Raw genomic sequence first — 144179 nt, forward strand, 5'->3', positions numbered from 1 at the left:
ATCATTCCACCATCACCTCAAGTCCAGTACTGCTTCAACCCCAGTCACATGACAAGGGCACCACTGTCATGTGTCACGAGTACGTAACACTTTTGATCGCAGGTCTCCAGTCGAAACGATGACTTTGTCTCCTACCACCAGGCCAATATTGTAGCCACTGCCCTGGATCACGTGATCTCTCCTTCCAGACACGAGCCTCACCAGTCTGAAGCTCGCAGGCTTTTCCTTGCAGCGATACACACAATGCCGGAGGAACTCAGCAGGCCAGGCAGCGAGAAAACAGCCGACGTTTTAGGCCTGGACCCTTCACCGCCATCTGCAGTTTCCTGTGTTCGGTTTTCCTCCGATCCCAAGTTACTGCATAACATAACCCATCCTCCAATCCTCTTCCACTACTCCTGCCCGAGAAGGGCGCAGAGAGACAGGAGTGGAGGAGTCAAAGTCAGAGTGACGGACAGAGCTGAGACCGGACTCTCAACTTCTACACCCGTCAATTTCCAGCGGTTTATCAGAAACACAGAGCTCCTGAGAGAGGAAAAACTCCCTAACACACCACGTACATACTGAAGGAATTCTAGGAATTTACTGGCGGTCGGACTTCATCCAAACGGAATACAGCGTTTTTGGCACAGGATTAATTTCAAATCGCCCGCCAATTGCAGAGCACCCAGCAACGGTGCTTGGTTACATTTCTTTAAAATGATTACCATTAATTTTATCACGAATTATACAATGTCAGTTTCATTTAATGCATTTAATATCTAATTCATTCAATTAAGATTTAAATGCATAATTACGAAATCCGTTCTCGAAACGAGTGAACTGCTTTCTGTCCGAGACGGATAAAAGGATTAAGATCGATCATAATACATTCAGGATTTACGGTAATCACTGACTGGAACGGCATAATCACAGGAATATTTCAAGCGGAACAGATTAATCTGTTTCAAATGTAACTCAGCTGACTGTATCGATAAAAATAATTAAAAGGTTGTGGACACAGCTCCGTCTATGAGGCGGTGGGTGGCTCTTAGAAGAGCCTTTACTGTGCTCGGGAGGAAGTGGGAGTATTTCAGCCGCCGAACCCATAGAGAGTCCGGCCCTGGCGTTTCAGAGCGTACACTATATCCATGGCAGTGACCGTCTTGAGTTTGGCGTGTTCAGTGTAGGTGACCGCATCCCGGAATCACATTCTCCAGGAAAACCTTCAGTACCCCGCGGGTCTCCTCGTTGATCAGACCCGAGATCCGCTTGACGCCGCCACGGCGAGCCAGACGCCGGATGGCCGGTTTGGTGATGCCCTGGATGTTATCCCGGAGAACTTTACGGTGCCGCTTGGCTCCGCCTTTGCCCAGTCCTTTGCCTCCTTTCCCTCTGCCAGACATGATGCTGCTTCACTCAGGTCGCTGCTCAGTGACAAACCGACTGCTGATGTCTCCTTTTACACACAGCGCCCCGACCTGCCCGAGAAATGCGCAGAGACAGAGGCGGGGAGGGGAGGAGACAGAGTCAGAGTGACGGACAGAGCCGAGAGCGGCCTCTCATCGTCCAGCTCCGCCTTCACTTTACCACACCCACCAATTTCCAACGGTTTATCCGCAACACAGCTCTCGAGCGGAAAAAAACGCCCTCACACACCACGTACAGACCGGAGGATTTCTGGAAGTTTGCTGATTCGCCTGCTTTAAATTATAGGAAGTGCTTTTCCGTTCCGCAAATCCCCGAAGACCTCGGTCTCTCCCTCCCCGGCCCCATGACCAGTGCGAGCGCCCTCACACACAGCAGTTGGTGGGCGAGGGTGCAGTCACTTCCAGTGATGAGAGGGTTCATTCATTAGAACAATTGTTCCTTTGGGTCGCGAGGGAAATGAAAGTCCGGTCACTTAAAGTAACAGGATACATAGGCAGATATAAGGATATATATACCGCGCTTCTGGCGCCTTCTAAACCGCAGGTAAAGTGGTGGCTGAGGAGCTGGTGTGAGGTAGGTGGGGCTTCAGCTACAAAGCCTCTCGAAGGGAAGGTGGAACGGGTACATTGAGAGGAGAACTTTCTTCCTGCTGCACGGAAGGGGTTAAACGAGCAGGGATGAGGTCCTACAAAGTGATTTTCAGGAACTCGGTAAAAAGCAGGACTTCCAGGATTGCAATCTCGGAATTATGACCCAAACCATGTGCTGGTGTACTGACAATTCGATAATGCCTGCACTTTAATATGTTGATGATGATCTGATGCAGGAGGGAGGTCTTCAGATTCATGGATCAATGGGCTCCCTTCCAGGCAGGTGGGAGACCAGGACAAACAAGGCCATTTCCATCTGGACTGGAGGGGACCCAATATCCTCACCAGGAGGTTTGATGGTGTCACTTGGCAGAGTTTGGAGTAGCAAGTGGGAGAAAGTACGTATGATAAGACAGTCTGAAAAGAACGAGAGCTAATAAAAATGCTGGGATTGATGGGCTGAAATGAGTTTATTTCAACATTAGGAGTAATCTGTTGTCGGAGGGATACGGCTGGCAGCTCAACATTCCTGGGTTTCATTGTTTTACACGTGAGTTGGGGTAGGGTGGGTTTAACAGAAGCAAAGGTTACCCCACTGGGAATGTCACAATAAACTGGAAGGCTCACTTGCAGAGGCAATCTGCAGTTACACTGATAGGATTATCATATTGGACCCCAATGACCAATGTAGGGACTTTATCTTCCCTAGAATTGATTGGATCTTGCTTAATACTAAAATGCACAAGATTTCTTCATTGAATCTGAAGAGTGTTTGAAACATTATGTACAGAGCCCAACCAGAGGAGAGAACAGACAGGAGGAATTAGTTTTGGGAAACGAGCCAGGCCAGCTGACAGCTGAGAGTCAGTGAATATTCTGGGATCTTATTTTTTTTCTTAGTGATGAGGAAGAATAAAATCAGATCTTGTACGAAGGTACTGAATTGCAGGAGGGCAGGTTAGTACGGAGTAAGACAGAAACCACGGGGCATTGATTGGGAGCAGCCACTGTCAGACAAGTCCACATCTGACGTGCGAGAGTTGTTTCAAGACCAGCAGATCCGAGTTTGAAATTGCGGTACAGGATTTATGCACATTTGGAAAGGCATGGCCTGATTAGGGACAATCAGCATGGTTTTATGTGGGCAGATCACGCTTGACAAAATTGATCGAGGTTTCGGTGGTGGTGATACAGATTATAAGATACAGGAGTAGAATTAAGCCATTTGGTGTATCAAGTCTGCTCTGTCATTTCTTCTTGGCTGATACATTTTTCCTCTCAGCCCCAATCTCCTGCCTTCTCCCTGTATCCCTTCATGTACTGACCAATCAAGAATCCATCAACTTCTGCCTTAAATATACCTAAAGTCTGGGCCTCCACAGCTGCCGCATGTGGCAATGAATTCCACAGATGCACCACACTCTAAAGAAATTCCTCCTCATCTCCAATCTGAAAGGAAGCCCCTGTCTTCTGAGGTTGTGTCCTCTGGTCTTAGACACTCCCGTCCTCTCCATATCAACTTGATCAAAGCCTTTCACCATTCAATAGGTTTCAATTAGTCATCCCTCATTGTTCTAACTTCCAGGGAATAAAGGCCCAGAGCCATCAAACACTCTTCATATGACAAGCTGTTTAATCCTGGAATCATTTTTGAGAATCTTGTTTGAAACCCATCCAATTTCAGCTCATCCTTACTAAGATAAAGGGCACAAAACTGCTCCCAATGCTCCAAGTGAGAGCTCACCAATACTTCATAAATCTCAACATTACATCCTTGCTTTTATATTCTAGTCCTCTTGAAATGAATGTTAACATCATATTTGCCTTCCTCACCACAGACTCAACCTGCAAATTAACCTTTACAGAACCAGCACAATGACTCTCTGCACCTCAATTTTTTGTATCTTCTCTCCATTTAGAAAATAGTCAACCCTAATATCTCCTCAACCAAAGTGCATGACCATACACTTCCCAGTTCTGGATTCCATCTGCCACTTCTTTGCCTATTCTCTTCATCCGTCTGTCCTTCCCTATTTCCTCAAAAATACCTGCACCTCCACCTGTCTCTTCAAATCATCTGCAAATTTTGCAACAAGTCCATCAAATCCATCGTTAATTTGGATAGTTATATGCACAGGAAGGGAATGGAGGGTTATGGGCTGAGTGCAGGTCGGTGGGACTAGTTGAGAGTAAGCGTTCAGCACGGACTAAAAGGGCCGAGGTGGCCTGCTTCCATGATGTAATTGTTATATGGTTATAAGAGACAGGTGGAGGCGCAGGTATTTTTGAGGAAATAGGGAAGGACAGGCAGATGAAGAAAATGGGTAAAGAAATCATTGACATATAACGTAAAAAGAATCAGTCCCAACATCTTGGTGCTTGATGAAGGCAAGACTGTGGACATGATCTCTATAGACCTTAGTAAGGCATTTGTAAAAGACCCGTGGGATTCAATATAAATTGCAATTTCAATTCAGAAATGGATTCCGCATAGAAGTCTATGTCGGGCTGGAAGTCCGTCTACAGAGGTGATCCACAAGGATTGATGCTGGGAATTATGTTGTTTCTGATATATATCAATTTTTGGATGAAAATGTTGATGGGTGGTTTACAAGTTTACATGTGACAGCAAGATTGATGGAATTGTGGACAGTGTAAACATTGATCAATGCACACAGTGTGACACAGATCACAAACATATGCAGAGAAATTGCAGAAGGAACTTAATCTGGGAGGGAATGTGGTATGGCACTTTGGGAGATCAAATGAAAGAAGAAAGTATAATGTTAATGATTGACCCCTTCACAACATTGGTGAGAAGAGTGATCTTGGGGATCTTGGGATCCAGGCACATAGTTCACAGAACGTGGCTACACAACGGGATAAGGTGTACAGAATGCTGGTCCCCACTGGTCACTGTGTTGAGTATAAGAGCAAGGGAGTCATGTATTACAACAGGCACACAAACGCACAGTGAATGGACCATGTCCAGGTAGGTCGACTTTTGGCAGTATGATGGATAAGAGGGATCTTGAGGTCCGAGTCCATAGGAGGCTCAAAGCAGCTGCACAGGTTGACTCCACAGTTAAGAAGATGTATGGTGTATTGGCCTTTATCAATCGTGGGAATGAATTTAGGACTGGAGAGATAATGTGGCAGCGATACCTGACCCTGGTCAGACCCCACTTGGAGTACTGTGCTCAGTACTGTTTGCCTCACTACAGGAAGTATATGCAAGCCATAAAAAGGGTGCAGAGGAGATTTACAAGGATGTTGCCTGGAATGGGGAGCATGCCTTATGAGAATAGGTTGAGTCAACTTGGCCTTTTCTCCTTGGAGCGAAGGAGGATGAGAGCTGGCCTGATAGAGGTGTACAAAAGGATGAGAGACATTGATCGTGTGGATAGTCGGATACATTTTCCTAGGGCTGAAATGGTTGCCACAAGAGGACACATGTTTAAGGTGCTGGGTAGTAGGTACAGAGGACATGCCAGGGGTAAGATTTTTTTAATCAGAGAGTGGTGAGTGTGTGGAATGGGCTGCCAGCAATGGTGGTGGAGGCGGATACGATAGGGTCTTTTAAGAAGCTTTTAGATAGATACATGGAGCTCTGTAAAATAGAGGGCTATAGGTAAGCCTGGTAATTTCTGAGGTAGGGAAATGTTTGGAACAACATTGTGGGCGGAAGGGCCTCTGTTGTGCTGTAGGTTTTTTTTTTTGATTCTATGACTGAACTGAACTCCAAGGGTATTCAGTGACTTGGAAATTTTCTTGCATCCATCTCCTGATGTACTTTTCAATAAGCTTTTTGCAGAGCTGCCAGGAGTGTTCTTTGGTCTTCATGGTGTAGTTTTTGCTGGGATACTGACTACCAACAGTAGTGTAATTTTATTACAATCAATTGAAACACCTTGACTGCACATGGTGATCTCCATTTAACTGATAAGGTAACTCCTAAAACCAATTGGCTGCACCAGTGATAATTTGGTGTGTTATATTAAAGGGGGTGAATACGTACACAGACAATTATTTCGTGTTTTATATTTATAATTAATTTAGAGCACTTTTTAGAGATCTGTTTTCACTTTGACACAAAAGACTTCTTCTGTTGATCAGTAAAACAAAGCCAAATATAATCCGCTGTGATTCAATACTGTAAAACAATAAAACATGAAAACTTCCAAGGGGCATGAATACTTTTCATATGCACCTTACATGTAGTGACAGTGATGAGAAAGGGGGAGGGAAAGAAGACACGGGGAGGAGTGGTCTCAAGATCCTCCGGTGTTCCTCCCGATGGGATAAAACACAAAAAGGGAAATATCAAAGAGAGATGAGAATGGAACTGTGATTGTCGTGAGAGATTTAATCAGAAGCAGATTGGAGTACTGCTGCATCGAGTAACTTTGTTCTGAGAGCTGGAACAACCACGATCTGCTGGTGGCAACCCATTCCAACTGAGTTTCCCATTCACATACCAGCATATCGGTCCCTTACAGCTGTCTTAACGGGTGATGGGTGGTAATGGGACAAGCTCCCACTTCCCATTAAATGCTGCCAATGGTGTGTGCCTCAAATTGCCTCCGTCAGGTAAATACAGCTCCTGACTTTAACATTTGGCTTAGCTACTAAGCCCGACGGAACTGTTTCTAGTGTTGGGGGAAGGTGCAAATAGGTTTACTAGCATCATATAACCAACTGCTATGGACAGATGGGCTCGTCAACCGTGCTTGGCAGCTCATCTAGTGGAAGGAAAACCCTGACCTCAAACCTGGACCCTGGTGTTCACCCTCAATCTGTGGTCTGGAGTTCTCCCTCATTGTGATCACTTCATCAGGGATCCTTCACCACAAGATCTCTCTGTAATCCCACCTCATTACACATTACATCTGAAATGACCTGTTCCTGGGTAAGATCCTGCTGTAAGAAACTGTCTCTGACCACTCCACAAATTTCTCTTCCACTGTACCAGTTGGATTACTTTAATCAATACACAGACTGAAGCAAACACACATAAAATGCTGGAGGAACTCAGCAAACAGTCGACATTTTGGGCTGAGAACCTTCATCGGGATGAGACAGAAAGGGACAAAAGCCAGAATAAGGTGGTGGGGGAGGGGGAGGAGGACAAGTGAGTGGGGTGTGTGGTTTGTGGAGGGATAAGGATGTGAGGAGCTGGGTGACAGGCAGAAAAGGCAAAGAGAGGAAGAAAAAGTAATCTAATAGGTCAGAATGTTGGACCATGGGATGACGTGAAGGAGCTGGAGAACCTAGGAGAGATGATGGGCAGGTCATAAGGGCGTGTGAGGAGAAGTGAAGGGGTTAACTGGCAACAGAATGGGGGAAAATAAGTGGAATTGGGGGAAACAGAGTGCAGTGATATCCGGAATTTGGAGAAATCAATGTTCATGTCATCAGGATTGGAGGCTGCACAGTCGGAATATGAGGTGTTGTTTGGCTAGCCTGTATTTGGCCTCATCGTGGGAAGAGAGAAAGCTACAGACAGACATGTTGCTGATGGCCCTCTGCTGGTCAAGGTCGAAGATGGATATTGTACCCTCACTGTGAAAGTCAATATGCAAGCCAGGGTACTACGATACGTAAAGCAAGCTGTTGCCCATGCAGTGGCTCCTGCTCTCCATGCAGCTGATGAATCCAGAGCAACCGCAGAGACCGATGGGGTCAGGCACCAGAGTGGTCGCATGATTACCAGTCTGCATTGAATACAGGACTGACAGGGAATTAGTGTTCACAGTGGAGACACAGCAAACATCCCACAGATATCTGATGGTGACATTTCAACGTTGTGCAATAATGTGTAACAATTGCCATCACGAGGGAGAAGCTAAAAGGACAAAAAACAAACATTACCAGGTCCCAATGACCGGCACTGAAGCCTGGAGAGAAAGTAGAGACACTGAAGTCTGTCAAAACTCACTGTTACAGAAAGGTCCCAGTGGAGTTGAAAACCATTGTTGAAGAAGGGTGGAAGATAAAAACCAGGTGACTGTAGTCCAGTTAACTTCACTTCAGCTACTGGAGTCTATAATCTGTGAAGAAATAACAAGTCATTTGGAAAAGTCTAATGCATTGAACTAAGTCAACAGGGTTTACAGTCAGATTCACACAGCACAGATATGAACCCCTCAGCTCAAAAGGTCCACGATGACCAAAGTTCCCATCTGAGCTTGTGCTCTGTAACCCCCTCGCCACCACATTATGAACAAGGCTATCGTCCCATTTCCCTGCATTTAGCCCATATCCTTCAAAACCTTTCCTTTCCATCTACCTTTTTAATGTACCTGACTCAAACACTCCCCTTGACAGCTCATTCCATTTACCGATCAGCCTGCATGTGGAAAAGTTGCCCTTCAGGTTCCTATTAAATCTCATCTCAAACCAATGCCCCCAGTTCTTGATTCCCTTACCCTGGCAAAACTTTGTTATCTTTGACCCAACCCAGGCCCCTTATAATTTTATACACCTCTGCAGTATTGCCACTCATTCTCCAATGTTCCAAGGAAAATTGTCCAAAACAGTTTCCACTAATCAGTCCTTTGAGATCCAGTAACATACCTGTAAATCTCCTCTGCACTCTTTCCAGCTCAATGGTGCCTGTCATATAGCACGGTCACAAAAACTAAACACTATTTATGAAATGCGGCCAAACCGACGTATTGGACAACTGCACCATTTCATCCCAGCTTCTATATTTGGTGCCCTGACTGAAGGCCGGTGTTCCAAAAGCCTCTTCACCACCCTGTCCATCTGGAACCTGGTTTTTGTCTCTGTAACTGGGGTTACAGAATGTTAAGTGAATGTTTGACAAACATACCAGAGATTTGAGACTTTACAGGGGAAGTTGGAGAAGTGGTGATTTTGGATTGTCAGGAGCCATTTGCCAAGGAGCCACACGAAAGGCTGGTGCACAAGACCAGATCTCCGTACTGGGAAGGAGGTGTGTTAATATTGACTGAAGACTGGTTATCATACTGAGACAGAATAACAGGTCTGTGTCAGGCTGGGATGACATAACTACTGGAGTGTCCCAGCAACCTGTTTTGGACCCTCCATTATTTACTATTGATATTAATGACCTGGAGGAGTGGCAGAGAGTGAGGAATCCATGATTGTCAATGACATGGAATGTGGTATGGGCATGTTCTGATTGGACATTTGGTCTCTCCAACAGGATATGGGGAAGCTGGTGAGTAGAATACTTGGTAAATGGAATTTAATGTATTAAGTGTGATGATGTAGTAGGAGGGATCAAAATTCACTACTATTTATGTGGAGATAAATTGTAAATGAGAGAAATAGAGAGGGGTCGAAGTGCTGCCTGCAAAACAAAATAGAAACGGGTGCAGTGAAGGGTTCATAAGACCATATATGACCAAGGTTCAGAGGTGAATGGTTCATTGACATTTATTGCTGGGGCATTAGTGCAGCGAAACAGAGAAGTGTTGTTACAGTGTCAAATAAACACACAATGACTGATTTTGGGAAGTTAAAGCAGGTCAAGACATACCCAGTGAATGGCAGGGCCCTGCAGAGCACTAATGAAAAGATGAACCTGAGGCACGGGTACATAGTTCCCGGAAAGAGCCAACACAGGTAGAGAAGGTGGTGAAGAAGGTGCACAACATGCTTACCTTCATCGGCAAAGGCTCTGAGAGGAGTTTGGACATCACGTTACAGTTGTACAAATCAATAATTAAACCACACCAGGAGTACACTGTGCAGTTCTGTTCACCACGAGAGGAAGGATGTGATTAAACTGGAAAGGTGCAGAAATGATTCACAGGAATGTTACCTGGACTGGGGGATTGAGTTACAAGGAAAGATCAGACCGACTGGGACTGTTTTTCCTGGAGTGAAGTAGGCTGAGGGGAGACCTGACACAAATTTTTAAAACTATGAGAGGTGCAGACAAGGTAGACAGTCAGAATCACTTCCCCAGGGTAGAAATATCAAATATGAGAAGGCACACCTTTAAAATGCCAAGGTGAGAATTTAAAGGTGGTTTTCAGGGCAGGTAAGATTTCTGTTTCTGTACAGAGAGTGGTGAAGGCTGGGTTTCGTCTGCCATGGGGAGTGGTGGAAGCAGATACGATAATGACATTTAACAGGGTTTTAGATAGCCATGAATATTCAGAGAATTGAAGCGCATGGATTATACGCAGGCTGAAGAGATTTAGTTTCATTTGGCATCCTGTTCAGCACAGACAGAAGAAGGGTCTGTTCCTGTGCTGTACTATTGTGTGTTCTCGGTGAGCCTCAGTGACGGGGAATTCTTTAGCCGGGGTCACAGACAGGCGTATCTGTGGCAAGGAGAGAGACTGCAAGATGGTGCATTACCAGCCTGGTACCAGAGCCAAGGATGTAACTGAACAAGTACAGGCCATTCTGAAAGGGCAGGGTGAGCAGCCAGAGAACGTGTCCATATTGGTTCTAACAAAAGAGCCAAAGTCCTGCAAAGAGATTTAGGGAGTTCAGGAAAAAGTTAAGCAGAGTCTCTTGGGGGGGTGGTGGGGGTAATCCCAGTGTCACCTGCTAGTGAGGGAAGAAATAAAAAGGTGGTACAGTTTTATGTGTGGCTAACAAGCTGGTGCAGGTTAGTTACATGGATCATTGAGTTTTAATCAGGAGAGGCAATGGGAAGAGTTGACAAATAGACAATTTACAGTGTCTCAGGAGCATTACAAGTGTGCAGATAAACACATATTAGAAGTAAGAGAAAGAATGAAAAGTTACCACAAACAGTCTGACATGAGGGGTGTCATCACTTCCCCGGCTACAGGTTGACTCATTACAGAGCCGAGGGTCAGAATGACTTCATACAGCGCTCCTTGGAGCAGCACAGTGGTGTTAGTCTGTTACTGAAGATGCTCCTCTGTTCAGCCAAGGAGGCATGCAGAGGGTGAAAAACATTGTGCAGAATTGTCAGGATTTTCTGTCTGGTCCTTTGTTCCACCATGGCCTCCAGTGTGTCTAGTTTGACTCCAATAACAGAGTCAGCCTTTCGAATCAGTTTATTCTCAGATGGCATCACCCATGTTGATGCCACTGGCCCTGTACACCACTGGATAGTTAGGCCAAGTTAATGAACACAGGGGCACCAAGGGGCAGAAGTGTGTTTGTATCAGTGCTAGTTAATCCAAACGTACTTGGCACGGAGATTCAGCCATTAGTGAAGGGTAGGACTGGTAGCTAAACATTCCAGGATTCAGATTCAGACAGTTCAGAGGGAGGTGAATGAGATTGGGGAGCTGTACTGCTGATCAGGCAGAATGTCACAAATTCAAGGTCATCCCGGAGGCTCATCCAGTGAGACCATGTGGGTGGAACTCAGGAATGAGAAAGGTGCAATCACTGTGATGGGATTATACTGTAGGGCTCCCGATAACCAGTAAGAGTGAGGAACAGATATTTTGGCAGGTTATGGACTGATGTAAAAACAACAGAGTATCTGTAGTGAATAAACTCCCCAGAGTGACTGGGACTCCCTTATCATCTGAGACTTGATTGGGGCATTATTTGTTAAGTGTTTTCAGCAAGGTTTCCTGAAACAGTATGCAGATGGTCCACCAGGAGGGAGACTTTCTTGACTTTGCCTTGGGAAATATGGGACTCACCAGATTGTGGTAGGAACAACCAGTGTTCAAAGAGGAATTAGACAGGTCTTTCAGTGGAAATAACCTGCAGAGCTGTGGGGACAGAGTGGGGAATGGGACTGTGGAAATGTTGTAACAGGAGTTGGTATAAACTTGATGGTCAAATAGTCCAGATCATCCCAGAATGATCCTGTGATCTGTAATAGTCTGAAAAAATTATTCTAGTCACCGGTGAACCTTCTAAGCTCCAGGGTGGACAAGATCAATTGTGTAATAAGGACACACTTCGGTAAAATCACTGACACCATATTCCAAGCACACTGAGCTGAAAGAGCACAGCACCGGCCAGTGAGGACACAGACCAGTACACATCCGGCTCTCTACTACAAAGTTCAAAGCTGTAAGTAAATGTATTATTAAAATACATTTCTGTCATCGTATGCAACCCCGGGATATATTTTCTTTTGGGCATACCGTTGGTTTGTTAGAGCTGTTGGGCAGGGTATAAACTAATTTGGCAGGGGCATGAGAACTGGTGTAAAAGGACTCAGGACAGTACAGATGGTAAAGAAAGAAAAGATAGCATGCAGTCACACTGTCAGGAAGAGCGAGCAGACGATTGGACATAACTGCAGCCAGCAGAGGGATGCAGAATCAATAAGGGTAGCAAATCTAATACTTGCAGCGTCATTCATCAATGCACAGAGTATAAAAAATAAGGTGGATAATCTTATTGCCCTCTTACGGATTGTCATGTATAATGTGATCATGACAGAATCACAGATGAAAAATATTTATAGTTGAGAGTTAAATGCCCAATTTGACATATCAGAAGGACAGAAAGGTAGGCAATGGGGATAGCATGGCTCTGCTGGTAAAGAATGGTATCAAATCAGTAGGAAGATGAGCCATAGGATCGGAAGATGTTGAATCATTGTGAGTAGAGTTAAAAAAAACTGCAAGTGTAAAAGGACGTTAATGCAGTTGTAAACAGGCCGTCAACAGTTGTTTGGATGTGGACCGCAGGTTACAACAGGAAATAGAAAAGGCATGTCAAACGGGTAATGTTATTGGAGATTTCATGGGAGATTTCAACATGCAAGTCGACTGGGAAAATCAGGTTGGAAATAGATCTCAAGAGAGTGAGTTTGTTGAATGCCTAAGAGATGGCTTTTTAGAGCATTTTGTCATTGAGCCTACCAGGGAATCAGCTATACTGGATTGTGTGTTATTTAATGAACAGGAGGCAATCAGGGAACTTCAGGGAAAAGAACGCTTAGGAGGCAGCGATCACAGTAACATTGAGTTCAACTTGAAATTGGATAGGGTGAGAGTACAGTCTGACATCGCAGTGTTTCAGTGGAGTAAAGGAGTTGGCTAAAGTAAATTGGAACGAGATGCTGGCAGAGATGGTAGCAGAGCAGCAAAGGTGAGAGTTTCTGAGAAAAATGAGGGAGGTACAGGATAAATGTATTCCAGAAACAAATAAATGCTCAAATGGCACAATAGTACAACTGGTTCAGCTCGCTTCTCCACTCTGCACTGAACTAAGCATCTGTGCACAGACTCTCTTTGAGCATTTCAGTTCAAAACGCTACAGAACTTGCTTGTGTTTATTGTTTGCAGGAATTGTCTTTCTTTCTGCACATTGGGTGTTTGATGGTCTTCTTATTTTATTAGTGGGTTCTTTTCACTTCCTTTGTTTTATGGCAAACTGTATGAAACAAACCTCAGTTGTAGAATGTATACGTACTTTTGATAATAAATTTACTTTGAACTTTGATTCAAAAACCTGATGCTTGAGGGATAAAGTAAGGACAAAAATTTAACAAAACTTAAAAGTCATGCTCCATTAGTTACAGGCCAGGATAAAAAATGATAAATATTCTTCCTCTTTTTAAGAACTGCAATAGGGACAAGACAGGAAAGTATACCCTGGTGACTCTTACATTCGTGGGATGGATATTACTCGAAAAGATATTTAACGATAGGATCAGCTCAGGCTTTATAAGGCATTGGTCCGATCACACTTGGAGTACTGTGTACTGTTTTGGGTCCGTTATCTAAAAAGCTACAAGTTCATAGAGGAGGTTCACAAAAATGATCCTGGCAATAAAAGGATTAATGAACAATGATTGTTTGATGGCTTTGGGCCTGTACTCTCTGGACTTTAGAAGAATGATGGAATCTCATTGAAACCGATCAAATATTGAAAAGGCCTAGAATAGAGTGGGGAGGGTATTTCCGATAGTGGGGCAGTCGGGGACCACAGGGCACAGCCTCATAATACCATTAGAGCAAAGATATGGAGTAATTTCCTTAGTAATGGGTAGTGAATCTGTGCTGCCTATGTCAGGATGTTTTTCTTTGACCAGAGTTCAGCGATTAACACCATCATTCCCACAGTCCTGATAAATAAGCTACGGAACCTGGTCTCTCTGCAATTGGATCATCAACTTCCTAACCTGGAGACAACAGTCTGTGCAGATTGGTGATAAAACGGGCTAATCCCTATTGACATCAATGGATCTGGGGTTAAACGTGATTCTGGTCCTGACTCTAAATTCATCCCCACAGACGGATGTGGCCAACTTATTGGGTACATTGAATGTGGAGGTTCTTGATTGTGGGGGCGGGGGCAGAATAAGAGTGTTCGAGAGGGTTAAGAGATGTGACATGATCTCTTATTCCTGGCAGAATGGGGCAGCAGAGATGATGGGCCAAATGGCCTAATTCTGCTCCTGTGTCTTATGGTCTGCTGGTCTCGGAGCAGCTGCAGGACATTTCAAAGGGAAGTTTGAGCAGCCGGACACCGTGGTGGACGATGCATGTTGGTAATAGCAATGTAAAGAGGAGGGATCTGGTCCTGTGCAGAGAATTTAGGGACATAAGACAGATAGACATACTTTATTGATCCCGAGGGAAATTGGGTTTTGTTACAGCCGCACCAACCAAGAATAGAGAAGAAATATAACAATATAAATCCATAAATAATTAAATAATAAGTTAATCATGCCAAGTGGAAATAAGTCCAGGACCAGCCTATTGGCACAGGGTGTCGGACACTCCGAGGGAAGAGTTGTAATGTTTGATGGCCACAGATAGGAATGACTTCCTATGACGCTCAGTGTTACATCACAGTGGCTGAATGTACTCCTGTTCCTAACCATTACCTGATGGAGTGGATGGGAGTCATTGTCTAAGATGGCATGAAACTTGCACAGCATCCTCTTTTCAGACACCACCATCAGAGGGTCCAGTTCCACCCGCACATCATCACTGGCCTGACAAATAAGTTTGTTGATTCTGTTGGTGTCTGCTACCCTCAGCCTGATGCCCCAGCACACAACAGCAAACATGATAGCACTGGCCACCACAGCCTCACAGAACATCCTCAGCATCGCCCGGCAGATGTTCAAGGAACTCAGTTTCCTCAGGAAATAGAGATGGCTCTGACCCTTCCTGTAGTCAGCCTCATGGTACTTTGACCAGTCCAGTTTATTGTCCATTCGTATCCCCCCCCCCAGGTATTTGTAATCCTCCACCATGTCCACACTGACTATAAAGTAGTAAACTCTGTATTACTCCCAGTGACACTTGTTAGTGGGGTGAAATATAGAGAGGTACCACTAATGAATGTGTGGCTGAGGAGCTGGTGCAGGGGGCAGAGTGCCAGTTTCATGGATCAATGGGACATCTTCTCGGGATGGGTAGGCAGAAACTTTTCACCACCTAGGGTCTTCTAGGGAAAGACCAGTTTTCTTCATCCTAAAACTGCACGGAATAGTTTTGTTTGTGACAGGGCGGAGGTTGAAAGGGAATCTGAAGGTTGAGTTGATGCAGGTGGATAAAATTACGTGAGGCATACAAAGGTTAGTGAGACAGAGACTGTTTCCAGTGGTGTGGCTGTCGAAAGGGAATAGTTGTAAGGTGATAGGGGGTGGTTTAAAGGGGATCCGAAGGGTAAATATTTGACACAGAGAATAGCTGGTATCCCGAATGAGCTGCCAGAGGAGGTGGTGGAAGCATAAACACACAAAGTTTCTGTTGATGAACACTTTCCAGGAACCTGTCATTACTTGTTCATCCTGCCCTGGTTTAACTCCCTGGTGCTGGGTCCATTGTTGTTTTTCCATCTGTATGAACGATCTGGATGAGAATGTGGTAAACTGGATCAGCAAGTTTGCAGATGACACCAAGATTATGGGGTATGATAGACAGCAAAGGCGGCTAGAAAATCTTGATGTGGGATGTGGACCAGCTGGAAGAATAAAGCAAGCTACAATCTGGAATATACTGTCTGAGGGGTGGTGCAGGCTGGTATTTAAGTACCATCAGGATGAGCATTTGAATCACCAGGGCAGGGTAGGAGACAGACCAAGTGCTAAGTTAGTGGAGACAGATTCTCGATGGTCAGTATAGACATTCAGAAACCACTGACTGTGAAAGTGCAGTGGGAACCTGGAAGACAGAACTTCAGGACGTACATACCCAAAACACTCAGAACCCAGGACAATGCATTTTTGTTGGACAAAGGTATTAATGCATTAGGGTTAATAGTGTATCAACCCCCTCAAAAGGCTAGCAAAATGCACCCATTCCCTGTGCTCCAGTAACAGTACTTTTAAATGGGAATTTGGTGAAGAACGCTGGTTAATATTAAGAGAGATGGCAGACAGCTTGGTCACAATGGAAGGATGCAAATATCTTCTCAGAGGATAAGGGGTTCAGTGGAACAAGCTCACAGCTGAGAATGAAGGTAACAATCCCCACTGCAGTGGAACAATGCTGTTGCCAGGGTTGTCCAGGGCAGAGACAGACCCTCTGGCCCATCACATTTATGCTCCCCCATCACGCACAGCTGTACTAATCCCAATTCCCTGCATTAGTTTCATATTCCTCCAGGCCTTACTCAATGAAGTACCTGTGCATGTGTCCCTAATATTGTTACACAGTTCCCTGTATGTGGCAGCACAGGTAGATAGGGTCTACTTGCCTTGTCAGCTAAAGAACTGCTTCTCATTAGAATTGTACAAAACTGCTTAAAGACAGATGTAAAGGGGCTCTGAAGGAGACATACTTCACACAGAAATAGCTGCTATCCTAAATCAGCTGCCAGAGGAGGTGTGGGGGCAGAAACCCACAAAGTCTCTGTTCACTAAACCTTCTCAGGAACCTGTCATTCACTGTGTACATCCTGCCCAGTGATTTATACAGAACTGAAACCGTCCCTTCGCTAAAACTCATCCACGCCGACCAAGTTGTCGACCTGAACTCATCCCATCCACTTGCATTAGGCCCGTGTCCCTCTCAACCTTTCCTATCCACGTAACTGTGCAAATATGGTTTAAATACTGTACCTGAGGCAGAGAGCCGGTGCGGTGAGACGCTGACAGACACTCACTGTTCTGAGGGCAGGAAGAGGAGAGGCCATTCCCACAGTGGAGCCAAAACCCAAAGTAGAGACCGACTCCACTTTAGAACAACCCCGTGCCCACCATCCCGGACCGTTCCCCAGGGAACAACGTCTGTGCAGGTGGGACCTCGGTGACGTCAGCTCGTTACAGAACGGCAAACGCGCTGTCTCAACAGCCCAGGAGGCGGTGCAGAGTGAGCTGTCAATCAGTGGAGCCGCTGAGAAATTACGAGCATTGCAACAGAGTGGGTACAGGGGGGAATTTCCGGGAACGGTGACCCCACCCACAGGAACTGAGTGTTATAGACAGTAATATTCACATTTTAATATGACTCCTCGGTCTTATAAATATTTAATATTTGTATTTTGTATATTTTTGTGTGGATAATCTTTTATAATCTGGGGTAAAAATTATCCACTGAAACATAGAACATGACAGCACAGAAAGAGGCCTTTAGGCCCATCTTGGCTGTGCTGAACCATTTTTCTGCCGGGTCCCACTGCCCTGCAACTGGGCCATATCCCTCCATACACCTCTCATCCATGTACCTGTCCAGGTTTTTCTTAAATGTTAAAAGTGAGCCCGCATTTACCACTTCATTTGGCAGCTCATTTCACACTCCCACCACTCTCTGTGCGAAGAAGCCCCCACCCCCAATGTTCCCTTTAAACTTTTCCCCCTTCACCTTAAGCCATGTCCTCTGTTTTTTTCTCTCCCCTAACCTATGTGGAAAAAGCCTGTTTGCATTCACTCTATCTATACCAATCATAATTTTATATAACTCTCTCAAATCTCCCCTCATTCTTCTATGCTCCAGGGAATAAAGTACCAGCAACATCCTTGTAACACTTCTCTGCACTCTTTCAACCTTATTAATATCCTTCCTGTAATTTGGTGACAAAAACTGCACACAATACTTCAAATTTGGCCTCTCCATTACCTTATACAACCTCACTATAACATTCCAACTCTCATACTCAACACTTTGATTTATAAAGGCCAATGTACCGAAAGCTCTCTTTCCAACCCTGTCGACCTGTGACGCCACTTTTAGGGAATTTTGTATCCGTATTCCAAGATCCTTCTATTCTACTGAACTCCACAGTGCCCTACCATTTCCCTTGTATGTTCTACCTTAGTTTTTCCTTCCAAAGCACAATACCTCACACTAGTCTTTATTAAATTTCATCTGCCATTTTTCAGACAATTTGTCCAGCTGGTCCAGATCCCTCTGCAAGCTTTGAATACCTTCCTCAGTATCCACGACACCTCCAATCTTTGTATCATCAACAAATTTGTAGATCCAATATACCACATTATCATCCAGATCATTGATATAGATGACAAATAACAATGGACCCAGTATTGATCCCTGTGGCACACCACTAGTCACAGTCCTCCACTACCACTCTCTGGCTTCTCCCAATGAGCCAATATCTAATCCAATTTACTATCTCACCATGTATACCTAGCGACTGAATCTTCCTGACTAACCTCCTATGTGGACCTTGTCAAAGACCTTAATGAAGTCCATGTAGACAACATCCACTTCCTTCCCTTCATCCACTTTCCTTGTAATCTCCTCAAAAAACTCTAATAGATTTGTTAAATTTGACCTACCATGCACAAAGCCATGTTGACTCTCCCTAATAAGTCCCTGTCCATCTAACTACTTGTAGATCATATCTCTTACTACTCCTTCCAATAATTTACCTACTACTGACATCAAACTTACCAGCCGATAATTTCCCAGATTTCTTTTAGAGACTTTTTAAACAACGGAACAACATGAGCTATCCACCAATCCTCCAGCACCTCACCGTAGATACCGATATTTTAAATATATCTGCCAGGCGCCTGCAATTTCAACACTAGTCTCCTTCAAGGACCGAGGGTATACCCTGTCAGGTTCAGGGGATTTATCTACTCTGATTTCCTCCTCTTCAATCTGTATAGGTTCCTTGGCCTCACTACTTGTTTGCCTAATTGCCATTGACTCCATGCCAGTTTCTTTAGTAAATACAGACACAACATACCCATTTAAAATCTCCCACATTTCTTCTGATTCCATACATAGCCGACTACACTGATCTCCAAGAGGACCAATTGTATCTCTTATTATCCTCTTGCCCTTAATAAACCTGTAGAAGCTCTTTGGATTATCCTTCACCGTGACTGCCAAAGCTACCTCATGTCTTCTTTTTTTCCTCCTGATTTCTTTAAGTATCTTTTGTAATTTTTATGCTCCTCAAATACCTTATTTGCTCCCTGTTTTCTGTACATGTCATACATGTCTCTCTTCTTCTTTATTAGAGATCCAATATCCCTAGAGAACGAAGGTTCTGTATCCTTATTCACTTTGCCTTTAATCCTGACAGGAACATACAAACTCTGCACTCTCAAAATTTCTCCATTGAAGGCCTCCCTCTTACCAATCACACCCTTGCCAGAGAACAACCTGTCCCAATCCATACTTTTTAGATCCTTTCTCATTTCTTCAAATTTGGCTTTTTCCAGTTGAGAACCTCAACCCAAGGACCAGATCTATCTTTATCCATGATCAAGTTGAAACTAATGGTGTTATGATCACTGGAACCAAAGTTTCCCCTACACACACTTCCGTCACCTGTCCTAACTCGTTTCCAAATAGGAGATTTAATATTGCATCATCTCTAATTGGTACCTCTATATATTGATTTAGAAAACTTTCCTGAAAACACTTTACAAACAAAAACTTGTCTAGACCTTTAACAGTATGGGTGTCCCAATCAATATGTGGAAAATTAAAATCCACTACTGTCACAACTTTATGCTTCCTGCAGTTGCTTGCTATCTCTCCGCAATTTGCTCCTCCAATTCTCACTGGCTATTGGGTGGACAACCAAACAATCCCATTAATGTGGTCATACATTTCCTGTTTCTCAGCTCTATCCATATGACCGCAGTAGAAAAGTCCTCCAATCTGTCCTGCCTGAGCATCACTGTAACATTTCCCCTGACTAGCAATGCCACCCCCACTCCCTTCATCCCTCTGCCTCTATCACATCTGAAACATCGGAACTCTGGAACCTTAAGCTGCCAGTCCTGCCCCTCCTGTAGCCAAGTTTCACAATTGGCTACAGTGTCATAGATCCACGTCATTTCACACCCTCAGCTCGTCAGCCTTCTCGACAATACTCGTCACATTGAAATAGACACACCTCAGAAGATTACCCCTGCTCCACTATCTACTCTGGCATTCTGGTTCCATCCCCCTGCAAATCTAGTTTAACCCAACCCCCCCATAACACTAACAAACCACCCTGCAAGGATATTGGTCCCCCTGTAGTTTAGGTGTAACCTGTCTCTCTTGTATAGGTCCCAATGATCCTGCAATGTGAAACCCTGCCCACTACACCAGTTCCACAGCAACATGTTCATCCTCCAGAGCATCCTATTCTTACCCTTACAGACACGTGGCACAGGTAGGAATCCTAAGATTACCACCCTTGTGGCCCTGCTTTTTGACTTCCTGCCAAGCTCTCTATACTCATTCTTCAGGACCTCCTCACTCTTTCTTCCTACGTCATAACGTCATAAAACATTGTAACTAGACCACTGACCCCTTGCTGAGAAAAGAAAGCTACGGAAAAATATTGTCAAAGCCAAAATTTTAATCTAAAGTAAGTTAATAGAAACATAGAAAACCTACAGCACAATACAAGCACTTTGGCCCACAAATTTGTGCCGAACATGTCCCTACCTTAGAAATTACTAGGCTTACCCATAGCCCTCTATTTTACTAAGCTTCATGTACTTATCCAAAAGTTGCTTAAAATACCCTATCGTATACGTCTCCACCATGGTTGCTGGCAGCCCATTCCACTCACTTACCACACTCTGAGTAAAAACTTACCCCTGACATCTCCTCTGTACCTACTCCCCAGCATATTAAACCTGTGTCCTCGTGGCAACCAATTTAGCCCTGGGAAAACACCTCTGAATATCCACACAATCAAGGCCTCTCATCATCTTATACACCTCTATTAGGTTACCGCTCATCCTCTATCGCTCCGAGGAGAAAAGTCCCTGACACCCTTTCTATGGCTTCCACATCCTTCCTGTACGTGAGGAAACCAGAACTGAGCACGGTACTCCAAATAGAGTCTGACCAGGTTCCTGTACAGCTGCAGCATTACCTCTCGGCTCCTTAATTCAATTCCATGGTTGATGAAGGCCAATACACCGTATGCCTTCTTAGCCACAGAGTCAACCTACCCGGCTGCTTTGAGTGTCCTATGGACTCGGTTCCCAAGATACATCAGATCCTCCACACTGCCTAGATCCCTAACATTAATACTATATTCTACCATCATATTTGAGCTACCAAAATTAACCACTTCACACTTATCTGGGTTGAGCTCCATCTGCCACTTCTCAGACCAGTTTTGCATCCTATCAATGCTCCATTGTAACCTCTGACAGCCCTCCAGACTATTCACAACAACTCCAACCTTTGTGTCATCAGAAAGCTTATTAACCCATCTCTCCACTTCCTCATCCAGGTCATTTATAAAAATCACAAAGAGTAAAAGTCCCAGAACAGATCCCTGAGGCACACCACTGGTCATTGAGCCACATGCGAAATATGACCCGTCTACAACCACTCTTTGCCTTCTGTGGGGGAGCCAGTTCTCGATCCATAAAGCAATGTCCCCTTGAATCCCATGCCTCCTTACTTTCTCAATAAGCCTTGCATGGTGTACCTTATCAAATTCCTTGCTCAGTTCTGGTTTCCTCACTACAGGAAGGATGTGGAAGCCATAGAAATCCTTGTACCCTATATCTACTGCTCTTCCTTCAACAATGTGTTTAATCACATCCTCAAAAAATTCAATCAGGACCATAAGCACGACCTGCCCTTGACCAAGCCATACTGACTACGACGACTCCTAGTTATGATACCTTTCCAAATGTTCATAAGTCCTGACCCTTGAGATCTTCTCCATCAAATTACAAACTCTGAGATAAGACTCACTGGTCTATAAATTCCTGGGCTATATCTACTCCGTTTCTTGAATAAAAGAACAACATCTGCAACCCTCTAATCCGCCAGAATCTATCCCGTCCAGATTGATGCTGTGAAGCTCATTGCCAGCAGCTCAGCAATCTCCTCCGTTGACCCCTACTGTACCCTGGGTTACATCTCATCTTGTCCAGGTGACTTAAACAAATTGATGATTTCCAAAACCTCCAGCACATTCTCTTTCTCAATATCTACATGCCCTTGCTTTTCAGCCTGCTTCTCATCATCACTACAATCACCAAGATATTTTTCCAGAGTGAATACTGAAGTAAATTATTCATTAAAGTACCTCCACTATTTCCTTTGGTTCCATACACACTTTCCCACTGTTACACTTGATAGGTCCTACACTTTCATATCTTATCCTCTTGATCTTCACATATTTGTAGAAGTCCTTGGGGCTTTCTTTAATCCTGTCTACCAAGGCCTTCTCATGGCCCGTTGGGGCTCTCCTAATTTCCCTTCGAAGCTCCTTCCTGATAGCCTTACAATCTTCTAGATCTCTAATATTGCCTTGTTCTCTGAAACTTTTGTAAGCTTTTCTTTTCTTCTTGACGAGATTTATTACAGCCTTTGTACACCACGGTTCCTGTACCCTACCATAAATTCCCTGTCTAATTGGAACGTACCTATCCAGAACTCCGCACAAATATTCCCTGAACATTTGCCACATTTCATCAGTACTTTTCCTTGAGAACATATCTTTCCAATTTAAGCTTCCAATTTCCTGCCTGATAGCCTCATAATTCCGACTTACTCCAAGTAAATGCTTTTCGAACTTGTCTGATCCTATCTCTCTCCAATGCTATTGTAAAGGAGATAGGATTATGATCGCTATTTCCAAAATGCTCTCCCACTGAGAGATCTGACACCTGACGAGGGTCATTTCCCAGTTGTTATAACAGTGCGCATATTTCACCATGTAGTTCAAAGTTCAAAGTAAATTGTATTCTCACAGTGCATGCACTTCACCACATTCAACACTGAAATTCATTTGCTGCAGGCATTCGTTGTGAATCTATAGAATAGTAACTGTGAACTGTAAATATGAGGAACTATAAACTGTAAACAAACAGTGCAAATGCAGAACAATAAATAGCAATAAGTAATGAGCATGAAATAACAATATAACAGAGCCCCTAAATGAGTCCTTGCATGAATGCCGCTGTCCCCTTTTCTTCAGGTCCCTGATGTTTGAGGGGTGGTAACTGTCCTTGAACCTGGTGGTGCAAGTCGTGAGGTACCTGTAACTTCTACTTGATGGTAGCAGTGAGAAAAGAGCATTGTCTGGATGGTGAGGATCTTTGATGATGGATGTTGCTTTTCTACGACTATGTTTCATGTAGATGTGCTCAGTTGTTATGAATGTTTAACCCGTGATGTACCTGAGCTGAATCCACTAACTTTTGTACGATTTTCCACTCAAAGGCATTGATGATCCTATACCAGAACATGCTGCAGCCAGTAAGCACACTTTCCACCACACATTTATAGAAGTTTGGCAAAGTTTTCGATGACATGCTGGATCTCTGAGAGCCCTGAGAAAGTAAAGGTGCAGTCGTGCTTTCTTCACAATAATATTTATATGGTGGGTTCAGGACAGATCCTCTGACAGAGACACCCTTCAAGTTAAAGTTATTGACTCTCTTCACTTCTCATTGTCCAATGATTACTGGCTCATGGATGTCTGGTTTCCCTCCCCTGAAGTCTGCAATCTGTCCCTTGGTCTTACTGACACTGAGTGAGAGGTTGTTGTTATTATGCCACTCATACAAGCTTACTCTCTGGAATCTTGCTCTGTAAGATCTGTCTGTATGCAGGTAGGACAAGTACAGTCAAATTATCTGACTTAGCAAAATGCGATGTTGGGAGCAAACAATAGGCATTCCTTATTGTAGTTCAGTAGAGGTGTAGTGTGTTGGGACCTCTGGCACAAAAGGGTACTACTTTCAGATTCACTTTTTTCAGCTACTTACAGGAAAATGAATACAACGGAACTTATGAAAACTATAAACAGCAAAGACTGACAGACAACTAATGTGCAAAAGACAGATCATGCAAATAAAAAATAAATTTTACTCTGACATTCAGTTGTAGAAAACTTGAAAGTGAGTCTGCAAATTGTGGAATCAGTTCAGTGAAGGAACCTGTGTCATTTCAAGACCATGACTGCTGGAGGGTAAAAACTCTTCATGAATCTGGCGGTGTGGGACCTAAGGCTCCTGTGCATCCTTCCCGATGGCAGCTGTGAGAAGAGAGCATGAGGTGGATGAAGTATGTTGTTGATGATGGATGCAGTTTACTTGTAGAAGTGCATCTTGTAAGTGTACTGAAAGATGGGGAGGGCTTTGCCTGTGATGAACTGGGATGCATCCACTAGTTCGAAACATTGAAACGCTACAGCACAATACAGGCCCTTTGGCCCACGATGCTGTGCCAAACCTGTACTTTATTTTAGAAAATTTGTTTTAAAAATTAACTGTTGTTATCCATAGCCCTCTATTTTTCTAAGCCTCGCATACCTATCCAGGAGTCCCTTAAAAGACTCTATGGTATCCGCCTCCACCACCTTTGCCAGCAGCCCATTCCACGCACTCACCATGCTCTGTGTAAAACCTCGCCCCTGACATCTCCACAAAGTTCTTGTAGACCTTTCCTTTCCATTCCTAATCATTGTGTTTCCATATCAGGCCATGATAAATCCAATCAGGTTTCTCTCCACTGTGCATCTATATATGTCAAAGTTTTAGGTGTCATGCTGACTATACGCAGGTAGAGTCGCTGCCTTCTTCATAATGTCACTTACTGCTAGTCCCAGGACAGATCCTCTGAAATGATAATGCTGAGAAATTTAATGTTACTGACTCTCTCCACCTCCAGTCCCTGATGATGACTGTCTCCTGTATCTCCGGTTTCCTCCACCTGTCGTCAGTGATCAGCTCCTCGGTTTTGCTGATATTGAGTGAGAGGTTGTCATTGTGGCATCATTCAACCAGATTGTCCATCTCCCTCCTGAGGGCAAATGTGTCAGAACCTTTGATACACCCTACAACAGTGATGTCATCGGCAAACGTAAATATGGTATTGGAGTTGTATTTAGCCACACAATCGCTGGTATAAAGTGAGTAGAGTAGTGGACAAAGCTCACAGCCTTGTGGTGCACCAGTGCTGATGGTGATTGTGGAACAGATGTTGTTAACATCTGAGAAGAAGATTACATGAAAATCAGCAAAACATAAGAATGAAAATAAGTTATTTTTTCCACAAACATCTGAAAAATGGGGGCCCATTTGTCCATGCTGACGTTTGTCCATCCGCAAGGAGTACTGTGAGCAATGCTGGACTCTTTATCCAAGGAAAGATGCGTTTGCATCGGAGATGGTCCAGAGCAGTTCACAAGAATGACCCAGGGATCTATAGAGTGACTGATCCCGGCTGAAAGAGGAGAGTGGGGTGGGTGGAAGGATATGTTTAGTGCTGGAATCCCTTTGAAGATGGTGGACTTCATGTAGGATGTTGTGCTGAATACGAACACTCGTGAGGTGGTACGTAAGGACAAGGGGAACTGTAAACCTGTTATGGCAATGAGAAGATGGGGCAAGGGCAAATGTCTGGAAAATGGGGGAATAGCTGAGGGTGAAAGCAGCAGCAATGAGAGAGGAAGGGAAACCTTGTTCTTTGCAGAAAGAAGTCATCGCTGTTATTCTGGCAAGGAAAGCCTCATCCTGGGAACAGATGTGGTGGCGACGAATAAAAGGATGACATTTGTACAGAAGACAGGGTGGGAAGAGCGGTAGTCAAGATAGCTGTGAGAGTCAGTAGGTTTATAGAAAGATATCACCAGACAGTCTGTCTCCAGAGACCAACTGCTGCTGTCGCCTTTTATACACAGTGTCCCGACCTTCCCGAAAATCGCGCAGAGAGAGGCGAGGAGGGGAGGAGACAGACAGAGCTGAAAGCGGCCTCTCGTCGTCCAGCTCCACGTTCACTCTCCCTCAACCACCAACTTCGAATGGTTTATCCGCAACAGTACAGAAACACAGCGCTTGGATAAACCTTCAGACGCACAGTGTTGGTACTGATCAGTCTGTAAAGTTTACACCTAATACTCTGGATACCTGACAAACTCTCTAAATTTCTGCTGAAATCTCCTAAAACTTAATAATGTTAATCTGGAACAATGATTGACTCAAAGATGGGAATTCTGACATTCCAGTAAAACACAGAGACAGCTGGAAACACACAGCCTGTCAGGCAGTGCCCGTGGACAGAGAAACAGAGTTAACGTTTCAGGCCGAAGCCCCTTCATCAGATACATTCTGTCCACATTCCGAATTCCGTCTGAGACTGCGAATGGACTTTTGTGAATGATGCACCAGGTCTCCAAGTTCCCTCTGCACCACCAGACCCTGTTGCCTTTGAACAATTAGAGAATGTTCTGTATTAGTTATTTTTCCTGTCACACTGTACAAGTTCACACCCTCCCTCCCACACAATACCCCAGCTGCCAGACCTCGGTCCAATCACATCAATCTTTGTAATACTCCTCACTGCTCTTCACAAATCATTTCCCATCTCTGTTTGTCATCAGCAAGTTTAATACAGTCTGCACTCATTTTCCCCAGCCCCCTGTGATGGAGCGGCTTATCAAACGTGTCCTGGACATCTCAGATCAGTGTGTCCCTGGGTCCCTTTATCCACAGTTGGTGTTACTGCTCCAACCACTCGATTGTACTTGTTAAAACGTGCAATCACTTTCACCAAACCCTGTTGAGTTTGCCTGATGGTTTGAAGTTTTGTATGTTTGCAATAATTTCCTGCTTCCAAATACTTTCCTGGTACAGGTGGTGATCTGACAGGTCTGGAGTTTCCTGTTTTCTCCTTTTGCTTCAGACTACAGAATCTGCAGCATTTATTTTAATTCTTTTCTATTTGCTTATTTTTCCCCTACTTGGAATGAAGGAGTTACTCAATTTGGTTTCTCTACAGACGCAGTCTAGTTTATTTTTCCTGACCATCCTCACCCAGGTCTGCCGTCACATCGAAGTTTATTGATACGGTTCATTTGGTCCTCAGTCTGGCTATTTAGGAAATTGGATCCAGAACTGTCTTTGCAATAGGAAACAGAGTGATGGCAGAGTGCGGTTTTGTGATCAGATGCTGGTGACGTGCTGTTTCACTTCGATCTGTACTGGGACCTTTGCTGTTTGTGATATGGCTGAGTGATTTGGGAGTGGTTGTAGGGACCGTGAGCAGTAAGTTCACACTGAGTGTGAGATGGGTGGAGTTATTGCTGTGTGGAGGGTGGTCTTAGGCTAAAGGGTGACATCGATGTGGTGGTGAAATAGACTGAGACCAAAACAAGTAGGTCAGTTTGTGTGAGAGCTGGGATTCCCCATTAAACAATCCCAAAGCCCCGACAGGGAGAGGTCAGGGGGATAATATGTGTCATCTCTGCAATAGTGTAATGAGCAGGAAGAGACAACATTTTCATCTGCCATATCAGTGGCTCTTAAATGAGCCTTTTGTTGTGTTTGGTGCTGAGGCCAGGCTTAGGCTAGCTTCTGGCAGATGCAGTGGGTTATCTGAATGTCTTTGGGCACAGGGGAGACTGGCTTGGTGTGGATGGTGCAAAGAGCCTCAACAGATAAGCCTCGCTCGCCTACTACAGGCCTTTGATGGCTTTGATCTGGAAGCGTGGATCGGTTTTGAAGTCTTGCATGATCTTCTGCACCGGATGCTGGAAGGGAAGTTTGTGGATGAGCAGCTCGGTGGATTTCTTGTAGCATCGCTTCCCCCCAGAGTCACGGTGATGGGCCGGTGATGGGCCAGTAGTGCCCCAAGAATACGTACACAGACACCCAAGGATATACAGTGCTCCTTTACATTTAGCAATTATTTTACAGGGATCGGTATTTTACATCTTGCTTCCATGTCGGCTCATTAACCAGCCACATGCCACAAAATCGTACCACTGACACTCATTCAAGAGTTTGACCAGAAAATTTCAAATCAATTAATATTGAGGATGATATGGATAAATAAAGAGATGTATTGATCCTTTGTAAAACACATAATGTATTTTAGCTACTGAAAGCTTAAACCTGCATCTATTCACCCGCTGTTCAACATTATTAATCACGAATCACATTCCATTTACAATTAAACTGAATTTTCTACCTCTAATCCATTAAGATCCATTCATCTGCAAAAATTGATATCCCCCCTCCCACCAGTACCTATCTCAGAGAAAGTATCAGTCGTCATAATAGTAAACAATAAGGACTACAATCTCATTCTCCAGCACATAGAAGCCCAAATGTACCTTAACCACCCTTACCTGCCTGGAACATACATAAAAAAACTTTGGAAAAAATGTACATCCTTCTTCTCACTCCAAATTTCCATAATTTAATACTCTCATAACATATCATACGATTTTTCAATATCAAAATACTGCATTTTGCAACATCCTTATTTACCTGTGCTTTCCTAATATCATCTTCCAAACATAATGTCATTCAGCTCTTTTAAAATCCGCACTGATAAAATGCTATATGACCTCTCTCTCCCAAAATAAAATTCAATCGTTCTATTAGCAAACGTTCCATAAGTTTACCCTAATGATATTGGGCTATAACTAGAAGGATCCTATCGGCCTTTCCAGGTTTTGGACCATTTTCTCTGAGGAACCAAGATAGCCTAAGCTCCAAATATGATCCAAAAATGGTAATATTATCTCAAGAGTTGTAAGCCATCTGTTGAAACATGCAATAACATATATCACCCTTTCCTGGAGCCGTCTGACCAGTACTATCAAAACCTTTCTTAAATTCGCACAAAAAAAAAACTATACATCACTATCACTGCTAAAGATGGCTTCCAATACATCAGCGTATTCACTTAAAACCTCATCCTTACATCATTTAGGCTCTTAAAATTAAATTATATTGATTATGAATTGCAGAAAATTACTAAGCCAGTGCTCAGCCTTCTCTAGATCAATACTGGAATGTTAATTCTATGAGTTAATAACACCCCCCCCCCAATTTTCTTAATCGTTCCCCAAACATCTCTAAGTTTAATGTCGTGTCAACACTATCACAAGATGACCTCCAGTAAACCTCTTTCAGAACCTTCAACAATTTCCTCACCACAGCCTGTGGCCTTTCATACTTAATAAGATCACTTGGAGAGTGATAATTCCCAACTCTCGCAACCACCTTATGTCTCTCCCTAATTGCCTCTGCACACTCCTCCATCCTCCATGGTACTGTATTCATCCTACCGATGCCATTTTAACAGGAGACACTTACACAGCAGTTTGATGAATAATATGACATAAACCATTCATTGCAGAAATCCATATAATCTTCGATGTTCAGCCCTGACCGACATTCATAACATAAAAACTCTCCCAATTTGCTTTACCAATATTCCAACTCGCAAAAGCAGATTCTGGTCCCCTATATAACTCCAAACACAAGCTTAAAAATATAGGATAATGATCACTCCCCAATGTTTCATCACCTATGACATCACTCACTCCAGCCAGAATGCTTGAAACTGGAGTTAAATCTACAGCAGTTTTCAGCCTATTATAAACATTAAATCTCATAGCCCTCCTATCATTAAGGCACAAAGAGTAGAAATAACTAAAAATTCCTCTACCAACAAACCATTCCATGAATGGCCCCACAGTGAACTATGTGCACAAAAATCCCCACACCATACCATCCTTAGTGAGCTGGAGCTAGAACTGAATTGAATATACACTTGGACTAAAATGTTAAGGGACCTGTGCTGTCACCATTGGGATCATCAGTTGATCTGCCACCTGTCCTCAGGAGTTTCGGCCCGCTTATGATCAAGGTTCCCTCGAGGTGGCAGTGCTAAAGCACCACCTCCAGCTGGTAGGCTTAAAAACTTGGCAGCTGTCTCTATCAGAATTGTTGGTCGCTTCGATCCAACAGATCGTCTACTCTTCAGGTGTCTATGCAACTACTGGAAGGTTTGCAAAAGATGGATACACTGTCCGATTATCTGCCACTCCGGACGTACTTGGTCCACTCCCATGATGATCCTTTCTCTGCTGCCTCAGTGACAGCCCTGCTGGTTGACTTGATCTCTCTTCTAGTGAAGCCCGGGTCACGCAGCCACTTCTGGAAAGTGAACACAGTAAAGCCACAGCAACCGACTTCGAATGGATAGCTTGAGACGTTTCACCCTCTGTCTCTACATATACCTTCAAACAAATCAAAGAAAAGCTTCCCACAAGAGATTTACCAATTTAAAAACCCTAACTGTTGAATCAAATACATCTACTACAAGTGCCTCACACTTTATTTACATCCAGAACTCTATGTCCGATCCCTTTCCTTATTAAACTTGCAACACCACCCCCTCTACCGATTAACCTAACACATCTAATTACAACATAATCCTGCAAAGGGAAACATAAACGTGGTAATAGTCAGGTTTCCTGAATAGATATGATATTGGTTGAAATTGATCAATCCGAAATATATGTCTTAATGTCTTGACAATCAGACTTCACGCATTCCACTGCAATATTCTTAATCCCATTATTTATCCGCAGAAGGAGACTGAAGTAGAGATACACCACCTATTAAAGCATCATTTACAGTTTCCCACATGACGCCAGTTATGAATAGACGCTTTTCAGCAGCTTTCACAATAACTTTAATTTTCTCTGAACGGTAACTGGGCAGTACAAATCACCACAGGCTTTATAAACATCACATGCTTCAGTGTATCAACAAGTAAAATATGTTTAGTAATGGAACTTTAGTAATGCGACATGTAGTCACTGATTTCACATTCTGTTTTCCAACTGGTAATACTTGATCAACATTTGGTTTAATTTTTCGAAAGGCATCTGCATAAGACACACTTTACTATAACCTTATCAACCAGCTGCCTTCTTAAGCACCTCACATAAACTGCACTATGTTCTCCTCGCAATTGCAATAATTAAACTTTCCAGCTTCACTTTCTTCATACTTATGTTCCCACTACACTCTCTACAACTTAGTTTCCCATGATATACTGCCACAATATGCCTAAAGCTCTGACATTGGTAACATCGAAGCAGAGGTGGAATATAAGCTTGTCCATTACAACCAATATATCAATGCAGTTAAACTCTCCATCCTTTATCCATTTCTATCAACTTGCAATCTCTTTACCTTCTCTACCTTGCCTCCCAGTAAATGAGATTTAATGATTTCATCTCCTCTATCGAAATCTCCACCAGAACACCGGTTGTAACACCCCTAATATCTCTATTTTCATGAGGCAACATAGATTCTATCTTACTTTTACCCAAATAAAGCACTCAAATATAACGCCTTCTCACACGTTCTTATCTTGAGTCACGATTAGCACATCACCTCCTCTTCCTTTCTTTTTCAATCCTTTTATTACATTTCAAATTAATAAGGTTATCGATATTGATATTGGTACATAGAGATCAGGATTACATTAAAAAAGGTTGACATGCAAAAACACATCCTTAAAATAGCAAATAGTGTTTAGCCTCCCAATCTCTCAGTAAATAACCATGAAAAAAATATATTTATAAAAAGGGAAGAAAAAACCCAGACGAAGAAAAACTAAACTTTAAAAAGAACAAACAAAGAATGGGCTGCCATGTTTCATTGGTTAAAATTTTAATTTTTGTTAACTCTGCTCCTATATACATGAACAAAAAATCTAAAAAGAGGATGCAGAAAGAGTCGAATTGCATGATATGAAAATATGGAATAAACGGCCTCCAAGTTTCTTCAAATTCAACCGAAGGATCCATAGTACCACTGCTATTATTATCCCAAATTGAGACATCTTATCGTGTGGGAAAAACATTGAGGAGTGGTAGGAGGACTGAAAGCTTTCCATTTAAGTAAATTGGATCTTCTGGCTATTAATGTCACAAATGCAATTAAACGACAAGCTGATGAAAATAAGTGACTGGAATCTATCACTGGTAGTCCAAAAATTGCCGTAATAGGATGAGGTTGTAAATCAAAGAGCAGAACTACTGAAATAATCCCAAAAATATCGTTCCAATATTTTCCTGGAAGAGGACAAGACCAGAACGTATGTTTCAAGGAAGCTACTTCAGAATTACATCTACCACAAAGAGGATTTATATGAGGGTAAAAACGAGCTAACTTATCTTTGGACATATGAGCTCTATGAAGCACCATCAATTGTATCAAAGTTTCTCTGGCACACATTGAAGAAGTATTAAATAGTTTAAGAATTTTCTCCCATTTCTCTGTAGATGAAGCTATCTGAAATTCTTTTTCAGATTCAGATTCAGATTCAGATTCAGTTTATTGTCATTTAGAAACCACAAATGCAATGCAGTTAAAAAATGAGACAACATTCCCCCAGAATGATAACACAAAAACATATGACAAAACAGACTACACCAGAAAATCCACGTAACGTTTGGCAATCCCCAATCCAGAGTCCGGAGAGGCTGTTGCGTATTAATATCGCGCTACCGTTTAGCACGTTCCCCGGAAAGGATCTCCAAAATCCACCAGACAAAAATAAGACCAAAAACTAAAGCTACGAGACCTGCACAAAATCACATAATTACAACATATAGTTACAACAGTGCAAACAATAGCATAATTGATAAAAAGAACAGACAATGGGCACAGTAAAAACAGTCCAAGATGTTAAAGATAAGTTCTGTAAGTTGAAAAGAAATCACTACAGTTTCCACAAGTCCCCAGGGTCCCGACAGACTCGCCATCCCAGTATTTCTTAGTTTTATCAGATGTATCTAGACGTATTTTCGTAATCAAATGAGAAGTAATTGCTATTAAACTCTTCTTAATGTTGAACACAATCTATATTCCCTAAAGCAAATTTCAACTCTCTGGTTAAATTGCTGGAGGAAATCGGGGCTGATGAATGGTCTCGGCATGAATTGTCGACTGAACTCTTTTCCATAGATGCTGCCTGGTCTTTTGAGTGCCTACAGCATTTTGCGTGTTGCAACAGTTAATTTAATGGGATTGATAAAAGAAGGTTGTTCCGGGTCAAATTTAAACAATACTGTACCTTGAAGTTGAATTTCTTTTTTTTTCAAAATATCCAGCCCTTCCTCTCGATCAGTTGAAATCATTCCCAGATTATGCAACTTTCTTCCGTTTTCCAGATCTAGATTCAACTTCATTCCAACCTTCACCCGCACTCACCAGACTCTTCAGTTCCGGTTCCTTTTCTAGACACTCGCCCCCCCCCCCCCACCTGAACATACATTATTTCCCAACATTCCCACGCATTCACAACCAGCATCATCAACCGCCCTCAGACATCAACTCGAACCCTCTTCATGTGTTCTCCTATGAATCAGGTCTAGGGGCGGAGCCCCGCAACCCGTGTTGTAAAATCGTCACAAAATTTAAGCGTACATTCCTCCAGTGCACTTTGTAAGCGTCTGTTCCGAGGGTCCTGTGTTGCAGGAGGGGCTGCGTGGCTTTAAACCCGGCGGTAAACACGTCCGCATGGTATCGTTCTCTCCAAAGTGTTTCAGCTGTTCCTTTCTCTGTCTTCTCCACACAGTCACCCAGACAAACTGAGAGCGTCGGCAGGAGTGCTGGGAAAGTGCGGGAGTTCATATCTCACAGCAACAGCCCCTGTTTAATGTTTCGGAGTGAAGGATTCGGTCACCGAGTGTAACGCCGAACAGCGTTGAGATCCAGTCACGATGAGGGATGACTGAAAAATAAACGTTGAGCAGAACGTTCTTGTTCTCGGGAAACTCTCCAGTTCCGGGCTATTTGCACACTAGATTGTCCCATCTTCTCATACCGGTTTCATGTGAAGCAGGAAAATTTTCTCCCCATCGGTAAATTTCACCCCGGTCTCCTGCGTGACAGGCGGGGATTGAACTAACGAGGTATAAACAAGAGTGTGGAATCTCATACGGATGTCAGGGTTCAGGAGAGTTCATAAAGTCACTCTGATGTTTGTTCGTTGAGTGTAGAGCTGGCGCGTTTTACTCATCCCCTCCTCACTGTGTGACTGGAGGAGTCTCAGCATTCTTCAGTGATTCAGTCATTTACTGAGTTCAAGGACTGGCCAAAGGAAGAGTTCCCATTAGCATCCAACTGCGTGTTGTTTGAACGGACATTTATAATCAGCAGTTGTTTCCCCCTTCCTGAAACGTGAAGCAGAAAACCATTTGCAGCCCTTCGAATCTCTCGGGTCGATTCTCCATTTACTCGGATCCCAGGTGCTGTGTTTCTCCGGTCTGTCGGAATGTCGCGATATCCAGTGATCAGAATAGGAACTGCAACGGAGAGAGGAATGATCCTTCAGAAAACAGCTCAGAAAATGATATTCGAGTGACAGAATCTTATAGCACAAGAGAACATTCTCGTTTGTATCGTGGTGCGATGGTGGTATAGTGGTGAGCATAGCTGCTTCCCAAGCAGTTGACCCGGGTTCGATTCCCGGCCATCGCAGGTCGTACACTTTTAGAACTATGAACGCAGAATTCACGGGCAATTTGCTGTGAATGAAATTCACTCCAATGGATCAGATGGATCCCTCATGTACGATGGTGGTGATCCCTCATGTTGGATGAGCCAGGACCCCAAACTGAATGAAAAACATAACATTAGACCCGGGAAGTCCGTTAGTTCCAAGGAATCGGCTCGAGGAAACGCACACTTTCTGGTCAAATCGAACATGCAGAATCCTGATCAAAGACACAACGCGACCCGGATATTCTCTCGTTCCCCTCGTTCATCTGGCAGAAGGTACAACAGCCTGAAAGCACAATTCACAGTCTCAGGGATAGTTTCAGTCCCACTGCTGTGTCTATTGAATGGTTTCCCGTTAGATAGGACGGACGTTTGACCTCACAATCCACCTCGGTATGAAGCTGCACCTTATTATTTACCTACACCGTGCTTTCCCTGTCGCTGTTACACTTTATTCTGCATTTGGTTATTGCTTCACCTTGTTCTCTCCCAATACACTGTGTAATGATTTGATCTCTATGAACAGTGAGGATGAGAAGCGTTTAACTGTATTTCGGTATATGTGACCGAAACACGTAGAACAGATTCAAATCCCACTGAGCCCGTTGCGGCAGCAGTCGGGAGCGCCGGCCTCCGGACAGCGCAGAGGTACCCAGCTGGTAATGAAACGCAGCAGAAAAAAAGAGCTGAGATCACAGAGGGGGAGCAGTGAGAAAGGGTTTCACTGAACTCTCATCGATGAGAAGATTCACACTTCTTCAGAGTAGGCATCCCCTATTGACTTCAATGGATCTGTGTTGAGAGGGTGAACGGCTTTCATTTCCTCGGCATACCCATCAGCGAGAATCTCACGAGGTCTGTACATACCGGCTGCGTGGTGAAAAGGGCACAACAGCGTCTCTTTCACCTCAGACGGTTGAAGATATTTAACACGGATCCCCAAATCGTAAAGACTTTCTACAGGGTACCATCCTGTATGGATGCATCACTACCCGGGATGGGAACTGTAATTCCCTCAATCGTAGGAATCTGCAAGGAGCGGTGCGGGCAGCCTAGCGTGTCTGTTGATATGTTCTTCACAGTATTCAGGACGTTTACAGAGACAGGTGTGAAATGGGGCCTGAAGGATCGTTGGGGACCCGCGTCACCCCAATCTCAAACTGTTCCTGCTGCTACCATCCGGGAAAGTACAGCAGCATAAAAGCCAGTACCAAAAGGCTCCGGGACAGCTTCTTCCACCAGGCCATCAGACCGACTAATTCACGCTGATACAATCATATTTCTATGTTATATTGACGGTCCTGTTGTACATAATATTTATTACATATTGCTATGTTGTACATTGCACATTTAGACGGAGACGTAACGTAAAATGTTTACTCTTCACGTATGTGAAGGACGTAATTAATAAAGTCCATTGAATTCAATTCCACGAAAGTGACTTCGCAGTAACAGTTGAATCACAGACGGGAATATGTGCAGATGCTGGAAATCCAAGCAACATACACAAAATGCTGGAGGAACTCAGCACACAGGCTGCTTCGTGATCCTGAAGAAGTGTTTCGGCCTGAAAAACCGACTGTGTACTTTATTCCACAGAAAATAAACCAGCGGATCACTAACGTCCCTGGGTGGGCTCGAACCACCAACCTTTCGGTTAACAGCCGAACGCGCTGACCGATTGCGCCACAGAGACGACTATTTAAAAGAGTACGAATAAATGATAAATTCCAATTGAAATGCATAGTGTTTTAAAAAAACAAAGTTGAATACCAGCTGCCGCCAACAGAGAATATAGCAGAGGATGGTTTCGATCCATCGACCTCTGGGTTATGGGCCCAGCACGCTTCCGCTGCGCCACTCTGCTACTGAAAGTGTAATCAGTTGTTGAACTCTGAATGCTGCGCTTTTTCATGTGTATGTATGCATTCGTTTATGTCTCTGTTTGAATCTGTACATGCAAGGTCTGGGTCTGTGCCTGTGTCTGTACATGTCTGTGTCTGTATATGTCTGGGTCCATTCCGTCTTTTTCCCGTTTCATACTCACGTTCTTCAGTTTCTTTTGATGATTCCTTGTTTCTACTCTTTCTCGTTCTCTCCACCTTCCCTATTTCTCTGACTCACCCAGTTATTATCTATCTGCCGTTTATGCTCTATCTGTCTTGCACCTCGTTCCCGATATTTCGCCACTGAAATGCATTTTACATCATTTAAATATTCAGACGGACAATACATCCCTCTGGTCGGCTTTTTTTTAAAATAAATAACGATTTTTTCACCCCAGGTGCCATTAACTTCTGTAAAGGGGGTTTCTTCCTTTTTCTTTGTTACTGTGCATGTAATCAAAAGGGCTTCTTTGTTTTGTTAACGAGCAGGAATGCTAATTTACTGATAACGAGAATTGTATTCCTTTGTAAACCAAATGGCGATTAATGTTCTTTCTTCTGAGTCTGTAAGCTTTTGTTGACGGGCTTTTGGGCAGATCGGCGCGAGGGGGTCGAGAGAGAGGACGCAATGCTGTAAACTGGGCGAGAACGGAATCGAAGCGGGGGTCCGAGGCCCGGAGATACTCCGAGGAGGGGGGATGAAGCTAGAAGTGCTTGGTTGACCACTTCGGAGGGTCCTGAGCTGCGAGTCGAGGAGTTCGGAGGGGATCGAATGATGGCCAAAAGACTTCAGAAATTGAGCTCCAACGGTTGTGCACGAAGTGGATTGGACTTTGATAAGTTTGGCGCCTTTTCTTTATTTTTTGTCTCTTCATATATACTGTATCGTTATTAATCACTTAGTTATAGTAATCTTTATAAATTGTACTCATTTAATCGCATATGGTGTACTGTCTGTTTTGGGGCGAGGCGGGGACATCACACAGCACCCACACCAGCTGATTACCCAGTTTGGCGGGGCCGAAGGCTGCTCCCCCTAGACGAGAACGAGTGTGAGCGAGCCCGAGGTGACCCATGGGGTTACACTTCCTTATCCTGTCCTGATGATTGGATGTCTGCCCGAGTTCCTTCAGTGTTGAAACTGCAGATCAACTAGTGAAGCGGAACTCGCGCCATTAATGTACTGCAAACGCTGACATCAAATGCAACAATTCCTCCTCCGGGATTAACTGTTGGTGTCATGTTCAGACCATCACAGCCGGAACAGTTAGTGACGGATGCGGAGATGTGGAGTATCGCTGATGCTTCGCCCCTCCCTGCCACACGGGGGGAGCGGGGTTCCATTCCTGCACCAAAGCTGTGTGACTGACACAGTAAAGGTCGGGTTTCAACTATCCTACGTCGGACGGTGTAAATACAGACTGGCAGTTGTTAATCCCGTGGCCAGTTGAGTTACTCCAGCATTTTGTGAATGTTGCTCTGAATTTCGCAATCTGTGATTTCCCGCCGATTTTTCAATTCACAGGCACCAACCTGGATTTCGTTACATGCAAGCATACGATTTCTCATTGAAATATATCCGGGTTGTCAAACGTACCTGAAATCTTCTTTCTGAGTCACCGAGCACAAAGAGCGAACATTGAAAGATAGAAAACACAAGTCGGAGGGGATATCCAGCTTCTCCGGACTGCCCGCTATTCAATCCGATCCTGCCTTGATTTCTCGAACTTCCGGTAATGCCCCCTCCCCTTCAGAATTTCCTTTTCCTTCTCTCACCTTATCTCCTTGCCTGCCCACCGCCTCCATCTGGTGCTCCTCTTCCGTTTGGTTTCTTCCATGGCCTATTGCACTCTCCTTTCAGACTCCCTCTTTTCCAGTCCTGTATCTCTTTCGCCAAACAATTGCTTGCTGCACCCCAGCCCCTCCCAGATTCACCTATCACTTTGCTGCTCCCTTTCCTCCCTCCACCTTTTAATTCTACTACTCATATTTTTTTTTCTCCAGTCCTGCTGAAGAGTCCTGGCCCGAAAAATCGACAGTTCACTTTTCCATAGATGCTGCCTGGCCTGCTGAGTTCCTCCAGCATTCTGTGTGTGTTGATCCGTGTCTTCTATCTCACTAACCAAAACAGTGAATCTGCTTCCTCGTAGCAGCTTCCCAAATCTTTGTTTAAGTATATATTCTGAGAAATGTTCTTATATTGCAAAAATAAAATTCGAATTGATTAATTGATTAAAAGCTATTAGCACATACCGAAACAAGTCACAGAAAATGTAAGTTAAAGACGCTTTTTGAGTAAAGAATTTTTTTTCCCTCCCAGAGGCAGACTCTTGATATGAGCTGTTTGTCTGGTCTTGGAATGAGTTCCCAAACATTAAATTGACATTATACCAGAGACTGACTGGTACCGAATGAAACCCACACTCTCACAATGTATCAGAAACTGACTGGTACAGGAGGAACCCCACCCTCACACTGTACCAGAGACTGACAGGTAAGAATTAAACCTGCACTCTCAAACTGTACAGGGACTAATGTGTGCAAATGTTTTTGATTTGCCTATTTTGTGAACTGTACTCAAATTTACTGCTAAACCCTGCACCATGTCTTCTTGTTTCCTCTGGAATAAATCCACCCATCACTTGACCGTGACCAGTCTCTACCTTTCTAACATGGGATTAAACTATACCTGTGTCGTCTCAAAGTGAAAGCTAACATTGTATTTGCCACCTTCCTCCCAACTCAGCTGCAAGCCAGTATTTGGGGAATCCTGTACAAGGACACCCAGCTCCATTTGTACCTCTAATGTTTGAATTTTCTCCCTATTTAGTAAATCAGTTACTTAGAAAATACCTTGTTCGTTATATAATGCTTAATAATGGTGTCTGACGTCATGGTAAACACTGAAATCAGGCCATTTGACTGTTACCCACTTCTGTTCCTCAAAAATGTGTGAAGATATTTGCAATTTTCCAATGTCCGGAAACACTTCTGTATCTAGTGATTCTTGAAAAGGAGCAACTAACGCTTCCACCAACCGTTCAGCTACTCTTTCATATCTCTGCCATGAAGTCCTTCTGTCCCAGATGAGCTGGCGACATTCAGATTCTTCCGCTTCCCAAGCGCCTCAGACTGTTCAGTTATGGGAGGCTACGGGACGATACCCAGTGACTGGGGGGTGGTAGGCGAGGCAAAGGTGGATACGCGGGACAAAAATGTACAAAAGACATGATTAACTTGGTTGTGGGATACAGATGTAGACACGGTGTCCCGGGCCATGGAGACCAACGACTTGCTCCTTCTTTCTGCAGAAAGTGAAATTAATAGCCAGCGCTGGGACTGAGAATGATGAGCCGACATATTTTGATAGTTTTGAAGATTTCTCCCTGTGCCATAGACTGGGACACAAGTGTGCACCTTGATACATCAGAGACGAGGGACGCATGACGCTTTGATGATGCAAAGAATTAAAGCCAACACTTAAGAAAAAAATCAGGAGGGCGAAAGGAATGTAGAAGGCTGCTCTGGCAGTCAAGGGGAAGGAGAATCCCAAGGGCATCTACAGATATATTAAGAACAAAAGAATAGCAAGGACAACATCAGCGTGGTCATCTGTAAATGGAGCCAAAGGAGACTAGGGAGAACTTAAATGAAAATTTATCACATTTATTTTCCCAGGAAATGGACGGACAGTCTATATAACTAAGATAAAACAATACTGAGGTCATAGACACTATTCTGATTACAAACGAGGAGGCAAATCGTGGTCTAAACACCCCACGGCCTCGTAAGGTGCTTTCTCTTTGCCACGTCGTTTTGTACATCGAACCGTGCATAAAAGACAATCAGCCTACTACGCAGAGAGGCGTCTCTGTCGCGGACGTGCGAGTTAAAGTTGCAGTCCATTATGGTCTGAACACCCTGTCACCTGCACAGGTAGTTCTGGTCTCCATATCTGACTCAACGTGTCCGGGTTTTCAGAGGACGTTCACCAGCTCGCTCCGGAAATGAAGTTGTAACCATATGACGGAGAGATTGAGTTGCCTTGGACTATGCTCGGCGGAATCCAGGCAATTCAGAGGAAATCTTATAGAAACACGGAAAACTCCGAGAAGGATAGATGAGATAGAAACAGGAAAGTTGTTTCGGCTGTTAAATGAGAAAAGAACGAGGGGACATAACTCAAGAAACTGAGGAATACAATTAGGATGGAGATGAAGAGAACAGCGCATCAGCGGAACGATGTGCCCAGGGAGGAAGTAGGATATAAGTAGTTAGGTACATTTAACACAGAGTTAGACAGCATTTTGCACAGAAAGGAATTGAAGTTAGGGGGAAAGGGTAAGTTCATGTAACTCAGGCCACGGCCAGATACCCGTGATATTACTGAATGGCAGACTAGACTCGATGATATGATGGCCTACTCCTGCTCCTATTTCTTACCTCTTATTTCTATAATGCTTTATATTTTGCATTATAATGCTTCGTTCTGTGTGTGTGTGTGTGTGTGTGTGTGTGTGTGTGTGTGTGTGTGTGTGTGTGTGTAGGATGGGATGTGCGGTTTTCAATGCCTTTATTGTATCTTCATTACACAAAACCGAGCCAGAATTTTTTGTTGTCTCCAGGCGACAATCCCATGACATTATATTTTAGAATCTGTGTTAGATAAATATTGTGTATAGGGAATCCCACTCCATGATTAGGCCCCTGTGAAACTCTGCCCGCCACCATTTGTTTTCGTTATTTTATTCCGGAATCAGTGCCGGATGAACATTTGAATGCGGAGCCACATCCCTTTATTAGATCCCCATGAAACGTTGTCCACCGCCTTTGCTTTCTCATCTTTACAATCCCACGTTGGGATCTTCTCATCACTCTGGCTCATAAACCTAAAATTTTTCCGCCTCACTCCCCGGCTACCATGGATACGGGTTATTTCAACCCAAGTGACAAGGGTCAGATTTGACTTATCAACATGATTGTCGCGTTGATTTTAAATATGTAAAATATGTTATCGTTATGCGAATATAACATATGTTCACGTATATGTTATCGTCCTTAAATTTTGATGAAACGTGGCAATAAAAAACACCCCCAGTGCAGCGCCAGTTCTCGTTCGTTTGAAGGACCTGTTTATACCCATGAAAGGCAGTAGTTGGAGCAGACTATTCGCACATCCGCGGTAAAGAAACTATTTCTGATACGCAGACATAGAATTGTTGATTACTTTGACAGGAAATATAGGAAATTAGCACGTTTCTGCCAAATAAGTCGCACATCAAATCCTCGCTTGATTGGTTTTGTTATTACAGCATTGGTAAAAAAAATTATATTTACCACATAGTAGCTTTCGATTCAGAAGGCAGAATGCCAACTAAGCATCTTTTTTTATTGTGCTCTACACACGGTCTTCTGCAACAGACACTGCCCTCTCCTCAGTCAGCTCCTCAGTTACCGTCTCTGCACCATCTCATTTTACCTCTGTCCGGGCCTAATTTCTGCCGTAAGGTCCATCAGCATAATCTGGCGATTCGGCCCATTGTCTGTACTGCTATTCCATTATGTCGGACTTATTACAACCCCATTCTGCAGCCTCCCCCTCTGGCGTCCTTAATCACGAAAAGGTGGGAAGCCACAGCTACGATTCTGAACCAGCGCTCACATTAACACTGCTGAACAAGTCCATTCATGGGTCTAACTAGGGCTTCGTTTGTCAGTCATTGGAAGGTACCACACGCTGTCTGAACGAAAAGGCATTAGTCACATTCATTGCACTGGCACAATGAAATTGCAGATTTACCAGCTCACTTTAACTGACATCAGGTGTTCATGTTCCAGGAATATTAGTCCAGCTGTCACAGATATCCCTGGAACAATCGACCATCCTGTGAATGGGAATAGAATTTTACCAGTGTAAGAAAAATCAGACTGGCTTCACATAATTCGTTGACCCATATTCCGATATTAAAGGAAATTCTGAATACACTTTTTGCTAATGTAACTATCACATGAGCTCCTCTTAATTCGTTGGTACGAGACCCATTTATTTACACTAACTATGCTGACTTCACTAGAAAAGGAAAACTACTGGCATTCGCTCACTTGGCGTCACATTTACCAGACATATAAGCTATGCATAACTTTGTTTGAACTCCCGTCAAAGCTTTCAATTCGATTTGCATTTTATCTACAGAACCGGCCATCCAACGTAAGCAGATGTTTGACGCCACTCTTCATGTCCTCTCTGAATTCCCCCTGTGACAGAGTATAGATACACGTGTTGGTCCAGGTACTGAGAAACTGCAACATGATTCCACACCAGGATGTACCTCAGGTTATTCAAATATTGTTCTGTGTAAAAGTAATTCTGAATTTGCCAGTTAGAAGTATATTAAATAAAGGGGATCTGCAACAATATGTTGGCTGATAGAGCTAACAACAAAATCATCGACCTTCGCCGGTTCCCTCGCTCTGTATTCTTATTTCCTCTGCTGATCCTCAGACCCCGGCGGATTCGGTTAGACGCTATAATATGCCAGACTGTTAAAACATTAAACAACAGAATCAAGCCGATTGGAAATAAAGGTGTAGTAATGGTGTTATACAACCAGTATGATTTCCATACGGTAAATTAAGGTAATCCGCTTTCAAAAGGCATCGCCAGAAGTACAATGGAACACGCCTCGCACAACTCCCCAAACCCACAATTATTATTATCACAGTCGTTGTCCTCTCGGTGCAGTATCGCTCCCGCTGCTTATGACTACAAACTGCAATACAGCGATCGAACGTGAAAGCCACCGTGAGCCGAACAGAACAGTCCATGTTTGCGACGCTCAGGCAAATGTCACGGAGCAAACCAATGGAATGAACAAAGGACCGGCATAAAAAATAAATATTATTGATCTGATCGAGTACAACACCAATGATAGTGCAGATTAAATCAGCTGCTGCCATTCCCACCAGATAACAGGAGATGCATTTGGAAAGACCGCATTTTCCTCGAGACAGGATCGAAATCGCCATTAAATTAACTGCAGGAAAGCAGAGTTGTTTTCAGGAGCATAAACACTGATCCGTTTCACTTGGGAGCCATGCGGAGAGAAGCATTGGAGCGGATTGAGTGAACCTCATTTTCTGATCCTATGCCGGGACAGGCTGGTCTCAATTTGGATAGAGGAAATATGGTTCGCACGGGATCCGTCACTGCCCTTCGATTGAAGGATAATGGCGGAACAGACCAATAGTTGTGCTGCAAATTTCCCGAAGTTGTCAGCAGAGATACCAGTGGGCGGGTTATCGAACGACTCATTTAAAACGGACCCAGCGTTGTCGCTGAGAACGCTGAAGGTTGTACTTATAGCGGGAATAAAATTGTCACAGGGAGATTGCTTCTTCCGACACAACATATCTCAGTTCACGAAACTTAGAGCTAAAGGTATATTTCGATGCACAGCTGCAACAAACTGAAATCTTGAATATTAACATTAAAACCAGCCAAAGAAGGAGAAATGTTAAATCGGAAGATATCTGTGCGTTATTATGGAGTTTTAAAGGACATTTGGACAACTGGAAAAATAAGTTTCTTTTTTTTGCTTTAAAATAGAAAAGAACGACCGTGAGTCGCCTAAAACCAGTGAGCTGGATGATAAAGGTGCACCGATGGAATCGATTTCTTTTTTGTTTATGTTAAGTTTTGAGTTTTTATGTTGATACCGAATCAGATTTGGAGCACATCATGCTGTTACTGCTTTGGAAAGTCGAGTGAAGTAAACACTGGAACAGTTTCAATATTAACACTCATTAATTGCTAAAGTTGGATGTTAGAAATGATAGAAAAATAAACAACGTATGTTTAGTCCTGAACAGGCTAAAAACACTGATCACGTGAGGCACCATCTGTAACAGGTTTTATATCGTCATTATGCCGTGCAACAGATACAGTATGAAGAACAACAGCCAGCTCCTGTTTCTTACCAGGGATACCAATCGCTGCCAGTACAGGATAGTCGATACTGGCTATGTAGTAAATTGCTGCATATCCCATTTTCCGTGCGATGAAGTGATCTGTACAAAATGGTCCAACTACCGAAATCTACTGTTGATTGTTTTGTAAGTTCTTATACAGGAGATGAAAGTGCATCTGATAATTAATCATTCCACCTCGTTAGTCACATCAGTGGCAGTCTATTGCACAAAATTCTCAGGTAAATAATTCATATGATTCGTGCAATGAAAGTCGGTCCCAGGAACAATAAAAAAAAACAATTGTTTATTCACCCTTTAAAAACAATATTGTATATTCCTTGCCTGACGCTAAATTTGCAGGTTTCAAATGTCTTCATATTTTTACAGTGGGCACTATCCACAAATAATTATCATTTGTAACAGTAGGCAGAACCCATTAAGATACTCAAATTAATAAAAAAAATGGTATATTTAGTTTGTCTGTTAAAATCGATTATCTTCTTTTCTGCGTGGGGAACGTTCACACCTGTTTGTTTTTATTTAGATTTGGTTCCACAGTACTAGTCAATTTGGATGAGAAATTACTTCCTAAACGATTAGATTAGTTAAACGTATATCTCGAAGGACATCACCACGCCCACGCTGATATGTGGGTCATCTGAGATTACTGTAGACTGACTGATTCATGAAACTAGCTGTAACATATGGGAAGATTAAGTATCTATATCTACTAGCAGAAAATAGAACTGTTTAGCCCAAGGAAACGCGATTTTTCCCACTAACAGTGCAACGCATCTCTGATCTCACCATTCGCGTTGTGTGAAATTTCTTGCAAGTGTTTTATTTTCATGTATTACCCGCCGTTTTTTTTTCCTTACCTTTTCAAGAATTTACAAGGTTCAGAATCCACAACATTTTTCATCACGTCTGAAGGAAACAACGTCTAGAAGTGTTGATCTATCCACAGATGATGTTAGTTGCGATATTCGCCCTACTGGATTTAAGACACTTGGGTATTTAAGCCAGATTACATTGATAATTGTGAATAGAAAGTGACATAAAATGGCAATAAGTTATACTCGCACTGTGTTTGTGTTTGGGAAATCTCATGCCTCCATTAAATCTCCATAAATCACAGCCAGGCCAGTCTTTTCTCTTTCTTTCTAAGCAACAATCACACGTTATTTTATTCTAGAATCTGTGCCTGATAAACACATTTTGTGGGAATTCCCACGCCTTGTTCTATCACTATGAAACACTGCACGGCCAGTCCTTGTGTCCCAGCGAAATAATCGATAATGAAATATTGGAATACTGAAATACTTGAAATATTCAAGTCAGACAGGATCTCTACTTTTACGGTTTCTTGTAGAGGATCCCGTTCCCTTTTTCCCAAACGCATCCACCTCCTTGCTGATTATAATATTTCATTCTGAAATTGTTTGTGGCAGACTACAACGCCAGCACAGGAAAAGGGGGATTATGGGCCAGTTGGCTAGTTATAGATCGATGATTGGGGAAGTGTTCGAGTCCATCATTCAGGACTAGGTTTCAGGATACCTGGAGACTAATGATAAAGTAAATCAAAATCAGCAAGGCTTCTGTGCAGGAAACTCTTGCCTGAAAAATCTATTAGAATTCTCAGAGGAAGTACGAAGCAGGGTGGACAAAGGTGAAGCGCTGGTTGTCATTTACTTCAATATTCAGATGACATTTGATAAGGTGACACACATAAGGCTGTTTAACAAGATAAAACCCTTTGGTGTTACAGGAAATATACTGGCTGTCAGGTAGGAGGCAGCGTGTGGGAATGAAGGGGACGGTTTCTGGTTGGCTGCCAATGAATAGTGGCTTTCCTCAGGGGTGAGGATTGGGGCGGCTACTTTTCACGTTGTTTGTGAATGATTTAAAAGTGGAGTTAATGGGTTTGTGGCGAAGTTTGCGGATGCTACGAAGATAAGTGGAGGAGTGGGTCCTGCAGAGGAAGCACTGCGATTGGAAGAATTGGAAAAAACGTGGCAGATGGAAAACAGTATTCGGAAATGTATGATATTGTACTTTGGTAAAAGGAGTAATAGTGCAGCCGAATCTCTAAATGGAAATAAAATTCAAACATCATTGAAGAGTGCCCAGAGGAGGTTCCTTGGTATGAATTCAGGGGTTAACATATCAGGTGTGTTTGGCAACTCTGGGCCTGTACCCACTGGAATTTAGAAGAATGTGGTGACTCTCATTGAGCCCTATCGAATCTTGAAAGGACTGGATAAGGTGGATATGGAGAAAATGTTTCCTCTAGTGGGGTTATTTTGACTGGGGGCACAGACTTAGAAGTGAGGGGCGAGCGTTTAGAACAAGGTTAAGGAGAATTATGTTTAGCCACCGCACGGTGAATCTGTGACTGGCCAAGTCCGTGGTTCTATCGAAAACGGAAAATATGAGTTTCCAAATTGGTCGGGGCATCAAGGGATTTGATGAGAGGGCAGGCGTATGGGGTTGAATGGGATCCCAGATGAGCCATGATGAAATGACGAAGCGAATTCGATCGGTGACCTAATTCTGTGCCTATGTCATGGGCTTACAAGCCGAATAACTATGGTTGTGATGAGGGGCCTGGAAGTTCAACCTAACATTGGATTGGTCGAAACAACATTTCAGTAATTCTCGAGTTATAGTCGGATGTTTGGATTAAAATGTCTCGATCTGATCAGTTAGTCTTGGCACTACAGGTTTACATGTAGCTGGGAAGGATATCAAAGTTTCTACCTGCCGTGCAAATAATCCTTATTATGCTGGAGAACCGCATGGGTGTCAGGATATGACAGCAAATGATCTTTAGGGACCATTCTGTTTCCTATCCGTATCAGCCATACGTTCATATAGTACATAGGAAGCAGGTGAGAACACGGAGATAGGCTACTCGAACACTGCTACTCCCCCTTCCGCAACGCTTACAAAGAGATCCTTCGCCCAACACCCACCCCGTTTGGATAATCAGATCACTCCTCTATTTCCTGGTGCCAAAGTGCAGGCAGAAGCTGAAACACGAGACGGCCATAGTTAGAAGGGCCCACTGTTGGTCCGACTAATTGGCCTCCATGCGGCAGGACTGCTCCGATGACGTCAACTGCAATGTGTTTCCTGATGAGGACATCTCCGAGTTCACGGAAGGGGTCCGGAAGCGCATCGAGGATGTTGTTCCCCAGAAATCAGTCAGGCTCTTCCCAAATCAGAAACTTTTGATCAACATTTCCGTGCAAGAAGCATTTACAATAGACAAATGACAATAAGTGCAGAAGTAGACCATTCAGCCCCTCGAGTCTGCACCGCCATTCTGAGATCATGGCTGATCATTCACTATCAATACCCAGTCCCTGCCTTGTCCCCAGATCCCTTGATTCCCCTATCCATCAGATATCTATCGAGCTCCTTCTTGAAAGCATCCAGAGAATTGGCCTCCACCGTCTTCCGAGGCAGTACATTCCACACCTCCACAACTCTCTGGGAGAAGAAGCTCTTCCTCAACTCTGTTTGAAATAACTGACCTCTTATTCGCAATCCATGCCCTGTGGTACTGGACTCTCCCAACATCTGGAACATATTTCCTGCCTCAATCCTATCAAATCCTTTAATTATCTTAAACGTTTCAATCAGATCCCCTCTCAATCTCCTCAATTCCAGCGTGTACAAGCCCAATCTCTCCAATCTCTCTGCGTAAGGCAGCCCTGCCATCCCAGGAATCAACCTAGTGAATCTACGCTGCACTTCCTCAATTGCCAGAATGTCCTTCCTTAAACCTGGAGACCAAAACTATACACAATATTCCAGGTGTGGTCTCACCAGGGCCCTGTACAAATGGAAAAGGACATCCTTGCTCTTGTTCTCAATTCCCCTTGTAACAAAGGCCAACATTCCATTTGCCCTCTTCACTGCCTGTTGCACTTGCTCATTCACCTTCGTTGACTGGTGAACTAGGACTCCTAGGTCTCTTTGCATTTCTCCCATACCTAACTCTACACCGTTCAGACAATACTCTGCCCTCTTGTTCCTGCTTCCAAAGTGGATAACTTCACATTTATTCACTTTGAATGACATCTGCCAAGTATCTGCCCACTCACCCAGCCTATCCAAGTCTCCCTGTATTCTCCTAACGTCCTCTTCGCATGTCACACTGCCACCCAGTTTAGTATCGTCAGCAAACTTGCTGATATAGTTTTCAATGCCCTCATCTAAATCGTTGACATAAATCGTAAAGAGCTGTGGTCCCAATACAGAGCCCTGTGGTACCCCACTAGTCACCTCCAGCCAGTCCGAGAAACACCCATTCACTGCTACCCTTTGCTTTCTATCTGCCAACTAGTTTTTTATCCATGTTGAAACCCTGCCCCCAATGCCATGAGCTCTGATTTTACTCACCAATCTCCTATGTGGCACCTTATCGAATGCCTTCTGAAAATCTAGGTATACAACATCCACTGGCTTACCCTCTTCTAACATCCTTGTTACACCCTCAAAAAACTCCAACAGATTAGTCAAGCATGATTTGCCCTTGGTAAATCCATGCTGGCTCGGCCTAATCCTATTTCTGCCATCAAGATGTGCCAATATTTCGTCCTTAATAATGGACTCAAGCATCTTCCCCACGACTGACGTTAGGCTAACAGGGCGATAGTTCTCCGTTTTCTCCTTCCCTCCCTTCTTGAAAAGTGGGACAACATTAGCCACTCTCCAATCTTCAGGAACTGATCCTGAATAGAAGGAACATTGGAAAATGATTACCAATGCATCCGCAATTTCCTGAGCCACCTTATTTAGAACCCTCGGATGCAGACCATCTGGACCCAGGGATTTATTAGCCTTCAGTCCTACCAGTCTACTCATCACAGTTTCTTTCCTAATGTCAATCTGTCTCAGTTCCTCTGATATCTTATGACCCTGGCCCATCCATACATCTGGGAGATTGCTTGTGTCCTCCCTGGTGAAGACAGATCTAAAGTACGCATTAAATTCTGTTGCCATTTCCCTGTTTCCCATAACAATTTCTCCCAATTCATTCTTCAAGGGGCCAACATTGTTCTTAACTATCTTCTTTCTCTTCACATAGCTAAAAAAGTTTTTGCTATCCCCTTTTATATTCCTGGCTATACTGAGCTCATACCTGTTTTTTTTCTCTCCGTATTGCTTTTTTAGTTAAGATCTGCTGTTCCTTAAAACTTTCCCAATCATCTGTATTCCCACTCATCTTAGCTCTGTCATACTTCTTTTTCTTTAATGCTATACAATCTCTGACTTCCTTTGTCAACAACTCTGGTCCCTTCCCTCTCTTTGAATCCTTCCTTCTCATTGGAATGAACTGCTTTTGCATCTTTTGTATTATCCCCAAGAATATCTGCCACTGCTGATCCATTGTCTTTCCTACCAGGGCATCCGCCCATTTAACTTTGGCCAGCTCTTCCCTCATGGCTCCGTAGTCTCCTTTATTTAATTGCAACACTGACACCTCTGATCTGCCCTTATCCCTCTCAAATTGTAGATAAAAACTTATCATGTTATGATCACTACTTCCTAATGGCTCATTTACTTCAAGATCACTGATCAATTCCTATTCATTACACATCAGCAAGTCCAAAATAGCTTCGTTCCTGGTTGGCTCAAGCACAAGCTGTTCCAAAAATACATCCCTTAGGCACTCCACAAACTCCCTATCCTGGGGTCCAGCACCTACCTGATTCTCCCAGTCCACCTGCATGTTGAAATCTCCCATAACGACTGCATTACCTTTAGCACATGCCAATGTTAACTCCCTAATCAACTTGTACCCAATATCCACGCTACTGTTTGGGGGCCTGTACACAACACCCATTAGGGTCTTTTTACCCTTACTGTTCCTCAGCTCAATCCACATAGACTCTAATTCCCCTGTTCCCAAGTCACCTCTTGCTAAGGACTGAATATCATTCCTCACCAACAGGGCCACCCCACCCTCTCTTTACCGCGTCAGATAGAGCTTACATTGCCGGTAATCAACAAGAGCTCAGGAAAAGCAGCTTTGATCTGAGCAAAGACATCAACGCAGCGAAATAACGACACGGAGACCCGATTCAGATTCAACTTTCCACCATGTGTGATGCCTGTGTGAGAAAACTACAGCTCTTGTTGAATACTACAGTTGAACCTTCCGTGCCATAATTCCCTCTAGGCTCGACAAGAAGCTCAGAGACCTCAGCCACGGATGTATTTGAACTTGTGTAGCTGGATCCTGGACTTCCTGTCAGGTGGCCGCTAGGTTGTAAGAGTGGGCTCCCTCACCTCTGTCCCTCTGACTCTCAACATAGATGCCCCTCAGGGCTGTGTACTAAGCTGCCTCCTTTACTTTCTATATACTCATGGGTGTATCGCCACCCACAGACCAGCGTGCTAATTAAATTTGCTGCCAACTACACCGATTGGCCTAATCTCAAATAATAATGAGACAGCCACGAATTATAAGAAGGGATGGAAAGAGTGTTCTTTGGAAAGTTATAATGTTGAAATTGGGAGCGTGAATATAGGATTCGCTGATGGAGGGCGAACTTCATCTCAGCCATCCATAAATCTGATAATGAAGGAGAACCTTGCAGTCCCATGAACTGATACGCATCGATATTTGTGAGGCTCTGGTCTTACTGAGTTGCAACAGTTCTGTCTATTGACTGGACACGATTTGTGGAGAAGGCAAAGGAGGCAATCCATCAATAGGCTAAGCATACGAATGTTATTAAGGCATGCTGATAAAGCAAATGAAATGTTGAGGGTCTCAGACTAGTGGATTGACTTTTGTAGATGCGGATCAAATGTTCATTACATGAATGGGTGAGGATACTATCGTATGCTGCGGTAATATCAATTTTATATACGATGTGTCTCACCTTAGTCAGCTGAAGGCTGCAGTTGTGCAAAAGGAACAGGCTGTCGGTCGTTTGGCTTGATCAGCGCTTTAAAGAAAACATTATGATAATTCAGGTAATCCTTCGAGATCATTTCCAAAAAAAAAAAAAACGTTTCTTTGATAGAATACAATATCCAGGATTTTGACAATTGTTGACCGCATCTGTTCCACGTAATTCAGGGCGGTTGCACATTTGAGAACAAAGAGCCATAAGTTGCCGATTGTCACTTCTTGGGAAGAAGACAGTTAATAAATGTTGGTCTGGGACAGAGCCGATGAAAAGGTGTTAACATTTAGACACATGACCGACAGCCAATGAAATTCGAAAGGATTATGCGAATTGGACATATCAGCAGAACCTTTTATAATACTGGAGGCGGTAACAATGGAAACGATCAATTATCGCGGATGGGACGTGCACCACGGACACGTAGAGATTCGAATCAGGACTAAAAGAAACATCCAGTCAGCAGCAGAAGCTGCTCTTTAACTGGTATCAGTTTTCTGTGCTTTGAATGTTCATGAATGAACAGAAAAACTTCGTTGATGTGCACACAGTTACTGGTTGTGTAAGTTCATGTGTTATACTGTTCAGGCAATAAAGGTACTTGTCGGTAAATACAGATTCTCCTCGTATTCCACTGACAAGGGATTACAAGGGATTATTTTTGTAATATCACTTTGGAAAACTGAGCTACAAATGGGCTTGTTGTATGAGGCGGACATTGAGGTCAGAGATTTGTTCAGTGATTTCACAGTTTACACCATTTGGATTCATCATCAACAGGAACAGGGACGAGTGGAGATGAAATGTTCAACGGTTAATCTGAAAACCAAATCGTCATTGCAATCATAGCATCATCGAGAAAATTAAGCCCATCATTGACGCATCATCAAATGTGCATTTACCTTATCACAGGGTTAGAGGATCTGCAGGATTTACCATGTGTAATGCTCGCCCAATGCGCCAGCTCTACTACAAGGACAATGTCAGTATGTACACGGAATCTTCAGCAACGGACGGTCCCCGTGCCAGTGTCATTCCGTACTGAGATGGAAGTATATCATTCGTTCTCCATTGTTCTTCGTTCGAAGTCTTTCCATCCATCGAGGTAAAAAGAAGCTAACCACTACATTCCCATGGATCAGTTTGAGATCGGTGATAAATGCCACCGAGGTAGCAAAGCGCATAAGCGTAATAAATCAGCAAATAAAACCAAAGGGTCACAAGGAGACTCTTCGGGAGGCCCGAAACGTCGACCGTTCTTTTTTTCCATAGATGCTGCCCGGCCTGTTGAGTTTCTCCAGCATTTTGGGTGTGTTGCATCGCTATATAGAGTAGCGTTCTAGGTCGAAGTCTGAATCCTGCGAAGAACTATGAACTTTACCATCAAGGCATGTCAGATCTTTCGGTGAAATTTCCAGTTGACTTTCGATACGCATGCATTTCATATTACACGTCAGCAAATCAGAACTCTTGTTTTATATCTGTTTTAATGTCGCTTCAATATCGTCAATAGCGTGTAAACCGTCCGGCATTCTCCGCTGACATATGTTTACAAGTTTCAATTTTAAAGCTGTGGTTCTAGTTCCCGAACTCTTTATGCTCAAAGGAAATGTCTCCGTGACCATTATGACTGCTCTCTTCACCATTTTCAGCTCCAATGGCGGGTCAAATGCCGATGACACGAGCAATCACCAGCTCGCTTGTACGTTGTAGACTTCGAATACCCCTCAGTAAACTGCTGAAGGGTTTTAGATTCAACTGTTCTCCCGGCGGGACTCTGTCTTGCAGAGTGCAGATTCCGGACGAACAGTATCCTGGCACAAAGATTCCAAGGCAGTCATTTTAACATAAAATCCGGGGGATGGGACGATTCTCTGAGGTCCAGCGGAGTTATCAAGTCAAACGGATCAGTTTTGGCGCGGACGAAATTGTTTCCATGTCTTTCCGGTTGATTTAACAGCGATTGTGATCCTGTCTCGGGGAACGCGTGGTCTGAAATGGATCAGTGTTACCTGGTGAAAAAAGGTAAAAACTGATCTCATGGGATTTGTCTTCTTTGCTATTGTGTAGCAGACTAATTACATCTACAATTATTCAAACTCTTGCTCATTATCCGATTTGTCTTCTGAAATGTGGCCCAATGATTGCAATTATTGATTTTTCCGTTCAGCAAACAGCGGATTTCAATTTCGACCTCCATATCGCATTTTTTTGTCAAAGGCTGCGGGATCGATACTACACCACGAGAACAGACACTGTGGTTATAGTGACCGGGACTGCCGTGAGCTCCGCGATGAACGGTCCGTTTTACTTTGCCCTGGAACCTGTCGTCAAACTTGACAACGTACAGCGGGGCTGTTTTCCCAGGGACGATGAATTCCTTTATCAGCGTGTAAAGAACACGAGTGACCAGACAGTATCTTCACTGTCTCCGCCTCTGTATTTCTGCTGTTCAATAGGTTTGCAGTCAGATAGAACTTCGCGGCAAAGAAAGTCGAAATGGGGACGTCGAAGCAAAAGTGGAAATCAGAAGGACGAAGAGGTGGTGAGCCCGAATTTTGTTGTTCGCTGTATCAGTTAATTCCCCTGTTACTCGGGATGACCTGTTGAGTATATTCTATGATCTGGCTTGTGGTCAATTGTTCTACGCAGACATATATTTGAATGTCCTGACATATATCCTGCAGCTGTTCGCGTATATGTTGTCAGTAATGTGTATATGAAGCAACACGTGCATCAATGGACGAACGCAGAGAATGCTGTGAAAAGAGCTGAAGAATGGATTAACTGTGTGTTTGCATTAAGTCGCCTGAAGTGTAGATCCAATCTCCCTAACTGCCAATCGGCTTCCACTGGTACTCTTCCCCCAACACTTTCTTCAATGGCCTTCTGTGCTATTCAATCAAATTCCTCCTTTTTCAGCATCTTTTTACCAATAGTCTTTCCAGTTATTTACTTCAAACAACCCCTACCCTCCAGGTTTCACCTCTCACCGTGTACATCTTCCTCCATTTCCCCATTTAAGCCTTACTTCTAATCTATGTTTTACTGTCCTGGTGAAGGTTATCGGCCGAAATGTCGACCGCTTCCTCGTTTCCATGGATGCTGCCTGGTCTGCTGAGTTCCTCCAGCATTGTGTGTATTATTTTTATTTCCAGTATCTGGAGACTCTCTTTTGTTTGTGATTTGGTCCTGACCACGGTGAGTCCCCTGTCTCCTACCACCTCTTTACTCCTGTCAACCACGTACACTGGGGTAGTTTCCCGCAGCCAATGGACGCAGCATCCAGCGCGACTTCGGTATGCCGAAGAAAACCGTTTGGATCAAGTTTGATTCTCACCATTCAACAGTTGACCTCGCTGCCTGCTGTCCGCCATCTTCAATATCACGGCGCAGCAGTATTTTTCTGAGAGATTCTCAGACGGTCAGCCCGAGTCCACTGCCTCATACCCTACCCGATACTGGGAGTTTCATTGTCAAACGAGACAATGAAACCCCGGAAATATTCAGCAGTGAGATAGAAAGCGCGGAACGAAAGGTAAAACAAAACCACAAGTTGATACTGTGCCTTTAGAGCTTGCCAGTACTGATGTTATTGAATGAGGTTGTGAAACGAAATGATCCATGTCCGACCATAGCAGTGTTCCGGCAGGCAGGATTCACGGAACGATAACGGTAGGAACTGTTACGGGAGGAATTATGCGAAAGCACAGTGCAACAACGATCAGGGTAAAGGAGCATCACCACAGCTCAGTTTGTTGTGGAATCGAACAGGCAGAGTCGGGCTTTAAACATAGACGCATTAGAAAGCAGTGAGACGAAATCCGGTGCAGATCGCTCCGGCCACAAACGGTGGTGGTGGTGTTGAGGATGGGAGAGCAGGTGCTAGATCGGAGCCGATTGCGTTGTGTTGAAAATCGAGGAAAATGCTGCATGGAAATGAGAATAAAAACCAAAACTGACGAAGTTGGAAGCACACAGAAGAAAAAGAGACTGTCAGTGTCCCGATTGGCAATTCTCCATCTTGATATTACCTTCTTAATTGTGCTTTAATCCCGTCGTCTGATTTCCAATCATTCCCAGTTCCGCCAATTACAGCACACCGGGTTCCCTTTAGCGAACATAGGATAAAACTCGAGTGTCACAGCTCTGGTTTGCCGGTTCGTTGGTTGATTCTGGTGTGAGTAAACCTCGTTTCCTGATTCCTCTGGACTGTCGGTTCTAAGCTCCGCATCAGTTCCTGGATATATCGTCGTAAACCTTGTCTCCGTGTTAAGACTCTCCCGGATACCGGTTCCTCGTTAGCGACGGTGCTAACTCCTCACGTCTCTGCCTTCGCGCCTGTGTCCTGCACTTGGGGTCGCCCTCAGCCTCGTCCTTGCAACAGATAGAACTGGCCAAGAGTGAACCCAGCGGACACGGACGTCGTGCAACAGGTCCACGCCAGCCAGGGCTACCTACTGGGAACCCACGACCAACTGCTCAGAGAGGTCACGGAAATACTTCGTGTGTTGTCCACGAAAGTGAGGAAGGTCAGTGAGCAGGTTGACCGGGCATCCACTTCCCTTACTCCGTCCCTTCCAACAACCCCGACTGACCAAACCGCACAGCCTGGGATGTTCACGTCTCTTTGGTCGGCAACACAGTCCCCTGGAGAACTGTACATACCCGGGCCGGAATCCTACGCTGGGAACCTAGGGAAATGGCAGGCCTTATATTACAAAGCTCTTTGGTCTTTGAGCAACCCCCACGTCCGTACACCTCGGACAGATCAAAGATGGTGTACATCGAGAGGAGGTCTGATTCTGATTCAGCTTGGTGCTGCGCAAGCACCGCCGGACAGCTGTTATAATGCTCAGTCGGTGTGAACGGCCTGAGAGTTACATTGCAAAGTGAGCTTTGTTGACTCGATCCCCTAAATTGATATCATTGAGTCTATCTTTAAAAATAGTCATGTCAGAAATACTGCGCAGCTCTGGCGACGGAAGATTCCACTCTCTTCTTGATTTGGGTAGATTTAATCTCACCCATTCACCTCAAGCCACTATAGTTCTAGGATGTCCCTGGCTGAACCACCATAACTCCTACATCGACTGGTCCAGCGGGAGCCCGTTTAGCCACGCTACCTGTCTACGGTCGGCTCTACCCATTATGGAGGTTCCCATCACCTCTCCTGTCTTGGAAGCCCTCGCCTTGTCCAGAATCCCCGCAGAATACCATGACCTGGGACAGGTATTCAGCAAACAACGGGTTCTTTCCATGACCCGCACCTCGCGTATGATTGCGCTATCGACCTTCTCCCCGGAGCCTCGTTGCCCACCAGTCGTCTTTATTACTTATCCCGCCCGGAGAGAGAAGCCATGGAGAAATATATTAGTGAGTCCTTCGCGGCGGGCATCATTCGACATTCATCCTCCACGGTAGGCGACGGTTTCTTCCTTGTAATGAAGAAGGATGGGTCGCTTTGTCCTCGTATTGATGACCGACTAAACAATATAACAGTTAAAAAGAAGTACCCACTACCCCTCATTAACTCTGCATTTGAACCATTTCACAGAGCCACCATCTTCTCGGAGTTAGAGATTCGAAGCGCCTGCCATCTAGTCAGGATGAGGGACGGAGTCGAGTGGAAGACGGTTTTTAATACACATTTGGGCCACTCTGAATACTTGTTAATGCCGTTTCACCTCACCAATGCCCCCACCGTTTTTCAAGCCCTAATGAATCATACACAGAGGGACTTTATTAATCCTTTCGGGTTCGGCTACCTAGATGATATCTGAATATTGTCTAGCAGCCCCTAGAACTACACTCACCATGACCGTCCAGCCCTCCAGAGACTGTGGGAGAACAAGTTATTTGTGAAGGCTGAGAAATGTGAGTTCCACGTCCATTCGGTCAGCTTCCTGGGCTACATCATTGAGAGTGGGCAGCTGAGGGCAGACCTCGAGAAGATCCGGGCGGTGGAAGAATGGCCCAGGCCCACAACCCCCAAGCACATTCAGCGTTTTTTGGGGGGTTTGCAAACATTTATCGCCGACTTATCAGGGATTACACTCGGGTGGCGGCGCCCCTTACCCGACTTTCCTCGCCTACAACACCTTTTTGTTGGGATTCCGAGGCTGATTCGTCATTCACTCACCTGAGGAGGCGGTTCACAACCGCTCCCATGCTGGTCCCTCCCGTCAGTTCATTGATGAGGTCGACGCCTCCGTCTCCGGGGTAGGGTCAGACCTGTCTCAACGATCAAGTCCTGACGAGAAGCTGTACCCTTGTGCCTTCTTTTCTCGCCGACAGTCCCCCGCCGAGCGGAATTCCGACGTGGGCAATCGGGAACTACTGGCAATCAAGCTAACATTGGAGGCACTGGCTGCAGTGGGGTGGGGTGGAGCACCCATGCATTGTTTGGACTGATCATAAATTCCTGAGGACTCTCATTTCTAAGCTCCGCATCATTTCCTGGATAAATCCTGGTGAAAGTTGTCTCCGTGTAAAGACTCTCCTGGAAACCGGTTCCCCTTTCGCGACTGTGTTAACGCCTCATGACTCTACCTCCGCGCCTGTGTCCTGCACTTGGGTACGATCTCAGCCTCGTCCTGGAAAAGGGAGCATTAGTCTGTTGGTCAGGGTGGATGTAAAATATGAAAGAAAGCGCAGAACTCGACGGATCAGGGACAGTGGAAGCAGACGTATCAATTGTCTTTGTTCCAGCCATGTGATTGGAGATGGAGGCTGACATTTTGTGAAACTGTTTTACATTCTCCGTTTTGTGAGATGGAGTTGCTGTGTTTTCTGTATTTTAAAGTAGACACAATGATGTTTCAGGAAATTTAGTGGACGGGAGATCTGTGAGGTGTCGTTTGATATATCAGAAGATGCGGGTTTGTGGAGATCAGTGGCTGCCTGGAGTGATTCGAGCTGGTTACTGAAGAGAACGAACAACCATAAATTGTAGACTATCAGTTGCTGGGAGGAGGGTAATAAATGGATGCTGGCCTGGAGCAGAGCTAATAAAATGGTATAAACGGTTAAGCAAATGACCTACAGCAAGCCAATGACACTGGAATGCAATGTTTAGTTGGTAAGGAACAGGGATACATGTGGACACTTCGATTGTGCTCTCAGTGACAACTCCGGGGAATCCCCATCGCGAAGAAGAACCCACACGCCAGGGGCTGGAGAGGAAATGATCAACTGTTTGGCCCACGAAGATCCCCCTACTCCGGTGCCATAAACTGGACAAGTTGTCTGAGTGAGTATTGGCACAGAGGGAACAGTAGAATTCACTTTCCAAGTGTTTGCCCGGAGTCAGCATCGTTAGGCTGTTGTTTGTGCAGAGACAATAAAGCGTGACCTTCGACTAATTATGAGTTCCGTAAACGAACATAGAAATATTGAAACATAGAAAACCTACACCACAATACCGGCCCTTCAGCCCACAATGCTGTGCCGAACATGTACTTACTTTAGAAATTACCTGGGGATAACCATAGCCTTCTATATTTCTAAGCCTCATGTACCTACTCTCTTAAAAAACCCTATTGTATCCACGTCCACCAGAGTCGCCGGCAGCCCTTTCCATGCACTCACTACTCGTTGCGCACAAAAATACCTACTCCTGACATCTCCTCTGTACCTACTTCCAAACAGCTTAAACGGTCAACACTCTAACACTCACAGCAAACTACCCGTGAATTAGTGTGAGTCGACTACATGGCCCGTCGAATTCCGAGCAGATGATGTTCTGTAACAAGTTATTTCAAGATTGAAGATTGAATTAGCAGGGGAAAAGTAATTAACTGAATAAAAGACCAACAGTCGACGCAAAAGAGAAAAAAATACAAATCATGTAAACAATTGAAGCGAACAACAATTTGGATTCGGCCGAAAGTCTCCCTTATCAGTTCATCATATTAGCGGGCACGGTGCACAGAAGCCGGAGGCAGTCTTCTCAGGCTCAGCGCCATAGAGATGACTATCGCGGAGATAAAGAGAAACCGGCTCTCGTCGCGACCAACAAGAAGTCTTTTCAATCTGTCTGGGCCGGCGTTTAAATTGATTCAATGACAGAACTGCACCATGGAGAGAGGAGTAAAGATCGCGGAGAGCGAGGGAAGTCAGCTCACGCCCCCGATCTGGCCGTCGTTTATATAGTCTAAACGGTGTATGATACCTCACATTAAGACCCGGGCACCGGGCCTAGACCAAGTTGGCTAGCACTTTGTTCTGGGCCCAGATTCCGTCACCAAACGCGAAGCCGTTTTCATGCATCACAGAAACAAGAGAGAATCTGCAGATGCTGGAGTTCCAAGCAATAAACACACACACACACACGCACACGCACACGCGCACACATACGCACGCACACACACGCACGGTTTGAGGAAATCAACAGTCCAGGCAGCATCGATGCGGAAAAAGTTCATTCCACGTTTCGGGCCGAAACCGCTCGGCAGCTGGAGAGAAACAAAGATGAGCAGTGGATTTAAATGGTGGGGGAGGGAACAGGGTGAGATACGGGGTTGGAGAAGGGGAGGTTGAGTTGTAGGGATAGAAGGCCTTGGATGAAAGAAAAAGGTGAGGAGCACCAGAGGGAGGCGATGGACAGGCAAAGAAATAAAGTGAGTGACGGAAAAAGGGAAGGGGACTGGTGAAGGAGAGCGCGGGTGGGGTAGGGGGCGTTAATGAAAGTTCGAGAAATCAATGTGCATGCCATCAAGTTGGAGGCTGCCCAGGTGTTGTTCCTCCATCCTGAGTGTGGACTCATCGTGACAGTAGGAGGCCATGGATCGACATATCAGAATTGGAATGGGAAGTGGAAATACAATGGGTGGCCACGGATAGATCCGGCTTCTTCTGGTAAGAGGGAGCGTAGGTGCTCGGTGAAATGGTCTCCCAATCTTCGTCTTATTCACCAATATACAAGAGACCACACCGGGAGCACCAGACACAGTATATGACCCCAACCAGACTCGCAGGTGAAATGCCGCCTCACATGGACTTTGAAAACCAGTGAGCGAAGAGGTGTAGGGGCAGGTTCAGCACTTGCTCCATTTGTTGGTTTAAGTACCAGGACAGAGATCTGTGGGGTCGGGCAAATGGACAAGGGAGTCGCATAGGGAGCGGTCCGTGTGGAATCAGGAAGTGGGTGGGGGTGACATATTGCAGAGAAGGAAAAGATGTGCTTCGTGATGGGATCCAACTGGGGATGGCGGAAGCTACAGATACTTACGTGCCGGCCACGGAGGCTGGTGTGGTGGTAGGTGTGGACAAGCGAAACCATGTCACTGGAGACGTCGCGGGAAGATGGTGTTCGAGCAGAAATGCTGGAAACGGAAGAGATGCAGTTGAGAGTTGAGTTGATGGTGGAGGGAGAGACGCCCCTTTGAGGGCATCTCCTTTGTTCTAGAATGAAAACCTGATTCTGAGAGCAGATGCAGCGGAGACGCAGAAGCTGAGAGAAGGAGATATCTGTAACGAACAGCCTCATCCTGAGCGCCCAGGACTTAACCCGGTAAACCTTCTCCACACACATCCTGGTATAATCCTGTCCTCTCCATAATGTGGCCATGAGGAGCCGGTGCTATCCGAGTGCATCCAGGTGCTAAAACACATTATCAACGGACCAAAATCAGATTCAAGGAATAAAATATTCCCGACAACCACCACAGCCACCCCCACCCACCCCCGCCACACCGAGGCTTGATGCCCAGTCCCAGCACATACAAGTCATCAAGCACATGCAGAATATCAGTAAAATACAACGACTCGGAATGTGTATGTTCATAGTCCAGACATCCCAGCCCACCGAGCTCATCTCTCAACAGGCTCCCAACGACCATCCCGGCGCATGACAATGCCGTGGCTTACAGGCGCAGTCCTCAAACATGCAGGCTCATATCTAAGGGTTATTTCTTTTTTTACTGCTATCTATCTATTTATTACTAATTTACTTATTTTCACATTGGTTGTTTGCCATTCTGCTTGTGTGTAGTTTTTCGTTCATTGATGTTGTTGTATTTCTCAGATCCACTGTGTAGGCCAGCAAGTAAATAAACCCCAGAGTGCAATATTGTGATATATACCTACCTTGATAATGATATTACTTTGAACTTTGGATGTGCTCTCAGAGTTCCCATTCCTCATTATTTATTGTTTACTCTCTGGCTTTTTCTCAGATTATGGAAGCTGGGAGCACACAGCTCCGTCCTTACAGCGTTTTTCAGGACCATGGTGTTACAGGACACAGTACAAAAACTAGACTCAGCTATGTAAAAGCAACACAGAGAAAAATAAACAACAACTACACTAGACTAAAGACCTACCCAGGACTGCATAAAGTGCACAAAAGAGTGCAGGCATAACAAGAAATAATAAACAGGACAATAGAGCAGAAAGGTGTCAGTCCAGGCTCTTAGTATTGAGGAGTCTGATAGCTTGGGGGAAGGAACTGTTACATAGTCTGGCCGTGAGAGCCCGAATGCTTCGGTGCCTTTTCCTAGACGGCAGGAGGGAGAAGTTTTTGTATGAGGGGTGCGAAGGGTCCTTCATAATCCTGTTTCCTTTGTGGGTGAAGCGTGTAGTGTAAATGTCCGCGATGACGGGAAGAGAAACCCCGATGATCTTCTCACCTGACCTCACTATCCGCTGCAGGGTCTTGAGATCCGAGATGGTGCAATTTCCGAACCAGGCGGGGATGCAGCTGCTCAGGATGCTCTCAATACAACCCCTGTAGAATGTGATGAGGACGGGGTGTGGGCAATGGACTTTCCTCAGCCTTCGCAGAAAGTAGAAATGCTGTTGGGCTTTCTTTGCTATGGAGCTGGTGTTGAGGGACCAGGTGAGATTCTCCGCCAGGTGAACACCAAGAAATATGGTGCTCTTAACGATCTCTACAGAGGAACCATCAATGTTCAGCGGGCAGTGGTCGCTCAGTGCCCTCCTGAAGTCAAGAACCATTTATTTTCTTTTGTGCACATTCAGAGACAGGTTGTTTGCTCTACACCAGTCCATTATCCTCTGCACCTCCTCTCTGTAAGCTGACTCGTCATTGTTGCTGATGAGACCTACCACGGTCGTGTCATCGGCGAACTTGATGATATGGTTCGAGCTGTGCGTTGCTGCACAGTCGTGGGTCAGCAGAGTGAACAGCAGTGGACTGAGCACACAGCCCTGGGGGGCCCCGTGCTCAGTGTGATGGTGTTGGAGATGCTGCTCCCGATCCGGACTTCCTGACGTCTCCTAGCCAGGAAGTCTAGGATCCAGTTGCAGAGGGAGGTGTTCAGGCCCAGTAGGCTCAGCTTTCCAGTTTCTGAGGGATGATTGTGTTCAATACTGAAGTCTATGAACAGCATCTGAGCATATGTGTCTTTTTAGTCCAGGTGGGTTAGGGCCAGGTGGAGGGTGATTGGCAATGTCATCGTCTCTTGAGAGGTTCGAACGGTAAGCAAACTGCAGTGGGTCCAGTGATGGGGCTCGCAGGGTCTTGATATGCCTCATGACGAGCCTCTCGCAACACTTCATGATCATGGATGTGAGTGCAACGGGACGTTGTTATTTAGGCAAGACACTGAAGACTTCTTCGGCACGGGGACGATGGTGGCGGCAGGGTATCCTGAACAAGGGCTCCTAAATTCCCTGTGCATCTCTGCATCTTTGAATTATCTCACCAGCTAAATAGTATTCTGTCCGTCTATTTCTTCCACCAAAGTGCATGACCATATCCTTTCCAATATGTTATTTCATTTGCCACTTCTTTGCCCATTCCTTTAAACTATCTAAGTCTGTCTGCAGGGTCTCTGTATTCTCAACACCACCCACTCCTTCACCTATCTTTGTATTATCGGCAGATTTAGCCATTATTTGATTAATCCCATAGCCCAAGTCATGGACATAGATCATAAGAAGCAATTGTTCCAACACCGACCCCTGTGGAACGCCAATAGTTACGGGCAGCCAGCTAGAATTGTATGCATTTATTCCACTCTCTGCTTTCTGCCGATCAAGCAATGCTTCACCCATGCTAGTTACCTGCCTGTTATTTCAGGGCTCTTATCTGTCTCAACAGTCTCCTGTGCAGCACCTGGTCAAATGCCTTCTGAAAATCCAAGGGCACCACATCCACTGTATCCCCGTTGTTACCCTGCTTGTAATTTCATCAAATAATTGCAGTAAGTTAGCCAGGCAGTACTTTCCTTTCAGGAAGCCATGCTGGATTTGGCCTAACTTGTCATGTTTCTCCAGCTACTCCGGAATATCATCCCTAACTATCGACTCCAACAACTTTCCAACCACTGATGTCAGGCAAATTGGTCTCTAGCTTCCATCCTGCTGCCTCGTGCCCTTCTTAAATAGGAGAGTAACATTTGCAATTTTCCAGTCATCCAGGACAATGGCAGAATTTATCAAGTCTTGAAAGATCATTGTTAATACCTCCACAATCTCTCCAGGTACTTCCTCCAGAAACCGGGGTCGCATTCCATCAGGTCGAGGAGATTCATCCACCATCAGACCACTAAGCATACCGAGCACCTTCTCGGTCGTAATTTCCACTACACATACTTCACTTCCCTGGCACTCTAGAATGGCCGGTATACTGCAGCTGACTTCCACTGTGAAGAGTGATGCAAAATACTCATTCAGTTCCTCTGCCATCTCTGCATCTCACGTTAATATATCTCCAGCGTCATTTTGTATTGGTCCTGTATCTACCCTCAACTCTCTTTTATCGGATGAAGAACTTCATGCGGATGGTGTTTGGAATCTGGAACCCATGCTGAGTGGCTGGTGGAGGCAGGTACACTCACAATATTAGAGAATTGTCCGGACGAGCACTGGAATCCTCAAGACACTGGAGGCAATAGCTGGTAAGCGAGCTCTTTTCTGTTGTGATCGGTAGTTAATTGTCAACACGGACACTGTGGGCCGAAAGGCCTGTGTCAGGGTTGCATGATACTCTGATTCTATATTATACTTGTAAATCATAATAAAATGTTTTGAAAACACGAGTAAATCTGCAGATGCCAATAGACAATAGGTGCAGAAGTTGACTATTCTGCCCTTCGAGCCTGCACCGCCATTTTGAGATCATGGCTGATCATCTACGATCAATACCTGGTTCCTGCCTTGTCCCCGTATACCCTGATTCCCCTATCCATAAGATACCTATCTATCATGTCGTAATGATGGGGCCGGGGAATGAGGAGAGAGATGCCACAGGGTATAATTACACAGAGTGGGTGGTGAGTAGACTGACACACTCAGTGTGAACACATCATCCGACATGTTTTGATGTGTCCTGGTTTGTTGTGGGAATCTGGATTAGAGTGAGAACAGGGAGCTGTACTGATCGGTTCACCGGGGAAAATGTGAGGGACAGCAAATCCATCCGTGATCCACCGGCCAGCCTAGGGTGAATAGTAATTTTACACTCACTCATCTATTTAAATAATTTCGGGAGTTCGTACGCCAGTCGGCAGGGTTAGAGCACCCGGACGCTGGAAGTCTGCACGGATCGGATTCTGTGAGCGGTTTTCATCTGATCGTTTCGATGGAGGAAGATCAAAATTCTACTAACTACGATCGTCGGAAATCGAACCTGCGTCAATTACCTGGAAGACAGCTATGTTCAGCATTATATCACCATCGTTCTATTATTCTGCGGGGGACTCGGGTCCTGAACCGTCTCCAATAGTGTATGACCGTGGCTGGGACTGGTTTCAAACTCTGGTGACTCAGTCTGCTGCAGTTCCTGATATATCCAGTTGAGGTCGCATTTCACCGACAGCCCGGAGATACACAAAAGCCAGTTTTCAGTGAATAGTTTGTTTGAAGTGGATTCGATGAGCTACAAATCTTTTCCCTCCTGAACCATAACAAAATCTGATATATATACTGTGATTAAAAATGATCTTTCCAACAACACGGAGTTGGGCTCGAATGAGAACGGTACGTTTCACTAATCCTTGAACACAAAAAAATGACTATATCGCTGGAGAAATAGCTATAATAGCGAGATAGCGAGAAAACTGGGACAGTGTTGTGGGAAGGACACGAGTGAAAGGCTCCAGTATTGCAATCAATAAACATCAAGACAAATCTATTTATCCTCGTGTACTCTTGAATACGCATGCCAAGAGTTTTCACTTGCAGTTCCTCGTTAGTATAGTGGTTAGTATCCCCGCCTGTCACGCGGGAGACCGGGGTTCAATTCCCCGACGGGGAGAAGCAAGAGTTTTGCAACATTCTTCAAGAAGAATATTGTCTTAAAACGACAAATCAAAGCCGACAGAGAACTTGTGTTTACGCGATCAATTCATTGGGCATTGGGAAGGTGGAATAACTCGGGCTGCTGTGAGCCCGGGACGGTAGAGGCTTCCAAGAAGAAAGGGGCGTTCACTCTCTTTCCTCATATGTCCCCTGAGAATCTATATCTCATCACCGTTCGTTGTTAAACTCAGTGATAGATTCCATCACTCCGAGCACATTAAACCGGGGTTTTGTTGTCAGCTATTAACTCCTGCAAAGTCCCACCGAGGAGTAAGTTAACTGACCAATATCAGTCCTGTTCGACGGTGCCGTTCCGAAACGTCCACTGTCTACTCTTTTCCATTGATGTTTCCTGGTCTGCTAAGTTCCTTTAGCATTTTGTGGATGTTGCTCTGATTTCAAGCATCTGCACATTTCTCTTGCTTGTAACCAACATTAACTGTCAGATCGGAACTCATCGTGTGCATCCTCATCTTGTTTTGGTGCTTAAAATGGCTCCAGTCCCCTGCTGTGCACAGGGACACTAAGCTCTCAAAGACCATTCTTGTCTGGGTTGTTTGACATTCTCTGTAAACTTTCCTTGCCACATTCTACATTCACTTGACTTGCTGTAACTTCCACGCTCTCCGCATCCCTTTTGTCTTGCAAAGGAATAATACATGGATTGTGGCTGCTGTTAAATTGCATAGAAAATTCGGCTCTCCACAGTGACCCTGTCATCAACTATCTGAAGAGGAGGACTGATGAAAGATAGGGGGCAGCTGTTCTTTGGGTCATCACTCCACACAGTGCTCCCAGTAAGAAATTTAAACAAGTTTCAACATCAGCTGGAGTATAAACCCCCTTGCCCACTGTACACTGGAGTGACACAAACATCCTTGCAAGGAATGAGGCTAATCAAGTAATGGCCGCGCCGCATTGTTTGGTTGCTTGTCGTCGTCTATTGCCGTTCCTGTTTAAGCCGCCGTTCCTGGAAATCCAACCCACCCCACATCACATCACATCCCATACCGATTCTATTTACAATTCTCGCATGTTTTCTCGTGGCTGCACTGATTGACAGCTCCTTTTGCCCCACCCAGTCACGTGATTCAATCTTCACCGAACACAACGAGCTGACGTCACATATTCAACGACGTTGTTTCCCTGGAAACAGTCCAGGGCGGGGGCGGGGCGAAAAGTCTGAGATGTTGGAGTCGGTCTCTATTTGTTGGTGTTTCGGCTCCACTGTGGGAATCGGCCTCTCCTCTTCCTGCCCACGGAACAGTGAGTGTCTGTCAGCGCCTCACCGCACCGGCTCTCTGCCTCAGGTACAATATTTAAACCATATTTGCACAGTTACATGGATAGGAAAGGTTGAGAGGGACACGGGCCTAATGCAGGCGGATGGGACGAGTTCAGGTCGACAACTTGGTCGGCGTGGATGAGTTTTACCGAAGGGACGGTTTCAGTTCTGTATAAATCACTGACTCTATTTTGGGAGTTAATTCAAGATTCCAGCTGTTCTCTGTGTGAACTAAGTACCCTTCAGATCCCCTTTAAATCTGTCTTTAAACAGTTTTGTATAATTCCAATGAGAGGCAGTTCTTTGGCTGATAAGGCAGGTAGAACACACAACCCTGTCTACCTGTGATGCCACATACAGGGAACTGTGTAACAGTATTAGAGACAGATGCACAGGTACTTCAGTGAGCAAGGCTTGGAGGGATATGAAATTAATGCAGGAAAATGGGATTCGTATAGCTGTGCGTGATGAGGAGCATAAATGTGATGGGCCAGAGGGTTTGTTTCTATCCTGTACAACCCTGACGACAGCAGTCATCCACTGCAGTGGGTTTGTTACCTTCATTCTCAGCTATGAGCCTGTTCCAGTGAACCCCTTATCCTCTGAGAAGATACCTGTACCCTCCCACTGTGATGAAGCTGTCAGCCATCTCTCCTAATATTAACCAGAGGACTTCACCAATTTCCCATATAAAGCACTGTTACTGGTGCACAGGGAATGGGAGCATTTTGGTCACCTTTTGAGGGTTTTGGTTTACTGTGTGACCATTAATACTTTTGTTCAGTAACAAAAGTATTGTCCCTCGTCCTGGGTTCTGAGTGTTTTAGGGAAGTCCATCCTGAAGTCTGTGTTCCAGGTTCCCACTGCACTTTCACAGTTAGTGGTTTCTGCATGTCTATACTGAACATCGAGAATCTGTCTCCACTAACTCAGCCCTGGGTCTGTCTTCTACCCTTGGTGATTCAAATGCTCATCCAGATGGTCCTTAAATATCTGCATGCACCACCCCCACAGGCTGTGTGTTCCAGATTGTAACCCTCAGATCCTCTTTAAACCACACATTTCTCACGTTAAGCCCATGTTCAAAAACACCTCATACTTGTGTGCATTAAGTTCCATCTGCTGCTTTTCCAGCTTGTCCACATCTCATGCCAACATTTGTTTCCATTCCTCACTGTCCACTGCACCCCTAATCTGGGTGTCTCCTACCCTGCCCTGGTGATTCAAATGCTCATCCAGATGGTCATTAAATACCAGCCTACACCATCCCTCAGGCAGTGTGTTCCAGATTGTAAACTCTTTCATTTTGCCACCTGCTCCACATCCTACATCAAGATTTGCTAGCTGCCTTTGCTGTCCATCACACCCCTAACCTTGGTGTCATCTGCAAACTTGCTGATCCAGTCTACCACGTTCTCATCGAGATTGTTAATACAGATGGAAAACAATGGACTCAACACTTGGAAGATCAACCAGGGCAGGATGAACACAGTAATGACAGGTTCCTGAGAACTGTTCGTGACCAGAGACTTTGTGTGTTTCTGCATCGAACACCTCCTCTGATGGCTCACTTGGAATACCTCACTGTGAAATACTTACCCTTCAAACTCCCTTTAAATTTCCCACCTCTCAAATTAAAACTATTTCCTTTAGTTTTACACCCACATCAAGAGAAACTATCTCTGTCTCTCTCACCTCTGTATGTGTCACATAATTTTATCCACCTCCATCACCTCACCCTGCAGATCCTCTTTAAACCTCCAACCTGTGATGTTAAAACTATTCCCTGCAGTTTTAGGAGGGAGAAAACTGTTCCTTCCCATGAAGACCCTAGGGAGTGAACAGTTTCTGTCAATCATTCCTAGTAGTTATCCCCATTGATCCATGAATCTGAATCTTTGTCCCCTGCACCAGCTCATCAGGCACACATTCAGCAGTGGTATCTGTCTGTATCTCCATGCGCTAACAAGTGTCACTGGGAGTAATATAGAGCTTACTACTTTTCAGTTTCTGTCTTATTTCTCTAAATTCACTGCACAGGAACACATCCCTCCTCCTCCCTACGTTGCTATAACCAACATGCACTGTCCACCACGATGTCCGGCTGCTCAACCTTCCCCTTGAAATGTCCTGCAGCTGCTCCAAGACCATAAGACACAGGAGCAGAATTCGGCCATTTGGCCCATCCTGTCTGCTGCCCCATTCTGCCAGGAATAAGAGATCATGACAGATTAACCTTCGCGAACACTCATACCCCACCCCCACAATCAAGAACCTCATCATTCAATATACCCAATGATTTGGCCACATCCGTCTGTGGGGATGAATTCAGAGTCAGAACCAGAATCAGGTTTATTATCACCGGCAGGTGTCAGGAAATTTGTTAATTTAGCAGCAGCAGTTCAATGCAGACATGATAATATAGAAAGAATAAGTAAATTATAGAATGTGTGTGTATATGGATATTATGTAGATTAAATATAGTGCAGAAACAGAAATAACAAATAATATATCAAATACATCTGTATAAGGTTTTGAGTGTTTTAAAGTGACAAACCAAATATCTTCAAACTCCTGATGAAATATCTCCACTGTCTTGCTCTCTTTATACTGTTGCTGCATCGATATGTTGCAACCAAGTTAGATCCTCAGAGATATTGACACCCAGGAACTCAAAATTGTTCCCTCACTCCACTTCTGATCCCTCTGCGGACTGGTTCATGTTCCTTAGCCTTACCCATCCTTCAGTCAACTCTTTTGTCTTACTGACATTAAGTGCAATGTGCACTGAGGTGGAGTGTGGCAAGAAACAGAGGATAGTGATTTCCTGAATTTGAAGAAATCAATGGTCACGCCTTTGAGATTGGAGTCGACACAGTCGGAATGTGAGGCGTTGCTCATTCAACCTGTACTTGGCCTCATTGTAGTAGGAGAGGAAGCCATGGACAGACATGTTGGTGATGGCCCTCCGTTGGTCAGGGTCGACCATGGATATTCTGCCCTCGCTGTGAAAGTCAATATGCAAGCCAGGGTAGTACGTTATATAAAGCAAGCTGTTGCCCATGCAGGGGCTCCTGCTCTCCACGCAGCTGATGAATCCAGTGCAACAACAAAGACTAATGCAGTCAGGCACCAGCTGTGTCACAGGATTGCATGTCTGCATTGAACATCGGACTGACAGGGAATCCAGTTCTGTATTTTTCCTCAGAGTTTACTCCCAATACCTTTCCCTTGAATGGGTCTAGCCTCAAGCCAGTGGGGGTTTGAGATCAGAATTTTCCTTCCACTGGATGAGCTGCCAAATGTGGGTGACAAGCCCCATCTGCCCTAAGCAGTTGGTTATATGATCCCAGTAACCCATTTGCACCTTCCGCTGGCACTAGAAACAGTTCCATCGGGCTTAGTAGCTAAGCCATATGTAAAAGCCAGGAGCTGGATTTGGTTGACAGATGCATTTTGAGGCAGCATTTGATAGGAAGTGCCAGCTTGACCCCATTACCACCCTGACACCCGGTTAAGACAGCTGTAAGGCACTGATATGTGGGTATGGGAATAGGAAACAGAACTAGAATAGGTTGCCACTGGCAGGTCGTGGTTGTTGCAGCTCACAGAGCAAAGGTACTCAGTGCAGAGGTATCCCAATCTGCTTCTGATTAAGTCTCTCATAAAAATCACAGTTCTATTCTCATCTCTCTTTGATATCCTCCCCATGTCTTTCCCTTCCCCCTTTCCCAATCACTATCCCCACTATGAAAGTATTCATGCCTCTTGGAAGTTTTCATGTTTTATTATTTTGCAGTATTGAAAAACAGTGCATTGAATTTGGGTTGTTATGATACTAATCAATGGAAAAAGACTTTTTTTGTCAAAGTGAAAACAGATCTTTACAAAGTGCTCTAATTTAATTACAGATAAAAAAACCACAAAATATTTGCCTGTCCACATATTCACCCCTTTAATATGACTCACCAGATCAATACTGGTCCAGTCAATTGGTTTTAGGAATTGCATAATCAGTTAAGTGGAGATCACTGTGTGCAGTCAAGGTGTTTCAATAGATTGTAGTAAAAATACACTGATATCTGGAAGGTCCAGCTGCTGGTGCATCAGTATCCTGGGAGAAATTACACCATGAAGTCAGATTAACATTCCAAGCAACCTCTGCAAAACGGTTATTGAAAAACACAATTCAGGAGATGTATAAAAAATTCAAGTCACTGAATACCATTGGAGTACAGTTAAGTCACGCCTCCAGAAATAGAAAGAACATGGCAGAGCTGTAAATCTGCCGAGAGCAAGACATCCTCAAAAACTGAGTGACTGTGCAAGAAGGGGCCAGTAAGGGAGTCCACCAAGCGACCTGTGACAACTCTGGAGAAGTTACAGGCCTCAGTGGCTGAGATGGGAGTGACTGAATATACAGCAACTGTTGCCTAGTTGTTTCACTGTCACAACTTTATGTGAGAGTGACAAAGAGAAAGCCACTGATGGAAAAAAACTCTCATGAAATCTCACGTGGAGTTAGTCAGAAACATTGAGGGGGAACTTTGAAACCAGCTGGAAAAAGGTCCCATGGTCTGATGAAACCAAAATTCAACTTTTTGGCCATCTGACTAATCATCAAGTCTGGTGTAAGCCAAACACTGCACATCATCAAAAACACACCATCCCTACCGTGAATTACATTGGAGGCTGCATCACGCTGTAGGAATGCTTCACTACAGCAGGTCCTGGAAGGCTCATAAAAGTAGATGATAAAATGAATGCAGCAAAATGCAGGGAAATCCTGGAGAAAAACCTAATGCAGTCTGCAAGTGAACTGCAAGTTAGGAGAAGGTTTATTTTCCAGCAAGACAATCACCATAAGCATAACAACGAAGCTACACAGGAATGCCTCAAAACAAAGTTAATGTCCAGGAGTGGCCAAGTCAGAGTTCAGACCTCAATCCAATTGAGAATTTGTGGCTGGACTTGAAAAGATCTGTTCGCTCATGAACCACATTCAAACTGACAGAGCTTCAGCAGTTTTCTAAGAAGAAAGGAGAAAATTTTCAGTGTCCAGATGTGCAAAGCGGATAGGGACCTATCTACACAGAGCCAACGGTAATTACTGACAAAGGTGCATCAACTAATGACTGAATTGAAGGAGGTGAATACAAATGCACTGAATTATTTTGTGTTTTATATTTGCAATTAATTTAGATCACTCTGTAGAGATCTGTTTTCACTTTGACACCACAGAGTCTTTTATGTTGATCAGTGTCAAAAAAGCCAAATTCAACGTTTCAAAACAATAAACTTGAAAACCTCCAAAGCAGACTGAATACTTTTGATGGCACTGTGTCCACCCCTTCACCCGCACGTTATAAACAAATCCACCCTGCTCCTTTCCATTTTGCTGATTCCATGTGGAACATTAAACATGTAGGAATGTCAAATTCGCAGTCCAAGTCCCTGTAACCATGTCCCTGCAATAGCTGTTAGATAAAGCACTGTACACAATGTGGAACAGATGGCAACCTGCCCTTTGGCCCACAATATCTGCACCAATCATAATAATGTACTATATAAAGTACTGGTGCGATCTCAGTGTTGTGAGCTGTTTTGGGTCCTTTATCTCAGGAAGGATGAGCTGGATGGGTTACAAAGAATGTTCTCGAAAGTGATTCCAGGATTAAACAGCTTGTCATATGAAGAGTGTTTAATGGCTTTTGGCCTGTCTTCACTGGAATTTAGGAAAATGAGTGTTGACCTAATTGAAATTAAATGGTGAAAGGCCTTGATAAATTGGACGGGCAGAGGATGAGCATCTACCTCTTGCCCAACCCTCTCCTGACTGTTACCCACTTACCTGTCTCCCCAGGCCCCAGAGGGACTACCTGCCTATAGCTACTCTCTATCCCTTCCACTCTTTCCCTGACCAGATGAAAATCATCGAGCTGCATCTCAGGTTCTCTAACACGGTGCATAAGGAGCTGCAGCTCCTGGATTCTTGTTATTTACCTTCTTGATCAAAGCTGCAACATTTGCAACACACCAGCACTGTGGGACCTCACATGTTGTGATTGAGGACGCACTATTCCTTGCGAAATCCCAAGCAATCTACTCACTTGCTTCTTTCACTATTGTAGGATATATTCCTTCAGGTCCTGGAGTCTTTTCCATCTTATTGCTTTTCAGACGTCCCAGCACAACCTCCTCCTTAATCTCAACAAGTCTCTGCACATTAGCCTGCTCCACTCTGTTTTCATTGACATTCAATTTCTTCTCCTCGGTAAATATTTACACAACATTCTCATTTAGTACCTCTGCCACTTGGTCTGACTTCATCCACATCATTCATCCTTTAATCTTGAGTAGACCTTTCCATTCTCTGGTTAGCCTTGTTTTATTAATGCAAATCAAAAGGCCTTGGGATTATCTTTGATCCTACATTGCAAGTAGAGTTTGTGGTGCCATTTGGCCTTTCCTATCAGCTCCTTTAGCATTTCTCTGCTATCTTTATATTCCGAAGATTACCAGTCTGATTTTAGCTTCATAAACCTTCCATATCCTTCAATGTAGGATCTTTCCACTCATCTGAAGTTCCCTTACCTTACTATCCTTGTCCTTGCTCCTTACAGTAACATGCTGATCCTGAACTCTGAGCTGCTGGTATTTAAACAACTCCCACATGTCAGATATGGACTTGTCTGACAGTGGCTGCTCCCAATCAATGCCCCTTGACTTCTGTCTTACTCCGTCCTAACTTGCCCTACTGCAATTCAGTACCTTCATACAAGATCTGTTTTTATTCTTACTCATAACCAAAAAAAAAGTTGCGATTACTGTTCCCAAAATGTTCACTGACACTTAGCAGTCACCAGGCCTTGCTCGTTTCCCTAAACTAATTCCCGTATGTTCTCTTCTCTGGTTGGGCTCTGTACATAATATTTCAAATACTCTTCGGATTCACTGAAGAAATCTCGTGCATCTAAGTATTGAGAAAGATCTAATTAATTCTATGGAAAATAAAGTCCCCCACTAAGACAACCCTGCTTGGCACCTCTCCATAAACATAAACATCTCCGTTCCTGCACCTCCTGGTGGTAATTGGGGGCCAATACGATAATCCCATCAATGTAACTGCAGATTGCCTCTGCAGGCAACGGACAATGGTTTTGTTTGGCCACTTGGTCAGCATGGATGTGTTGGGCTGAAGGGCCTGTTTCTGTGCTACATAACTCAGTGACTACGTCTGCGGCTGTGGCAGAGCGGGACGGACAGTGTCAGTTGTGAGAAGGTTTGGGGGATGTCGACAAGAGAGTGAATGGTTGAGGATGGGACAGATGGAACAGAATGTGGGGAAATGTGAGATCACCCATTCCCAGGAACAAACTGTAAGAGTTATTTCCACATGGGAATGTTCAGAGGGACCTGGGTGTCATAAACAAATCACTTGAGTTAACATGCAGATACTACAAGTAATGAGAGAGCAAACATTATTTTGTCCTGTGATCCAGGAGGAGTGGAGAAGAGGGGTACAGATGTCTCACTGGATTCTATAGGGCCCTGGTGAGAGCACAGCGTGAATGTAGTGTCCGGGTTTGGTCACACTTCCTCAGAAAGGATAACCGTGAAATAGAGGGAGCGCAGTGACTGTTCCCCACACTGACTGGGCTGGTTGCAGGGATGGAGGGTTGGTTATGTGGGAGGAGAGTGAGTGGGTTGGGTCTGTATTCCCTGCAGTCAATGTGAAAATGAGGAAATCCGTTAGATTCTTTCAGGCTGTGACAGACAGTAGGCAAGGGGGATCTTTCCCCTGAATGAGAGCTCCATAACTGAGGAAAACACCCTCAGAATGGTGTGTAAATCACAAACACGAGGGAATCTGCTGATGCTGGAAATCCAAAGCAACACACACAAAATGCTGAAGGAACTCAGCAGGACAGACAGCCTTTATGGAAAAGTGTAAACAGTCGACACTTCGACACTTCGGGCCGAGACCCTTCCATCAGTTCTCATCCTGGTGATGATTCTCAGCCCGAAGCATCGGCTCGTTACTCTATTTCATAGATGCTGCCTGGCCTGCTGACTTCCACTAGCATTTTGCGTCTGTTGCTCAGAATGAGGTGACAAGCATTCGAGGTGGAAATGAGATGATATTTATTTAAGCTGAGCACAAAGAACTTCTGCATTCCTTATATAAGTAATCTGGAGCCTCAGGTGCTGGACTGAGTCAAAGCTGAGATCAACAGTGTCTGGGAGAATTTTAGTCACTAAATGAGTCCATAAGACAATCAGATATAGGAGCAGAATTCGGCCATTTTGCCTGTTGATCCTTCTCTGGCATTTCATCATAACTGATCATTTTTTCCTCTTAGTCCCAATCGCCTTCCTTCATTTGTATCCCTTCATTCCCTGATCAATCAAGAATCCATCAATCTCTGCCTATACCCAGTGATTTTGCTTCCAGAGCTGCCTGTGGCAAAAAATTCCACCGATTCACCACTCTCTGCCTGAAGAAACTCCTCCTCATCTGCATTCTGAAAGGATGCCGCTCTATTTTGAAGCTGTGTGGTCTGGTTGTAATAAATAAAGACAGGTGTAAATTTAAAGTAGGAAAGTTGAACCTTACTAGGAGGTAAGACTCAGAAGATTGTACTACCCAAACGGTCAAAATAAAGCCAAGTAACAAGGTCTAAAATACCCACAACATGCAGGATTACATTCCTCTCATAATCTTGGCCCATGGGATAAACACAAGCTGGGCCTGATCAACCCTGCCTGGTTCACCTGGGTGTTGATGTCTCATGCTTAAAGACCGGAAACCGACAATGACCCAGGTTGCATTACTAATGATGTGTCCCTTTGCACACCCAGTTCATTAAGCCAAGTGGTGTCGGACCACATTAATGAAAGGCATCGGCTAGATCAAAGTGGCTCCACTACACGTCCCGATCCACCATAGCCCCACGTATCTCACCATACTAAACTCCACAGCTTTATCTCTCCCAGCCTCACGCATACATCCACCAGCCCTACCCTGAAACCTAATCCTCAGGTCCAAGGGGGCACACACCCCGATTAACCAAACCCCCACAAACCCAATGTGTAAGGAGGAGGAAAATCCAATAAAGGCAAGAGTTGGTCCTGGTTAGTGAAGGTAGGCGGGATCAAAGTGGCAGCGTTGCGTGACACTTAATCGAGAGTGACGAGATGAAGAAGCACAAGAGGTGTGATTCTCCCACTGCCCGCACGGTCTCTTTGTTATTTTAATTTTGATCTGATAGTCCTCTGTCTGTTTGAATATTTTGGTATAATTCATATTTAATTCCAGTTTGTTTTTTGTCAGTGTTGAGTCTAATGCAATGTGTCTGTGATGCAGCTACAAGTACGTTGTTCCTTTCTCCTGGGCATAAATAAACTCGATTTGAACTTTTCATTGAAATGTCCAAACCTCTCCTTCGCTCTCTTGCTGCCCTGTGTCATGAACTAAACGTTTTAGTCTTTAATTTTACTATATTTCATCTGATTTTATTTGCATTCTACTTTTGAAATTTGCGTTTCCCTTTTCAATTTTAGCCCGCACCCCCGCCTGTCTCTGCCATTCTGTACTTCCTCCTGCATTAAACAACAGCGGTAACCACCACGCATTGGCGCCGCCTCCCGTCCCCCGGCGTTCCAATTGGTGATTCCTTTCTTCAAACAGCCAATGAAAATGCTCAGCATTCCTATCCTCATTAACATATCACTTTGGGCGCTGCCTATTTAATCCGGGCTCCAAACAGCTTCTGCTTATTATTGTGTTTGAAGCCGACGGGGAAATGCCTGATGCACCGAAACCCGCTCCCAAGAAGGGCGCCAAGAAAGCTCCGTCCAAACCGACGAGCAAATCTAGCAAGAAGCGCAAGAGGTCGAGGAAGGAGAGTTGCGCCATCTACATCTACAAAGTGATGAAGCAGGTTCACCCCGACACCGGCATCTCCTCCAAGGCCATGACCGTCATGAATTCATTCGTGAACGATATTTTCGAGCGCATCGCGGGTGAGGCTTCCCGTCTGGCCCATTACAACAAGCGGTCTACCATCAGCTCCCGGGAGATCCAGACCGCCGTGCGCCTGCTGCTGCCCGGGGAGCTGGCCAAGCACGCCGTGTCCGAAGGGACAAAGGCGGTGACCAAGTACACCAGCTCCAAGTAAAGACAAAACAAACGGGAAAATCAAAGGCTCATTTAAGAGCCACTCACGTTTTCATTAAAAGAGTTATTCAATGTTGAGACATGGATGTGAGGTAAATTTGTAAGTTTCTTGTTGACACGCTCATTCAGAATCTTATTTCCGTTACTCAGAACTTGCTGTCCACTCTTCAGCGTAATCCCGATTTCTCTGTTAATTCCTGCCCTCTGCACAGACACGGAATCGCTACGCACCCCTTCCCCGTTGTTACTTCTAGGTCAGGAGTCGGCAACCTTTACCACTGAAAGAGCCATTTGGACCCATTTCCCACAGAAAAGAAAACACTGGGAGCCACAAAACCCATTTGATATTTAAAATGAGATAACACTGCACACAACGCTTTTTTTGTCTTTATGCTATGTATAAACAAACTATAATGTGTTGCATTTATGAAATTGATAAACTCCTGCAGAGAAAATGAAATTACATTTCTGCATGCAACAAAAACATTTTGAACTCCGAAAAAAAGACGTTGGGTTGAAGGTTACTTTTAAGTAAAATACTCAGTCTATTTGAGTCCTTCTTGTATTTATGAAAAACGCCGAACTTAAACTGTCCGCCAGCAGCAAACCAAAAATAACGTCAGCCAGCTGTCACCCTGAAAAATAAAAGGACTATTTCACTGAACAATGAAAAAATATGAATATACCTAAAATAATAGGCAATTAAAATATTTATCATACTTGGTTAATGGGATTTCTGCTCCTGGACTTCAGCGCACAGCGTCTGCACATCAGGGCTATATGACGTCACCTTCATCGCAAGCTGTTATCTGTGAGGCGTGCACGATGTTTGTTTTTAATAAAGTTCATGTTGGAGAACACCTGCTCACATACATATGTGGATCCAAAGATCGACAGGACTCCAAGCGCATACTTCTTAATGTTTACCTAAGTGTCGGGGATAGCATTCCATGTTTCGAACACAAGTTTGTCCGATTTGGAGAGGTTTTCAATATCACTCCATTTGTGATTCTGAGCAAGAACGGACTTCTGACGGGCCACATCTTCAAGGTCTGCTGTCAAGCGTCTAAACTTGGACACCCATATGTCTTTGTCGGCTATGTCGGCCAGTTCCAGCTCAAGATCAGGTTGACTCACACCTGCCAATGCAGTCGTATTCAGTTGGGATGGATCGATGCTTAGGGGGTGGCCGGGAAGGATAATGTGTTTTTTTCCTCTCTAAACTCACAGAAGTGTTTCCCAAACGATGCTTGGATTGCGATGATTGCAGAATGTAATACTCCGAATTAATCATGACGTGAGCATGTTTGAACTCTTTCAAATTGGGGAAGTGAGACAATGTGCCTTTCTGTAAATCTCTGGCAAGCACTGTGAACTTGCGCTCGAATGCCAAAACATCCTCCAACATGTGCAGGGCTGTGCGTCCTTTCCCCTGAAGAGCTGCGTTCAGTGTGTTCATGTGCGCTGTCATGTCTACCATGAAGTGTAGCTTTTCCAGCCACACTGGCTGTTCCAGCTCAGAAAAGGTGAGCCTTTGCTGCCCAGGAAAGTTCTCACTTCTTCTGGACACGCAACAAAGCGTTTCAGCACCTCCCCTCTGCACAGCCACCGGACTTTGTTATGCAGCAGGAGATCAGAATATGCGTTTTCCAGCTCGTCCAGTAACAAACGGAATTGACGGTGATTTAAACTTTTTGCCATTATTTTATTGACAATCTGAATGACAACATCCATTACTTCTGTGCATTCCGGAGGAAATGTTTGAGCGCACAGTGCCTCTTGGTACAAGGTGCTGTGAAAAGTCAGCAGCTTTCTGACCAGCGACTTCTGCAGTAAAGCCACAAATCCCTTGTGCGCTCCTGTCATACTTGGTGCCCCATCAGTAGCTACTGACACCAGGTGGGTGATCTTTATTCCTTTGGCTCTTAAACAATTCAAGACAGCCTCATAGATGTCTCCCCCCCCCCCCCCGTGTATGGCCTTTTAGAGGCGGTATTTGTTCAATGTCTTTAGACTCGTCACAGGCAATTGAGTAGGCCACAGCTGAATTGATGTCTTTAATTTGCTTGTCTTCTGCAATTCTTATGGTTCTGTCTTTGACAGTCTTTGCAGAGAGGGGCATATCCCTGATTTTCTGCACAATTTCACTCTTGTTTTTAAAGCCCGTGAATAGATGTTCTGAAATCTTAATGAAAGATTCTTTTATATATTTACCATCTGTAAACTGCTTCCCGTGCCTGACTATTTCCTGAGCGGCAACAAAACTAGCATATGTAGTTGATTTTCCAGACTTCATCCACTTCTTGAAATGATTTTTGCTCAGATCAACCTTACGCATCAGTTCTGAAACGGCTTTTTTTCTCTCATCTCCATCCGGATATTTTTGAGCAAAGGCTGCGTGTTTATTCTGGAAATGTCTTGCGACATTTGATTTTTTGTCATTTGCTACTTTCTCATTGCATATTAAGTATACCAGTAAACCAGTCTCGTCAGCAGTGAAAGCAAATGAATCTGCCCACGTATCATTAAACATTATGTTTTCTTCAGTCACTATTCTTTTTTTAGAATTCTCCATAGTTAGCCTACCTTGGATTGAAAAATTAAAAAAAATCGCGCACTGGCGGGTGTCAGGCATTGGCAGTGGTGACGTATATTAATAGCGACAAAAAACACGTTTTATTTAGATTGTACAAGATCACGATAATCTTCAAATTTAGAATTACATTTCAAAAACTAACAAACTAACGTAAGATACATTTTAATTAAATACTCATCATTTATTTTCCAAAGCCACAGGGAGCCGCAGCACAGAGATGAAAGAGCCGTGGGTTGCCGACCCCTGTTCTAGGTCATCAAATTCCCCTAACGTGACACTAATTGTTTCTGGTTTAGTTACTGCGGGGAATGCAGTTCATTAAGTTTTGTCCCATTTTGTTTACTTCTCTTAACTACATTCCAACGCGAGTGCCGAACACTGTCACGGTTCGTTCAGAATATTTCTGAAGCCCACTTTCTGAAGGGCGACCCGATGCTAAACTGACTTTAGTCTACACAATGACCGACCGCGAACAGACGCTGACAAACGGTTTTATTCGAATCATTTATCAATTGATGGAAGTCGGTGAACTAAATTACCAGACACCATCACAATATTAACTATACTTGGTTTAAATATTTTGGACTTCAGTAACGTGGGTAAAGGGTCGACAAACAAACCTGTTGTGGTTTAATTTTAGCAACAAAGGCGTTTTTGGTGTTTTGCAATTTTGAGTTTATTTCGGCGGTTAGACGGTTATTTTTTGCGCTTCAGTCGTTGCTGTCTCTTGACTGGTGAAGAAAGCAGCTCCCTAATTGGAATATTTGTTCTTTCCAATCAGATCAGTCACAGATTCACCAATCATTAACATCCCAGTACATTCCCCCAGACTCCATAAGAAGGGCACTTTCCGGAAGCCTGATTTTCAATAGTCAAGACCTCAAGTTAATTTCTGAAAAAAAAAATCTATCTGCTGTTGTATGTATTCAGGGAACCTGGTTGCTACCACATTTAAGTTCTTCTTTCCGAGATTATATTGTAATTGGGCGTTGTGTTGCAAGTTTCATAACGAGAGGGCTTAACGTTTTGGATATAAATGAAATGTATGAGGCATTTGAAGACATATGTTCTTCCACAGGTAGGGGCTTTAAAGTGGTATATTATTATAACCATTGTGGAAAGTTTTTGATTGATTTGTTGGAGAGTATACGTTGGAGTCCCTTAGCTCACTAAGGGTTGTATGGTGTGGGGATTTTAACACATAGTTAGTAAACTGTGGGTTTGTTCTCAGAATGATGGATGGTTTGATTGTAGAGGAGTTTTAGATATTTCACATCTTGTGTGTTTTAATGGTGGGAGAGGAACAAGATTTAATGTGCACAATAGTTAGGAAACTACTGTAAATGCAACTTTAGTTTTGAACATTGGAGTGAGTCCTGAGATGTCATGGGTGATGAAGCATTGGGAAGTGACAATTTCCCTGTATTTGTAAGCTTGGGTATGGATTTATATCAGGGACAGGAGGCCACTTTTAGGAGGTGGAACTTTAGTAAAGCAAATTGGGAGAAGTTTTAATGATTTATGTGGTGAGCATCTGTATGAGCTGAATGGTGAGTATGATGTGGTTTTCTGCAAAGAAACATCACATTATTCATCAAACTGGGGTGGATGAGATTCATATTAAAAAGTGCATTAATAGCAGAAAGGCTGTACCCTGGGGGTCGGAGGAGTGTGCAGAGACAATTATTGAGAGAAAGTTAAGAAGTACTGTATCACTCACTGAGTGATCATATTAAGTGTAGCAGGTCACAGGCCGTGGTGAGGAAAGTAACGAAGGTTGTGAAAAAGATTTAATGGAGGTCATATTGTGATAGTATTGGAAGGACTATTAAACTTGGAGATGTTTGGGGAATGATTAACAAAATGGGGGTGCGGGATTCACAGTGTTCCCAGTATTGATTGAAAAAGTTAATACAATTGTTCCTGAAAGAGAGAAGGTTGAGTACTGGCTCGGTCATTTGCTGCAATTCATAATCAAAATTGTTTAAGAGACTAAAGAATGTAGGGATAAGCTTTTAAGAGAATACTTTAATATATTGGAAACCAGCTGTAGCAATGATAGTGATGTAGAGTTTCCTTTGTGTGAATTGAAGGAAGCTATTAATAGTACAGGTCAGATGACTCCAGGAATGGATGATACATGTTATTGCATGTTTAAACGTATGGCCAACAACTCTTTTGAGATAATATTGCAATTTTTGAATCATACTTGGACTTCCAGGCCATCTTCCCTCCTCATGGAAAATGGCAATTGTAGTGTCTTTTCTAAAACCTGGGAAACCCCTGTTGGATACTTCTAGTTATCACTGATGTCCCATTTGTGTAAAGTTATGGAATTTATGGTGATAGAATGGTTGAGTAATATTTTGGAAAAGAGAGGTAATGTGCTTTTGTTAATATTGTTACGTATTCAGGCAACAATAAATATATGAGTTCGGCAAGGGTTTCATAACAAACAACACGTTTATTAAACACAGAAAACAAACCCCCCAAAAGTAAACAAACACTACCGTAACCGGAAACAGCTGCTGAGCGGCTGTTCAAACAGTTCGTAAAGTGATATTCCAAAAACAGTTCTTTAAAGTGGTATTGCCAAAAGTTCGATATGCTCACAGTCCATTTAAAAGGAGAGACTTTATAAGACGATTTAGGTTCTCTTTCACGTCGCTTGCTTCGATCCCCGACGTCGAACTTCCCACGAAGAATTCACGAAACAGAACGGCTTAAAGGCACTGACCTTTCCTTCTCCACTACCTTCAATCCTTTCTAGTTAAACCTAGGGATTAACACGAAGATAGTCAACAAAATCCTTCCAAATAAGGATCAAACAAATGTCGCCCCTGTTTCACCGTAGGAAGCGATTTTCCTCGATCTTTAACTTCCAACTTCGAATCTTCACTCTCCACTAATTTCGAACTAACAGAATCATAAAGAACCTGCTGGCAATGACCTCTTAAACTTTAGGCATTAAATAAAAACTTCATCCTTCAGCTAAACTGCGTCATCACTTCAAACACGCAGTGGCATGGAGTCAACCTGGCAAATCCAGCCACGAACTGTCCCTCCTCACAGGGTGGGGTCTACCTTTTATAACCTGTAAAAAAAAAAAACCCGTCACATGATCTCTACTGGTGGGAAAATGACGGCACAACCATCACAAGACCATCACCTCAAGTCCAGTACAGCTTCAACCCCAGTCACATGACAAGGGCACCACTGTCATGTGTCACGAGTACGTAACAATATTCTGGATTAATTTGAAGGGCAAATGCTGGTTCAATGCCACATGTCCCAAAAGCTGTCAATATTTTTATGCAGAAAACTCAGCATCTACTTCAACACAGCAAGCTTCCACAAAAAATATAATCAATGAAAATGTCAATCCATGGCCTCCTATACTGTCCCAATGAGGCCACACTCAGGTAGGAGGAACAACACCTTGTATTCTGCCTGGGTAGCCTCCAATCTGATTGAATGAACATTGATTTCTTCATCTTCTGGCCATGCCTCCCCTCCATCGTCATTCCCCGTCCCCTTTTCACTTTTGTTACCTGCCCATCACCTCCCTCGAGTGTTCCTCCTCAATCTTCTTTCTTCCATGGCCTTCTGTTCTCTTTATCAGACTCCACCTTCTCCAGCCCTGTATCTCTTTCACCACTCAACTTCCCAGCTCTGGACTTCATCTGTCCCCCCCCCCCCCCTCCCAGTTCCACCTATCACTTTGTGTTTCTCGCTCCCCTCCCCACCTTTAAAATTTACTCCTCATTGTTTTTCAGCATTTTGTGTGTGTATTCCTTGGATTTCGAGCATCTGCAGATTTTCTCCTGTTACTCAATGACAACGGGCATTTTGTATGACAACTGTCAAAGTCCCACTCACTGAGAAATGTAGATATGAAACCCAAGGTTCAGCAGATGCTGAGAATAAACTGCAAAGTACCACACACAAAGTACTGCAGGAACTCAGCAGGACAGGCAGCATCTAAGCAAAGGAATAAACAGTCTAGATAGGATGAAGTGTCTTGGCCCATAATATTCATTATTTATTCCTTTCCATAGATGCTGCCTGGGCTACTGAGTCCCCCCAGCATTTTGCAAACATAAACCTCCTTTTTCAGTCAATCAGTTGCCAAATGTTTCTGAACTTTCATTTGTAGCCTCATCCTCCTGGTCTGAATCCTTCCTTCTACACCCTGTAAACTTGAGGCTCCATCACGTCTGGAGTCCCAAAGCCCTCATTAGTGTAGAGCCCTCTTGTTTCTGCTCCATCGAATATTTAACCACCATTCTGCTCATATTTCAGAGGACAGCATTGTATTGCAACAGCCCGGCTGTGTAAGGCACAGCCCTTCAAAATCTGTGAAAATGACCCAAAACAATGAATAGAGCAGAACACGAAGATTTTAACCACACAAGACGTCATCCTTGGTCCAGAGCTGTGAGGAATGAAGACTATTTGGGGCAAAACCCTAGTGAATTCATCTTCTGCAGTTTCCAGAAAGTTATGGATTTAATTCAAAGTAAACCTCTGCAGTCACAGGCTGAGCAGTTGCAAAATGTATATTTTAGGGTGAGTGACAGGTGAACAGCAGTGATGGATTTGAAAGCTCTGGTGTAGAATAGGAACGTGAGCTGGTACTAGATGAACTGAGTGGCCTCTCTACTATACATTAGCTGTGTGACAGGCAGGAAGCTCCTGAGACACAAGATTTGAAATAGAGCTGATTAATTTGTCACAGATCTACAACATTAATGCCAGAGTATTTTCAGACTAACATCAGCAGAACAAACACTCCAATGCTCTGGGTCCAGGGTTCAGTCACAATATCTGCAGAATCTGATATTGACAGTCTCACATGAACTTCCAAATAGATTCAGTCATCATGATGGTTAAAATGTTCATCTAGAGCTTTATTAAACTTCTTCCCTGATGTCAAGTTGCCAGTGTTTCTGCAGGTGGGATTACTGAGTAAATTTCTTTGCTGACACAAGACCGAAGTGTGTCCTCTATGTATTTTAAACTCACTGGAGCCTCACAAAATGGCTGAACCGATTGAATCTCCTCCCACACTTGGAACAGGTGAGAGACAGAGACAACTGAGCCAAGTCTAGCTGCTCACCGGTGTGACCCGGCTGATGGCGTAAGAGCCATGTGACTGAATGAATCCTCTCCCACACACGGAGCAGGTGAATGGCCTCTCCCCCTGTGAACTGGCTGGTGTATCTGCAGGTTCAGTGGCCTGGTGAATCCCTTGCAAAATGAGAGGAAGTGAATGTCAGCTCAGTGGTATCAACTCTGTGGCCATTTATCAGGTCAGATCAAGGACATGTCAGTGTATTGGGGTTCTCCTTGCTCAGACTGGTATGCTGTCCTCTCAACCATCTCCTCCTTCACATTCAATGATTAGTAGTATTCGAATGTCGGGGAACTGATAAACACATGAGAATAGACACACTGTTGTGTTTGAGATTCTCAGACATAAATTCCTTGCCTTTTCTGCCCTGTAAAATGTTTGCAAAGAAGACCAATAGGTGAAAGACAACATTTCAGCTGAGATTATTTAGTTTTTTCATTGATGTCTGATGTCACACTGTTACAGAGAGGCTGAACACAATTTGGTGGATCAACACTTCTAACTGGGAATAGTTCAGGCATAAGGACACAACATCAGATTCTCTGTATTCCTCTCTGCCCTTCATCAAGCTGTGACTTGGCTCAGTTTGTCTCTCTCCATTAGTACAGCTTCACATTCCGGGTATCTCCCACAGACCTACTAAGAACACGCATTTGTTGGCATTTGTCAGTGGTAAAGTCAGAGTCAGCAATGCCATTGAACCTGAAGAGAATGTGATCAGGCTTTCTCGTTGCAGACTGACACTGCGGTATTCTTGTGGTGTGAATGCTACTGGTACCCAGTATGTTATTGTGGATTTTTACAATTAAAATGGCATGGGGCATTTTATGTTTAGGGACAACTGTAACAACTCATTTATTATCCTCCAAACACAGAAACAAAGCACGGTTTAAAATTAAATGACATAATTACATCATAACATCTGTCCAGCCTTTTAAAGAGAAACACAACTCAATGTTGGTGGTTGTTAATTCTGCATGTTTCCACCCATTACATTAATCTACACAGACACCCCTCCCCCCCAGTCCTCTCACTGCTCCCCCTCTGTGATTGTTATAGCAGTTTATTTCCTTTCAATGTCAGTTCTGTCCGTTTGACAACCTTCCTCACCACCCACAACTGCACCAACATTCATATCATCAGTGATCTGATCAGCCCGTGTGTATTTTAATCAGATCATACAGAGGCCCCATCACTGATCACTGTGGACACACTGGTTACATAGCTACAGTCAAAATCATTTTCAATTCCATCAGTCCGAATGTTGCTACATGATACTGTTACGTACCCCGAAACTGGGTATCTTACCAGCAAAGAGAGAAGTGTCCGTTTGAGTCTGGTGATACTATTTTCAACAATATTTATTAGCAAAAATATACAAAATAATATCAATGCGAATATACGTTAACAATACTAAACCTAAAAGTGCAGGTAGAATAATAATCACTAGTGAAACAAGCTCCATCGTTGTCTAGGGGATAATGAATTGTCAGATGGATATATAAAGTTCCGTTCAGTTCATGCAGGTTGTGGTAGTTGTTTGTCGCGGTGTTTCAATTGTTGAGACAGAGAGAGAAAACGTGGGAACAGTAACAGCTATTATCTTGCCAACCTTCCTTTATCATTTTGACCCGTCGATACGTTGTGGTTGTGGCCATTCACGTATGACCCCTCCGTCCTTCAGCTAGTCCATTCTTCCGTGGTGGACTCGTCACCCAGGCAAGGGTGGACAACACACAAGCCCCCACCAGTCTCGCTACAAAACACTGTGAGTTAAAAGTTACCAACCCTTCGTTTGGTCTCCGGTATCCCACCCTGTCTCGTGAGGTTCTGATGCTCACTAGCGTTTCTGCTGGTGTGTCTGAGGGGTGTTACCCCAGACCTCACTTTTATCCCCACTCACGGGGTTTCAGGTGTCAGTCAGGTTGGGATGATGTAACCCATCAAACCAGCCCACTCTGGTTGCCCCCTGAGGGGTTTCAATGAATAGAAATGTACCAAGTAAACAATCCTTCTCCACATGACAATAGTAGTAAATCAATGGCTTTTGTCAGTAGGAGACGTTCCATCTCAGCTGTGTCTCTCTCTCATTCTCTTTCATGAGCTGTTATCAATAACAACTGCTCTGGCAACTTTCCTTTATCTTTCTTACTTCCTTGATAACAGCATTGAAATAGTAGTGATCTGCGATTCTCCAAAAGGCGGGGGGGGGGGGGGCATGGGCGATATTGCACCCTTCTGCTCATCAGAGTTGTTCGTCCTTCGTAACAATACAGATCATTCAAACCCTCCCACACAGAGACTCAAGGGAAGTTACATATTTATCACAAGCCCAGAGTTGGATTCAATGGTCTGGTATTGTTGCTCTGGATGCTCTGCTGCAAAGTCCATTCAGAGTAGTTCAATGTAACCAGATACATCATCCCTGAGGTACCAATATACAACATTGTGTCACAAACAAGAGAAAATCTGCAGTTGCTAGAAATCCAAGCAACACACACAAAATGCTGAAGGAACTCAGCAGGCCAGGCAGCATCTGTAGGACAAAAAAATACAGTCAATGTTTCAGTCCAAAAACATTCGGCAAGACTGGAGACAAAAAAGATGAGGAGCAGAGTTAAAAGGTGGGGATAAGGGAGAGAGAAAACAAGGTGATGGGTGAATCTTGAAAGCGAGGAATGAAGTAAAGAGCTGGGAAGATTGCTGAAAGAGAGAGAAGGCCATGGAAGAAAGAAAAGAGGGGAGGAGCACACGGCAGAGGTGATGGGTGGGCAATGTGAGAGAAGAAAAAGGGGAGGGGAACTGGTAAGGGGGGCATTACCAGACATTCAAGAATTTGACGTTCATGCTATCAGTTTGGAAGCTACCCAGATAGAAAATGTTGTACTTCCAAGCTAAGTGTGGCCTCATTGCATTGTATGATTTTTATTTAAGAAGCAAACTTGATCTAATCAGAGTTCTATAGTAAGACTGAATCTGAAAGAACTTAATACATTTACACTGCATGAGAAATTGGATGATACAGTGTGAAGTCCAACTGCCACACTGTACCAGACAGTGACGGGTACAGAATGAATCCCGCACTCTCACACTGTACTAGAGAGTGACAGGTACTGAATGAACCCCACACTCTCACACTGTACCAGAGACTGACAGATACGGAATGAACCCCCACTTTCACACTCTACCAGAGACAGATGGGTAAAGACATTCTGTTGTTTAACAAACATGGACAACCCTCATTACCACCTCAGTAGCACCACTTTGACCACTTCATAATGCAATGGGCTCTTGTTGAAATTCTGCTACCTCTTTATAATTCTGTAGAGTATGTTTTTATTTTGTAAATGTTGTGTCTCCAATACTGTGTGTCTTTGAATCTGCTGTAAGCCAGTTGTATATAACAATAAACAACTTTCACCCTCACTCTGAAATGGGTCTCTCATGATGACTTTCGATTTCCTGCTGCCATGTTTCATTACATAAATGTTTCATACTTTCAAGTGTGTGTTTTTCTCATACCATCTGCTTTTCTATCAGATACGATAGGTTGAATGGCCGAATACTGCGCCTGTACTTTATGATCCATTTTGTATTTTCGATTTCCTTCCTGCCGAATTACCCAACAGCGGCAACTCCCAGCGATCAGCGCCAGTTCCCAGTCCACGGTGTTACCCAAATGGGCAGTGGAGAGAGACAAAGCAGGTTCACCCCGATACTGGCATCTCCTCCAAGGCCATAAGCATCATGAACTCGCTCGTGAACAATATCTTCGAGCGTATCGCGGGTGAGGCTTCCCGCCTGGCCCATTACAACAAGTGGTCAACCATCACTTCCCGGGAGATCCAGACCGCTGTGCGCCTGCTGCTGCTCGGGGATCTGGCCAAACACGCCATGTCCAAAGGGACAAAGGCAGTGACCAAGTACACCAGCTCCAAGTAAAGCTCCCCAGTGAGATGATCGAAAACACAACGGCTCTTTTAAGAGCCACTCACAATTTCAATGGGAGAGTTGTACTACCATTTAGGTAATAAATTATACATATTTTATGTCTGGTGACTTTTACAAGAGCTAAGTCACAGTTGGAATAAACTCCCACTGCACTGAAAAGGAATCGTTACCTCCCCCTCCCCATCAGTCCGTCCCACTCTGTATCCACACCACGCAGAGGATTGCTACCATTGTTGTTTTATTTCTGGCTTCAGGAGTTTATTGGTTGCAGTTGGGTAACACCCGAATCTAATTTTAACACAAGCCTAAAAGATCTCATGACTCTTTCATAGAAAAACTTTTTAAAATTGCAGACTAGACGCTGGTCACAATTTGAGAAGCGCCATTTGTCTATAACCTGATAATGTTCACACAGTGACCGACTGTGGGCAGAAGCTGAGGGTCAGTTTTTTTTCGGTTCATGGAAACATAGAAAATAGGTGCAGGAGTAGGCCATTCGGCCCTTGAGCCTGTACTGCCATTCAATATGATCATAGCTGATCATCCAACTCAGAACCCCGTCCCTGCTTTCTCTCCATATCTCCTGACCCCTTTATCCACAAGGGCAATATCTAACTCCCTCTGAAAGATAGCCAATAAACCAGCCTCAACTGTTTCCTGTGGTAGAGAATTGCACAGAACCACCACTCTCTGTTTGAAGAAGTTTCTCCTCATCTCGGTCCTAAATGGCTTCCTCTTTATTCATAAACTCTGACCCCTTGTTCTGTACTTCCCCAACACCGGGAACCATCTTCCTGTCCAATCCCTTTAGAATTTTATACGTTTCAATAAGATCCCCCCTCAATCTTCTAAATTCCAGCGAGTATAAGCCCAGTCGATCCAGTCTTCCTTCAAATGAAAGTCCTGCCATCCCAGGAATCAATCTGGTGAACCTTCTTTGTACTCCCTCTAGGGCAAGAATGTCTTTCCTCAGATTAGGGGACCAAAACTGCACACAGTTTTGAAAGGGTTGAAAGGAATTAGAGAATTGAGTTCCCAGACACTTGGGTCCTGTTTCAGTAACAGAGGGAAATGCGAAATCACAATCTTAAAACCGATCTGGAATTATTTCATTTCAAATTATATTTAAATAATAGTTTGATTTTTGGCGGGCTTTTTCCAAATTTCAGTGCACTTTGGGGAGGAGACGTTTCCTATGCGCGCTTCTGCTTTTAAAGACTGCTGATTGGTGATTAAGGCAGTTCTTCGATTGGGACGTTTCTCTTCACTAATGAGAATAAGCAGGATCACACCAATCACAAACATCAGATTCTATTCTCAAAGAAGGTATAAAAAGGGCGAGTTGGGGTGGGGTGAACATTCCTTTATTTTGTTTTGAAGTTAGCAGTTGTTGCGACTGTGGAAATGTCTGGACGTGGAAAAGGCGGCACTGGCAAAGCTCGGTCCAAGGGCAAATCTCGCTCGTCCCGGGCTGGACTACAGTTCCCTGTCGGCCGGGTTCACAGACTCCTAAGAAAGGGCAACTATGCTGAGCGGGTGGATGCCAGAGCCCCGGTCTATCTGGCTGCTGTGCTCGAGTATCTGACGGCGGAAATCCTCGAATTGGCGGGCAACGCGGCCCGGGACAATAAGAAGACCCGCATCATCCCCCGACACCTGCAGCTGGCCGTCCGCAACGACGAGGAGCTGAACAAGCTGCTGGGAGGGGTGACTATCGCTCAGGGCGGTGTGTTACCCAACATCCAGGCCGTACTGTTGCCCAAGAAAACCGGCGCTGCCAGTAAGTGAAGCGACGTAAGCTGAACCTGTTTACCCAAAGGCTCTTTTCAGAGCCGCTCACAATGTCCATGAAAGGGCTGAGCAGCGGGTGATTTCCATCCGTTTGATATTCTGTATCTGTCACAGCCTCGACATGTTTCTTCCGGAAGGTAAACCGATATAAGTCTGCACAGAAACCGGTTCGCTTCAGTCCCGACTCATTTTCTCCCCTCAGCCGGCTGAATGGAGTTCACTCCCTTTGCAGAGTGTCAGCGGATCACTGGGCGCAGGGTCGTGAAATAACCTTTCGGAGTCAGCCCCGGGAGGGTGAATTTAATCTCCGACCTCTGAACGACTCCGCTCTTGATCACCTAAAACCGCGTTATCTGGGTTCCACATTACGGTTTTACCCCGGACCGTTCCGGTTTGCAGCGGGTGGGAACATCGCCTGTTTGTTGCTTCATGAGCGATTCCCATCGCCTCACTGAACAATATTTGCGATTTTCATTTCAAAATCAGGTTTATCACCGGCATGTGACGTGAAATTTGTTAACTTAGCAGTAGCAGTTCAATGCAATTCATAATCTAGTAGAGAGAGAAAAACTAATAGTAAATAAAACATAAATACACATGTATATTGAATAGATTTTTTTTAATGTGCAAACACAGAAATACTGCAAATTAATGAACGCTGCGTTTATGTGACTCCGCTCCCTACAGATGTCCTGGGTACTATCAGCAGCTTCTTTCCGTCCTGTGCAGTAGTCCCTCCATACCAGACAGAGATGCAGCCTGTCAGAATGTTCTCCGCGGTCCGGCTATGGAGTCTACAAAGGCACATTTACCCTGTGAAACTGACGGTGTAACGTTCTCCTTTGCGTGTACTAATAACGCCGAATTCAACGTCGAGATAAACCAGTCAATGAGACCAGATCGCAGTAAGAATAACCATTTACTGTTCACTCTTCACATTAACATATGGTGAAAACTGTTGATAAAACAATACAAGTTTGATACAGTATTTGTTCCTTCCTTAATATCACATTTCAATTGTAAATACTTGTAAAGGTGACTATAACTACATTACACTAAGGTGCAGTATACAGGGAGAGTTTACCTGCTCCATTGACTACTTTAAATACACTTCCATGCAAACTATCTGCAACTCTTTAACTAACGAAAGCATAAACATTATCGACCGTCGTTACTTCTAACAGGATCGGCATTAACATCCTAGTTCAATTTATCGATTATCTATTAACTTACAGCGTTGCTCTCACTGTGATTTCTCATGTCTGCAAAGCAACTTCTGCTCAGGTGTGCCTCGTGGTGAGCCCCCACCCTCGCGCTAATTTCAAACCGGTACTTTCCCACAAGACGCGGCGAAACCGGATGTGACGTCATCGCATGCCGATATATTTTACATGCAATGAATATACTTTAAACACTTCTAATTCTAACTAGAAAATACTATCGAATGAATTACTAAGCAAAAATATTATAAACTAAATAACTGTCGTAAAGACAGCACACTCCCCGCTTCACCTTCGTAAGGTCACAATGAGCAGAGTACAAAACTTAGTCTCTTAATCAGTCATTGGGTAGAAGTAGAATAACTTCTGTAACTGGCCTTTGGTAAATTTTCACATCGCCTTGGTCGGTAGTCTTCAATTCGATCTTCCTGACATGTCCATCCCCATTAGGGAATGTAGCAGTGATTCTGGCCGTTGGCCAGCTGTTGCGGGCGATTTGCTTGTCCCTGAGCAGGACTAAGTCTCCAACTTGAAGATTCCTGCGGGGTTCTGTCCACTTTTGTCTCTGTTTCAACAAAGGTAGATATTTTTGTCTCCAGCGAGACCAGAGCTGATTTGCCAGAGCCTGGACTTGTCTCCATTGCTTTGTGTACAAATCCTTGTCTGAGAAGTCTCCTGGTGGAGGAGGTGTTCCGGCCTTCTGTGTAGGGAGCATTGATGGCGAAAGTATGAAGGGGTTTTCTGGGTCAGAAGACACAGGTAGGAGTGGTTGTGCGTTTATAATGGCTGTGACCTCTGCCATTAGGGTGCACAGTACCTCGTGGGCCAATCGGGTGCGTTGCTGCATCTCAGGTTTCCTTTTCCGGGTTTTCCGTAAGGACGTGAACCGTTTGACTGCCTGCTCTTTGTTATCTGGTGAGCGCTGGCGTGGTTCTCTGAAAGGCAATGGGGCAAACCCATTATTTGCTTCATCTCTGAAGACCTTGGGGTCCTTTGTTTTTAAAGAAATGGCATCTTGAGCTGATTGTGCAAGTTTATTTCCGTGCTCGGTTTGAACGAAAACTGACTGACCTAGCGTCTCGTCGGTTACTTTACGATTGTTAACGTCTTGTTGTGCTTCCTTGATATACATGGAACTTGTGCAGAGTTGAAAAATCGAATGGCGGCCACTCTCGAGCACATTGGTCTTGAGTGTGTCAACCGTCGGTTTGTGTAAGTCACCGGGGCACACCTCTCCTATCACCACCCAGCCCAGATCCAGACGTTGCGCGAAGGGGGCGTCGAGTGGTCCATTGACCTGCTGCCTAACCTTGTGTACCTGGATAACATCTCTTCCTAATAGCAGGAGTATTTCCGCTTTGGATCCAGTTCTGGGATGTGTTTGGCGATGTGGTGGAGATGTGGCTGGTGTAGCACCGTACTTGGTGTCGGGATCCCAGTGCGGTTATTCATGATTCCATCGCACTCTAAGAGTGGAGGGAGACAGATGATGACTTTACCATCCAGGGACTCGATCTGGATGCCCTCTGCCTTCCTTCCTTGGGTTTCCATGTTGCCTGAGCAAGTTTTGAGGTAGTATGGGAACCGCTCACTCTCAATGTTGAACAATTTAAAGAACTCTGGACTGACTAGTGAGCGATTGCTCTGATCGTCCAGAATCACATAGGCTTTGATGGCCTTGTCTTTGGCTCCTTTAGGGTACACCTTAGTGAGGCAGATCTTGGAACAAGAACGGCTTGACTGAGCTTGACCGCAAACTTCTGTACAGTTCGAGCTGACAATTGTTGTCCTGGAGTGAGCCTCTCCCTCCCTGCCGTCCTGTTGTGGGGGTGAAGGAGCGTTGTCGGTTTGCGGTGGACAATCCTTGCTAGGGTCGTTGCTAGTTGTAAGGGCTTCGGTCTTGAGCACTGAGATGGGTTTATCAATGTTGAAAACATTCGAAGAGGATCTACTTGGCTTGGTGTAAATTGTACTGCTTCCTGGACCCGCGAGGCTAGGGTCGTTTTGCTTCTTCACCTCCCTGCACACAAACCTAGCGAGGAGCTCAAAGGGAGGAAATTGATCATCGTGCTCTTCCTTGTAATCTAAAGCAATGGACAGCCACCTGTCCTGCAGACCAAAAGGAAGTTTGTCCACGACTTGTCTAATCCCGAATGAAGTATCTAGGTATACTAGACCAGCTGAGTAGCCATCTTCTTTGGTGCCTTGGATCTCCATGAGTACATTTCCGAATTCTCTTAACTTAATGTGATCTTTGGCTGACACCTTAGGAAAGTTTTCCAGACGTCGATATAGCGCCACTTCAATAGTTTCGGGGGACCCATAGTCCTCCCGAATTCTCTCCCACGCTTTGCTTAAGGCTAGTTCGGGTTTGTTGATGTACACTGAACGTATGCGTCTCACCTGGTCGCGTGATTCTTTCCCCAGCCATTTCGCCATAAGGTCCAACCTTTGGGTTGCACTGAGCTGGACTCCGTCGATCGCGTTGGTGAATGTGGAGTACCATGCACGGTAATTTTCAGGTTTATCGTCAAACTGGTACAGTCCCAAAGTGACGAGATCCCGTCGTGCTAAATACTGCATCATGGGATCGGCTGTAAGCGGCATGCGGGCTGGAGAAGTACGTTGGCGTCTATATGACTGAGAGCGTACGTTTCTCATGGAATTTGCCATCCTGGATTCGACCTCCGCGTCTCTTCGCATCAAACTTTGTAAGTTTGGTGTCAAGAAGTATCGGTTGTCAGCTCTTTCATTCTTGAATTCATCACGGAGTCGCGAGGGTAAATTTTCTTCCTCGTATGGATGTGATGCAATCGTGACTCTCTGAGGTTCCTCGTAGCTGGGGAAGTTATCGAATATGTATGGAGAGGGGAGACGAGCCTGCCTGTCTATTTGAGATTGTACATAGTCGCTTGTGCGTTCCAGTCTGGTCCTTTCTAAAGTAGATCTTACTTCGGTCAGATCACGCGACCCTTCAGCTTCTTCTATGTACTCTGCTTCCGCCATGGCAGCTTCTTCTTCTCTTTCTAGCTGCAGCACTTGCAACTCTGTCAATATTTTTGCCATTTCCAACAGGGTTTCGGCTTCTCTGGCGGCCTCTGCTCTTTGTCTGGCGGCCCTTTCGGCTTCTCTGTCGGCCTCTGCTCTTTGTCTGGCGGCCCTTTCGGCTTCTCTGGCAGCCTTTTCTTTCTGGATTTTGGCTTCTCTGGTGGCCTGTTTCAGTTTCAAAACTGCTTCTTGTCTGGCGTAAGGCAGTCGCACCTTGGCGGCTTCTGCCTTGGCTCTTGCCTGGGTGGACTTACTTGATGTCGCTCTACTGCCCTTGTCGCTGGGCGCCATCGACTTGATCCCGGATCGAGCTGACATTGCAGCACTTGGAACACCTGATAACGCCTGGGTGGGCTTACTTGATGTCGGTTTACTGCCCTTGTCGCTGGGCGGCGTCGACTTGATCCCGGATCGAGCTGACATTGCAGCACTTGAAACACCTGATAATGCCGCTTTTTCACTGTAACGTTCTCCTTCGCGTGTACTAATAACGCCAAATTCAACGTCGAGATAAACCAGTTAATGAGACCAGATCGCAGTAAGAATAACCATTTACTGTTCACTCTTCACATTAACATATGGTGAAAACTGTTGATAAAACAATACAAGATTGATACAGTATTTGTTCCTTCCTTAATATCACATTTCAATTGTAAATACTTGTAAAGGTGACTATAACTACATTACACTAAGGTGCAGTATACAGGGAGAGTTTACCTGCTCCATTGACTACTTTAAATACACTTCCATGCAAACTATCCGCAACTCTTTAACTAACGAAAGCATAAACATTATCGACCGTCGTTACTTCTAACAGGATCGGCATTAACATCTTAGTTCAATATATCGATTATCTATTAACTTACAGCGTTGCTCTCACTGTGATTTCTCATGCCTGCAAAACAACTTCTGCTCAGGTGTGCCTCGTGGTGAGCCCCCACCCTCGCGTTAATTTCAAACCGGTACTTTCCCACAAGACGCGGCGAAACCGGATGTGATGTAATCGCATGCCGATATATTTTACATGCAATGAATATACTTTAAACACTTCTAATTCTAACTAGAAAATACTATCGAATGAATTACTAAGCAAAAATATTATAAACTAAATGACTGTCGTAAAGACAGCAAAAACGGTATCAATTGAAAAAAAAACTCGTCCTCCACAGCCTCTGAATATAAATGAACAGTTTGCGAAAGCAACGGTCAGTTTGGTCAGATCTCCCGAGAGGCTCCCTGTGTGAGGACGTCTGAGATCAGACTTTGGTTTGTGCAGGGTGGATGGATCGAGTTCTTCAGCACCGTAGTACCAGTCACTTCTCTACAAATTCCTGAGTCTGTCTAATACTTCCCTGAATACCCCTGTGCTCTCTGCCTCTGCCACCACACCTGACAGTGCAATCCAAATCCCCACCACTGCTTTCTTCACATTCTTCCTCCGATCTTAAATACATGTTTTCTTCTAGAAGACATTTCACCCCTGCGAAAAATATTAGACTGTCCTTGTAAATGTCACCTCTGGAGCAGAAGAGGTTCCAATGATCCAGAATCCTGAAACACTTTCCCTGCACCAGCTCCTCAGTCACTCACCAGCACTCCAGCCGTCCCAGTCAACATGATGTAATTTGTAATGACCCTCTATTACAACCCTATTGAGTCCTCTATTCCTGCTGACTGTTTGATGTCCTATAATACAATCCATGAGAGAATTCATTCCCCTGTGCTCTCTGCCACCACCCCTGACAGTGCATTCTGTCCCCATTTCTCTCTTTCCTTCACTTTCTTCCTCTGACCTTAAACACATGCCTTCTAGTAGAAGACATTTCACTCCTGTGAAAAATATTACTGGCTGTCTACACTAACTATGACAAGCAGGCTTTTATAATCTTCTATAAAATTTCTTCTGAGCCAATGCCATCAGATGAAAAGGTTCCAGCATGTCCACCCTCTCCTCACCACACACCTCCTCCAGACATCCTGGTAAACCCTGTCTGCCCCTGCTCCTGAACCTCCACATGCTTCCACATACAGTGTTCAGTACACTGTACTCTCACTGTGGCCTAGCCAGCATTTTGTAAACCTGTAACATTATATCCTGGTGTTTGAACTCAATGCCTTGTCTGATGAAGGCAAACATGCCATACACCGACTTTTCCTCCCTGTCAACCTGTGCTCACAGTCAATCTCAACATCCTTCTCTTTGCCAATACTATTCATGTTCCTACAATTAACTGTGTACCCACCCTTAATGTTGGATCTCCCAAAATGCACCCCTGGGCATCCTTTTCAGCAGAATGAATGTCAGAATGCAATAGGATTATCATTAATTCTACTCGCCAGAGATTTTTCATCATTGTTTCTAGCTCTCGAAATGTTCTTGAGTTCCCTTCTGTTTTTTAAATATAGTCCTCAAACACCCTGGTTGATTCCAGCTTCCTAAGCCTTACATATGCTTCTCACTCTTCACTGACAAAATGTGCTTCCTCTCTCATCATCCAAGGTTCCTGAACCTTGTCATCCTTGACCCTCCCTCTTACTGGAACAAACTGGCCCTGAAACACTGTGCAGCTGATCTTTAAACAAAATCATGTCAGATGTGTATTTGTCTCAAAATCAATCCTTACAGTGCTAAGCATTAAATTTAGCTTCAATCTCTCCATTCAGTGACTGGTGTTCTGGTTCACATCCCCGTCAATCTAATTTCAACCCTCTCAGGGAGCAGCAATAAACCTCATGATACAGACCCCCCTCCAGTGAAGGTGCAAACCATCCCTCTTGTAAATGTCACCTCTGCACCAGAAGAGGTTCCAATGTTCTGGAATCCTGAAACCCTGTCCCTGGACCAGCACCTCAGCCACACATTCATCTGCTCTAACTTTCTGTCCCTAACACCACTACCACACAGCATGGGGAGTAACCGGGTGATTACAACCTTTCAGGTCCTGCCCGTCAACTTGTTCCCTGACTCTCTATATTCACTGTAGGATCCCATCCCTTTTCAGGGCCCCAGATAGTCCTTCCAGGTGAGGAAACACTTCACCTGCGAGTCTGCTGGAGTTGTCTATTGCATCCGGTGCTCCCGGTGCAGCCTCGTCTACATCAGCGACACCCAACGCAGATTGGGGAACAGCTTCGTCGAACAGATCAGCTCCACCCATCACAATAGACAGGACCTCCCGATTGCCACCCACTTCAACTCTGCCTCTCATTCACATCTAGATATGTCCATACATGGCCTCCGCTACTACCATGATGAGGCCCAACTCAGGTTGGAGGACCAACACCTTATCTAACTGTCTGGGTAGCCTCCAGCCTGGTGGTATGAACATTGAATTCTCCAATTTCCGGTAATTCCCTCCCCCTCCCCCTATCCCAGGTCGCTCTCTGCCTCTCTCCCCTTTCTACTTTCTGCTCCTTTATCTCTACTTTCTGCTTTATACATTCCTTTCTGCTTATCCCCTCCCCCCTTTATCTTTCCTCTGATTGGTTTTCCTCCTGGCTCCTCTGGGTCCTAACCCCTCCCCTATCTCTATTACTGGGCTTCGGCCCTCTCTTCCCCCCATTCCTGATGAAGGGTTTCGGCCCGAAATGTTGGCTACTCTTTTCTCACAGATGCTGCCTGACCTGCTGAGTTATTCCAGCGTTGTGTACATATTCTCTCATCCCTTTTCTACCTGTCCACTGGTACCGACGTGAACCACCACCTCTGGCTGAATGAACATTGCTCAGCAGCTGCTCTGAGACGTCCCTGACACTCAGTTATACAATTTACAAAACTTTTTGAAACCATCTATAAAAGTGTTTAGGAGAGGAAAAAGATCAAACAAGAAGGTAAGCTAGCCATTAATATTAAAGAGGATACCAAAAGTTACTTCAGATATACAAAGTGTAAATGAGAGGCAAAAGTCAATATTAGTACTTTCGAAGATGATGCTGAAGAGGTAGTAATGGGGTACAGGGCAGTGGCAAAGAAGCTGAATAAGTATTGTGCTTCAATCTTCACTGGAGAAGACAATAGCAGTCTGCTGGAAATTCAGGAGAATCAGGGGGCAGAAATGAGTGAATTAGCCTTTACTGAAATATCTGAAGGTAGATAAATCAGCTGGACCAGATTTTCTACACCAATGCTATGAAAGAGGTGACTGATGAGATTAGTAATAATCTTTCCATAATCCCTGGATTCTGGCGTGGTTTCGGAGAACAGGAAAATTGCAAACATCATTCTACTCTTGAAGAAGGGAGGAGGGCAGAAGAAAGGAGGCCAGTTAGTATGACATCAGTGGTTGAGAAGATGATGGACTCAATTGTTAAGGATGTATTTTCGGGCTACTTGGCAACACATGATAAAATAGGACAAAGTCAGCATGGTTTCCTTTAGGGGATATCCTGCTTCTTGAGTGTGTTGAAATTCCTTGAAGAAATAAGCAGGATAGACAAAGAGAATCAATGGATGGATGTGTGTTATGCAATTGGATTTTTAGAAGGCCTTTGACAAGGTGCCACACATGAGGCTGCTAAAATTAAGAGCCTATGACACAGGAAAGATATGAGCATGGATTAAGACTTGGCTGATTGGCAGGAAGCAAAGAGTGGCATAAAGGAAGACTTTTCTGGTTGACTACAATGACTAATGGCATTTTTTTGGGATCACTTCTTTTAAAGTTACAGTATATATCAATGATTTGGATGACAGAAATGATGGCTTTCTGACCATTTGTATATTAAAATAGGTAGCAGGAAGCAGAAAGGCTACAGAGAGGCTTAGACAGATTGTGAGAATGGGCAAACATATGGCAGGTGGAATAACATGTCGAGAAGTTTATGGTCAAGGACACTGGTAGAAAAATTGAAAGAATAGACAATTGCTCTAAAAGGAGAGAAACATCAAAATCTGACATGTAAAGGAACTTTGGAGTAGAGGAGGTTCCTGAAGGTTCATTTGTACTGTGAGCAATTCTGAGCCACTTATCGAAGAAAGGTGTACTGACATTGGAGAGGGTTCAGAGGAGATTCACGAGAATGATTCCAAGATTGAAAGTTTATCATATGACGACCATTTGATTGTGCAGGGCCAGACTGACTGGAATTCATAAGAATGAGAGGGGATTTCATTGAAACCTACCGAATGTTGAAAGGACTCGGTAGAGTGGATAGGGAGAGGATAGAGGGGGAATCTAGGAACAGAGGGCACAGACTCTGAGTCTAAATGGAGATGAGGAGGAATTTGTTTAGCCAGACTGTGGCTCAACCATGGAATTTATTGCCAGAGGCCATCATTGGGTATAATTAAGGTAGAGGTTGATACATTCTTGATTTGTCAGGGCATGGTGGGTTAAGGGGAGGTCAGGATATTGGGGCTGAGAGGGAAATGGATCAGCCATGATAAAGTAAAAGAGCAGACACAATGGGCCAAAGGGCCTAACTCTGCTCCTATATTTAATGGTTTTACAACAAAAAGGCTCCATCCCGGACAAAATCTTGGTAAACCTGCTCTACAGTGTTCCTGCTTCCTGCAATTGACATGGGATGGGGACCAGAGACCCAGTTCACTCATTACAGTCATCATGTTCTTTCTGCAGTGTGTCGACCAGACCTGCAGACAGGACTCCAGCAGTGTGGGAACCCACATGTTATCAACCTGGTGCCTAAAACCTCTTTGTTAATCTATTATCTCTTTATTTTCTGCCATTAACACCCGCACCATCCCCAAAACTCACTGTGGTTTACAGATGTAGTTTCACTTCACAGCAATAAGTCTGTTCATATTAAATATCTCAGTGTTAGTTGTCAAATCTCTCTAGCTTTATATTTCACAAATTGCTGGAGGAATCAGCAGGTCAGGTAGCATCTATGGGGAAAAGAGTACAGTCGACTTTTCGAGCCAAGACCCTTCAGCAGTCCTGCTTTTCTTTCCCATACATCGTGACCCCTGTTTCCATCCAAGGGGTCAGTGTGGACATGGTGGAGGATTACAAATACTTGGGGATATGAATTGACAATAAACTGGACTGGTCAAAGAACACTGAGGTTGTCTACAAGAAGGGTCAGAGCTGTCTCTACTTCCTGAGGAGACCGAGGTCCTTTAACATCTACCAGATGATGCTGAAGATGTTCTACAAGTCTGTGGTGGCCCGTGCAATCATGTTTGCTGTTGTGTGCTGGGGCAGCAGGCTGAGGGTAGCAGACACCAACAAAATTAACAAACTCATTCGTATGGCAAGTGATGTTGTGGGGGGTGCAACTGGACTTTCTGACAGTGGTGTCTGAAAAGAGGATGCTGTCCAAGTTGCATGCCATCTTGAACAAAGTCTCCCATCCACTTCATAATGTACTGGTTAGGCACAGGAGTACGTTCAGCCAGAGACTCATTCCACCAAGATGCAACACTGAGCATCATAGGAAGTCATTCCTGCCTGTGGCCATCAAACTTTACAACTCCTGCCTTGGAGTGTCAGACACCCTGAGCCAATTGGCTGGTCCTCGACTTATTTCCACTTGGAATAATTTACTTATTATTATTTAATTATGGTTTTATATTGCTATATTTCTACACTATTCTTGGTTGTTGCGACTGTAAGGAAACCCAATTTGCCTCGGGATCGATGAAGTATGTCTGTCTGCCTGGCCTGCTGAGTTCCTCCAGCATTTTCTGTGTGTAGTTTGGATTTCCAGCATCTGCAGACTCTCTCTTGTTTGTAGCTTTATATCTCGCTCTCTTTCTTTTTTCGTACATCTTTATTGTTTTCCTTTACAGTAAGTTCTTTTCCCCTTTCCCAGTTATAGATTTAACACTGAAATGTCTCGCCGTGCAGTCACTGTCCGCTGTTGCTCCTGTGATTGACAAGTACATTGCTCCTCCTCCCGGGCTGCGGCCAAGATATCATGTGATGAGCATCCCTTTCGCTGCCCTGATGTCGCAGAGTCAGAGGGCCTCCGGAACGTCGTTGCCTTAGCAACAGACCCAAGTCTCCACGTAGAAGGATCCTGGGTTGGAAGTGCAGAAAAGGCTTCCCCCCGACGGGCCTTTTTCATGAAGGGCTCAGTGATTTATTTGCAATATTTGCGGGTGACCGGCGGCTTCTCTGATTGACAGCACGCACCCCCCCCCCCCTTCGGGCCGCAGCCTCCTGCCTCGTTGCTGTGATGTCACAGTGACGCACCTGTTTCCAAGGCAGCGGGCGCGGGAATGTGGCAAGGCCCCGCGGACGGGGGAGGGGGAGCGCCTTGGGCCCGGGGGTCTGTGCTTGTTCAACCTCGCCTTATAACTGAAACTGTCCTTCCTGTGATGTGGCAACCGGCTCTGATCGCAAGATTTTAAAATGTTTCTAATGTGTCCGCCACAATCACTGGCAGTTTATTCAAAATACCCACCACCCTCTGCCCATTATGTCTGATCTGAAATACCTGCCTTGTTTTTATCAGCCATTTCCTGTGAAAAAGACTACGTGCTTTTACCCTGTCTATGCTCCTCATAATCTACAGACCTCTACTAGGATCATCTCTGAATCTGCTCTGCTCCAGGGAATAAAATACTAGTCTATACAACCTCTCCTTGTAACTCAGACTCCCCAGGACAAAGCAAATATCTGCTATTTTTCTTTCTCCCTGCACTCTCTCTAGTTTAAGAACAGTTTCCTACCAACACTATACACAATATCCCCCGTCAGTCCTCACCAAAGACATTTATATTTACAGCATATTTTCTCAAATCAAAGAAAAACCTTCTCATCTCTGCAATGACTGAAGAAGGCCAGCAGGTCAAACACCATATCTAACTGAGATGTCACTTTCAGTGAACTATGCATTCACATTGACATTGTTTCTATAAATTACTAACAAAAAGATCCCAGCACCTAGAGGCGCACAACTAGACAGAGACCTCCAGTTTGAGGCACAGCCCTCAACCGTCAGCCTCTGCTTCCTGTCACTGAGGCAATTATGAAACCAATCAACTATCTCCCGTGGATTCCATCTCTCAGATCTAACCTCCCAGACCAGAGTCAAAGGCCTGTCTCCTGTCCATTTAGACAACATCCACAACTAACCTCATCTACGCACTTGTGAAACTCCTCAAAGAGTGCAAGATAATTGTCAGACATGATTTCCCTTGCACACAACTGTGCTGTCTGTCTTGAATCAGACCAAATGTTGGTAGATCCTGTTTCTCAAAACCTCCTCCAATAAATTACCCAACACTGATATCAGACTGATGGGCCAGTAGTTTCCTGACTAGTTTCCTGGCACCGCATTAAAACAAAAGACCTTAAGTTATTGGAGCAGGATTGGGTCTTTTGGCTCATCCAGTCTGTTCCATCATTCCATCATGCCTGATTTATTATTCATCCCAACACCATTCTCTGCCCTTTTCCCCTTAAACTTTGATGCCCTTAATAATAATTAAATCATCCTAACCTCTGTTTTAAATAGACCTACTGACTGCCTTCATGGCCGCCTGTGCCAATGAAATGTATCGATTGATCACCTTCTGAATACAGAAATTACTCATCTCTATTCTAGAAGGGCATCTTTGTATTGAGGGTGTAGTCTGGTTCTAGACTCTTCTATTATTGGAAACATCATCTCATATCAACGCTACCTACGCCTTTCAACATTCAATATGTTTCTATATGATGCTCCCTCATTCTTCTAGACTCCAGTGACTACAGGCCCAGATCTTCAAATGATCGTTATATCCTAACTGTTTCAGACTTGGGATCATTCTCGTGAATTTCCCCTGTAAACTCTGCAATGTCAGCACAGCCTTTCTTAGAAAAGTGACCCAAACCTGCTCATGATACTCCAAATAAGTTCTGGCTAAAGCTTCAGCTTTTATATTCTAGTTCTTTTGGAATGAATGCAAATATTGCATTTGCCTTCCTTACTAGCATCTAAATGTGCACATTAACCTTTAGGGAATCCTGCATTAGGAGCCGCAAAGTCCCTTTACATATCTGATTTCTGTTCTTTCCCTGATTAGATGGAGTCTATGCCTTTATTCCTCCTCCCAGTGATCATGACCACACACTTCCTTACACTGTATATTGTCTGGAACTTCTCTGTCCATTCTCTAAATCTGTCCAAGTGCTACTGCAGACTCCCTGCATCCATAACACTGCCTGCCTCTCTGTCTATTTTTGATTCATCCACAGACTTGGCCTCAAAACTGCAAATTCCACGTTAGTCACTCTCCAATCATGTCTAACCTCAACTGATGCCTGTGGTGAAGCAACAATCTCTCCCGTGGCCTCTACAGTGTATTCTCTAACTTCTCACAAAATACAAGAATGTACCTGAAAGGCCCAGTAGGTTTAACAACCTTAAAGCATCTTATGGCCTCCAATATAGATCCCTGCTAACTTGAATGTGGTCGAAGATATCACATCTGATTCATGCCATTTCCGTAACTCCATCACTTTCCATAATTTTCTCAATGGTGATATAACTGTCAAAAATATTCATGGAAAGCCTCTCCCATATCCTTCAGTTCCACACACAGATGGCCATCCTCATCTCCAAGTGGATCAATTCTGTCCAAATTCCCTTTTCCTCTGAATGTACCGAGAGAATCTCAGGGGATTTTGCTCAATTTTCCTTCCAAATCCTGATCTTCTCCTATTGTAGTCCTAACTTTTATGAGAGATGCTATGTCTAATAATATTCTTGAACAATTCCCCTGGCATTGATCCAGGTCTCACCATTTCATAATTTCCTGGGTTGACTCTGTTGCCGGAGGAACAACATGCCCTGGAATTTCAGCATTCCCTTCTCTGATCTCACTATCCTCCAGGACCACATTGATGAATACTAATATGAAGTAGTGGTTTAGTCCCTCACCCACTTCAGAAGTAAACTTTCTCCTTTGTCCTTGTTTTGTTGTACCCTCTCCATAGTGCCCCTTCTCCCCAAAGTTATTTCCTGTCCCCGTTTGACACGTCTGATTCTCTGTTTAACTTCTCTCTTGCTTGCTTCATATTGCCAGAGGCCTTCTCCAATTTATACATCTGAAACATTCCTTATCTTTCATTTTCTATCAGATTGAATTCATAACATCTCCTACCCCTGTGCCAGACTTTACCAACCTTGTCTTTCTTCCACATAGAAACAGTCTGAATTCTGACCTTTAACCACTAGTCACATGTCAAATGTGGATGGACAAAACACAGCTGCACCCATTCCCCTCACCTCAGTTCCTGTCCAACACAGTTTCCCTTAGTTATATACCGATTAACCACATTACCTCTATGACGAGTCCTGTGCTTACTTACTGCTCTCAGAATGAAATTTCTATCTGTTGCCAGGCTCATTTTCCAATACAATGCCTTCTGTAACCCACTTCCCTGGTTAGACTACCCACTTCTATGTTAAGAAACATCCCAGTATTCTTCTAACATACACAATGATATCTAAGCCCCTGAGTCTAAGGGAGTCCCAGTCAACTGGGGAAATTATTCACCCACTGCAACGACCCTGTTGCTTTTACATCTTTCATGCCCTGCTACATTTCAGTTTCTTTACCTCCTGCTGGCATTTGGGAGGCCAGTAGCACAACTCCATTGGTGAATGCACCTCTCTTATCCTGAGCTCTATTCACACTGGATAAACCCTCCAGTGTGTCCTCTCTTAGTCCCTCACCCACAATTCCATATAAAGGCTGATCTGCCATCAGCCTCTTCTTGTATGTTGATCCCACTTCCCTGATTTTATAAACACTTATCTTGCTCCACGTTAAATCTTTATGGTCATCCAGCGTCTCCACTCCTCTCAGTTAGGGGATTCTAGTGTTTGTTATACAGTGTTTTGTTTGTTTTATCATGTCTGGTCTTGTCAAACAGTGCAGGCATGTTCTTTGGTTTCCTGCAGTTCACAATTTTGTGCACCACAGTCACAAACAGTCATATGATTATGTAGACAGAGAGGGAGTTTAAATGAAGTGAACATGGGCAGTTGGCATATTTTGCATGTTATCGTTCCAAGGGAATCGTTTGATTGTGCATATTTAGGCACTTATCAAGATCCAATAAAAAGAAGTTAGATTTAAAGAGAGCAGTCATTGTATGAGTGGGCCAAAATTGGAGTGGGGAGATGAGGCTTTGGCACATCTGAGAGGTGTAGGCAAGAAAGATAAGTTTTTCTTTATTCCTTACTTCTTCTGTATTACTCATTTGGAGCAGAAAGGATGCCAGACAAGATACTGCCTAATATCAGCGTCACAAAATTGGGTTGATAGAAGGTGACAGAGGGTGGTTGTGTCAGCTTATCATTCAGGTTGGAGGCCTCTGATCAGTGACGTTCACAGGGATCGGTTCTGGTACTGTCATTTGTCATCGATGTGAACACTTTCTCTGACATTGTTGTGAACGTGATTAGTGAGTTTGCAGATGACAGCAATGCTGTTGGTAGAGTGGGATCCCGAATGGGATGGGGACGAACTGGGGAAGTTGGCCAAAGAATGGCAGATGGATGTTGATGTGGACAAGTATGAACTCTTGCATTTTGAGAAGTCCAACCAGGGAAGGACCTGCACAGTAAATTCTGTTCCTTGGAGAGTATTGCAGGCAGAGTGTCCATGGAATACAGAAACATCATTCACTGAAAGTGACAACACAGGTAGTCAGGATGGTGAAGATGATGTTTGCCCTATTTGTCTTCATTGGTCAGGGAACTGAGTTACAGGATTTGGGATGTCATATGACAACTGTAATCGTCGAAGTGAGATTGCACTGTAATGTGCACAGTTCTAGTCACCCAGCTACAGGAAGGATGTCATGAAGCTGGAAAGTGTGGAGGGAGGTTTGAGGAGGGTGTTACTGACACTGGAGGATTTGAATTATTTGCAGAAGTTTGGACAGACTGGGACTCTCTTTCTCAACTGAGAGATTAAGGAGCTGACCAGTGACCATCCAAAGCTTTACAAAATCAGTACGCGATAACTGTTTGTGTCAGGGTAGGGAAGTATAAATTTACAGGACAATTGTTTAAGGTGTAGGGGAAACATTTAAAGGCTACCTGACTGGTGGGGGGATGTTGCATGTTTGATGAAGGAGACCAACACTGCAGTAATGTGACGGATTTGATGAGATTTTCTAAGTAAAGGATTCAAATAAAATGATGAATGGTGATTTTGATGGGATTACACTGCTGGCCTCCCAATAGGCTGAGATATTGTGGAGCAGACATGTTGGTAAATCACACAGAGGTGTAATGGGAACAGGCTTACAGCAGTCGGGCATATTGACATCCCCAGCATTAACCAGATTACCTTTGTATGAAAAGCTTCAGTTTCCAGGAGTAATTTGGCAGATGCAGGATCAGTTCATCCCTCAGCAGGAACAATATTTGAAAGGGAGAATGAGGCAATCATCACCAACAATAGAAGACAAAAGCAGCATAAAATAACATGAGAGAGCAGAGAATATCACAAAAGTTAGTGGGAAGCTAAAGGATTAGGGAACTTAAAAAGAACAGAAGGTAACTAAAATTGTAATTTGGAGAGAACAGATGAATTATTAAAGTAACTGGCCAATAGTATAAAGGAGAATACAAGATTTTTTTCAGACATTTAAAGAGTAAAAGAGAGGCAAGACTGGATCAGGATTCAGGTTTCCCATTCTCACCTTCAGAATCACATCCCTCCCTGATCTTCTTTTACACTGTTTAGTTTATTCAGTATTTCTTATTTAACCTGGCAATCTTGATCATTTAGTGAAGAGGGCCACAGCGTGGCAAATGCATTTCAATACAGATAAATGTGATGCAGTGCACATTGCAAAGTCAATCCAGTGTAGAACTTACACTGTGAATGGTCGGTCATTAGGGAGTGTATTGGGCCGGAGAGATTTAGGGGTAAATCTCTCACACACAGTTCATTGAAAGTGGTGTCACTGGTAGACAGGGTGGTGAAGAACTGGGTTTAACATGCTGGTCTTCATTAGTCAGGGGATTGAGTATATCAGTTGGGACATTATGTTACAGTTGTGTAAGTGACTGGAGGTCACACTTATCGTTTTGTGTACAGCTCTTGTCACCGTTTCAGGAAACGGGGTTAAACTGGGGAGAGTGTAGAGAAGACTTCCAAGGATGTTTCCGGGATCTGAGATTCTCAGTTACACAGAGATGTTGGTCGGACAATGTCCGTTGTTCTTTATTCTTTGGTATCAGAATCATTTACCACCGTGTTACATGACAAGGAATCTGTCTTTTTATTTTGACAGTAGTACAATGCGATGAAGGTGCAGATGTGAACATTGTATCGGCATAACGCCAAGAGATTCTGGGAATCGTGAACAACGCGGATAAAATGCTGGGGGAACCCAGCAAGTCAGGCAGCATCTCCCACCAGAGTCTTGATGGCTGTTTATTCCCACCATTGATGCTGCCTGACTTGCTGATTTCCGCCAGCATTGAGTGCGTACTGTGTCAGAGAGAGTGAGTTAAAGGAGCGGGCGGCTTAGACCAGTGTCCCTGTGTTTGTGAGTCCGAACACATCGTAGGATTTCTCAGCGCCTCCTGTAGAAAATGAAACGATGTTTTTTTGTTACGGAAGCACCCACTCCCCGGCTCGGTCTCGAAGAGGGAATTAACTGCAAAGTTTTAATTAGTTTAAATAATTCAGCCAAAAAGCAGAGAACAGGTCTACGATCGGGAGAGAGAACGCGGGCAATGTAGTAACGAAACGGGTTAAAATAGAAAGCGCTGCCTTTAATCCCGATTAAACTTCTTTCCAGCGAACATTCTGGCCTCAGAGACAGACAGGGACTAGTCCGAGTCTCCGCAGCGTCCGATTTGAATTGGAATCGGCGAGTTTTTGAGGAGAGAGAAGCACAGAAAAATGAAGCTGCCTGGAGCAGAAAGCAGGATGTCTCCGCCCCGTCCGCTCGCTGCCTTTAAATTGCTCCGTGCCGCCACCCTTCGCTTCATTTCTCATTCAGTTCTGATTGTGAGAAGGATTTATCAGAGTCGCCGACATGACCGAGACAGCACCCGCCGAAACGGCTCCTCCAGCCGCACCCGCCGCCGCAAAGAAGACTCCCAAGAAGAAGGCGGCAGCCCGGAGCAAACCAACCGGTCCCTCGCTGGGCGAACAGATCGATAAGATCGTGGCGGGTTGTCACGATAGGAAGGGTATGTCCTACGCGGCCATCATGAAGGCTCTGGTTGACAGCGGTGTCGATGTGGTGAAACGTCGCCCCCAGATCAAGATGAGCATCAAGAGGAAAGTGGAAAGCGGCTCCTTGGTTCAGATGAAGGGTTCTGGTCTTTCGGGATCCTTTAAATCCGGTAAAGGGAAAAGTGCCGTGAAGGTGGTGAAGAAAGCGAAGAAGCCATCGGCAAAGAAATCTCCAAACAAGAAATCTCCCAGCAAGAAGCCTGGCGCCAAGAAACCAGCGGCTAAAAAAGCGGGAGGTAAGAAACCAGCGACTAAGAAAGCGGCAGCAAATAAACCCGCGGCTAAGAAAGCGGCAGCTAAGAAACCCGCGGCTAAGAAAGCGGCGCCGAAGCCCAAGAGCCCCAAGAAAGCCGCAGCCCCGAAGACGAAGGCGGCCAAGAAGCCGAAGTCGAAATCCGCGAAACCCAAGAAGACAGCAGTCAAAAAGTGAATTGAGAATCCACCATTTGTGTGTATCTGAACCCAACGGCTCTTCTCAGAGCCACCCACATCTCAGAAAAGAGCTGATTCAAAGTGTTGTGATTCCCGTCCCGGGTCTGACTGAGCTTTCCGGGGGAACTTCTCACATAGAACCGGAGATTGACGGTACCTGACATATGGTGCGGCCGTGCCGAATCAGTGTCTGAAATGAGACACGGATGCCCGAGCTGAGATTGGGAGATATGGGATGTGGGCAGTTTTTGGCCCAATTCCTTCTCCGATGCCGGGAGAGAGTGACTGAGACATTGACAGCGGAGATTCAGCTGAGTTGATTGGGAACTGCTGAAACCTACGCGAGAGGGGAGGGGGCGTGTTGAGAGAGGGATCCGTCTCTGGGACAGACTGTTGCGGGAGGATATATGATAAACTACCCGGTGGCATTGCCGACTGACCTTCATGCAGGCCCCAGCTACAAAACTACATTGTTAATTTACACAAAACATCAATAACAAAAATGTACAAGAGAATGAAATCTAATTTAAAAAATCACTATTTCCTGGTAGTCACCGCCCCCCCGAAATCCCTCACTATACCCCTCGCGTCGGCATGCTCCACTCCAAGCACAGCGGACACGAACGTATCCCCATGTCCAAAGCAAACAAAACGGTAACAGCCGCACCAGCCGTACACGACAGGTTTGTGAGAGAAGTGAAGGGCCAGATGAGACCCTGACAGGGAGGGAAGCGCGCTAATCTCTGGATGCATTCAAGAGTGAGATAGAGCTCTTAAAGATAGCGGGGTAAAGGGAGAGGGCAGGAACCGGGTATGAATTGTATATGATCAGCCATGATCACAGCGTATGGCGGTTCTGGCTAGAAAGGCCGAATGGTCTAATCCTGCACCGACTGTCCATTGTCTATTACTTCCTATCCCTCGCCGAATTACCCTGTCTGCACAGAACTGATGCTCGAGGTCAATTAGTGCAAAATAGATCGGCAGGGCAGATCGCTACTACAATAATGATGAGCAAGCTACAGCCCTTCCCTTTGCCGTGGTAGTGGCTCTTAAAAGAGCCTTTTCTGGTGTTCGGCGTGCAGGCTGGTCTTAGGCGCGCTCCCCGCGGATGCGGCGGGCCAACTGGATGTCCTTGGGCATAATGGTGACTCGCTTGGCGTGGATGGCGCACAGGTTAGTGTCCTCAAAGAGCCCGACCAGGTAAGCCTCACTTGCCTCCTGCAGGGCCATGACGGCCGAGCTCTGGAAACGCAGATCGGTTTTGAAGTCCTGAGCGATCTCCCGGACCAGGCGCTGGAAGGGAAGCTTCCGGATGAGCAGCTCGGTGGATTTCTGGTAGCGCCGGATCTCCCTCAGAGCCACGGTGCCGGGCCGGTAGCGATGAGGCTTCTTCACTCCGCCGGTGGCAGGAGCGCTCTTCCGCGCCGCTTTGGTCGCCAACTGTTTGCGAGGAGCTTTTCCGCCAGTCGATTTGCGCGCTGTCTGCTTGGTGCGGGCCATTCTGCTTCGGAATTGAGAACACAGCCTGAAATACAGGAACAAGATAGACGAAACGAGCTCCAGCACAGGCTTTTATTCCGCTGGGAAGGGCCGGCCCATCGCTTATGATTGGCTGAACACCGACTGCCTATTAAAGGATCCACTTGCTGCGATTGGTTTATTAATTTCAAGCAGGCTGGCGGCGAATAACAATTTAGGACAAAATGGGAAACTGTTAACTGGCGGTCGGACTTCATCCAATCGGAATGCACTGTGATTGGCGCTCGATTAATTTCAAATCGCCCGCCAATTTCAGCGCACCCAGCAATGGTGCTTGATAAATTTTTATAATTTACAATTAATTCTATCACGGATTATACATTTTCAGTTTCATTTAATATCTAAATCACTCAGTTAAAATTTGAATGCATAATTACGGAATTGTTCCTCTAAACGAGGGAACTTATTTCTGACCCAGACGGACGGGAAGATTAAGATCAATATAAATGCATTCAGCATTTACGGTAATCACCGTCTGTCAAAGCAGAATCACGGCTAAATTTCAAGCGGAAGAGAAATCGATTTCAAATGTCAATAGATGAATACAGTAGGATCGATAAAAAATAATTAAAAGGTTGTGGACACGGCTCCCCCTGTGAGGCGGTGGGTGGCTCTTAGAAGAGCCTTTGTGTTGTGTTCGGGAGGAAGTGGGAGTTTTTCAGCCGCCGAAGCCATAGAGAGTGCGGCCCTGGCGTTTCAGAGCGTACACCACATCCATGGCAGTGACCGTCTTGCGCTTGGCGTGTTCAGTGTAGGTGACCGCATCCCGGATCACATTCTCCAGGAAAACCTTCAGCACCCCGCGGGTCTCCTCGTAGATCAGACCCGAGATCCGCTTGACGCCGCCACGGCGAGCCAGACGCCGGATGGCCGGTTTGGTGATGCCCTGGATGTTATCACGGAGCACTTTACGGTGCCGCTTCGCTCCGCCTTTGCCCAGTCCTTTGCCTCCTTTCCCTCTGCCAGACATGATGCTGCTTCACTCCGGTCGCTGCTCAGTGACAAACCGACTGCTGATGTCTCCTTTTATACACAGCGCCCCGACCTGCCCGAGAAACGCGCAGAGAGACAGAGGCGGGGAGGGGAGGAGACAGAGTGAGAGCGACGGACATAGTCGATAGCGGCCTCTCATCGTCCAGCTCCGCCTTCACTTTATTACGCCCGCCATTATCCGACACAAAGCGCTTCAGCAGAAAAAAAAACTCCCTCACACACAACATACAGGCTGGAGGATTTCTGGAAATTTGCTGATTCGCCCGCTTTAAATTATAGGAAGTGCTTTTCCATTTCGCAAATACCCAAGAACCCCGGTCTCTCCCTCCCCGGCCCCAGGACCAGTGCGAGCGCCCTCACACACAGCAGTTGGTGGGCGAGGGTGCAGTCACTTCCAGTGATGAGAGGGTTAATTCATTAGAACGACTATTCCTCTGGGTCGCGAGGTAAATGAAAGTCCGGTCACACAAAGGAACAGGATACATAGGCAGACACAAGGATATATATACCGTACTTCTGATGTCTTCTAAAGCCCAGGTGAAGTGGTGGCTAAGGAGCTGGTGCGAGGTGGGTGGGGGCTTCACGTACAAGGATCATTGCGGTCCCGAAGGAAAGGTGAGACAGGTCCAAGGAGGAGGGGAGCCAATATGTTTTACGGTGACGTTTTTCGTGCTACACCAAAGGGTTTAAATGAGCAGGTATGAGGTCCAACAAAGTGATTTTCAGGAACTAGGTTAAAAAGCAGGACTTCCAGCATTGTAATTACGGAATTGTGGGTCAAACCTTGTGCTGGTGTGGTGAGAAAGTGACATGCGGTGCAGTTTAATATGTTGCTGAGGAACTGATGTAGGAGGGAGGTCTTCAGATTCATGGATCAATGGGCTCCCTTCCAGGCAGGTGGGAGACCGGGACAAACAAGGCCATTTCCATCTGAATCGGAGGGGAACCAATATCCTCACCAGGATGTTTGATGGTGTTACTTGGTAGAGTTTCAACTGGAGTAGCAAGTGGGAGAATGCATGAATGACAAGACAGTCTGAAAAGAACGAGAGCAAATGTCAGGCTAACAAACATGCTGGGACCGATAGGCTGAAATTAGTTTATTTCAACATTAGGAGGATTATGTTGTCGAACAGACGGCTGACAGCTCAACGATCCTGTGTTTCATTGTTTTACATGTGAGTGGGGTTTACCAAGAGCAGGGGTTACCCCACTGGGAATGTCACAACAAACTGGAAGGCTCATTTACAGAGGCAATCTACAGTTACACTGATAGGATTATCATACTGGCCCCCAATGACCAGTGCGGGGACTTTTTCTTCCCTAGAATTGATTGGAACTTGCTTAATACTTAGATGCACAAGATTTCTTCATTGAATCTGAAGAGTGTTTGAAACATTATGTACAGAGCCCAACCAGAGGAGAGAACAGACAGGAGGAATTCGTTTTGGGAAATGAGCCAGGCCAGCTGACAGTGAAGAGTCAGTGAATATTCTGGGATCTTATTTTTTTTCTTAGTGATGAGGAAGAATAAAATCAGATCTTGTATGAAGGTACTGAATTGCAGGAGGGCAGGTTAGGACGGAGTAAGACAGAAACCACGGGGAATTGATTGGGAGCAGCCACTGTCAGACAAGTCCACATCTGACATGCGGGAGCTGTTTAAAGACCAGCAGATCCAAGTTAACCAGAGAATGGAAAGGTCAACTCAAGATTAAAGGAAGAATGATGTGGTTGAAGTCAGACCAAGTGGCTGAGGTACTAAATGAGTATGTTGTGTCAATATTTACTGAGGAAAAGGAACGGAATGTCAATGAAAACAGACTGGAGCATGCTAATATTCAGAGACGTATTGAGATTAAGGAGGAGGTTGTGCTGGGACGTCTGAAAAGCAATAAAATGGATAAGATTCCAGGACCTGAAGGCATATATCCTGCAATAGTGAAAGAAGCAAATGCGCAGATTGTTGGCGATTTGACAAGGACCTGTGTGTCCTTGATCACAACATGAGAGGTCCCACAGGACTCGAGTGTCGTAAATGTTGCAGTTTTGTTCAAGAAGGGAAATAACAGAAATCCAGGAATCTATGGGCAAGGCAGCCTCATTTCAGTGGCAGAGAACCTACTGGGGAGGATATTGAGGTACAGGATTTATGCACATTTGGAAAGGCATGGCCTGCTTAGGGACAATCAGCATGGTTTTGTGTGGGCAGATCACACTTGACAAAATTGATCGAGGTTTTGGAGGTGGTGGTATAGACTCTAAGATATAGGATCAGAATTAGGCCCATCAAATCTTCTCTTTCATTTCATCATGGCTAATCCATTTTCTCTCAACTCCCGAATCTCCTGCCTTCTCCCTGTAACCCTTCGTGATCTGACCAATCAAGAATCTACCAACCTCTGCCTTAAATATACATAAAGTCTTGGCTCCACAGCTGCCCGAGGCAACAAATTCCACAGATTCACCACTCTCTGGCTAAAGAAATTCCTCACCTGCACATTCTACAAGGATGATGCTCTATTCTGAGGCTGTGTCCTCTGTTCTTAGACACTCCCATTGTCTGCACATCCACTTTATCAAGGCCTTTCACCATTCGATAAGTTTCAATTAGGTCAGCCCTCATTGACCTAAATTCCAGTGAGTACAGGCCCAGAGCAATCAAACGCTCTTCATATGCCGAGCTGTTTCATCCTGGAGGCAACTTTGAGAATCTCCTTTGAAACACATCTAGTTTCAGCTCATCCTTCCTAAGATAAAGGGCCCACAAATGCTCGCAGTACTCCAGTGAGACCTCACCAGTACTTTACTAAGTCTCAACACTGTTATGATTGGTGCAGATATTGTGGACTGAAGGCAGGTTGCCATCTGTTCCATACTGTGTACTGACGAATATGTTGGATATTCCAGCTATTGCAGGGACATGGTTACAGAGTCTTGGACTGGGAATCTGACATTCCTACATGTTTAATGTTCCACACGGAATCGGCAAAATGGAAAGGAGCAGGATGGATTTGTTCATAACGTGCTGGTGAAGGGGTGGATACAGTGCCATCAAAAGTATTCAGTTCCCTTTAGAGGTTTTCATGTTTATTGTTCTCCAACGTTGATTCACAGTGGATTTAATTTGGCTTTATTTTCCCACACTGATCAGCAAAATGGACTCTCTGGAGTCAAAGAGAAAAACAGAACTTTACAAAGTGATCTAATTAACTGCAAATATAAAACAAAAAATAATTTAATTGCATTGGTATTCACCTCCTTCAAGTCAGTAATTAGTTGATGCACCTTTGTCAGTAATTACCATTGGCTCTGTGTGGATAGGTCCCTATCCGCTTTGCACATCTGGACACGGAAAATTTTCCCCATTCTTCTTTCCAAAACTGCTGAAGCTCTCTCTGTCAGATAGCATGTGGTTCATGAGTGAACAGATCTTTTCAAGTCCAGCCACAAATTCTCAATTGGATTGAGGTCTGGACTCTGACTTGGCCACTCCAGGACATTAACTTTGGTTTTAAGTCATTCCTGTGTAGCTTTGGTTTTATACTTGCGGTCATTCTCCTGCTAGAAAATGAATCTTCTCCTAAGTCACAGTTCACTTGCAGACTGAATTAGGTTTTCCTCCAAGAATTCACTGAATTTGGCTGCATTCAATTTACCCTCTACTTTTCTGAGCCTTTCAGGGCCTGCTACAGTGAAAACGCCCACAGCATGATGCAGCCTCACCATGCTGGGATGGTGTGTTTTTGATGCTGTGCGGTGTTTGTCTTGCGCCAAGCTTAGTGTTTAATCTGACGGCCAAAAAGCTCAATTTTGTTTCATCTGTCGATAGAACCTCCAGGTGAGATTTCATGAAAGCTGTTTTCAACAATGGCTTTCTCTTTGCTACTGTCCCAAAAAGCTGTCAGGTGAAGTATCTGGGCAACAGTTGTTGTATACACAGTCTCTCCCATCTCAGCCACTGAAGATTGTGATTTCTCTAGAGTTAGCATAGGTCTCTTGGTGGCCTCCCTCACTCGTCCCCTTCTTGCACAGTCACTCAGTTTTTGAGGATGGCCTGATTCTGGCAGATTCACAGCTCTGCCATATTTGTTCCATTTCAGGATGAGTCACTTAACTGTACTTCAAGGGATATTCAGTGACATGAAAATTTTCTTATATCCATCTCCTGAATTGTGTTTTTCAATTACCTTTTTGCAGAACTACTCAGAGTGTTAATTTGTTTTTATGGTGTAGTTTCTCCCAGGATACTGACTACCAACAGTCGTGTATTTTTACTACAATCAATTGAAACACCTTGACTCACACAGTGACCTCCACTTAACAGATAATGTAATTCCTAAAACTACTTGACTGTACCTGTGATGATTTGGGGGTGAATATTTATACAGTCAATTTTTTTGTGTTTTATATCTATAATTAATTTAAAACAATTTATGGAGATCTGTTAGGAGTGGTCTCAAGATCCTCAGGTGTTCCTCCCGATGGGATAAAGCACAAAAGGGGAAATATCAAAGAGAGATGAGAATGGAAATGAGATTGTCATGAGAGATTTAATCGGAAGCAGATTGGGGCACCACTACATTGAGTACGTTTGCTCTGTGCGCTGCAACAACCACGATCTGCCAGTGACAACCCATTCTAGTTCCATTTCCCATTCATAGACTGACACCGCCTTACAGCTGTCTTAACCAATGGTGGGGTAGTAACAGGGACAATCTGTCACTTCCTATTAATTGCTGCTTCAAATTGCCTCTGTCAAGCAAGTCCAACTCCTGGCTTTTACATATTGCTTAGCTACAAAGCCCGACAAACTCTTTCTTGTGATGGGGAGGGTCTAACTGGGTTTACTGGCATCATATAACTAACTGCTATGGGCAGATGGGGCTTTCACCCACGGTTGGTAGCTCGTCTAGTGGAAGGAAAATTCTGATCTGAAACCTCTACTGGCTTGTGGCTAGACCCATTCATGGGAAAGGCTTCGGGAGAAAACCCCGAGGAACAATCCAGAGCTGGATTCCCTGTCGGTCCGATGTTCAATGGAGACTGGCAATCCTGTGATACCATTGGTGCCTGACCCCATCGGTCTCTGCCGTTGCTCTGGATTCATCAGAGGTGTTGAGAGCCGAAGCCCCTGCATGGGTAACAGCTTGCTTTACATATTGTACTACTCTGGCTTGCAAATTGAGTTTCACAGCGAGGGTACAATATCCATGGTCGACCCTGACCCAGCAGAGGGCCATCACTACAAAGTCTGTCCATGGCCTCCTCTACTACTACGATGAGGCCAAATACAGGTTAGATGAGCAACATCTCATATTCTGACTGTGTAGCCTCCAATCTTGACAGCATGAACATTGATTTTTCCAAATTCTGGAAATCACTACCTTCTATTCCCCCCCCCCTTCCAAACTGCTCCTTTTTTTCTGACTTTTCCCCCATTCTGGTGCCATTTAACCCCTTGAATTCTCTTCACACATCTTCATGAGCTGCCCATCAACTCTCTCTGGTTCTCCACCTCCTTTGTGTCATCCCATGGTCTAACGTTCTGTACTAATGGATTCCTTTCTCTTCTTCTCTTTTCCTTTTCTACCTGTTACCCAGCTCCTCACATCATTATCCCTCCACAAACCACACCCCCACACTCACATATCCTCCTCCCCTCCCCCCACCACCTTATTCTGAATTTTGTCCCTTTCTTTCTAATCCCAGTGAAGGTTCTCAGCCTGAAATGTCGACCGTTTGCTGAGTTCCTCCAGCATTTTGTTGTCAGTTTGCTTCAGTCTGTGTATTGATCAAACTGGTACAGTTGAAGAGGAATTTGTAGAGTAGTCAGAGACAGTTTCTTTCAGCAGGATCATACCCAGGAACAGGACATTTCAGATGTAATCTGTGTAATGAGGTGGGAATACAGATAGATCTTGTGGTGAAGGATCTGTGAAGAAGTGATCACAATGTGGGAGAACTCCAGAGCCTGATTGCGGGTGAACACCAGGGTCCAGAACCAATGTCCTCAACCTAAATAAAGGCAATTACAGTGATGTAAAAGTGGAGTTGTCTGGGGCAGATAAGGTAAATAGGTGCAGGGACAGGTCAGTGATGAACAGTGGCAATGTTTAAGGAGACTGTTCATAACACTCAGCAGACATTGATACCAATTAGACAGAGGGATCAGAGACAGCAAAGAATCTTCTGTGCTGAATGGAGTTCAAATGATACATTAAATTAAAGAACATATAAAGAGGCAAGGGTTGGCGTTAGAAAAGAGGATCGGGATTTTTCCAGGAACCAGTGATGAGACAAAAGCTAAAACTAATAAGGAAAAAGCAGATAAGTTAACTCAATAATCTGCAGTAGTGTTCCCAATGGGGACACAGCAAACATCCCACAGATATCTAACGATGATATTTCAAAATTGTGCAATAATGTGTAACAATCACTATTGTTATGAAGGTACCACAGCTCTGAGGGGCCGAAGGAGCAGGAGCCGCCCCCTCCTTCCGGAGAATCGCAAGATCGCTATTAATTCGGGTCTCGGAAGTGAGAGACAATGCAATGCTTCTGACCATTGTTCTTAGAGGCACCTGTGTGTCCCTACTACGTGACAGATGCCATGGACATGAACACCCTCGGGACATGTGGGGGTGGAGATTGCATCCCCCTACTTTGATGGACAGCTACAACTCTGCAAGTAAAGATAGAAGCGGACTGCAGGATGCAGTACCCTAGCGATGCACCAGAAGAACTTGCTTGCTCAAAGCTCCCTTGAGAGCTGGAAGCCACTCAACTCCTAACACCTTTGCCTGGGGAGCGGGTGGCTGATAATACCGAGAAGGACTTCGAACTAACAACGGGGAAACCAACGCTCCCCTGGTTTTAACGGAGTGGCTTCATAAAGACACGGGAAAGTTTTCTTTTCGTTTTCACCGATCCCTCTAAAACACGTGAAACCCAACGAGTCCTCGAAAGGCTAAAGTCTGCAGACTTCTGAATGACTTTTTATATTTCCAATGGACAAAAATATTATCCCCTAGACAACAGCCGAGATTACTTCTTAATGATGATTATGACTATACCCGCGCTTTAGATTGAGTATTGGTGATGTGCATTATCTGAATGTTTGCATTAACCTTACTTTTGTGCCCCTTTATAAATAAAAACATTTGAAAATAGTGACATCAGACTTCAACGGACCTCACTATCTTTGCTGGTAAGTTCTCCAGTTACGGGATACATAACACTATCAGGAGGGAGGAACTAATGGGATGAAAAGCAAACATTACCAGGTCCCAACAACCTGCACTGGAGGGTTTCACAGGAAGTCTGGAGAGAAAGTAGAGACATTGAAGTCTGTCAAAACTCACTGTTACAGAAAGGTCCCAGTGGAGTTGAAAACCATTGAAGAAGGGTGGAAGAAAGGTGACTGTAGTCCAGTTAACTTCACTTCAGCTATTGGTGTCTATAATCTGTGAAAACATAACAAATCATTTAGAAAAGTTTAATGTCATTGAACTAAGGCAAGAGGGCTTACAGTCAGATTCACACAGCACAGAAACGAGCCCTTCAGCTCAAATGGTCCACGCTGACCAAAGTTCCCATCTGAGCTTGTGGTCAGTATCACCCTCGCCACCACATTATGGACAAGGTTATCCTCCTCCTTGTCCCATTTCCCTGCATTTGACCCATATCGTTCAAAACATTTCTGATTGGCCAGTTGTTCTCTCCAACAGGATATGGGGAAGCTTGTGATTAGAATACACGGTAAATGGAGTTTAATGTGTTAAGTGTGATGGCATGTGGTAGGAGGAATCAAAATTCACTACTATTTATGTGGAGATAAATTGTAAATAAGAGAAATAGAGTGGGGTCGAGGTGTTGCCTGCACAACAAAATAGAGACGGGTGCAGTGAGGGGTTCATAATACCACACATGACGAAGTTTCAGAGGTGAATGGCTCATGGACATTTATTGCTTGGACATGAGTGCAGAGAAACAGAGAAGTGTTGTTAGTGTCAAACAAACGAACAATGATGGATCTTGGGAAGTTAAAGCTTGTCAGGACATACCCAGTGAATGGCAGGGTCCTGAGGAGTGTTAATGAAATGATAAACCTGAAGCACAGGTAAATAGTTCCGTGCAAGTGCCAACACAGGTAGACAAGGTGGTGAAGAAGGTGCACAACATGCTTAAATTCATGGCAAAGGCTTTCAGAGGAGTTCGGACATCACATTACAGTTGTAGAAATCATAATTAAACCACACCAGGAGTAGCCTGTGCAGTTCTGGTCACCAGGAGAGGAAGGATGTGATTAAGGTGCAGAAATGATTCACAGGAATGTTACTCGGACTAGGGGCTTGAGTTACAAGGAAAGATCAGATTGAATGGGACTGTTTTCCCTGGAGTGAAGGAGGCTGAGGGGAGAAATGACAGAAGTTTATAAAACTATGAGAGGTGTAGACAAGGTAGACAGTCAGAATCACCTCCCCAGTGTAGAAGTATCAAATATGAGAAGGCACAGCTTTAAAATGCCAGGGTGAGAATTTAAAGGTGGATTTCAGGGCAGGTAAGATTTCTGTTTCCATACAAAGAGTGGTGAGGGCCGGGTTTCGGCTGCCATGGGCAGTGGTGGAAGCAGATACGATAATGACACTTAACAGGGTTTTAGATAAGCCATGAATATTCAGAGGATTGAAGCACATGAATTATACATAGGCTGGAGATTTAGTTTCATTTTGCATCCTCTTCAACACAGACAGAAGAAGGGCCTGTTCCTGTGCTATACTGTTCTGTGTTCTCATTGAGCCTGAGTGACTGGGGATTCATTAGCCGGGGTCACAGACAGGTGTATCAGTGGCAAGCAGAGAGATTGCAGGATGCTGCATTACCTGCCTGGTACCAGAGCCAAGGATGTAACTGAACAAGTACAGGCCATTCTGAAAGGGCAGGGTGAGCAGCCAGAGGACGTGTCCATATTGGTTCTAACAAAAGAGACAAAGTCCTGCAAAGAGACTCAGGGAGTTGGGGAAAAAGATAAGTAGAGTCTCTTGGGGGGGGGGGGGGATGATGGGGGTAATCCCAGTGTCACCTGCTACCGAGGGAAGAAATAAAAAGGTGGTACAGTTATATGTGTGGCTAACAAGCTGGTGCAAGACGGAGGGTTTTAGTTAAATGGATCATTTGAGTTTTTTTTTCCAGGAGAGGAGATGGGAAGAGTGAAAGGTCACTGGTGGCGTTGACGGATGTGGATTAACACAGAAGGTAAGTCCAAATAGACAAATTACAGTGTCTCAGTAGCACTACAAGTGCACAGATAAACAAGTATTAGAAGTAAGAGAAAGAATAAAAAGTTACCACAAACAGTCTAACATGAGGGGTGTCATCACTTCCCCGGCTACGGGTTGACTCATTACAGAGCCGGGGGTCAGAATGACTTCATACAGCGCTCCTTGGAGCAGCACAGTGATGTCAGTCTGTTACTGAAGATGCTCCTCTGTTCAGCCAAGGAGGCATGCAGAGGGTGAGAAACATTGTCCAGAATTGCCAGGATATCCATTGGATCGTTTGTTCTACCAGGGTCTCCAGTGTGTCCAGTTTGACTCCAATAACAGAGTCAGCCTTTCTAATCAATTTATTCTCAGATGACATCATCCGTGTTGATGCCATTGGCCCAGTACACCACTGGATAGTTAGGCCAAGTTAATGAACACAGTGGCATTGAGGGCCTGAAGTGTGCTTGTATCAGTACCGAGTGTGGAACAGTTAATGCAGATGTACTTCGAGCCTGGATTAGTACATGGCACAGTGATTCAGCCATTACTAAGAAGGGCAGGACTGGTAGCTAAACATTCCAGGATTCAGATTCAGACAGTCCAGAGGGAGGTGAATGAGGTATGGGGAGCAGTACTGCGGATCAGGCAGAATATCACAAATTCAAGGTCATCCCAGAGGCTCATCCAGTAAGACAATGTGGGTGGAACTCAGGAATGAGAAAGATGAAATCACTGTGATGGGATGAAACTGTAGGGCTCCCAACAGCCAGTAAGAGAGAGAGGAATAGATATGTCAGCAGGTAATGGACTGATGTAAAAACAACCGAGTACCTGTAGTGAATAATCTCTGGAAACTGACTGGGTCTCCCTTCCCACTTGAGTCTTGGTTGGGGCATTATTTGTTAAAAGTTTTCAGCAAGGTTTCCTAAAACAGTATGTGGCAGGAACAACCAGTGTTCAAAGAGAAATTAGTCAGGATTAATGGGTCAAATAGACTAGATCAACCCAGAATGATCCTGTGACCAGTAATAGTCTGAAAATTATTCTAGTCTCCAGTGAATCTTCTAAGCTCCTGGTTGGACAAGATCAATTGTGTAATCGGGACACACCTCTGTAAACACACTGATACCATATTCCAAGCACACTGAGCTGCCAGAGCACAGCACCGGCCAGTGAGGACACAGACCAGTACAACACCCGGCTCCCTTCTACAAAGTTCAAAGCTGAAAATAAATGTATTATCAAAATACATTTCTGCATTAAATACGCAACCCCGGGATTTATTTTCTTGTGGGCGTACTGCTGGTTTGTTAGAGCTGTTGGGGGGGTATAAACTAATTTGGCAGGGGCATGAGAACTGGCCTGAAAGGACAGCTGGTAAAGAAAGAAAAGATAGCATGCAGTCACGCTGTCAGGAAGAGCGAGCAGATAATAGGACATAACTGTAGCCAGCAGAGGGATGCAGAATCAATAAGGGTAGCAAATCCAATACTTGAAGTGTTATACCTCAATGCACAACGTATAAGAAATAAGGTGGATGATCTTATTGCCCTGTTATGGATTGTCATGTATAATGTGATCATCACGGAATCACGGCTGAAAAATATTTATAGTTGGGAGCTAAATGCCCAAGTTAGACACATCAGAGGGACAGGAAGGTAGGCAATGGGTTGACATGGCTCTGCTGGAAAAGAATGGTATCAAATCAGTAGAAAGATGTGCCACAGGATCGGAAGATGTTGAATCATTTTGCGTAGAGTTAAAAAAAACTCCAAGTGTGAAAGGACGTTGATGCAGTTATAAACAGGCCGTCAACAGTTGTTTGAATGTGGACCACAGATTACAACAGGAAATAGAAAAGGCATGTCAAACGGTCAATGTTATTGGAGATTTCATGGGAGATTTCGACATCCAGATCAACTGGGAAAATCAGATTGGAAATAGATCTCGAGAGTGAGTTTGCTGAATGCCTAAGAGATGGCTCTTCAGAGCAGTTTGTTGTTGAGCCTACGAGGGAATCAGCTATTCTGGATTATGTATTAATTAATGAACAGGAGGCAATCAGGGAACATAAAGTAAAAGAACCCTTAGGAGGCAGTGATCACAGTATCACTGAGTTCAACTTGAAATTGGATAGGGAGAGAGTACAGTCTGACATAGCAATGTTTCAGTGGAGTAAAGGTAGTAACAGTGGTGTGAGAGAGGAGTTGGTTAAAGTAAATTGGAAGGAGATGCTGGCAGAGATGGCAGCAGAGCAGGAATGGTGAGAGTTCCTGAGAAAAATGAGGGATGTGCAGGATAATTGTATTCCAGAAACAAATATATACTCAAATGGCAAAATAGTACAACTGTGGCCGACAAGGAAGTCAAAGCTAATGTAAAACCAAAAGGGAGGGCAGAAAACAAAGAAAAAAAAATAGTCAGAATACAGAGGATTGGGAAGCTTCTGACAGCTTACAGAGAGCAACCTAAAGAGGATAAAGATTAAATATGCAAGCAAGCTAGCAAATATTATCAAAGTGGATAGTTTAAGATTTTAGAAGTATGTAAAACATAACGGAGAGATGAGACTGGATATTTGACTGCTAGAAGAATAGGCCAGATAAATAATAATGTGTTGGGGTGGGAAGGAGATGGCAGATGAACTAAATGAGTATTTTCCATCAGTGGAAGATACTAGCTGTGTGCCAGTTGTTGAAGGGTGTGAGGGGAGAGAAGGGACTGCAGTTATTATTATTATTATAAGGGAAAGGTGCTCAAAAAGCTGAAAGCCCTGAGGGTATACAAGTCACCCGGAACAGATGAACTGCACCCTAGGGTTCTTGCAGAGTTAGCGGTAGAGATTATGTTGCCATTAGTAATGATCTTTCAAAACGTATTGGACTCTGGCATGGTGCAAGGGGACTGGAAAATTGCAAATGTCACTCCACTCTTTAGGCGGCAGAAAGGAAATTATAGACCAGTCAGCCTGACCTCAGTTGTTGGGAAGATGTTGGAGTTAATTGTTAAGGATGAGGTTATAGAGTATTGGAATCACAGGACAAGTAAAGACAAAGTCAGCATGGTTTCCTTAAAGGGAAATCTTGCCTGATGAATCTGTTGGAATTCTTTGAGATTGCATGAAGGAAAAATAACGGGGATGCAGATTCTGTCATATGTTTGGGCTTTCAAAAGGCCTTTAACAAGGTGCCACACATCAGGCTGCTTACAAGGTTAATAGCCCATGGTACGGCAGGAAAGTTACTCACGTGATTACAGCATTGGCTGATTGGTAGAAGGCAGCAAGAGGGAATAAAAGGGTCCTGTCTGGTTGTCTGCCAGTGAGTAGTGGTGTTCCGCAGCGGTCGGTGTTGGGAACATTTCTTTTTGTGCTGTATATCAATGATTTAAATGACAGAATAGATGGCTTTGTTGCAAGATTGCAAGATGACAAGAAGGCAGGTACTGTTCAGGAAACAGGTAGGTTGTAGAAGTACTTTGACAGGTTAGGAGAATTGGCAAGACAATGGCAAATGAAATACACTGTTGGAAAATGCATGGTCATGCACTTTAGTAGTAGAAATAAACGTACCGACTATTTTCCCAATAGGGAGAAAATCCAAAAACCTGAGACTCAAAGGGACTTGGGAGTCTTTGTGCAGAACAACCTAAAGATAACTTGCAGGTAGAGTCGGAGGTGAGGAAGGCAAAAGCAATGTTAGCATTCACATCAAGCGGTTAGAATACAAGAGCAGAGATGTGATGCTGAGACTTTTTTAAGGCATTAGTGAGGCCTCACCTTGAGTATTGTGAAGAGTTTTGGGCTCCTCATCTAAGAAAAGATGTGCTGGCATTGGAAAGATTCCAGACGAGGTTCACAAGGATGATTCTGGGAAAGAAGCAGTTATCATACGAGGAACATTTGATAGCTCTGGGTCTGTACTCACTGGAATTTCGAAGGATGGGGGTGGGGTGGGGAATATAATTTTGAATGTTGAGAGGCCTGGACTGAGCAGATGTGGAAAGGATGTTTCCTATCTTGGGGGAGTCTAGGACTAAAAGGCACAAGGATAGAGGGGTGTCCATTTAAAACAGAAATGCGGAGAAATTCTTTAGCCAGAGTGTGCTGAATTAGTTCAATGTATAGCCACAGGCAGCTGTGGAGGCCACATCCTTGGGTGTATTTAAGGTAGAGCTTGATAGGCTCATGATAGGACATGGCTCGCTTCTCCACTCTGCACTGAACTAAGCATCTGTGCACAAACTCTCTTTGAGCATTTCAGTTCAATACGCTACAAAATTTGCTTGTGCTTATTGTTTGCAGGATTTGTCTGTCCTTCTGCACATTGGGTGTTTGATGGTCTTACTTTATTTGTGGATTTTTTGGCTTTCTTTGTTTTATGGCAACCTGTTTGAAACAAACCTCAAAGTTGTAGAATGTATATGTACTTTGATAATAAGTTTACTTTGAACTTCGATTCAAAAACCTGATGCTTGAGGGATCAAATAAGGACACAAATTTAACAAAACTTAAAACTGATGCTCCTGTAGTTACAGGCCAGGATGCAGAAGAGTGGAAAATGATAAATATTCTTCCTCTTTTTAAGAACTGCAATAGGGACAAAAAGGGAAACTGTACCCTGGTGACTCTTATGTTAAGTGGGAGGGATATTATTAGAAAAGATATTTAAGGATGGATCAGCTCAGACTTTATAAGGCATTGGTCTAATCACACTTGGAGTATTGTGAACAGTTTTGGGCACTTATCTAAAAAACTACATGCTCACATAGGAGAAGGTCTAGAGGAGGTTCACAAAAATTATCATGGCAATAAAAGGGTTAATGAACAAGGATTGTTTGATGGCTTTGGGGCTGTACTCTCTGGGCTTTAGAAGAATAACGGAATCTCATTGCAACCAATCAAATATTGAAAGGTCTAGAATGGAGTGGGGAGGGTATTTCCGATAGTGGGGCAGTCTGGGACCACAGGGCACAGCCTCAAAATACTAGGACATACCATTATAACAAAGATAAGGAGCAATTTCCTGAGTAAAGAGTAGTGAATTTGTGCTGCCTATGTCAGGATGTTGTTCACTGACTAGAGCTCAGCGTTTATCACCATCATTCCCACAGTCCTGATCAATAAGCTACAGAACCTAGTCCCTCTGCAATTGGATCCTCGACCTCCTAACCAGGAAACCACAATCTGTGTGGTTTGGTGATAATCCACACAGATTGTGTGGATTAATGGAGATGGGCTAACCCCTATTGGCATCAATGGATCTGGAGTTGAGAGGGTAAACAGCTTTAAGTTTCACAGCAGCAACATACCCGAAGATCTCACGTGGTCTGTACGTACCTGCTGATTGGTGGAAAAGGCACAACAGCACATCTTTCACTTCAGATTACTAAGGAAGTTTGCTATGGGCCCCCAAATCCTAAGAAATTTCTTCAGGGGCACAATTGGGAGCATCCCCACTGGCTAGTATGGGAACTGTACCTCCCTTAATCGCAGGATTCTGCAGAGTGTGGCGCGAACAACCCAGCGCATCTGTAGTTGTGAACTTCCCATGACTCAGGACATTTACAAAGACCAGTGTGAGAAAAGGGCCCGAAGGATCATTGTGGACCCAACTCACTTCAAGCACAATCTATTCCAGCAGCAACCATCCAGGAAACGGGTACTGCTGCATAAAAGACAGGACCAACAGGCTGCTGGACAGCTCCTTCCACCAGGCTATCAGACTGATTAACTCACGCTGATCTGAGGGAACCTCTATGTACATTGACTGTCCTATTTATTAACAATTATTATAAATTACTATGATAGCACATGGCATATTTAGATGGAGACATAACATAGATTTTTACTCCTCATGTACATGAACGATGCAAGAAATAAAGTCAATTCAAATTCAAATATCTCTTCTTTGCTGAGGATCAACACTGGCCCTGATGCACCTCAAGAATGTGCAGTTAGTCAACTGCTCTACTCCCTCTATAGCCATGACTATGTGACTAAGTATAGCTCAAATGCAATCTATAAATATGCCTCATACAACCATTGTTGGCAGAATCTCAGATGGAGATGATTGGACATACAGGAGTGGGATATACCAGTTAGTTGAGTGGTGTCTCAGCAACAACCTTGTGCTCAATGTCAGTAACAGAAAAGAGCTGATTGAAGGAAGGGTAAGAAGAGGGAACATGAACTAATCCTCATAGAGGGATCAGAAGTGGACAGCGAACAATTTCAAGTTCCTGGGTGTCAATATCTCTGAGGATCTATTGATGCAGCTACAGTATAAAGAAGGCAAGGCAGCAGATATATTTCATCAGGAGTTTGCAGATATTTGGTTTATCACTTTAAAACACCCAAAAGCTGCTGTAGATGTATTCTATATATATTATTTAAACTTTGCTCCATTTTAATCTACTTTATATACATATACATATCCATATATACACACATACTGTAACTTATTTCGATATTATCATGTACATTGAACTGCTGCTGCTAAATTAACAAATTTCCGGATAAAAGTGTTTCAGAGGGTTTAAAAATCTGTCATGATCTCTGATTCCTTGCAGAATGGGGCAGCAGATGAGATGGGCCAAATGGCCTAATTCTGCTCCTGTGTCTTATGGTCCGATGGTCCAGGAGCAGCTGCAGGATATTTCAAAGGGAAGGTTGAAAAGCTGGACATCGTGGTGGACAGTGCATGTTGGTTATTGCAATGTAGGGAGGAGGAGGGATGTGGTCCTGTGCAGTGAATTTAGAAAAATAAGACAGAAACTAAAAAGTAGTAAGCTCTATATTACTCCCAGTGACACTTGTTAGTGCAGGGAGATATAGACAGATACCACTGATGAATGTGTGGCTGAGGAGCTGCTGCAGCGGGCAGAGTACAGGTTTCATGGATCAATGGGTCAACTTCTAGGGATGGGTAGGCAGAAACTATTCAGTCCCCAGGGTCTTCTAGGGAAGGAATCGTTTTCTCAATCCTGAAACAGCACGGAATAGTTTTGACGTGATAGGATGGAGGTTGAAAGGGTGAGCTGATGGAGGTGGATAAAATTATGTGAGGCATACAAGGTTTAGAGTGACAGGGACTGTTTCCCGTGGTGTGGCTGCCAAAAGCTAAAGGGAATTGTTGTAAGGTGAGGGGGTTGCTTTTAAGGGGAACTGAAGGGTAAATATTTGACACAGAGAATAGCCGGTATCCCAAATGACCTGCCAGAGGAGCTGGTAGAGGCAAATACACACAAAGCCTCTGTTCATGAACACTTCCCTGGAACCTGTCATTACTGTGTTCATCCTGCCCTGGTTTAACTCCCCGATGCTGGGTCCATTGTTGTTTTCCATCTGTATGAACGATCTGGATGAGAATGTGGTAAACTGGATCAGCAAGTTTGCAGATAACACCAAGATTAGTGGCATGGTGGACAGCAAAGATGGCTAGCAAATCTTGATGTGGGATTTGGACCAGCTGGAAAAATGAAGGAGGTTACAATCTAGAACGCACTGCCTGTGGGGGTGGTGCAGGACCATCTGAAAGAGCATTTGGATCATCAGTACAGGGTAGGAGATAGACCAAGTGCTGAGTTAGTGCAGACAGATACTTGATGGTCAGTATAGACATGCAGAAAACACTGACTGTGAAAGCTCAGTGGGAACCTAAAACACAGAACTTCAGGATGGACTTACCAAAAACACTCAGAACACAGGACAATCGATTTTTAAACAACAACACACACAAAATGCTGGTGGAACACAGCAGGCCAGGCAGCATCTATAGGGAGAAGCGCTGTTAATGATTCGGGCTGAGACCCTTCGTCAGGACGAAGCAAAAGGAAAGATAGTAAGAGATTTGAAAGTACTGGGGGTAGGGGGAAATGCAAAATGATAGGAGAAGACCGGAGGGGTGGGATGAAGCTAAGAGCTGGAAAGGTGACACGTCCCATTCCCATTCTGATATGTCTATCCATGGTCTCCTCTATTGTCAAATTGAATCCAAACTCATGTTGGAGGAACAGCACCTTATATACCGGCTGGGTAGCCTCCAAGCTGATGACCACATTGACCTGCATGTGGCATCACAGAGAGACAGGGTTGTCTGTTGTACTTGCCTTGTCAGCCAAAGAACTGCGACTCATTAGAATTAGACAAAACTGATTAAAGGCAGATTGAAAGGGGATCTAAAGGGTACATACTTCACACAGAGAATAGCTGCTCTCCTAAATCAGCTGCCAGAGGAAGTGTGGGGGCAGAAACCCACAAAGTTTCTGTTCATTAAAACTTCTCAGGAGCCTGACATTCACTGTGCACATCCTGCCCTGGTTGAACCGCCCAGAATAGAGTCAGTGATTTATACAGAACTGAAACCGTCCCTGCGGTAAAACTCATCCAGGCCGACCTGAACTCGTCCCATTCGCCTGCATTAGACCCGTGTCCCTCTCAACCTTTCCTATCCACGTAACTGTGCAAATATGGTTTAAATATTGTACCTGAGACAGAGAGCCGGTGCGGTGAGACGCTGACAGACACTCACTGTTCCGAGGGCAGGAAGAGGAGAGGCCATTCCCACAGTGGAGCCAAAACCCAAAGTAGAGACCGACTCCACTTTACCACAACCCCGTGCCCACCATCCCGGACCGTTCCCCAGGGAACGACGTCAATAACGGTGGACCCGCTATGACGTCAGCTCGTCACAGATCGGCAAACCGCAACACGGTATCACGTGACGTTGAGTCAACAGCTCGGGAGGCGGGGCAAAGAGAACTGTCAATCAGTCGAGACGCTGAGAAATTGCGAACATTGTAACAGGTGGGTACGGGGGGGAATTTCCGGGAACGGTGACCCCACCCCACCCACTGAAATTGAGTGTAATTTTTATTTGTAATTTTATATGTAATTGACAGTAATTTTAATTTGACTCTTCGGTCTTATAAATATTTCATAATTGTATTTTCTATATTTTTGTGTGGATAATATTTTTTAAATTGGGCTAAAAATACGTTGTAACCAGATTACTGAACCCTTTATAAAAAGAACTTTCCGAAAAAATATTGTTAAAGCCAAAAATTTTGATCCAAACTAAGTTAACAGAAACATAGAAAACCTACAGCACAAGACAGCCCCTTCAGCCCACAAAGTAATGCCGAACATGTCGCTACCTTAGAAATTACTAGGCTTACCCATAGCCCTCTATTTTTCGCAGCTCCATGAACCTATCGAAAAGTCTCTTCAAAGACTATCGTATCGCCTCCACCACCGTTCCAGCAGCCCATTCCACGCACTGACCACTCTGAGTGAAACACTTATCACTGACATCTCCTCTGTACCTACTCCCCAGCATCTAAAACCTGTGTCCCCTTCTGGCAGCCATTTCATCACTGGGAAAAAGCCTTTGACTATCCACACGATCAATGCCTCTCATCATCTTATACACCTCTATCAGGTCTTCTCTGATCCTCCGTCGCCCCAAGGAGAAAAGGCTGAGTTCACTCAATCTATTCTCATAAGGCATGCTCCGCAATCCAGGCAACATCCTTGTAAATCTCATATGCACCTTTTCCATATCCGTCCTGCAGTGAGACGACCAGAACTCTGTACAGTGCTCCAAGTGAGTCCTATATAGCTGCAACATTACCTCTTGGCTCCTAAATTCAGTTCCACGGTTGATGAAGGCCAATACATCGAACGACTTCTTAACCACAGATTCAAACTGCGCAGCTGCTTTGAGTGTCTTATGGACTCAGAACCCAAAATCCATCTGATCCTCCGCAATGTCAAGAGTCTTACCATTAATACTATATTCTGCCATCATATTTGACCTACCAAAGTGAACCACTTCGCATTTATTTCGGTTGAACTCCATCTGCCACTTCTCAGCCCAGTTTTGCATCCTTTCAATGTCCCGCTGTAACCTCTGACAGCCCTCCACACTGTCCACAACACCTTCAACCTTTGAGTCATCAGCAAAGTCACTAAATCATCCCTCCACTTCCGCATCCAGGTCATTTATAAAAATCACAAAGAGTATGTGTCCCAGAACAGATCCCCGAGGCACAACACTGCTCATCGAACTCCATGCAGAATATAACTGGTCTACAACCACTCTTCTGTGGGCAAGCCAGTTCTAGATCCACAGAGCCTCCTTAGTTTCTCAATAAGCCTTGCATGGGGACCTTATCAAATGCTTTGCTGAAATCCATATACACACATCTGCTGCTCATCCTTCATCGATGTGTTTAGTCACAACCTCAAAAAATACAATCAGCCTCCTAAGGCATGAATTGCCCTTGACAAAGCCATGCTGACTATTCCTTCCCATATTATATCTTTCCAAATGTTCATAAATCCTACCTCTCTGTATCTTCTCCATCAACTTACCAACCACTGAGGTAAGACTCACTGGCCTATAATTTCTTAAGCTATATCTACTCTCATTCTTGAATAAAGGAACAACATCTGCAACACTCCAACCCTCCGGAATCTGCCCCGACCACATTGATGAGGAAAAGATCATCGCCAGAGGCTTAGCCATCTCCTGTCTTGCCTCCCACAGTAGCCTGGGGTACATCTCATTCGGTCCTGATAACTTATCCAACTTGAGGCTTTCCAAAAGCTCCAGCACATCCTCTTTCTTTATATCTACATGCTCAAGCATTTTAGTCTGTTGCAAGTCATCACTACAATCACCAAGATCCTGTTCCATAGTGAATGCTGAAGTAAAATATTCATTACCTCTGTTACTTCCTCTGGTTCCATACACACTTCCCCACTGTCACACTGGATAGATCCTATACTTTCACCTCTTATCCTCTTGCTCTTCACATACTTGTAGAATGCCTTGGGGTTTTCCTTAATCCTGCTCACCAAGGCCTTCTCATGGCCCCTTCTGGCCTTCCTAATTTCCTTCTTAAGCTCCTTCCTGTTAGCCTTATAATCTTCTAGATCTCTAACATTATTTAGCTTTCTGAAACTTTTGTAAGCTTTTCTGTTCTTCTTGACTAGATTTATTACAGCCTTTGTACACCATGGTTCCTGTACCCTACCATAACTTCCCTGTCTAATTGGAAAGTACCTATCCAGAACTCTACACAAATATCCCCTGAACATTTGCCACATTTCTTCTGTAGTCTTCCCTGAGAACATCTCTTTCCAATATAAGCTTCCAATTTCCTGCCTGACAGCCACATATTTCCCTTACTCCAATAAAACGCTTTTTCTAATTTGTCTCTTCCTATCTCTCTCCAACAATATTGTAAAGGAGATAGAATTATGATCATTATCTCCAAAATTCTCTCCCACTGAGAGATCTGACCAGGTTCATTTCACACTTGTTATCACAGTGCATATATTTCACCATATAGTTCAAAGTTCAAAGTAAAGTTTATTCTAACAGTGCATACACGTCACCTCATTCAACCCTGAGAATCATTTTCTGCAGGCCTCCTTTGTAAATCTATAAAACAGTAACTGTTAACTGTAAATATCAGGAACTATAAACTGTAAACAAATAGAGCAAGTGCAGAAAAATAAATAGCAATAGATAATGAGCATGAAATAACAATATAACAGTCCCCAAATCAGTCCTGACCTGCGTGCAGCTATCAGCTTTTCTTCAGGCCCCTGATGTTTGAGGGTTAATAACTGTTCTTGAACCTGGTGGTGCGAATCCTGAGGTACCTGTACCTTCTACATGATGACAGCAGTGAGAAAAGAGCATTGCCTGATTATGAGGATTTTTGATGATGGACATTGCTTTTCTATGGCTATGTTTCATGTAGATGTGCTCTGTGGTTCTGAATGTTTTAGCCGTGATGTACCTGAGCTGAATCCACTACCTTTTGTAGGATTTTCCACTCAAAGGCAATGATGATCCTATACAAGGCAGTAATGCAACCATTCAGCATACTTTCCACCTCAGACTTATAGAAGTTTGCCAAAGTTTTCAATGACACGCTGTATCTCTGAGAGCCCTGAGGAAGTAAAGGTGCAGTCGTGCTTTCTTCACAATAATATTTATATGATGGGTCCAGGACAGATCCTCTGACAGAGACACACTGCAATTTACAGATATTGACTTTCTTCACATCTGATTGTCCAAAGATTACTGGCTCATGGATGTCTGGTTTCCTTCTCCAGAAGTCTGCAATCTGTCCCTTGGTCTTACTGAAACTGAGTGAGAGGTTGTTGTTATTATGCCACTCAGACAAGCTTGATCTCTGGAGTCTTGCTCTGTAAGATCTGTCTGTATGCAGGTAGGATGAATAAAGTCAAATTATCTGACTTAACAAAATGCAGTCTCGGGAGAAAACAATAGACATCCCTTATCATATTGCAGTAGAGGTCTAGTGTGGTGGGACCTTTGGCACAATAGGGTACTACTTTCAGATTCATTTTTCTCAGGTATTTACAGGAAAATAAATACAATGGAATTTATGAAAGCTATAAACAGCAAAGACTGACAGACAACCAATGTGCAAAAGACAGATCATGCAAATAATAAAAAAAAATAAATTTTACTGTGAAATTCAATTGTAGAATACTTGAAAGTGAGTCTGCAGAATATGGAATCAGTTCTGTGAAGATACCTGTGTCATTTCAAGACCATGACTTCTGTAGGTTAATAACTCTCCCTGGTGCTGGTGGTGTGGGACCTAAGGCTCCTGTTTATCCTTCCCGATGCAGCTGTGTGAGGAGAGCTTGAGGTGGATGAAGGATGTTTTTGATGATGGATGCAGTTTACTTGTAGAAGTGCAACTTGTAAATGTACTGAATGATGGGGAGGGCTTTACCTGTGACGAACTGAGATGCATCCACTAGTTAGAAACATAGAAAAGCTACAGCACAATACAGGCCCCTCAGCCCACGATGCCCTGCCAAACCCGTACTTATTTTGGAAATTACCTGACGTTACGCATAGCCCTATATGTTTCTAAGCCCCGGGTACCTATCCAGGAGTCTCTTAAAAGACTCCATTGTATCCACCTCCACACCTTGGCCGGCAGCCCACTCCACACACTCACCACGCTCTGTGTAAAAACTTGCCCCTGACATCTCCACAAAGTTCTTGTAGACCTTTCCTTTCCATTCCTGATCATTGTGTTTCCATATCAGGCCAGGATGAAATCAGTCAGGTTACTCTCCACTGTGCATCTATATATGTCAAAATTTTAGATGTCATGCTGACTATATGCAGGTAGAGTCACTGCCTTCTTTAAAATGGCACTTACTGCTAGTCCCACGACAGACCCTCTGAAATGATAATGGTGAGAAATTTAATGTTACTGACTCTCCATCTCCAGTCCCTGATGATGACTGGCTGATGGATCACCGGTTTCCTCCCCCTGTCGTCGGTGATCAGCCCTTCGGTTTTGCTGATATTGAGTGAGAGGTTGTCGTTGTGGCACCATTCAACCAGATCGTTCATCTCCCTCCTGAGGGCAAATGTGTCACCACCTTTGATTCATCCAACAACTGTGGTGTCATCTGCACACTTAAATATGGCATTGGAATTGTACTTAGCCACACAATCACAGGTATAATGTGAGTGGAGTAGTGGTCAATGCTCACAGCCTTGTGGTACACCAGTGCTGATGGTGATTGTGGAGGAGTTGTTGACTTTGAATGCAACGTCTTCACTGTGGAAGGGAAATAGAAATTACATCTGAGAGAGAAGATTACATTAAATTCAGCAAAATATCAGAATGAAAGTGAGCTACTTTTTCACAGAAATGTGAAAACAGGGCCAACTTGTCCACGCTGATGTTTGTCAGTCTGCAAGGAGTATTGTGAGCAATGCTGGGCCCTTTATCCAAGGAATGATGTGTTTGCATCAGAGAGGGTCCAGAGCAGGTTCACAAGAATGACCGCGGGAATGAAAGGGTTAACATATGAAGAGCATTTGATGCCTCTCAGCCTGTGCTTGCTGGAGTTTAGAAGAGTGAGGAGAGAGTCACATTATAACCACTTGTGTGAACGTGGAGAGGATGCTTTCTGTAGTGTGTTAGTCCAGCACCAGATGGCACGCATTCAGAATAGAAGGATGTGTCCTCAGAATAGAGATGAGAGGCCATTTTTTTTTCAGCCAGAGGTTCATGAATCAGTGGAATCCATTGTCAAGAGTGGAGGAAGCCACACAGTGAGCACTGGATACAATCAATTGACATGTTAATCCATGGCCTCCTCCACTGTTGCGATGAGGCCACACTCAGATTGAAGGAGCAACACGTTATATTCCAACAATCTGATGACATGAACTTCAATTTCTCTAACTTCCGGTGTTGTTGCATGCCTCCTTCACCATTCTTCATTCCCTTTTCCATCTCAGATTATCTTCCTACCTGCCTATCACCTCCCTTTGGTTTTCGTCCCTGTTTTCTTTCTTCCATGGCTTTCTGTCCTCTTCCACTAGATTCTCCCTCTCTAGCCCTGTATCTCTTTCACCAATCAACCTCCCAGCTCTTTACTTCACCACCCCTCTCACAGTTTCACCCATCACATTGTGTTGTTTTCTTCAGTCCTGCTGTAGGCACTCGGCCCGAAACGTTGACTGTACTCTTTTCCATAGAGTCTGCCGGGCCTGCAGAGTCCCTCCAACATTTTGTGTGTGTTGTGCAGATACAGGTGATGATCTGAGCAGGCTTGCAGGTGAAGTTTTGCTTCTCCTGGATGGACTATTTGGGTTTCTGAATGGTGGTGCAGGGGCAAGTGTAGCACATGTTCCGATTACAGGGATGAGCCAGCTGTGAGATCAGTGGGGAGGGATTGATGGATAAGGAAATCACGGATAGAATGATCCCGGCTAAAAGTGGAGAGTGGGACGGGGAAAGGATGTGTTTAGTGCTGGAATCCCTTTGAAGGTGGTGGACATTATGTAAAACGTTGTGCTGGACAGAAGCACACGGGAGGTGGTAAGTAAGGACAAGGGGAACTGTAACCGTGTTATGGCAGTGAGAAAATGGGGTAAGGGTAAATGTCTGAAAAATGGAGGGGATATAAGAGGGTGAGAGCAGCAGCAATGAGAGAGGAAGGGAAACCTCGTTCTTTGGAGAAGGAAGACATTGCTGACATTCCAGCAAGGAAAGCTTCATCCTGGGAACAGGTGTGATGGAGATGTATAAAACGGGCGGCATTTGCACAGAGGACAGGCTGGGAAGAGCTATAGTCAATATAGCCGTGAGAGTCGGTAGGTTTATAGAAAGGTATCACTGGCCAATCTGTCTCCAGAGATGGAGGCAGTGGTATTGAGAAATCAGAGAGAGGTGAATATGAAGTGACTGGAGGGTTATGGATGATAAACAGAAGGACATTTAATATGAATTGGCATCAATTTTAGTGCAATATCATGGGCCGAATGGCCTTTCCTGTGCTGCACTCTTTTGTTTGTTCCATATTCCAAGAAAGGGAACATGAAATGTCATGAGTGAGTTTAAGAACATTCAATGGTATTTTTATATACTCTTGAAACAGGATGGTTGCCATAGAGTATGTAGGACCTCTCAAAAACAAACGAGGGAATTTCTGCCAAAAGCCAAAATAAGTGGGTGAGATACTAAATAAGTAATTTGCGTCTTTGTTTTGGTGGATGGAATTTAATGTATGAAGTGTGAGGTGTTGTATATACATTTCGCAACACTGTATTCCACCTGCCGCTTGTTGTCCAGTCTTCTAATTTGTCTAATTTCTACTACAATGGCATTGTTTCCTCAGCATTATCAAACCCCTCCACCTATCTCCATATCATCCGCAAACAAAGCCATCAATTCCATTTTCTAGATCATTGACAAACTATGTGAGAATCAGCAGTCTCAATAGTGTCTGAACACCATCAGTCACCAGCAGCCAACCAGAAAAGGCCTGTTTTATTCCCACATTGCATCCTGCCTGCCAGCCATTCCTCGATCCATGCTGGTATCTTTCCTGTAACCCCATAGGACTTTATCTTGAAAAGGAGCCTCATGTGTGGCACCTTATAAAACACCTTCTGAAATTCCAGGTAAGTGACATCCACTGCCTCTCATTGTCCATCCTGCTTGTTACTTCCTCAAAGAACTCTGACAGATTTGTCAGGTAAGATTTCCCCAAGCAGACTTTGAATTATTTTATCATTGGTCTCCAATTACCTCGGAACCTCATCCTTAATAATAGACTCCAACACTTCCCCAGCCACTGAGGTTAGGCTAACTGGGCTATATTTCCCTTTCTTTTGCCTTCCACCTTTATTGAAGAGTGGAGTGACATTCCCAATGCTCCATTCCTCCGGGACCACGCCAGAATTAAGCGATTCTTGAAAGATCATTGCCAATGCATCCGTCATCTCTTGAGAACCTCTCTCGGGACTCTGGGATGTCCTCCACCTGTCGCAGGTGGTATATCCACCTTAAGGTCTTTGAGTTTGCATCTCACTTTTTCCTTTGTACTAGCAATGTCAATCACTCCTGTTCCGTGACGGTCACAGACTTACGCAGTCTTACGCTAGCGTCTTCCGCAGTGAAGAAACAAGCAAAGTAGCCATGAAGTTCTTCTGCTTTTTCTTTGTCCCCCATCACTAACGCGCCAGAATAATGTTCCTGTGGTCCAATATCACCTCTCTTTTTCTCTTTATAAAACGGGGGAAAATAACGGAAAAACCCTTTTGTAACGTTCTCCTTCGGGTGTAACGATAACGTCGAATTTAACGTCGAGATAAACCACAGTCAATGAAACCAGATCGCAGTAAGATTAACCATTTACTGTTCACTCTTCACATTAACATATGGTGAAAACTGTTGATAAAACAATACAAGATTGATACAGTATTTGTTCCTTCCTTAATATCACATTTCAAGTGTAAATACTTGCAAAGGTGACTATAACTACATTACACTAAGGTGCAGTATACAGGGAGAGTTTACCTGCTCCATTGACTACTTTAAATACACTTCCATGCAAACTATCCGCGACTCTTTAACTAACGAAAGCATAAACATTATCTACCGTCGTTACTTCTAACAGGATCGGCATTAACATCTTAGTTCAATATATCGATTATCTATTAACTTACAGCGTTGCTCTCACTGTGATTTCTCATGCCTGCAAACAACTTCTGCTCAGGTGAGCCTCGTGGAAAGCCCCCACCCTCGCGCTAATTTCAAACCGGTGTTTTCCCACAAGACGCGGCGAAACCGGATGTGACGTCATCACATGCCGATATATTTTACATGCAATGAATATACTTTAAACACTTCTAATTCTAACTAGAAAATACTATTGAATGAATTACTAAGCGAAAATATTATAAACTAAATAACTGTCGTAAAGACAGCACACCTTTATATTGCCGTCATATCAGCATCGGTCGATGACTCTGCAGGAGACTGAGGTACTGACTGCCTCCAGTGGTGTATGACATCGATCGATCACCATTCCCGAGCTGCTTTCTGACTCGGGTCACCCTGATTCCTCGCTCTGATGCAGTTCCCGGTATGTCCGGGTGAGGGCGCCATCGTCCGGAGACGCACACCACCGGTGAATAATCAACCCGGAATCAATGAGAGAAGTTCGTTCTGCTAATCTTCGAGCGCAGTAGGTGACTGGATGGCTGGAGAGACCTGAGACACTTTCTATGGGAAGGACAGGAGTGAAAGGCTCCAGTATTGCAGTCAACAAAAATCAAAATAATTCTATTTACCCTTTTGTATTATTGTATATATATGACAGAGTGAAATACCAAGCCCAGTTCCTCGTTAGTATAGTGGTTAGCATCCCCGCCCAACACGCGGGAGACGAAGGTTCAATTCCCCGACGGGGTGACGGTAGTTTTACTGTATTATTATTCAAGATGAATAATGAATTTTAAACATTAATTGCGGACAAGCAATTCGGTATTGAAGCGATCAGTTCTTTTGATATTGGAAAGGTGGAATAGCCCGGGTACTGTGAGCTCGAGACACGGGGGATCGCAGAAGAGAGAGACATTGGGTTCAACCTCTTTCCTCAAATATAATCCGAGAGAGTCTGTAGCTCAGCACCATTCATTGTTACACTCAGTGACAGAGTCCATCACTCCGAACACATTTAAACCGTTGCTTTTGTTGTCAGCTATCAACTCCCGCATGGTCCCACCACTTTACTAAAGTTACTGACGAATATCAGACCTGATGTAGAGTCCCGGTCCGAAACGTCGACTGTCTATTCTTTTCCATCGATGATGTCTAGCCTGCTGAGTTCCTTCAGCATTTTTTGTGTGTTGCTTGGATTTCCAGCATCTGCAGATTTCTCTTGTTTGTGACCAATACTAAATGTCATCCTATAACTCGTCATTTTTATCCTCATCTTGTTTTGGTATGCAAATGGCTCCAGGTACCCTGCAATGCAAAGGGGAACCAGGGCCTCTAACGACCTTTCTTGCCAAGTTTGACTGCACACTATCTGTAAACGTTCCTTGCCAAGGCGCGACATTAATTTAACTTGCTGTATCTTGCACACTCCCCACTTCCCTTTCGTCCTGTAAAGGACAGCATGGATTGTGGCTGCAGTTGAACTGCACAGAGAATTTGGGTGTCCTCAGTGATCCTGTCATCGACTATCTGAAGAGGAGGATTGCTGAACTATAATGGAGGCAGCTGATCTTTAAACCATCACTTCAGCGAGTGCTCTCAGGAAAGACATTAGAACAAATTTCAAAACCGGCAAGAATATAACCCTTGCCCACTGTACACTGGAGTTGCATAAACTTCCTAGCAGCCAATGAAGCTAATCAAATGGATTCCAGAGGTCATGTCTCTCCTGCCCAAACTTCTTAACCTTAGTAACTTCTAACGGGATCTTCACGATTAAATTTGTTGACGTTCCCAGATATAGCAAGTATGTTTGTGGATCATTCCAGACAATGATGTCACAAATACCTCCCCTCTCAGGCAACAGAATGTTTAATGCTGTTCAGTTTTGAAAGGCCACATTGCAGTTTTCTGCCACCTTGTTGGAAAAGTCTTTGGTGTCCAGACTTGTTTCATATAGGATTATGGCGGTGTTGTTAGCCAATTGCTGCAACACTGGGTCCATATTCATTCTCTCAGGACACCGTAAGGTAGGTCTCCAGAACAGGAACACTACAATCCAGTAACGTTCATCGTTCTCCTTCATCCGTCAATGCTGGCAGGTGTTACATATTTGCTGCTATGTACGCCAAAGAACAATAACCCCTTATCAGCTTTTGTTCAGGGCAAAGACCCATTTAAAGGCAAAACTGATATCCTTGCAAACAACAGTAGGCCTGCCAGCCAATACTGTAAGTGTCAGTACCAGAAGTTGTTGCATCACTGGTGACATAGACATTGCACGTATTGTAACCTAAATCTGATCCCGTTACTCAGTAATTGCAATAACAGACTTCACCATTATCCTCATGAAGCATCTTCAGAGCAGAAGATGTATGCAGTCCATTATGAGCAGTTTAATGCCATCGGTCCATTGGCAAGTGTAATTTCGCTGACCAGTGCTGCCTTCACAGCTCTGATCATGTTATTGAAGTGGAAAACAGAATCAAACTCAGTACAATTGAGGGGTAGAGGCTACACTGTTAACCCACCTTCCGAATAAATGGGTCCCCTACAGCACTTTCAACAACTTGACCGTTTAGTAACAACATGTTTTCATAACTCAGGGTCATGTTCTTTGAGTGGAACAGGAGCTGTGTCGCCTCATCTTTGACATGAGGTGCACAAACCACATATCCACTGACATTTTCCCAGTATCACATCGGGAGAAGAAGCCATTAGGGCCAAAAATTGACACATGGGCTCAGGAGGCATTTTACAACGGGCAGAATTATATAATTGTACAAGTTCTACAGTACAGTTTGGGATAAGGTTACTTAAAGCAAACTTTGCTGTCGGTGGTGGTAGTGGTAGTCGAGACTGAAAATGAGCTTCATCACACCTGCCTTGGCACTGAGGGCATCTCTGAGCTCAGTAGCCAGGCTGTCCGTAAACAAAGTGCACCTTCCACTGACGTCTCAATCTTTTACCCCTACCGTGTCCATTACCAACATCCCCATGTTTGATGAAGTGAATAAAGGAACTGCACAATCCATACATTTAGAATGGTTTGTTTATTTATTTATTTATTTTGCTAAATAACACTATACATTCTTCAGAACAGAAATAGTACCAGTCACAAGTGGGTGACAACTCAAATGCTGGTAAAGCAGATAAAGTTGAAACTAAACTTAGAAGGAAATTGTAAATAGAAATTAATCTAGTAATGATCAGCAACAATGTGATCACTGTCATTTTTATTAAATATAGAACAATACAAGTTAAAATAACATTCCAATTGTATATGGAAGCTGTCATAATATGTTTATACAACATTCGATGTTAATGAGAGACAATGGTAGAGCGGTCCAGGGGGTCCCCATTCCTCACACAAATATTATGCATTCCCTTAACATTTTGAATCACTTGATTTCATGTGGAATTATTATAAACATGACAGAATTTTACCTACCTCTTTTCATCTCGAACAAGTAACATTCTACTTTTTCCGGAATCGGGCCTGTGACCCATTCACAATAACATTCATTACGTTAGAGTAAATCCGTGTACTTCTGAAATACCTTGTAAGCGTACCTTACAAATGCATTCATTCATCTGCTTCTTTTTTGCAATACTGTGTATCTCATGTTAACATTGAGTGTAAAGGAAACACTTCATTTCAATATACCATATTAGTTGAGAGTGCATGAAAGTCACCATACCGATCATTCTCACACAGTGCTATTGAGAGCCTCTGATGTGGTTTACACCAGCCTCATCAAGTACTCAGGGGTACTACTTGGGTGAGTTTTGTTCTAACTGTGCCTGGGGGATGCAGAGGAACAGGGAATTATAAACATCATTATCTCCTCAGTCTCTGGAACCGGGTGTTTCTTGCTAGACACTGTGGTAGACTGTTCTTTCTTTGCCTTTTCATTCTCTAACTTTAATTCGCATTCTCTGCTCCTACTGCGAGAATCAACTAAATATTTTCGCTTTTCACTCTTCCAGTGAACAATCACAGGACACTTAAACGTTTTCTCCCATTTCTCTCCTTCCATCTACACTTCTGCAAGCATTCTCTTCTTCCATTCCACCCACTTCTCAACATATTTCATAGTTTCTGCTCCAGAGCACACGCCACCGGAGTTTTCTCAAGTGACCAGGACAGGGACTCTCACGTGACCATTCAGACACACAATCAAGGCACTCACTCATACTTCAGAATTCACATTCGCTCGGAATCGCTTCTTTCGTGCATCATGGAATCGAATCTAGCGCAAGGCACTCTCTGTCCATCATGAGGCGATAGGATTCAATCCAACACGAGGCCCCCTCTTTCCCTATTGACTCATGGGATCCAGCACGGCCCGAGGCAGCTACTGTTTCCATTTGTTCACTCACATGATTCAAGCCCATCTAATGCTCCTGTGTTACTGTTGCAGATTTCCTACATTTGACAAAGGTGATGGACTACTCCACACAAGAGGAATTCTGTGTGAGGACTGATCAGCTAGTGGGGTTGAATTCCTTTCTATTGTACAATAATTCAAGGGTTCGGTATCTCAGTACAAGTGTGTATACATTATGCAACCTCGAGATTCCTCTCCTAACGAGCAGCCACAAAAACAGGGACGCCCCCTATCAAAGCATAGAAACAGGAAGACCGTCATCACCCAATGTCAGAGAGAACACAAACGCAAGCGAACACCATTCTGAACTGAATTCCGCTAGCGAGCCCACAGTTCAAAGCAGAGCCGAGTGAACTTGGGGAACAGTGATATGAGGGCCTTGGCACCCTGATATTTTCAGTTTGGTCCGGCACCTCAATCGATGGCCAAACGTCGGGTGTAATCGCTTCGATACGCTCTAGGACCTGGACCTTGTCGCATCGATCTGATTCCCGATTCGGCACGGCGATTAAGTTTCCGTCCAAACATCGAGTTCAGTGGAATCGGTATGCGCTGGTGCCCGAGCGTCATCACCTCCATTCGGCCTTTGGCAAGGCGCTGAAATTGATCGAACCTTGAGTCCGTTTCCCTCTTGGCGACCGGCCTGCCTCCTCACCTTGCTGCGGTTCTGCCACTGCGAATTACCCTAATGACCTAAGGGAAATTACAGATTATTACAGTAATCGTTAGCCAGAAAAATCTGAATTAACAAAAATGTATTTCGTGTTTCATTAGCCACCAACGAGAAATCGCTTAAATTCACCATCACCATCTTAAATCCATTTCGAATCAACACCCACAGAGATTATCCTGAAGTCACCCATAGTGATAACCCTGTTTTTGTTCCTTCCTATAATTTGTCTCTGTGACTGATGGAGATGAGGCTGTGTAATATAATCCCATCCGATTGTTTGCCCTTCCTTAATATTGTAGCCTCACTCTTAATGCTTCTCACATTCAACTGAACACATTTCAATCCATCTGTCCTGTCGTTTATATCCCCGAACTCCTAGCCATCCATCATACAGCATTACTGAGCATGGCACCTAATTTATATTCAATCCCTCCATTCAGTGACTGGTGTTCTGTTTCACATCCCCCTGTCAATCTCGATTCAACCCTCCCGGGGTGCAGTAATGAACTTTATGATACTGACCCTCCTCCAGTGACGGTGCAAACTATCACTCTTGTACATATCATCCCTGCACCAGGAGGATTCCCAGTGATCAGGTCAATGCAAGCTCGCTTTTCCCTCGGAGGCGGGGTGGGACTCCAAATGGAGATCAGGGGCTGAGGCTGGTTGGTGATAAAGTTTAATGAGAACACAAAGGGAAAATTTATTCACTCTGATGTGGGTGCTGGAACGAGCTGCCAACAAGTGATGCATGCAAGTTTGATGTCAACTGTTAAGAGAAGTTTAAGTAGGTACT

The 144179-nt window shown here is 44.3% G+C and overlaps 3 protein-coding genes and 4 non-coding genes across 10 annotated transcripts; 4 read left to right on the forward strand and 3 right to left on the reverse strand.

Annotated features, from left to right (window-relative positions):
• Positions 1–1160: 1160 nt before the first annotated feature.
• On the reverse strand, positions 1161–111996 carry LOC132383852 (uncharacterized). Its single transcript, XM_059955050.1, has 5 exons — positions 111710–111996; positions 111207–111254; positions 110659–110991; positions 88844–88852; positions 1161–1392 (listed from the first exon to the last, which is right to left on the reverse strand). Exons 1-5 carry the CDS (start codon positions 111994–111996, stop codon positions 1161–1163), a joined length of 909 nt encoding a protein of 302 aa, XP_059811033.1.
• Positions 34534–34605, forward strand: trnag-ccc (transfer RNA glycine (anticodon CCC)). The gene has a single exon. It is a non-coding gene; the product is annotated as a tRNA-Gly (tRNA).
• trnan-guu (transfer RNA asparagine (anticodon GUU)) lies at positions 36249–36322 on the reverse strand. The gene has a single exon. It is a non-coding gene; the product is annotated as a tRNA-Asn (tRNA).
• trnam-cau (transfer RNA methionine (anticodon CAU)) lies at positions 36422–36493 on the reverse strand. The gene has a single exon. It is a non-coding gene; the product is annotated as a tRNA-Met (tRNA).
• On the forward strand, positions 65565–65636 carry trnad-guc (transfer RNA aspartic acid (anticodon GUC)). Its single transcript has one exon. It is a non-coding gene; the product is annotated as a tRNA-Asp (tRNA).
• LOC132383853 (histone H1-like) lies at positions 66837–121017 on the forward strand. 3 transcript variants are annotated; one of them, XR_009508777.1, is made up of 4 exons: positions 66837–66990; positions 90207–90606; positions 91305–91522; positions 118473–119210. XR_009508777.1 is itself a non-coding variant. In XM_059955051.1 (2 exons), exon 2 carries the CDS (start codon positions 108850–108852, stop codon positions 109480–109482), a length of 633 nt encoding a protein of 210 aa, XP_059811034.1. In that variant the 5' UTR covers positions 66853–66990; positions 108610–108849; the 3' UTR covers positions 109483–110561. The 3 variants fall into 3 exon arrangements, 1 of the variants encoding a protein (XP_059811034.1); XM_059955051.1 differs by lacking the exons at positions 90207–90606; positions 91305–91522; positions 118473–119210 and adding an exon at positions 108610–110561 and having other exon boundaries at positions 66853–66990; XR_009508778.1 differs by lacking the exons at positions 90207–90606; positions 91305–91522 and having other exon boundaries at positions 66854–66990; positions 118473–121017.
• LOC132383879 (histone H2B-like) lies at positions 76657–88296 on the forward strand. 2 transcript variants are annotated; one of them, XM_059955078.1, is made up of 2 exons: positions 76657–76991; positions 84044–88296. In XM_059955078.1, exons 1-2 carry the CDS (start codon positions 76772–76774, stop codon positions 84124–84126), a joined length of 303 nt encoding a protein of 100 aa, XP_059811061.1. In that variant the 5' UTR covers positions 76657–76771; the 3' UTR covers positions 84127–88296. The 2 variants fall into 2 exon arrangements, with proteins under 2 accessions (XP_059811061.1, XP_059811060.1); XM_059955077.1 differs by lacking the exon at positions 84044–88296 and having other exon boundaries at positions 76657–78171.
• Positions 121018–144179: the final 23162 nt, after the last annotated feature.

This window comes from Hypanus sabinus, chromosome 31 (genome assembly GCF_030144855.1).
Source record: "Hypanus sabinus isolate sHypSab1 chromosome 31, sHypSab1.hap1, whole genome shotgun sequence".
Lineage (NCBI taxonomy): Eukaryota > Metazoa > Chordata > Chondrichthyes > Myliobatiformes > Dasyatidae > Hypanus > Hypanus sabinus.

Excerpts from the sequence above, each read along its gene's own strand:
- LOC132383879 (XM_059955077.1), top strand. The coding sequence starts at position 76,772 with ATGCCTGATGCACCGAAACCCGCTCCCAAGAAGGGCGCCAAGAAAGCT.
- LOC132383853 (XM_059955051.1), top strand. The coding sequence starts at position 108,850 with ATGACCGAGACAGCACCCGCCGAAACGGCTCCTCCAGCCGCACCCGCC.
- LOC132383852 (XM_059955050.1), bottom strand. The coding sequence starts at position 111,996 with ATGTCTGGCAGAGGGAAAGGAGGCAAAGGACTGGGCAAAGGCGGAGCG. Across the intron at positions 111,255-111,709 it reads GCTCTGAAACGCCAGGGCCG|TCGAGCGCCAATCACAGTGC; the intron begins CACTCTCTATGG and ends ATTTGAAATTAA. Across the intron at positions 110,992-111,206 it reads TGGATGAAGTCCGACCGCCA|CAGAATGGCCCGCACCAAGC; the intron begins GTTAACAGTTTC and ends TCAATTCCGAAG.